Source organism: Castanea sativa, chromosome 7, assembly GCF_040712315.1.
Source record: "Castanea sativa cultivar Marrone di Chiusa Pesio chromosome 7, ASM4071231v1".
In the NCBI taxonomy this organism is placed as follows: domain Eukaryota; kingdom Viridiplantae; phylum Streptophyta; class Magnoliopsida; order Fagales; family Fagaceae; genus Castanea; species Castanea sativa.
In genome coordinates this window covers 40,705,739-40,849,917 of record NC_134019.1, presented here as the reverse complement: position 1 = coordinate 40,849,917, position 144,179 = coordinate 40,705,739, and the positions used below count along the sequence as shown (strand labels likewise).

Genomic DNA, 144,179 nt, shown 5'->3' with positions numbered 1-144,179 from the left:
CTTTCTAGGGTAAGGGTCTCATAACAAATTATCAATTAAATCTAAAGAAAGTTTCAAGCTATTAAATGAGATGTTCCATGAAGGCATTTTGGGATTTTTTTTTTTTTTTTTTGGGAGTTAGCATTTTGGGACTTTTTAGTTTCTTGATTAAGATCCTCTAGTTCAGTTCTTAAGGCAATTCCACACCAAAAATTTTCAAATTCTAGCATTTCATTGATAAATGAATATTCTTTAAATTACAACACATCATCAACCTTAAAAGATGTTGTGATTTTGTCCCCTTTTCAAGAAAGAAAAAGTTGGTCCCAAATCTCACAAACAACCCCTCATTCAAAAACCCATTTAACCAACAAAAAAAAGAAGACGACACCTAACTGATGAATTATTTTAAGGGTTATATTTATTAAACACAAACATTTTATACAACCCAAAAAATAACCGAAAAATCACAAATTCCAACTTGAAAATTGTGACTTTAATTCATAGTTTCAATTGTTTTATTAGGCTATATTAAAAGAGTTTGTGTACAACTAATATTTTCTCCTATTTTGAATACAGCTGAAAACTGAAAACACTGTAGCAAAATAATTTTTAAATATGTTAATAGTATCGCAGGTTCCATTTTTAATTTACAAAAAAAAAAAACTGAAAAGTGCGTGTACTGTTCATGAACAATGTATGAACAGTAACCGCACAATAATAAACAGTGCCTTTTGTCCCTGGTTGAAATTTGTGCGCAGAACAAAAAAAAAAACAAAAAAAAAAAGCTGGAAACGCTGAACGCTAGATGCGTTCAGCTATCCAAACCACACCTAAATTACCTAATATTTGTCACACAAAATATTACCTTTATGCCTGGCCCAAAACGTTTTAGGCTAAATCGTGCCTGGGCTGGACTACCAAAGCTATAGATAGGTTGGGCCAAGCTGAATTTAGCCACCAGACCACTCTTGTCTCCAATGCCTGGCAGGGCTACTAAACCAGGTAATTCAACTAACTCTACCTCGGCCTGTACTTGGTAGCTGTTTTGATTTACAAGCCTGAATATTTCTAGGCTCAAAATGATTCTAGACAAGCTCAATCTACCATGGAGTCACGAGCAAAAAAGATAAGGTATAAAAAACCACAACCACTTATGTTTTTTCTTGAAAAAAAAAAAAAGAATCCTGGGTGCTGACTGTAATACTTAACAAATTTCAAACCATTCCCCTTGCATGTATAATTATTCCAGTTTATTACAAAACAACTCAACTTTATTGAGAGTTGAACCACCACAGATTGTGGGTTATCAAATATTACAAAATCCAAAGTTTGAGAACTTCCCAACTTTGTTAGCCTATCAGCATATTAGTTTGCTTCGCGGTAAACATTATTCACAGAAGGGCTAGAAAACGTCTTCAAAAAGGTTACTTTTAGATGTCAAACCTTTTCTAGGGTAATTATTGAATATTCCCGGAATACTATAAATACGTGCTCCCTCCTCTCACATAATTATGGGTTTCACTAATTAAATTTATAGTAAGACCCACAATTCATGTGAGAGAGGGAAATACACATTTAGGTTCCACTAATTATAGGTTCTACTAATTAAATTTATGGTAAAACCCACAATTCATGTGAGAGAGGAGAGTACACATTTATGGTACTCCGGGAGTATATAATAATTTTTCCCTTTTCTAGGATTTAAAGGAATAGTTCATAGATTTAGTGCTGTAACACTACATATTAAAAACAAGGTAAAAAAATCAATTTGACTTCAAAATTAGAGGATCGAATTATGCATTTCCTAAACAATCGTGACATTCATTTTTAAATACTAATTCAACTTTTTTTTTTTTTTTTGAGTAGGAATACTTATTCAAGTTGAGGGAATCAAATTGCAAGTTCAGCCCGATGGTTTCTTTGATACATACATACATACATACATATATATAGACACACAAAATTAAGAGAGCTCGTTAGTTTTTAAAGCTAAAGTCAATGCTTTCAAATAAATCTTAAGGTCAACACAATATATATATATATATATAATGGTTAATATATTTTTTCTCTCTCTCATTTTTTAGTGGTTTTAATTTGGTCTTTGTATGATTAAAATTTTCAATCAAATACTTCAATTTTTAAAAATGTTATAATCTAGTTCAGATTCTGACACTAGTCTAATTGAACTTACAAAACTTTCTGTTGCGTATACATTTCTTCTAAAGTGACATGTAGTCATTTACCACTCAATGTCACATTATCAAAAAGCTATGATAGCAAAGGGCTTATGAGCATGATGCACACGTAACTAAACCTTTCCAAGCATCACTTCTCTGGTTCTTCCTGCGCATTTCACCATATGGCCTGCACAATTTGTGGGTTGTGGCTGGATCATCTACCCCCAAATCATGGGTAAACTTTAAATCTATAATATGCGTTTTATGATGATTATACTTTATCGTCAAGCCAAGACATCAATTGATTTTTTTTTAATATAGATAGTATTTAAATATATGTCCATTATTTGACGATGATATTTTACTAATTAACCAAATTGGAATTGACATTTTTAATATAATTAAAACCTAAAATCTTGTTGATTGTTGATAATTTCTTTTTTTATCCAAAATCTAAGAACAACCCTACTAATAAATTATAATGGTTTACAAAAAAAAAATTATATTTAAAACCATGTAATTTTGGGAGAATTTCCAATTGAATCCTAGAATTTCATAAGTTACAAACTAGATCTTGAACTTATTGTAAAGACCGGACTTAGCGCTTGAGCCCAAACGATTGAAGGACCCAGACCCAAATAGCCTAACAAAATGAATTTGTTAGAGAGTAGGCTCCTAAACTAGGCTTTCATGGATAAGATAGCATTTATCATGGGCCAAGGATAACAATGAGACCAAGAAAAATAGAAGGCAGTTTCCGAATTAAGAAGGATAATTCTCCTTGGATAGGTCCGAGGAGGTTTTGTTCTTGAATATATCACTATCAGTCTTGTTTACAATTTCCTTTCTTTTGTGTTACAGTGTTTTTCTCTGCCATTTTTCTCCAGTCCATTTCTTAGGGGGACCTTCTACCTTATATAGGCCCTTTCGGATGATCCTGTCCTTCCTTTTGTTGATCACGCAGGCCACCACTCAAGTGCAAGTCTCATCAACCACTTTCCCTGTAACCCTGTGAGATGCGGCAACCAAGGCAGCACTATTCAAGGGTTTTCTCCACATAAATGCAGTTAAGAGGTTTAGTAAAATGCATTGAATGTGGTGGCAATCCCAAGCTCTTCAGTCACATCAATGCTAGATCATTTCCCAAAACTCTTTCCATACAGTAAAACATCCTTTGATGACAAGTTGATGACGCGACCATAGAATTTTAGTACCCCACACTTATAAATCCAGGATTTAAATTGAAATAGACTTAAATTGAATGGTCATGATCCATATTAAGTGGGGTAGATCAGCTCTATTGTTTAACTCAAATTCAAGCAGATTGCTTTCATACATAAATTTATAATTAGAATCCTATGCTTTTTTGGGTAAGCATCACATATGAGTTATGACTCAGTACATGTTTTGAAAAGTTCCTGATTAGTTGCAAATTAAATCAAAACTTAAGTAACCCGTCAAAGTTAAAAGCCATATAACTCAACTAGTTGATATTTCTTAATTTTTTCAAGACATTCAAAGTTCAAATCTTTCACCCTATGTTGTAACTATTAACTGTCAAAAAGAAAAGAAAGAAGAAACAACCAGTCAATAAGTGAAATGGCCGTTATGAGTCAGTGACACCTCACCCAGTATGTATGTGTACCCATTGAATTCTTTGTGATGGTATTGCGACATGTAATTGAATATGGACAAGAGATGGTCATCTTCGTCACATCTCACATCATAGGAAGCCAACACGGAACTCTATTTTTATCATGTTGAGTCCACAAGTGGCTACCTTCCAATTCATTATCTGACACTACTAGGCAAATGGATGGGCATGACAAGAAAGTTTGTGTTAATTTAATCAACAAGGGCTAGAAAATAAGCAACTTTAATTTTAGCATACTTTCTTTGTAGCTAAATGGATAGACATCATTGAATTTACATAAAGGTTGTGCAAATTTAAGAAGCTTCATAGTATAAATGCGTGGACATATTTGAATTTGCATAAAGGTTGTGACAATTTGACAAAGAGTCTATTCCTTTCATTATATGAACTTCAATAGGATATGAATAGACGTCATTGAATTTACATAAAGGTGATTGACAAAGAGCCTATGCAAAGTTTTTCCAAGGAGCTAGAGGTGATTTGAAGTAAAGTATAGTCCGTGTTTCTTTTTTTTTTCTTTTTTCTTTTTTGAATTCTTCTTTCAGTTATATTTTCTCACACACTTCCACACATCCATAATTATAGGCGTGAGAATACACTTTTTAAAAGGTAAAAGATGATATACACATTGAAAATGTGAAAGGTAGATGTAAAATAAGTTGTGTGAAAGAATCATGCCCCTTCTTCTTTAAGGAAAATAATACACTCAATTTTTCAATGAAAAATATTTGACTTTTAAAATTTTAGACATGAATCTGTTAGGTTCTAAGACCTTTAGGTTTAAATGTATTAGAACTCTTATTTGTAATGTTGGCAAACCATGATCAAAACGTTTTTAGTCTTGTTTAGACTACTCAAAGTATGTGCCTTATATGTAAAGTTGGAATCGGGTTGCTACAAAATTTACTATGCAATTCTGCCTAACTCGATTGATCGAGAATTAGACTCGACCGATCGAAAGTTATGCAGATTCTTTTTCTGCAGATTTTTTTAACTCAGCCCAAGCCCATTAAGGATTAGCGTTTCAGATCTATTGCTCCCACTATATAAAGGAAAGCCTAAACACTTTTTTAAAGGCTTCTAAAAAGAGAGAAGAGTGTGCCTCTTTTTGGATCTAGGGTTTGTACCCAAAAGCTCTCTAGAGTCTTTTTTGTTGTTGATATTGTGTGTGTGAATCTTCTGTGAGATCTAGAGGTGTTTGCCTTCACACATACTTAGGGTTATCAAGGATCAAGACTATGTAAAGAACTTGATGATCATTCAGTTGTTGCATTAAGAACTTAAAGATATACAAGCGGGAGTGCTTGTGCTTGCTAGGAATCCAAGAAGGAAGTAGTCTGTGGACTCGGAGCTGTCACGTGGTCGTGGTAGTAAGTTTCCTACTCGAGGTAGCAATAGGATGTTAGTGGTCTAAGTCGCTATTGTGTAAACTTCAATTCTTTCATAATGGATTCAGTTTTACCTTGAGGATAGCTAGGTTAAATCCTCCTCAGGTTTTTTACCGTTTTAGTTTTCCTAGGTCATCATATTATTGTGTTCTTTATATTTCCGCTGCTTTGCTTGATATGATTGTTTTGTGTTAACCTAGATCTGCATAGTTTACCTAAGTTAATAACTTGGCTAAATAACTAGGTTAAACTGGTTGTTTTAAGGGGTCTAAAAACTTAACAGAATCTACTAAAAAAAGGTTGATTTTGGAGAATTTAACTATAAAAAAAAAGGTTACTTTCAGAGAACAAAATAGTTTAAAAATAATAATTTCATGTCCTCTTTTATGGCCAGTAAGAAATTCAAAATGGTATATTTGTAGTTTAGTGAATTTTTTAACATAAGAAAATTAGGAGAAAGTCTTTATAGTGTATTTCAATGAATTTATTATTATTGGTTTATTTTATTTTAAATAAAAATTATGGGGGGAGAAAATTGGATCACAAGACCAAAGGCCTAGGCCAGTTAGGCAGAAGGAAGCAGCATTAAGGGATTGGCCCAATACTAGACTACTAGTTCCACACTACGAGGGGCCATATTCCAAGCTCATATATGACAAAGGTCCCAAGGCTATGTCCGACGAGACAAGAGTTAGCTGAGGTATCATACCGCCTCAAAAATTGGCCAAGGACCCAACTACCATAGTAAAAAGGTAGGGATAATAAAAAGACCGAGGAAGAAGAGCAGGAAGCACCTAAAGTCAGCAATAATTATCTCTACATTAAATAGTTACATCTCCTAAGCAGAACCAACATTAAGGGTCCGTTTGGATAGAACTTATTGCTGAAAACTGAAAACTGAAAACTGAAAACACTGTAGCAAAATAATTTTTAAATGTGTAAATAGTGTTGCGGGACCCACTTTTAATAAAAAATTGCTAAAAAAGTACATGCACAGTACGCACACTGCGCGCTTGTCCCTCACAGCAGTGAGTAAAAAAAAAAAAAAAAGGGGCAAAACGTGGACGCAGCAATAAGCTGCATCCAAACACCCTCTAAATGCTAAATGACCTGCCTAAACAGCAAACTTCACCTATTTGCCCACTCATCTCCTAAAAATTGAAAGAAAAGATCATTGATGGGACAAGTATCACATTCCCTTGTACCACTATCTTTGAATGGTGAAGGGAAGCTAATATAAATACACTCCCTCCGCCCTCTTCTCTTAAAGGGGGATATGTAAGACTAAGAGGTTGAACTTGTAAAGTAAATGCTCGGTCAAGTAGATTTATGAGAAATAAGTCATTGTCAATTTCTCCATTCGTTGTTGCTATTTTTTGTTTTATTTCTCCCATTGTGAACATCCCATCATTCGTTGTTGCTGTAAGTGCACAAATTGCACCTGGACTTAAAAACAAGTGATGGACTCAAGCCCAATGAACCTTATACAATGAAATTTATAGAGTATGGGTTTGAAACCTAGGTCTAGGATGTTGAAAGTTGATTAACAGGCTCTATTGCCACAATTTATGCAAGTGATAAATATATATGACAAAGTAATCTCCTTGGACGTGAGCCGAGAACACTTTATATAATATCTCTCTTTTTGTGCCAAAGATTACAAGGTTTAGCTTTTTTAACCAAAAAAAAAAACCAGTCCCCCCCCCTCTTTCCTCTATCGTCTTCTTATATACATCGTCTTCTTATATACTTCTTCTTCCTTGTTTCATCCACATGTCACATAAATCTTCCTCTCAGATACTTATCTCATCCACCACCTTCTTGAAGTCTTAAAATAATAGCAGGAAGGCTAAATTCTACTGTTCAGAGATCATTTCTCCATTAATGCGGTTAGAGAGGTAGATGCAGGACCTTTAATGTGGTGGTAGCAGCTTATTCCTCAGATATTTCTCACACGTTCCTGCTTCTAAAGGATGCTTGGATCACACTTTTACCCACCAGTTCTTCCGAAATTCTGCCTCCAACCCGTTTAGCAAGTCTCAGGGCCATTGCTGAGCCTGTTCGAGGACATACTCCTCTTCGGACAACTCTTCGGACCACTATAGTGCGGACTAACTTGTGGGCCTATAGACTCTGACCAAACAGACTTGTATTAACCAATTAGGCCCAAAGCCTAAACATTTGTTCGAACATTCTTATCCCTCACAGTTGCTATTTTTAGTTTTATTTTTCCCATTGTGAACATCCCATCATTCAATAAATAAATTATGAAGTTTTATTATTTGTTTCTCATCCACCCAAAAACATACAAACTATAGATGAGATATTTATCCTTTCGACATTTCTTTATGAAGAATTGCATGCTAGGCAGTGAAAACTTGTTCCAAAACAATGAAATAGATTAGGAATTGCAACAAATCAGTAACAAAAGTTTAGAAGAAAGGTGTTAAGACCGCCATGAAGATTATTGCTGTGGCCAGTGGGAGACTGGTAGTTGGTAGTTAGTCTAGCAGCGACAAGGTAGTTGCCTAGTTGGTTGAACTTAATACAAGATTTTCATTTAATCTTTTTTTTAGCCATAATATAATACTTTGTGTCTTCTGCAGCATGTGAGCCTATCCTAAATTTGAGATAGATTCTTTTGAACAACGTAAAGTATTATTACATGGATCGTGGGCGCATGTTTTGAGATTAATCCAATAAAACTTCAGCTCCAAAAGCACAGACTACAGCCCATCAAAAAAAGAAAAGAAAAGCACAGACTACAGAACACAAACCCACCAATGCCTGGTGATTGTTGTTGCCTCGTGTTCAGTGTTCTTCGTGTTGCTGACAAAACTCACCGACCAACGACAGAGACGAGAAAAAAGAATTGAAATATTAAAATAAATTACAGAAAGCTAGACATCCTTAAGATCTGCGACTGCATCTACATTCAATGTGTTCGTGCATTTGAAATCAAATGCATTTTTTTAGAGAGTAAGAAATGAAATACTAGGTCAATGAGATGTTTAAAAAGTTAAAAGTGAGAGAGGAAATCTTTGGAGATTGTGGGTCGTTTGATAATGTTAATCTAGTTAATCTAATAACGATCTTTAAGTTATTGTATTAATAGGTAGAGATGAAAAAATATTGTAAAAATATATATAAATGAAAAAATGTTGTGAAAATATATTCCGAATTTTCTATTTTTTTCATTGTATTTCTTTGTCTTTATATTAAATTTTCAATTCTAAAACACAACGTAAGTAACAAAAATTTAAGGCAATTCTTTATACTTTTGAGGTGTTTGTTAACAGAGTCCTTAAAGACACTTTGGGAACAAGTTCTAGTTGTTAAATTTGTTCATTTATTTTTTTTATTAGGAGGATGTGACCTCTTGAAAACATCATTTCATTTCATAATGAACTGATCTAAATGTTTGTAGGTCACCACCTCAGTAAGTTATAAAATATAATAATCACAATCATTTCAAATTGTCTAACTTCAAATTTAAATTTTGATTGCACCTTTTGTCCTTTCGTTTATTTAAAAGTGTCAGTACCTTTTTGTTTGTTTGTCTGAATAAGAAAGTCACTGCCACGATTGAAAGTATTGTCTGATTACATAGTAAATTAGTACCAGACCCAAATATTAATTATTTCTCAAAACAACGGCTTGTCGCCTCACCTCCTCCGTTGGCAAACCAGCCACTCCCACTGATTATAACAATTTTTGGATGGATCTTGAAATCATAATATTCATCCATTCTGACCTCAAGTTGCTGTAAAAAATTATCCTTAATGTATTTTAATAATAAATATTAAGAATGAAAATTTGAGTATTAGTGCCAATATCATCACTTGTTTAAACGAATCATCACACTACGAACAATTATTTTCATACAGATTCATCGTTTTTTATCAATTACTTATAATTGATCATGTCAAAGTTACAGTATAAATAGCGACACAAAAGTTGTCGCTAAACTTTCTCTTTCTATAGCCTAAATTAGCCTTCACGTAAACCAAATATTCAAGCTCATTGCATGACGCACAACGGAAAAAGAAAACTACTTTTCAGCAATGTTGCACTTTACTAGAGAGATGCAAACTTAATCCGTAGCTTTGTTATGGTTGTCGATCCTAGGGTGGCTATAAATTGCCACATCCAATGACTTCAACGACCAACAATATTAAAATAACATATCGGGTGTCACACCTATAAAACAGTAACTAATCAATTCTAGGTTAAGCTGGTCATGTAAGAGATGGAAGGGTGCTTTTTGAGCACTATTTCTATCTTGTTATTACTTTTATGAGTAACATGCCTCATCTTTTAGTATCCATTATTGCATAGAACATTACTTTCATTCAGTTATTTAAATATTTAAGTTATCATTCAAAAAGTTATTCTTATTTTATTTCCTACTACAAATGGAGTGTGGATTTTATTCTTTCCTTTAAGAAAATCAACAATGTCATTGAACTATTGTTATTCATTATTGGATTGAATCATAATCTTATTAACCCTTACATATATTAGTGGTTTTTGGATTCCCTCAACCGTCTTATTCAAATAGCCTTCAAAGTTGGATCATCTTAGCACATGGAGAGAGAGAGAGAGAGAGAGAGAGAGAGAGAGAGACTATGCCAAAAAGGGAATCAATAGAAATACAAGCTTATATTACATGACACAACATTTCCCAAGGCCCTTATCTCTAAAAAAACCACGTATGCCTATAATAAAAACGGCATCGTTTTACCCTGTTCTCACTTCTCCCTACTCTGTCTTCAACCAATTTTGAGAAAAATTGATCACAAAAAAAGTGAAGAACAAGATGACATATACATACAACATTCTACTAATTAGCTACCAACACTGATCAGTCTCCCAAGTCCTCCTAGAATATCCAGAAAAACCCGACATCGCCGCCGCCGCCGCCGCCGCAGCTCCGGCCGATGATGTCATAGTGGAAGCAGAGCCATAATAAGACCCTCTTCGATGGCCATAGATTTCTCTATCATAATTGGCACGCTTATCAGGGTCAGACAGAGTTGAATACGCTGCATGGATTTTCATGAACTCATTGGCCGATGTTTCTTTCTGATTGATTGACACCACATCAGGGTGACACATTCTTGCTAGCTTTCTATAAGCAGATTTGATCTCGTGGCCACTAGCGCTCATGGGGATCCCAAGTACTTCGTACAGAGATGATGTTGAAGCCATTTGATGTTCAGTTTGAAAGTTAAGGTTGTGTGGTCTCTTGGTCCCTGTTGTGCTGTAAGCAGAAATGGTTTTGTGTGGACGAAATTTAAGAGTGGTAGATGGTGGTGGTGCTGTGTGAAGTTGTTTGGTTTTGGTGTTTAGAATGGCTTTTGAGGAGGAGAGTTGAAATGGGTATTGGATGAAAGAGCTTGGAGATGAGGCAAACATTGAAGAGGCTGGCTGGGTTGTGAGTTTGAAGTGTGCCTATAGGGGGGGTTTATATAGAAATGAAAATAAGGAAAGGCTAAGGCCAGGAGATAATACTTTTTTCATTTTGTTTTTTCCTTAACAGTTGACGTGATCTATTATAATAAGAGACCAATATAGAAAATATATCCCTATACACACACACACACACACACACACACACACACACACACACACACACACACACACACATATATATATATATTCAAAAAAAATAAATCACACTTATGCTTCCCTAAGCATCTCAGTGCTAGAGAATATTGTTCAACCTCAAATAATTTTTGGTTTTTTTTTTTAAGTGAGCACTGTTGTCTTGAGAAGTGGTGGAAAAATGGCTATTCTAAAAAAGTGGAGAAAATAGTATTAAAAAACATGAATGTGAAAAGAATATTTAAATAAAATTGAATTTTAAATAGAGAATTGATTTTTTTTTTATAATCAAATATTGATGTTTTGAAAGTGATAATGTAAAATAAAAAAGATAGGTTATTATTCTAATGTAGAAAAAAAAGTTTTACATAAGCCAATGTAAATGCTCTTAATAGTAATAATATTATTTTTTTTAATTGAGTCTTATTTTTATAATGTACTAATTATAAGAATATAAGTCTCTATCCCAATCTAAGATTCCGTATTATGCTTTACTAGCCGTAATCCGTCACACTTTTTTTCTTCTTTTCTTATATAAAATAACTAATTTTTAAAATAAAAAAGGACACAAGACAGTTGAATATGATTTTGTGAAAAATATTATCCACTTTTTGAAAAGGAAATATAAGGAAATGGATTACATTGATTTGTAGGGTAAGGTCCATGGATGATTTTTTTTTTTTTGAGAATGGTTGATTGTTATTGTGGACATTGATTGTCAAAAGCTTATCCATTGCTTGAACTGGGAAAAAAAAAGTCTTATCCATTGGATGCTGTACTATGCTGATTCAGCAAACCGCTAATATGGATAGGCATATACCCCCTCATTGTGTCATAGGTCCCACTTTTTCATTTTTCCATTCCATAAACACAGGGAGTACTTTCTATAAATATGTTTTTTTTTTCAATATATTACTTTTTAATGTTTAAGATTAAGAATACGGTCGGTCCATAAATATTTTCCGAAGTTGTGTATCAAAAATTCAACTCGAAAATTGATTGGTCGAGTTGTCTAGAACATGGATTCTTCTAGTTACTTCTACGGCCATCGGATGAGCCAGGTGAGAATTTTTACTCAGAAAGAAAAGGATAAAGCCAATACAGTTCTTTCAATTTGGTTCTTCTTGTGACTTTTATTGGTTGAAATTTTGTTTTTGTCTATCTACTTGGTGGGACTAGATAAGAAGAAAATGAATATTTATTGTTTAGGCAAATAATTTGAATTCAATAGACAAAGTTATCTGTTATAGGACAATAATAACAACACTTTTAATAACCATAGTCTCCACTAAAAGATAATTAAAATATGTTATTAATTTTTGTAACTCAAACTATTTTACCTTTATATTTTAAGTATTTTGTATATGAAAAGATGTCAATTCAATTACAGCTTACAGACTTCTCAAAAAAAAAAAAAAAAAATCTACAACCTACAGGACCTTTGGCAAGTGTTGCTTAACTTGAATTTTCTTCTTCGAAACAATATAATTGTTTTTTTTTTAATCATTAGCCAGACATTGAGGAGGAAACAAGTTATGAAATCACTTTTATTTCTCTCATGTTTTGCAATTTCTTCCAAGAGATGAGTATGATAATCGAATTATGGAATCATTTATCTTGGTGTAGTTGTTTGACTCCACATTAGAACTACTTGGCTTGGATGCCATGGATTTTTTTTTTTTTTGGGCAAGAATGGGCCACATATGAAATTTGTATGCTCCACAAAATACTGTTTGGTTTTATAATATATGATCTTCTATGACATGTCACTAAGTTGGATAAGTCTCATAAATAGAATCATTGGTAGTTTCTTCTCAAAAAAAAAAGAATCATTGGTAGTTAGTGTTGGCTCCCTTTTTCTAATTCAATTCTTTTTTACGTAAGTTTTGTAATTCATTTTATTAGTTTACAATAATCAAAGAATATGATGCTTCGTTGTCATTGTGTCTCCATGAAATAATTATTTATATATATATATATGTATATGTATATATCTTTCTTTTTTTTTTTTTTAGAATTCTATCAACTCTTATTATTCTCAATCCGCGGTGAAGTGATCAACTTTGAGATATAAATTGTCTTCTAGTGTTTGTTATATCTAATCTATATTATTCATTAAAAAAAAATCAGCAATTTCATAATTTGGAGTTCTTTTTACACCAGTGAAGTGAAAGAACTAATCATTAAGATTAGTTTATAAACTTCACTCGAAATTTTCTTATGGGCCATACAAATATTGTCCATCAACAGCCCAGCATACTTATATTAAATCAATAATGGTAATTAACACTTATCATTGTGTCTCAAAGAAAGATTAAAAAAAAACAAAAACAAAAACAAAAACAAAAAAAGAAAAAGAAAAAAGATCAGCATAATTGTTTCCTCTGTTGTTTTCTAACCATCCTTTTCTTCTAATTTAAGGTTTCAGTTTTTTTTTTTTCAAAACCAAAAGAAACATATTATTGCTTTTAGTCTCGAAACTTGGTATGCAGTTCTTGTCTAATTATTCCTTCTTCTTTTTTGTGAAAAAAAAAAAGAATAATTAGACAAGAACTGTATACCAAACCAAAAGAGGAATAATTAATCCTTTGGAATCTAAATGAAGGCATTTTCAAACTAAAATGATTTTGTTTGATTCTAAAGCAGAAAAAAAAAGGGCAAAGCAAAAATATACGTGTTGTTCTTAAATTTTGGGTCCAGCTCTATTTCAGTGTCTAAAATTTGAAAAGTTCTTTCTTAGTCTTATAAAAATTGTAAACGTATCAAATTTGTCTTTTTGTAATGTTGTTATTATTATTTTTTCGCTTATGTGATAGATTTTAACAAAGTTAGGTAATGCTTCGTCATAAATCATAATGACAATGTTATGGAAGGATTAACTTGGTATGTTTACAATTTTTGAAGGGTTGAAAAAGAATTTTTCAAAAATTTTAGATACTAAAATGAAAACTTGACCCTGCCATTCGAGATCAATCATATATTTTCATCCGAAAATATAAAAAGGAAAAGGAAAAATGTTTGTCATGTTACTGGAATCCATTAATCCAATATCTTTCCAAGTAAATTTGAACCATGTTAATGTTTCAAATAGTTATATATGAGTTTCATTAATCACTAATTTCTTTTAGCTTGACCAAAAATAAAAGGAAAAGGCTATCAGTATGAGTTTTGTTTTGTTTTTTTTTTTCAACTTCATTAAAGTTGTGCAGAACAAATGGATATTTGGCAAGTGGCAATGGATATTTGGTAAGAGGACAACGTATTGTCATGGTTTTCAAAACAGGTGGACTCCTGCCAAGCTTGGCTGGAGCCTGGACCCTGGAGGAGACACCACAAGTGATTGCAAACGTGGTCCACAGGGCCAATTTGAAAAGCAAAAACACTACTTTTACTTGAAAAGATATGAAAAATATTTGTGCTTGGATATAAAAAATGTTCCAGATTTCCATTTATAATGAACTTTATTTGGTGAGGGTAATAATGTTTCCCTCAATGTCTTGTCAGTAGCGTTAGGTCCGTTTGAGATTAGTTTATTTTGTTAAAATTAAAATTTTTTTATTAAAAGTACTGTAGATAAAGATAAAAATTAACATTGAAACTCATAAATAGTACCAAAAAGTGCATTGTAACTCATTAATAGTAGCAAAAATAAGGGCTATAAAAAAAAGTAGCAAAAATAAACTGAATAGTAAAATAAGTTGGTAAAAATAATTTTTGCCAAATGGACACTTAGGGTCTGTTTGGAGTCCGCTTATTTAGCTGAAACTGAAATTTTTTTGCTAAAAGTACTGTAGATAAGGGTAAAAGTTAGCTGGAATAGTACAGTGGAACCCATGAATAGTACCAAAAAGTGCAGTGGTACCTATAAATAGTAGTAAAAATAAGTTAAATAGTAAAATAAGTTGGCAAAAATAATTCATGCCAAACAAACACTTAGGTTGAAGTCTGTTACTGTTGTCAAACTTTGTGCCAACTCTGTGGGCTGAGGCTCATTCCTTGGCTAGATGCATATTACTCATGATATCATTTGGATTGAAAACTCGCCTCTGTCCTCCACCAGCTATGAAGACATTGTACTTGGATTCTATTCTAATTCAGCAAAGAATGAAAGTTATTTTCCCTTCAAAAACAAATTTGGTGAACTTTACTTTATTAATTTTTTGGATAAACCCCTTCTCAAGAATAAAAAAACAAAAGAGATAGAACCATGTCATCCGAGCCACTTGTGAGTTGGGACAAAGCCAATGATTTACATCTACCCGAGCTCAACAACGGCTCTAATCTATGTATTAAGCTAACTAGAAAGTTTGACTTCAAACGTGTTTAGAGTTTTAGCTTCAATCATTAAATAAAAATATAACATTAATTTTTTTTTTGTTGAGATAATTACAATATACTACTAAACTCGTAATTTGATTATTTTACTTCCTAAACTCCCAAGCATTTTATGCATTAGAAGTTGCGAATTAAGCACCCTTTCCTTAAGCTAAATACTGCAATGTTGGAACCAGAGATGGAGCAATGCATTAAAATTTTGGTAAAGCATTGATGAATTGGGCTTGGGCTCAATGAATATTATTAAATGATGTCATTCATTATTGATGAATAATTGGGTTTGGGTCTATCAAAAAAAAATGAATTGGGTTTGGGCCCAACATTTTAGTGTCGATTAATGTAAGTCAAAATCCTGACACAAACGTTAGAGCTGTTGTTTATGAGAAAGTATACTATGTTTCAATAATTCCAACTCAGCATCTCCTTTGGTGTTTCCTAACCAATAAATTACCAACACCTGTCCCAAAAAACCCACATCAGCCTGTTGCAGTGAACCAAATCAAAAAGACCATTTTATCCCTAAAAAAATGTTGAACCGCGCCACTTTCTCCCTCGCTTACTAAACCTGAAATTCCAAAACCCATTTGTCTTTCACAGTCTCTCAGGTGCTGCCTCTCCCTCTCCCTCTCCCTTTTCTCTCTCTCAAGTGCTCCTTCTCCTTTCTTTCTTTCAACTCCGAATTTTGCTGCCAAACATAGCCACTGCCGAGCATCCAACGAGATTGGAGTTCTTTCTCTCAACCAAGATTTTGCTGCCAAACACAGCCACTGCCGAGCATCGCAGGTCCTACGAGATTGGAAGTTGAATCCTCTGAAAACCCCAAATTGAGCATCGCAAGTCCATCGCCGATTTTGAGAATCCGCCGCAAAGGGGTAATATTTCTTTTCATCTGCTTCCTTTCATACCTATTCACATCTTCTTTTTCATTTTAGTTTTATTTGTTTGCAACTACAGAATGGTTTTTTTTCACTTATCAATTATCACCCAAAAAAGAAAGGCAGAGACACCTAAAAAAGAAAGGTAGAGGCACATTTGAGTTTGGAAAGGAGATAGTTTTTTTTAGTTTCTTTTTATTAATTTATTTGCAAATACAGATGGTTTTTTTTTTTTTTTACTTATCACCGAAATAAAATTTTTTAAAAAAAAAAAGAAAAGAAAAGCAAAGACACATTTGAGTGTGAAAAGGAGATAAATGGAAATAAGAACCTGAAACATGCTGTATATGTGATAGCCTAAATAGGAAGTTTATTTTTTTTTTATATATCCCAGCTTTTGTGAAACAAAGAGTTGAAGAAACAGGGTATTGAAACTGATCCGTATCTCTTTCAATTTGGCACTGGTGCAGGGATGTGATGCTTTTGTTCTATTGGGTTTACTGAAGGAATTGATTCCAATAATAGTCTCTTTCTAAGAGTCTCCATTGAGGTATTTAATCTATCTTTTCCCTTTTCTTTTCTTAGTTTTAGTTTATAGTTGTGTTATTATGGAAATTTATGAGTTCTGCCTATTCAATTTGTTCATTCAACATTCTTTTTCATGATTAGGCTAGACTAGTAATGGATTTTTCAGAAAATGCTCTTGATACAGCTGGTGACAATGATAAAAGTGAAAACCATGAGAATGTAAATTTGGGTGAACACTATGAAATTAAACTTGGAATGCAGGTGAGTTTTGAAGAAGAAGCATATAATCTCTATAATGAGTATGCTTTAAACAAGGGGTTTAGCATTCGAAAAGGGGTTAACCGAAAGACTGATGGTGTACTTAGGCAACGAGAATTTTTGTGTTCAAAACAGGGTCATAAAGAGTTTGAAGACCCTTGTGATTATAAGAAGTATAATAAATTAGATACAAGAACAGGTTGTCAAGCTAGGATTCGTTTTAATGTTAAAAATGGTATTTGGAGTGTTTCACACTTCAATGATGAACACAATCATGAATTTGCAAGTCCAGAAGAGAGGTGTAATTTGAGATCGGGAAGGAAGGTGCTAAGTACTCATGGGACTATAATTGAGACAATGGTTAGCTCAGGCATAAAAGCAACAAAGTCTTACTCATTTTTATCAAAGGAGCTTGGTGGTGCAAATAACGTTGGGTTCCTTAGGAGAGATTGTCATAACTTCTTGCACACTAAAAGAAAACAATTGATTGAAGCTGGGGATGGGCAAAGTGTTATTAATCATTTTAAAAATAGACAAAGTGAAGATTCAATGTTTTTTTATTCAGTGCAAGTAGACCAAGAAAATAGAAAGGCAAATTTCTTTTGGAGAGATGGTAGATCAAAATTAGATTATGACTGTTTTGAGGATGTTGTTGTTTTTGACACCACTTATCGAACCAATAAATATAACTTAATATGTGCACCATTTGTGGGAATTAACCATCATTGGAACAATGTTTTATTTGGTTGTGCCTTTCTAACCGATGAAACAACTGATTCATTTATTTGGTTGTTTGAGACTTTTTTGACAGCAATGGGAGGTCGACAACCAAAATGTTTGTTTTTACGTATCAAGACCAAGCAATGGCAAATGCTATTAAGGTGGTTTTCTCTAAGTCTCGTCATAGACTTTGTACATGGCATATTAGTAAAAATGCCCAACAAAACCTCCTGTGACTTTATGGTAATCCAGATTTCCATCAAAGATTTAATAAGTGCTTAAATGGATGTTTAACTGAAATGGAGTTTGAGTCAACTTGGAATGGTATGATTGAGAAGCATAATTTAAAGGATCATGCATGGCTTAAAAGGTTATACCAAATACGAGAAAAGTGGTGTCCAGCCTTAAATGTAGATTTCTTTTCTGCAAAGATGAAATCTACCCAACGGAGTGAGAGTACAAATAGTGTATTTCATCAAATCATGAAAACATCCATGACACTTATCCAAGTTGTTGAATTTTATGAGGAAAAAGTAATAGAGATGCGCCAAAATGAAATAAATGAAGATTTTCGTTGTAAAAATGGTGTACCTTCAAAAGTAATGAGGTATGGAGGTATCTTAAGTCATGCTGCTAAAGTTTATACTATTACTTTGTTTAAAATGTTTGAAGAAGAGTTCAATTCAGGTGGGGGATTGAGTTGTGTTGAAACTAACCATCATGAGAATAACTTCACATATTCACTGCATAATGAGATGAGTAGTAGGGTATATACTGTGCATTTTAACCGATCTGAATTAACCATTTGTTGTGATTGCAAGTTATTTGAGACATTGGGCTTGTTATGTTGCCATGCTTTAAGGGTTTTTCTTGTTAACAATGTGAACAAGATACCCGATACATATATATCAAGTAGATGGACAAAAGATGCAAAAAAGAGATTGCGTTGTTATGATGATCTTTCTCAACCAAAAGAGAAATCAAGTCGTACTTTGCGTATGAGCATGTTGACTCATTTGGGATATAATATGTTTGATAAGGCTTCATTGACCGATAGTGGGACAAAATTTATGATGGATAATCTAAGAGAGCTATCACGTGAGTTTGAAAAGTATATGATGGCTACAAATGGGGTGGAAGATGTTGGTAAAGAATGTCCTCAAGATCTTGCACATGATGAGTTGCAACCAAACTTAGATGGGGAGAAACCAATCCTTGATCCACCACATGTGAGAAAGAAAGGGATAACCAATGCTAGAATAAAAAGTCAATTGGAGAAAAAGAAAAGAAAAAAGGTGAAAGATGCATCAACTTCACAAGCTCCACAATCTACTTCTATGCTTCAAGAAATTCAAGTGAAAAAGATGAGAAGAAGCGTAAAAGATGCAACTAGTTCCCAAGCTCCACAAGCTAGTTCTATGACACACGGTATGTTCAAAACTACTATTTTAGTCATTTTTTCTCTTTGCTTTGCTTGTCAAGTTTAACCATTTGCTATTTTTTTCTTTTTCTTAGGAGATGTTCAAGCATCATTCATTCCCCCGGAGATGTCTATTGCTTATCCCATGTTTAGCTCTACAAAAATGCATCAACAAATTCAAGAGGAAAAGATGAGAAGTGGAAAATATGCAACTAGTTCACAAGCTCCACAAGCTAGTTCTATGTAGTATGTTCAAAACTACTATTTTAACCATTTTGTTCTTAGCTTTGCTTGTTAAGTTTAACCATTTGTTACTATATCTTATTTTCTTAGAAGATGTTCAATCATCATTCATTCCCCCGGAGATGCCTATTGCTTATCCCATGTTTAGCTCTTCAAGAATGAATCAAGAAATTCAAGTGGAAAAGATGAGAAGTGAAAAAAATGCAACTAGTTCACAAGCTCCACAAGTTAGTTCTATGATACATGGTATATCCAAAACTACCATTTTAATCATTTTTTTTTTATTAGCTTAGCTTTGCTTGTGTTTTATTTTTTATTTTTTTTATTTTATACCATTCTAGAAAAAAGGAGACATTACAAGAGGTTAGTATTTACATAGCAGCTATGGATTGGCATTTTCGTTGCCAACTTAGCTAAAGCAAAAACACAGCTTGTAACCACCTTTGGCACAAACACAGAGTGATACACAAAATCATTAGCTAAGAGATAAGACCAATCAGACATGAGGCTCTTCTCTTGCCAACTAGCAAGGTTCTCGTTGTTGTTGACCACCTCCTACGATCACTGAGAGACAATGTGTTTGAACCAATTTCCTACCTTTGAGTGCTGCCTCTAGCATTGCTCCCTGGATGATGACTGGAATAGGTTGCAGAATGGAATTTCCATGAGTAGTCTTGTCCTCAAACGCATACCCAGCTCTATTCATTCTTTTTAATCTAGCACCAGCCACTTTGACTATGAAAGGCCAAGAGCCACATGGAATTTAAACCCTCTTGGACTAAACACCACTACTATGAACTCGGTGTAGAGCAGCAGCCAAAAGCTTCGCATACACGCAAACAAGAGATTGGACTATTAGAATGACTTCTAAAGGGTTAGGTTGTTTCCGTTCATGAACCACCAAGTTCCTATGTGTCCAAATAGACCACAAGGTAGTAAAAATCCCTTGCAGGTACTTCATATTATCTTGATCCAAATTCTTATGTCTTAAGAGAATTTGCCCAAGCCATTGCCTGCACCGAAACATTCCTAAGATCAGTTGAGTGGATAGCCAGGGGTGTGCCATGCCAAACTGCCCTGGCAAAGGTGCAGAAAAGCATCAAATGAGAGGAAGATTCCTCATCCTCAGCACATAGGGGGCAAGAGCTATCTACATGAATTCCCCTAGTTTTTAGAGTAAGGAAAGTAGGCAAACTATCATGGCAAAGTCTCCACACAAAAGATGAGGCAGATTCCCCTAGCTTTGCTTGTTAAGTTTAACCATTTGTTAATATTTCCTCTTTTTAATCTTTTTTTTTTCTTAGCTTTGCTTGTTAAGTTTAACCATTTGTTACTATTTCCTCTTTTTCTTAGGAGGTGTTCAATCATCATCCTTTTCCCCAGAGTTGTTCAATCCCATGTTTAGTTATACAAGAATGCTTCAAGAAAATACATTAATATCACCCTTCAGCCAGGTACATTATGTTACTTTAAACTTTTTACATTAGGGAGAAAAAAAATGTCTTTTAACATGTATTGTTTTTTAAACTTTTTACAGTAGTAGGGAAAAAGTGGCTTTTAACATGTACTTTTTTTTTCCCAGGACTCAACCACAAGATTCTGAATATAACAGAAAGCTTTTTTGGACAGTTTTTTGAATAGCAAAGCCGCATATTTCATATGCACAATATTCGAATATAATGGAGAACTTTTGGACAGCTTTTTGAGTAGCAACACTGCCATGTTTATGCACAAGATTCTGAATATAAAGGAGAACTTTTTTGAATAGCAAACTGCACAGCACAACTAGTGGACAGTATTTTTGGGCAACATACAGCTACTTTTTAGATGGGATATCTAACAATTTGGATAGTTGATGCCTTTTGTAACAACTCTTTTGAACACACATGTTAGATTCTATATTTGCATTTTGAGTAGCTTCTAGTTTAACACAAATTATATATGAAAATGATGAATATTTTTAAATGTGATGGAAAAGTTCATTTCTATGAGTTCATCTTTAAATAAGACAGTTGTGGATGAATATTTTTACATGTCCTATTTGGACAATTTGCAAATAGTTGTGGAGATGGATTTGGAGTTTTCATTTTCTTTTGTTTAAATTAACCTTACAAAGGGCGTTTGCAAATAGCTGGTGGCTTTTGCAACTAAAGAGCATTATTGTTGAATACTGCTAGTTTCCAATACCTGACTTGGTCAATTGTCCATTGTCTTTTGTGACTTTGTGAAGAAGTGAATACTTATATATTGTTGAAGAATTGAACATTTTTAGAAAGTGGAAGTGAATTACAATTATTGTGAAATACATCTAAATAGGTAGTCATGCTATAAGCTCGAACCGTCAAGTTCAAACTCTCATTTTTATGTATAATATTCTTAGATGGATAATAACCATTGAAGTTTACAATGATCTCAAATGTATGTAAATTTCTCTTTACTTATTGATATGAGCCCACCCTTTTAACATTGGTATAATGGAATGAAAGTTGCTGAACAAGTCCAACTTATTTAACTAGAAGCTACTAATACAAAGAATCCATCATGTTAACTTCAGTAGTTACAACAATTTTCCAAAACAATTGCTACAAGTTGAGTAACCAATTGTCTAAATTTTCAGCTATGCTATCTAAAAAGTTGTCCAAGTCAAATATGTTATCCAAAAATATTGGTCCAAAATGTTGTCCCCCAGCTGTGCCTTGCAGTAAAAAATTTTGTCCAAAAATGCTATCCATCATACTTCAAAATCTTGTAGTAGGGTCCTAAAACAAAAGAAACACAATATTAGCAAATAAATAAATAACCAAAAGCACATGTAACATGTTAAAGTTTTTGTTTTTTCCTCTAAAATAAAAAGTTTACAGTTATAGTTGACTCAAGTGAGACATTGAGGTACTTTCAAGAAGCATTCTTGTAGAGTCAACATGGAAACTCTAAAAATTCTGGCAGAGCAACAAAGCCTTATGCAATGAAGTTTAAGATGACATATTTGACATAGCAGTACAAATAATTTTTACTATTAATAATGTCACTAGAGCATTATTCAATAGAGGGAGACCGTTTGGAAAATACGTTACCATAATCAAGTCTATAAAAGTTTAGGTACAAGATATGTGTTGTCACAAATGCAATCAGTAGAGCAGCAACCATTAAAAGCTTGGAATATTGCTAGAATGAGGCTGAACAAAAGTAAGGCCACAACAGATGAATAATCTAGCTTCTCTGTCAACTCCACATATCTATCAATAACTAAATCAACAAACATTTAACAACCTAATGTAATAAAAAGAAATTAATTATGATCATAAATAACTCTGCAAGTTTAAAATGAAAGCAGCTACAAAGTAAGGGACCATTTTTTCCCTCTAACATGAAAGGTGCCTGGCTTTTTATGTAAAAACAAATTGTAAGGATGGCCATAGCAATTCCTGAATGGATCCAATCACAAACTGATATCATCAATTCATCATGAAAATCTAGCAGTGATGCTAAGAAAACCACTAGAGCCCACTTCAAGAGCTTTTCTCCAAATATTAATGAATTCGTACACTTCGAATGAACTTGTTCAAGACCAAAATTTCAACCATTAGGTATCAGCAAATTTATATCATCATGTAAATCTAACCATTTTAGAAGGCAGAACCTTCACAAGGTAGAATTCAAGCATCATCCCCTAGACTAAAAGTAGCCATTGCACCTTTGCATAACCAACATAGCAATTGATCATGTAAAACTATCATATTTCATTACCATAAAAAACAATTGAATACACCACAACTTCAAAGTACCTTCAAAACTCAACGAAGGCAAAACGAAGTATGAGATTAGGGAAACCACATATACTGCATTCAACAACCTTCACAGCAAGACCAAGATTTTAATCAACATATCTGCAAAGCAATTATCTGCAAAATGAAGGCAGCAAACTATTTATCACACAAAGAGAGGAGCTTCGTGTTTCTACATATGAAACTATAACAAAAAACCCAACTTTAATCTGGGATCCAAAAGAACATTTAAAAAAAAAAAAAAAAAAGGTACAGGTACGGGTTAAGAACAAAGGAGTGCATCCATGTTCATTGAGACATTTTATCAAACAGGTACAGGTTTCCTTTCTACACTCAAACGTTCATCTGGATTTTCTTTTGTTTGTCTAAACGTGTAATTTTGAGAAGAAAAAAGCATACAAAAAAGATGTGAAAAATACAAAAAAGAAACAGAACAAGAGGAAAAATAAAAACCTTATTGTGACATCGGGTTTTGAAAGCAGCAAGAAAGCTTCCGGTGTTGGGTGGTGATGCTAGAAAAAGAAGAGTTTGGGGGTTTTTGACGATAAAAAGGCCGAACTTGTCGGAACCGACGATGTTCAGCAATGTTGTGCCGGCGGAGACACTGGGCAGTGGCTGTCAGGGTTTGTGGTGGTCGGAACTGGAGGTTAGGGAGAGTGGTGCGGTGAGGAAATGGAAGCTTGCAGTTGCAGGTGGAATGGAGTGTGGGTGTGAGAGAGAGAGCTGAGAGAGGGAGAGGAGAACTAGAGAAAGAGTAAGTGGATTTGAAAATTAGATTTCAAAAATCAAGAAGCTGAAGAAGGAGAGAGAGGAATCGGTGGGCGGGCTTTTGAAAAAATTTCAGGGTCAAGATGGTAATTTTGTTTGGATTAATGGGTAATCTGACGTGGTTTTTAGGAACAGGTGTCAGTCACTTATTGGATTGGAAACACCAAAATGGATGCTGACCTGGTAATACTGAAACATAGTATACTTTCTCGTTGTTTATGTTCAGAGTTCAAAACCCGGAAGAAAAGGTTCGAAACTCCGAATCCAATACAGCACCTAAAAGCTAGCAAAAATGCCGAGCAAGAAGAAGAGGAGAAGGCCTGAGTCGGAGCGACCCACGATCCATCCAAGAAACAAGTACTCCGAAACCCGACCCGACTTCGCTCTCTTGGCTTCTCTGTACCCTTCCTTCGAGCCCTTCGTCTTCTACTCCCATGACGGTGGTCGACCCAGAATCGACTGGACGGACTTCAACGCTACACGTGAGCTCACGCGCGTCCTCCTCCTCCATGACCATGCACTCAATTGGTACTATTTCACTTGCTCTTTTCTACTTTATATGCATTTGGGTGCTCATATTTCGTTGAAAGTTTGTGTTTTTCTTTGAGAGAATTGGGTTTGTGTTTCTGGGTGTTTTTGCTTTGGTCGTGTTTTTATGTTAGAATTGGAAATTTTTTTTACTTTATGTGCTTTTGGGTGCTCAAATTTCATTGAAAGTTTGTGTTTTTGTTTGAGAGAATTGAGGTTGTGTTTCTGGGTGTTTTTGCTTTGGTTGTTTTTTTATGTAAGAATTGGAAAAAAAACAAAATTTGTTGATAACTCAAGAAAAGAACCTTAGGCATTGCATGAGACGCCATTTACATCTCTATTAACCCAATTGAAGGAGCAACTAACATAAAACTTCCTAAACTCAAGAACATTAGACAGAATAGTTGTAATGTTCCAGCAGCTGCTCTCAGACCCTGCATTCAGTGCATCATGCACAGTTTTGCATCACTTTCCACAATGATGATCTATTATGCTGCACTTGATTTCTTAGGTTCCATACAGATTCCAATGTGAGGGCCATTTTGTGTGTACGTAGAATGCAAAGGGTTGGCTGCATCATAGTGGCTTGCTCCAGTAGACTGCCTAGGAGGATCTAGGATTACCTTTACAATATCAGCACAAGTGTTCAAGTTTAGCATATCAGATTTTAGACCTCAGTTGCAGCCAAACCAAATGTCTTTGGCCACAGTGCAGTGGAAGAATAAATGAACAGGGGTTTCCTTGGCTTCATTGCATAGCACACATGTAGAGTTAGTGATCCCCAATCGTTGTTCCAGGTTATCTTTAGTTTATAGCAGCTCAAAACCAATTCTCCATAACAGCATCTTCACCCTTTCTTGGATTATGAGCTTCCAGAGGGGTTGCCAATTCACAGGATTAGCTGCATTAGTAGCCTGATCTTTTTTTGTGATAAGTAAAAAGACATGTCATAAGCCTGATCTTGATTCCCTCTGTATGCAGACTTTATAGAGAAGCAGCCTCTAGGATCTTTTATTCACATCAACTTGTCCTGAGTAGGACTAATAGGAGTTGAGATTCTCTTGATGGCTTCAATGGACTCTATCCAGTAACTTACTGTCAATCCAGTTTTGATTAATGGGGCTAACTAGGCTTGACACCATCAATGGAACTTGGGCAATGGAATCATCGGTTACTTTTTAATTATAAATTTCCATTTGTGAGTAAAAATCTTTGTTAAAGACAAACCCAGAAACACATGCTTTTAGAGTGCTCAAATTTATTGGAAAGTTTGTCTTTTTCTTTGAGAGAACTGTGTTTGTGTTTCTCTGTATTTTTTCTTTGGTTGTGCTTTTATAAGGCAAAGAATTTTTTTTTTTCTTTTTTTAAGAGGTTACCCTGTTTCTGCATTTCACTTATTCTCTTTGAAACAAAGGTAATTCAATAGGCCTTAAAGTGATTTTTTTAATTTTAAATGAGAAAACTTATCACTGCACAAACTATTTGCAACATTTTTTCCATATCAAGCTGCCTATCAGTCACGACAAAGGAACGCAGCAACTATACTACTAACAAGAATCAAACACAGAGCTTGGAAACCTCCATAAGCAACAAAGAGCCTCTATTCAAAATAGTTTGCTTTTAGTTATGTTTTTGTTACTTCATATGCTACGTGTGAAACTCTGGAGCTTATTAATTTGAGTGGGATTATCAAATGCACCCTGAATCTATCTACCTGTGTGTTTGCTGAGGATGTTAAGTGTTGGCAAATTCCAAGCAACAAGTCATGTGTCAAAAGGGTTATATTTAATATTATAAAGTTAGGCAAGAGTCTATGTAAGGAATTGCTTGAAGACATTGGAGAATGGAAGGTTTGGTTGAGTGGAATCAAGACCCCCTCGAGCGATCTTTAATGTCGGTCACAATCCTCAGGAAAGACAAATAAAAGAGAAGGATGGTTTGTAGATGAGTATGAACTTCAGTGTGAAGTGGTTGGGTTCACTCCTTCTAATGGAAGGGATTCATGTATTGATTGCTTGACTTAGCTTCCTGAGACTCTTCCTTGACCCTTGCATTTTAGAGATAGTGGGTCATATTCTGAATGAAGAAGTAACATTGGTTTTTTGTTTAGAGGTGGTAAGGGTAATATTAGAGAATTCATGTACTATGTTATGGTTTCTTGGGGCCAGCATATTCATTGTTAACCTCAATTTTTCATAAAGTGAAAGTCTAAGCCACTTGCTTCCATCGATTAAGAACACTGCTGAACCACTTTAACCTCTATTTTGATTTTTCTCTAAGTTCTCCCTGTTTTCACTACCATTGCTCAAATATGGAATTCTCAACAATTGAGTGAGACTCTGGTATAAGGAATCCTAACTCTACAAAAAGTCTGATTGAAGCCAAAACTTTAATCTACCCATATATATATTTCTTGATTCATGACTTTCAAGACAGAAGAATGGCTGCTATACCTATAGAATCAAAGAATTTCAAGAGAGCCTTCTTTCATTGAGCCAAAACAGATAATCCCTTCCCATGATTTTACCACCTTGAGCCAAAATTAATTTTCCTTGAAATCATGGAGTTTGCTCCTTGACAATGAGTTCACTGTTGTTGCCTTCCGAAGAGACTTCGGATGTGTTTGTTTGAGGAGGAAGTTCTATAGAAGGATTCCAGAGCTCTAGAGCCACTATGGTAGAAGGCAAATAGGTTGTTAGCTGAGGTTGCATAGAAAGTCTAGTTACAAAGGTCTTGTAAGTCTTTACATTTTGCACTTCATCACCAAATCTGCCTGTGCTTATTATTGCTTTTAGATTTTAGTGATATTTACTGTGGTTGTGCTATCTAACAAGTTGTTAACTTTGAACCTAATCAGAAATTTAGTCATAGTTAATCTATTAATCTCCTACTTAAGTCATTGGGGTCTAAATCAGAATTTCTCATTAAGGACCATGTTTGGTAAGTAACCAAAATGTAAAGTCTTTGTCTTTATGATAACATGTTACGTAGGTGACCGTAAAAATAAAGTTCAACTCATTTTGCCCAATTAGTAAAACTTCTAAACTTAGTTTTGAAGTACCTGTAGGCTGCTAAGTGCTAACTAATATTGAAAGGAAATTGTTATGTGCTACGCAATTGCATTAAGTGGTGAAATTTTCTTGGAAATATCAAATGCGGAATTCATTGTTTTCAGGAAATTCCATGATGCCTCTTTTTTTGGATAAATTTCATAGTCTCCTTGTTTTTTGATATCACAGTGAGTGAGCCCTTCATTAATGAAATTTTTATTTGTGAAGTCTATTCAATGTTGGGTAGAAATTTTCATGTGATTAATTTATGTGAATTCAATTTGCTAGGTGGATTCCTGATGGGCAGCTTTGCCCTACGGTGCCCAACAGATCCAATTATATCCATTGGATTGAAGATCTTCTTGCATCAGACATCATTCCAAAAACTAACGCCAGTGGAGGTAATGTGAGGGGCTTTGATATAGGAACTGGAGCCAACTGCATTTACCCACTTCTTGGTGCATCTCTTCTCGGGTGGAGTTTTGTTGGATCAGGTAGCTCTTCAGTTTTGTAGTTATTGTTAATCAATTTTGGTATTGACAATTTGTTTTATTTCCCATATGGAATCTAGTAGTAGTTTGATTTTGCTGTATCTTGGTTGCAGATGTCACTGAAGTAGCACTAGAGTGGGCTGAGAAAAATGTTAAAAATAATCCACATATTTCACAACTTATTGAAATAAGAAAGGTTGAAAGCTGTGAAGATGGCCCTTCAATGGAAAAGTCACATGATGGTGAGTCAGTCTCTTGTGAGAGCAAAATAGAGTTGAGTGCGTGTGCAGTTAGGGAAGAGGTGGATCCTCTGCCCTCAGCTTCATTTGATCTGCATTCTGATGCAAACAAGAGGTATAATGGGCCACTTATTCTTCTTGATGTGGTCAGGGATGGTGAGAGGTTTGACTTTTGCATGTGTAATCCTCCATTTTTTGAAACCATGGAGGAAGCGGGACTTAATCCAAAAACTTCCTGTGGTGGGACTCCAGAGGAGATGATTTGTTCAGGTGGAGAAAAAGCTTTTATTACTCGTATTATTGAAGATAGTGCTGTTTTGAAACAGTCTTTTCGGTATTATCTTTGTCTGATTAAACTGTTTATATTAATCAGCCCCGTGTCAATGTAGAATCTCTTTTGAAAATTCATTTTTCTCTTGTAGGTGGTACACTTCAATGGTTGGGAGAAAATCGAACCTGAAATCCCTAACTGCAAAGCTTTGGGAGGTTGGAGTCACCATAGTAAAGACTACAGAATTTGTCCAAGGCCAAACATGTAGATGGGGGCTCGCTTGGTCTTTTGTCCCCCCTGTGAGGAAGATAGTATCACTTCACGTGGCTGAGAAGAATGTCATGTCTTTCATGCTTGAGGTCTGGATATCTATATCTCATTTTGCCTTAATAGTGTCCTGATTTTCCCAGTGTCAAAAAATTTATCTAGCTGGATTTAGTAAAATTTCTGCAGGGGTGAATTCCAGATCACATGGCCAATATACTTAGAAGGCATTCCTTGGTTTTGCTGCTTTTGGTGATCTGGTCCCTTCAAAATCAGATCCCCCCTCCCCTTTTTCTCTATTTGGTACATAGAATTTTCTAAGAACTGAATGCACCTGCGAGAGAAGCTCCTGTTGCATCATTGAATAAAATTTGAGGAAGACCCTTAGCCCTAGGAGTTCCATTGAGCACCATATAAGTTTGCTATTAATGTTTATGCCTAAGAATGTTGTCCCAAAATCCAAACATTTTCTGTATCATTAATTGGCCCCTCAGACATGTAGAACAGCTTATCTTCTTTCTCAATTAGTATAAAGATAGGGATCATCTAGTCACTTCGTGGGTAAGTGGAAAAGAAAGATGCCTGTACCAATTCTACATTTATGGCCATCAAAGCAATAGGGTCAAAAAAGTAACAAGGCTTTAAGCCAAGTTATGCATTAGCAGACTTGTATTATATGTACTATATATTTGTACATTATTATCTTGGCATATGAGGTTTTATAATTGCATTAGTTTATATCTAGATGCTCCATTCATGTATTACCCATTTCTCCCTGATGTTACATCTTGTACTGTGTTGTTTTCAACTTCGTAGGGCCTTCAACGCCAATTCAGTGCCATTCATATATTGCAATCAGTTGAATCCTTGTTCCGTAGTAGTGGGGCAGCCTGTAAATTGAACACCTCCTCATTTACAGTTGACGTAAGTTTTATCACCGTTGGTCTGTTTTTGCATCTGATATAATTTGCATGTGATATCACTGTGTGCTTACATTCTGCATAATTTCATTTTAATAGATCACTGCATCAAATGATTATTGTGATGCAATCCTGAAGAATGAGTTACAACCTCTTGATGAAGTTAGCAGTTGTCAACATGTGCAAGAGACATTGAATAATTCAAGTTGTTCGCTTCATCCTTCAAAAAATTTATGTATTCGCATTTCGGTATGCTTACCTCCTTTCTTGGCTTGGTTATTGAATTTGGTAGTTGGAACTTGCAACTTATATTGTAATTGTACTACTCATCATAACAGGTTTTTCAGCAAATCCCAGGGACACTTCTGGTGAAAGGATCATTACAGCAAAGAGATAACCCAATCCCAGGTTCTTTTCCTTCCATCTTTAATATGTAATAAATTTAACATTTTAATTTGGGTAAAATGCAAAAAGCTTAATACAACCCCTGAACTTTGGTTCAAAATCAATCTGACTCCACTTATCTTCTAATTAGACTTTAGAAGCCCCTGAACTCTGAGAAATACACAAATTGTTTTTGTTTTTGATTTTGTGTCGTTGTTGTTGTTGTTGTTGTTGCATGTGTGTGTGTGTGTGTTTTTAATGAGGAAAAAAATGAAGTAGAAATCTTTAATTAAATATAAATTTAAACAGATTTTGTATTAAAATATATTCTAAAATGAAACTTTTAATAAAAAAGAGGCATAGGGAGATGAAAATTTAAACACCTGAATGATCAATCTGAGTATTTTTCAAAAGTTCTAGGGCTTCTAATTTCAAATTTGAAGATCAGGCCTGGGTTAGTTTGAGTTTGACCTGAAGTTCTAAGGGTGTTCTTGCATTTTACCCTTTTTATTTTTATCTCAAAGAAGCTCTTATTGTGGCATTCTAATCCTTTTTTACAGTAAATAAAATTTAAAATTAAAATCTGGAATATAGTTTCAACCTAGCTATACACAAAATATTCTTGTTTTACCAATGTGTCTTTGTGTATATAAATCTTTTCTGTTGATCATGCTCTATTTGGACTGTTTCTTCTGTTCAATACTGTAATCATCTTCTCTCGCTTCCTTCTCACATTGACAGCCTTCACTCTTTTTCGTCTTGCCCTCACCTTTTGATGCCCTAATCTTGTGCTCTTAGCACCATCTGATAGGTAATTATCAGTCTTTTGCCAAAGGTCTTTGAAACAATTAGCATCTCCTTCTCCCATAAACAAGGGTAAGAAAGAGAGGTAATTGGTTCAATCCCATATGGGTTGTGAGTTTTATATGTCTATCAAAAGAAAAGGCAGTTATTGCCTATTGGTCTTTCTTGGACACCAGCAACTTCAAAACCTTTTTTCCTTAGGATATGCTAACACATCTCCTTAAAGACCAACAGCTGTGTCTTATTTATACTTTTTTCTTTTTTATTTGTTAATGTCTCCTGGCCATGGGTCTTTTTTCTTTTTTCTTTTTTTTAAAAATAAAATAACTTTATTCAGCAAGATGGAATGAGACTTCTCCACCATTGCTCCATTCTACTTCACTCTGTATTTTGTGACTTGTCTTGTACTAATATTAAATAGTTCTTCCAAGAATCTTTTAACTCAACTGGCACCTTTCGGTGTTTCCATCAGAGACATTCAGTGTTCAAATCCCCCACCTCCAACCATCAATGTATCAGAAATAGTAATTAGTTCTAGATCATCCCTTGAATATTTATGACCCATCAATTATCCTTTATTTTCATCATCCTAAATATGTTTACTTTTAATCTTGCTGATTATTACATCTTTCAAGTAAAAGGGAGATTGTATAATTGATGACTGAGGTGACTCAAAGAGTAGCTTAGCGGGCTCTCTAAAATTATTGACAACATGATGTGCTACCTGTTGTAATCTAATCTTGAGCGTTGATCTGCATAGCTTACATCGCTAATCTGATTTGCTTTCCAAGCTATTTTGTGGAATAATTTTAGTAAGTTGTGGTTTATGTTCTTTGCAGGAGCATTCTCATCAATATTTCAAAAATTAGAGGAAGTTTTGAGATATAAATTTTGTAGATAAAAGGCCACCATAGAGTTCTGCCAGTCTGAAGAGGTTACTGAAAAAACTGAATAGATCTCAAGCTGAAGGCTGTTGAACAGCAATTATTCTTTGTTGTACATTCTTTCAGTTTCCCTTTACTTGTTTGTCTTCTTTTCCATTGCCATGTTTGGACTTTAGAGCTATAACTTTAATTGATAAATTATCCATTTTCATGCTCCTTTCCTTTCCCCTTGTCCAATGGTACTGCATCTAAACAAAATGGTTAGTGTACCTACTTGTTTTTTTATGCACATATTAAGCTATCATTGCCAACACTATTCTACGCTTTGAGATATAATTGGTTTATCACTATCCAGAACAAGACCTTTGTCATGCTGAACTTGCTTGTATTAATCCAAGGTCTTAGATAACTGACAAAAATATCTGTGTCAATAAAAGTTTTATGCACAATCGCATTCATCAAGGGATATTCTTTTTGATGGATCAAGCCAACAGGTTCTAGTGCAATGAACCTTCAAGGTGAGGAAGGAAAATATGATTATTGGTTATAATAAGTTTTAAGTTCCCTCCGGAAGAGATTATTCTATAACCTCAGTGTATTAGACCGTCGCATAAGGTAAATTTTATGTGTGAATCCAATGAACAAAATAATTTTATGGAAGGATTAAGGAGTTGGATGGTAATTATCATTGCTAGTAACATGTAACAAACTTATCGTACTTTGGGGCAAAATACGTTACATAATTTGATCTAAAATCAGCAAAATGCAGCCTACATATTGCCAATATTGGGGTGGCTTTCTACTTTTTTAGATATGGCAAATGAAAGTGAACCCTTGTTGTGTATACAAACATGGACATTGTCAATCCTTTTCCTTTCAAAACCCTCAAATTTACAACTTGCTTACTGATCCGGTTATAGAAACAGTCTATAGCATACTATATAACTGACAGATAATATTCATTATGCATGCACATATGCTCAGATAATTGAGAAGTTAAAAAATATGTACTTTTCATGCAGCTTAAGGGGAAGAAGGACTTAGTTGAAGCAAGAACACACACAACATTGTAGTGAACAGTGAAAACCAAAACTAGAAAGGAGAACTTCTTGCTTATCCAGAAGATTATGTAAACCAAAAGCAACTCGCCCCCAATATACAACTAATACACCAAGCCGATTATACATCATATATTACATAACAAACAAACAAACACAGTATTAAATGTACAAACAAACAAATTAACTTAGCAAATACCATTGATAATAAACCAGCAAATTTCATGGATGCAGAAAATTATAGTATGCAAGGAGATTATGAAACATGTATCAAATTTGTGCTTTCCCTTCAATCCTCGCATGAGTAACCCCAACACAAGCATCAACAAAATCCTCATCAATGAAATCAGTGGAGTAGATCTGCAACCTATCACCAAAACCCCTAGAGAAACACTGAGTGATGAACAACCTTGAATACTTGTGAATCCTTCTAGTCACAGGCTTAACACAAAGAATTGGGTTATCAGCCTGTGGTGTGGTAGTGTTCTCCACCCTGTAAAAGAATTTCCTTGATGAAACTGGTGGCTGCTCACTCAAATGCTTCAAATTACTCTCAAACTTTGTTGATGGCAAATCTGTGTCAATCCAATTATCCTTCAAATACCCACCACTCCATAAGGGACTCCCAGGCTTAGGGTGAGCTGATTTCCTTGGCTTCCATACACAAATAACTCTCTTTGGCAATAACTCTGCCACTGTTTTTCCAAATGCATGATCATCCTGATGAATCAGGAACTCTCCAAGCTGATCCACTAAGTACTTATCAAAGTCAACAGGGTCTTCATGACCAAACTCAGTCCTAATCTCCAAGATTATAATCTCTGACTGTGTCTCAGACAAAAACCTCTTGATATCACTGATGACAACATCAATACTATAGGTTTTAAGGATTCCATGACACACACGACGATCCTCTTGAACCCTGATATCAAGAACCCTTGTACCCTTCACAAGTTGACGATAGATAGACAAGTTTTGACATTGAGCAAAAGGTCGAGATATGCATGGAATGCCAATCTTGTTTGTAGCTGAATCATGAGTTCCAGGCCATACTATCTGATTCACCCGAAGCTTTTCTGGGTTGAGCTGAGACATCCAGTTCTTTCTATCTGTTGGCCTGTATTCACACCCTGGAAACTCAGGGCCACAGCTTCCTTGGAGATCACACAGGCATTTCTTCTCAGTTTTGATTGCCTTTCTTTTCTCCACTTGCTTAGAGATCTGAGAACCCATTAAGAAGAAGAATAAAACCTGTAAGTTTTTCTTCTTCTAGTTTTTGTTTGTGGGGTTTGTTTCTTTTTCTTATTAATATAGGTTAGCTGTAGCTGTACATAGAAAAAGAATAGGTTTTTGGGTTTTAATAAGAGACATTGAAACGTCAAAGAGTGATGATTATTATGGTATTTGAGTTGTTGGATTATTAAAAAAAGACAGTGAGAGAGATAGAAAGCCTACTTTTCTACTCCACCACCTTGCACCTTCCTAATATTACCTACAAGATTTTTGGTTTTGTGAATTGTGATGATGGGACAATCGTATTTTCTTTGGTTAGGTGGGCCGGCTTTGATTGCATTATTGGTGGAGAGTTATAATCGATGTTTCTCCTTTGTTTGGTCCACTTGTATGGCTATCCAAATTTATCTGAGTTTTTGTTTTGTTTTTTTGTATTTGTGGGAGAGCTTAATTATTTTTTGTTGGTTTATTAGATATCTAGATTTTAAAAATAAATTGTGTAAAAGTTGTATATAAGTTAAATAGATTGAATAAACAAATTAATTTTAGCATATTTTTAAGCGTTTTGTAGTTCAGCTGGTAGAAAATTTTTAGTATTTTTTTATGAAAATATTTAGAATTTAAATCCCCCTATTGTATTATTAAAAAAAATTAATTAATTTTAGCATAATGCGTCAGGGAATAAAGTTTTTATAGAGGGACTGTATTTTCAGTTTAAAAAATAAAAGGGACCATATTTAATTTAATTTATTTGCATGTGTCTCATTAGTCATTAATCTTTGCTCATTAAAGGCACTAAAAGGTCAAATAATGGCTTCCTTTTTTCCATAAAAATATCAAAACATGGTTGTCTTACAGGTTAGTTCTATTGTCAATGGCTCAATAATTAGATTTTAGACTCATCTATGACCTACCATTGCTATTTTAATAGCTCCAATTCTATCGTTTTAGCTCCACACACACACACACACACACAAAAAACAAAAACAAAAAAGCTCCAATGTGAATACTCTTAGTCATTTTATTTACTGATTTCAGGTTAGGTCTTTTTCTATCTCTCAAAAAAAAGGGGTTAGGTCTATTTCTCACTAAATTTTAGCAGTCTTAACAAATATTAATACGCTTGTTTTTTTTCATTTAAGTTTTAAATATAACTTTGATTCTCAAAAAAAAAAAAATGTAACTTTCTTCTTTGGCTAGGCAAATCATAGAAAGACAAGAAAAGACTTGGAAAAAAAATAATCATAATAATAGAAGAGGCAAAAAAAAAAAAAAAAAAACTATTATCGACCAAGAGAATTTTATCTACTAGAAAGCAGTAATTCTTGTAATTAGATTGTTCACATCTTTAAGGTTGCTACTTTTTTATTCAACGAAAAAAACTTGGATTGTTCCATTTTTTTTTAACAACAATTAGGAGGAAGCAAATTTAAACTTAAGTTACCTTATAAGAAAAACTAGACAATACCATCAAGTCATAAGATTCTTTAACTTATTTCTATGTAGGAGTACTATTCCTATCTTACACTTTTTATGCGTTTGACATCACTTACTTTCTTTCAAGTTTGGGCTAGAGTGTAATTACCTTTTTTTTTTATTCCTAAAAGAATGCTAAAATATACTTATACTTTAAAATTAGAGAAAATTTGAGATTTTAAAAAGTTGTACATAAAAATTAAATGTAAAAGCCGATGACAAACAGACATTGTAATCTCACATAAAGGTGGACTTTAGGTGGATTTATATATTGGTGAAAACTTTTCATGTAAAACAAATAAAAATAAAATGATAATTTTTATTTTTAGGAAGAATTTCATTTAAATTTTCTAAAATGTATAAGGCTTTCTTTTTAAATTTGGATAAAAAAAGGTTATTACCAGCTATAGCTATAGCTCCCTTCTAAGTGTGTAGAGTTTTCTTATTAATTTGGAAACAAAGGTTGTAAATTTATGTTACCAACTATAGTTCCCATATATTTTAGTGAATTAAATAGGAAAGTTTTATTTATATTTTGATTTGCTTCCCCAGCTAGATAGATGGGCAAAATACGAATAATGTTAGGGACACACCCATTTTTATATCTAAATCTACACCTTATTTGTGTTTCAACTCATGATTGATGCATAAGTTGACACAACATGCTTAAATTCAAGTGGTAAATCACGTGAAAGTACTGAAATTTAATCGCAAGTTGACACATAAACATGGTATGAATTTAGGTGTGAGAATTGTAAAAAGCGTCCGTAGATGGACTAGCAAAATACTCATTATTTTGGTTTTTAGTTTTTTTTTCTTTTTTTGGGCAGAATATGCCATTGTCAGTATTTGGTTGAAACAGGCATAATATAAAATTATACCGTGAATGCAGCACTGCTTGGTTAAAAATGAAAATCCATTTAGGATTGAAAAAAAAAAATGTAAATAATATTTTATAGGTTTTTATATATTTTACATAAGATAAAAAGGTAAAACTTTATTAGGTCTAGGAAAAAATTTAGAGATAATTAATTCTACACCAAATTTCACAACATATTTAAGTATCAACTTATGATCAGTGAATAATAATTTTACCTTTCGCCAAATGCGTGATCCCTTATGTACATTATCTATTCTCTGCAGTTGATATATTCTAGTGATGAAATTGCAATCATGTTGTAAAATTGAGGAGTGTGGATATGGGTATGTATCGGTGGGGTTTTGGACCATCTCTGGCCTACATGATGCAGGTGGCATAGTAGGTGCTCAACCACATCGTTAAAGCATGCCCAATTGAAGGAAATTTTCTCTATCATTGTCTTAAACACTAATAAAGTTGAAAGAGACAAGTAAATCAAATGAAGCAATAGACAAAAGGATAACAAAAGATGATGAAGATGGTCCCTCCTGCGGAAATAAAATCAAGGGTCAAGGTCTACCAATTAATTTAATTGATCAACAGATAAGTTTAGGCGTCAATTTTCACAACCACTTGCATAATTTATTGTGATTAATGCATATAATAAAAGTGGTGTCAATGATAAACACATAGGAAAGTGATATTAAGTTGAAGTGATAGTCCAATGCTAATGTCATTTTTTGTAGCGTTTCATGTCTTTGCTCACTATCTACCCCATAAAAGCACTTACCACTTTAACAAGTTATGAAAAAAGATTGTAAATTTTTTTTTAAAAAAATTTTAAAAAAGGTCATCCCGTACATTGTTCATTCATCAATCAGATCCATTTGATCAAGGGACCAATTCTGACATCTACAGGTAATTTTCACCAAACTCTCAAAAACAAAAACAACAACAACAACAACAACAACAAAAAAAAAAAAATCCTCTGATGTTAACATTGCCAGTTATGCAAAATTCAAGATTTTTCCACACTGATACGTGCTACCAATTAGTGAACACATATACAATCACCAGTACAGTTCCCTTCCTGCCAAAAACATCAAGCAAAGCTTCAAGTTATTAATTCCAAAATATGGTTTCGAAGCTATTAATTTTATTAAACATCAGCCTACCTTATGGATGAACAGAGTAACAAACCAGAGAAGCCAAAACCATTCACATAATTCGAATGAGCTGGAAGGATATGATGGTCCAGAAGGATGATCACGCACAAGTGATCATGAAAAGAAAGCCCTTCAACCATTAAGCTTCATTGGTCCACCATGTGCATGTATATATAGTTCCAAGGCTCAAGAATTTAGGTAATGACAAGTTGTAGTTGCTTTCTAATTACTGATAGTGTACAACAAACAAACAGGAGGTAAAAGAGCTGATGTGACTTTCATGATCAGAGCTTGAGCCCCAAATTCCCTTACATGATTTCCATAGCAGCTCCCACTGTTTTTCCCCTTTGTTGGTCTTTTCTTATTGCTTTGGGTTCACTTAAACAATAGATAAGAGACGTACCATCCACTGAATTATATCTCACTTCAATACTGTGAATAAAATGTCATTTCAAACAGTTCATCAAAAAAAAAAAAAAATGTCATTTCAAACATACCAACTGCTGTATTATATATACTTATAAGAGACACACACACATAAAAACAAATTAAAAAATAAGATTAGGACAGCACTTCATTGAGCTTCTTCTTCTTCTTCTTTTTTTTCTTCTCTTTTTTTTTTTTTTTTTTGTGGGTATGGGGAGTAGGGGCTATGAACAAGTCCTATTACTGATTAGCACTGAGCAACTGGCAGGATATCTAATAAATTAATGGTACAGATAAACAAAATATCATACAAGTACAGACTATAGAGCACTGCAAGAACATGGGATTCTCTCAAGGAGTCAAAACAGGTTATTGATTGATTTTAATGTATAAAGATACAAAATAATTCTGGTTCAATCTATGGAACATAATCTGTGATACACGCAGAACTCCTCTAGATTTGGTTTTAGATCACTTCATTTAACAGGTTTGCTGAAGAGATCTCACCATCACGTATTGCTTTGAAATTCATTAAATGAAATCAGAAACCTCTTTAAAATAATAACAGAAAAATAAGTCTGACTAAAATGATGCGTGAGAAGAGTATTGTATAAAAGTTGATAAAAGAAGTTTGATAACATAAACAATTCACAGCAATAAAATGCATCAATAGTGATTTACAAGTATCATTAATTTAGAAAGTCATAAAACACACACACAAAAATTGCTTCTTTAAGATCTCCAGACTTGAAAAAGTGGATAGCAGTAGAATAACAGCCACTAAATATAGTGTCGATTATCAAGTCCATAGCTGCTGTATCAATGACTGAATATGTTGAATTTATCCAACCAAAGCCAAGTGCAACCGTTAAACAGGCTGCACAAAAGCCAACCCCACCCCATCGCAGGCTGGTGTTGCAAAATATAAGTGCAGGCATGTTACATCAAGTGGGTCAGCTTGTTTGGGAAGTATGGGATGTCAATTAATCTGCAGTTTCCATTTATAAAATGAATTGCAGAGCCAGTTATACAAAGTATTGAGGGTAAATTATAGAAAAAGGCACAAAGTTTATACCATGTTTCAAATTAGGTCGTTATTCATTTTCATTATTCTAGGTAGTAACAGATAGGGAAGACAAAAGGGGAAAGCATTGATAAAACTGTGTTTCAGTGTTTCACACTTTCACCTAGGTAACTAGTTTCGATTTTCCAGCAATCATTATCTCACTCTAAGCAAACTTTCTCTCTCTGCCCTCTCTAGTCAATGTCTATCAAATTGATGTATGAACAAGCACTAATTGAAACACAGTTTAATCGATAGTTCCTTGCTTTGCTCTGTATTACTACCAGAATAACATAAATGAATAATAGAGATTGACAAAGGCTGTAAATTGAAACGATTTTTATAAATTTGAGACTTTAATTGAAAAAATTTAAAACCTAGGACCTAATATGAAAGATGGTATAAACTTTGGGCCTTTTTACATAATTTCCCCAAGTATCAAATTAACTGAGGGTACTTGAAGACTTCAATATAATTGCTTTTAAGAAAATTCAAAGGGAATTTTATAAAGACAATGTATACCTCTGACATTCAAATAAAAGCATCTAATATCAATTAATGCCAGGACTTTAATCCAGAAAGCAATTAGCCAATCGTTAAAGAATTGGTTATTTATAATATTGTGCTAAATAGAGTATACACATAGTTACTTTCACTATTAATAGTTATACACAAGTCCAGATGGAATGGGATTGGGTTGACTGTGGGCTCAAACTGAGGTCCAACTTGATTGGATTTAAAGCCCAACCCAATGTCCAACATCTTCAGCCCCAACCTGCCAATTCAAAGGATAAGGTTGAGGTTGGGCCATATACAGCCCACCCCAATTGCAAACCTAATATGTTGCCTTGCAGAGAATACTTGCAATTTACATGTCTATACCCAGTAAGAACAACCAGGAAACTCTCCCCCTCTCCCCCTTTTTTCTTTCTTTCTTTCCAACTGGACAAAGCATACCCTCCATATGTACAAAAAACTGAATCACACCAAACCCAAACCGGTAAAGTCTCATAGTCTACATGGGGTTTCAAAGCTACATTATGCCCATTAACATGAAACTATTACCAAAATAGATAATACACACTGCATTTCACACCATAATCAAATGTCAAAAATATGGATTCATTGAATTCACAAAGCTCCTTATCAGTTTTATTCAAGAACCACTGAGACAAAATAATGATACAAAAGGAAGCAAAATATCTTCCCAGGAGACAACTATTTGATTTTTGGAATAAAATCTCGCAAGTATTTCATTGTGGAGATTCAATTGTATAGAATCTAATCCAGATAGACGGTCAACTTGTGAAGGGTACAGAAAAATGTTACAAGTTATGAAGTTGACTACAAATATAATTTCTATTGGTCCTCCTAGAAACCACTCAACAGAGGACAAAATAGATGAAATTTACCTTTCAGCGTCAAGTAACAAAGGATCTTCTTCGATCTGTCCAGTTAAATGTTCCAAAACTGAGTATATTACTTCTTTCAGAGGGTGAAATCTATCTGCAACAGTGAAAGCATTCACTTTATTTTCAATTTCTATCCAACTGACGGCACGCTCTTTCCTTACTTGTCTCTCATCCATAAGCGTTCTCACCTTCTCTACCAACTCCCATCTTCCAAGCACAGCATATATACTTGAAAGTAAAACATAGGGAGCAGAGGATTGAGGTTCCAATTCGATGAGGCGTTCAGCCGCTTTTCGACCCAACTCTATATTTCCATGAATTCGACAAACACCAATTAAGGCATTCAAAACTTGATCACCAGGCTTACAAGACATCTTCTCGAGCTGTTTCATCAACTCGTCAAAACATCCAGCTCGGCCCAAGATGTCAACTAAGCATGCATAATGTTCTTGATCAGGAACAATGCCATGATCACACATCATGGAATTGAAAACCTTAAGCCCTTCCGACACAAGACCTGAATGACTACAGGCATTGAGAATTACAACAAAGGTAATCCTATCTGGTTTCAAGCCTGATCTTACCATGTCATTGATCATCTTCATTGCCTCCTCACCATGACCATGCTGCGCGAAGGCAGACATCATTGTATTCCACAACACAACATCTCGCTTATCACCCATAAGATCAAAAACCAATTTGCCAATTTCCAAACATCCGCATTTTGAATACATGTCAATGAGAGAGCTCACAACTATAGTATTAGGCCTAAAATTAGTTCGTAGCAAATATGCATGTAACTGTTTACCATGCTTGAGTGAAGCTACACTGGCACAAGCACAAAGGCAACTACTAAATGTGAATTGATCAGGTCTAACTCGAAGCATCATCATTTTCGTAAACAATTCAAGCGCTTCGTGCCCCAGAGCATTTCTTGCATAGCCAGCAATCAATGCTGTCCATGATACAGGGTTTTTCTCGGGCATTCGATCAAACAATTCACTAGCTGATTCCATATCCCCCCATTTAGCATATCCTGAAACTAGAGTTGTCCAAGCAAGGACATCCCTTACACTCATGTCATCAAAAATTCTCCTTGCATCTCCCATCTCCCCACACTTTGCATAAGCATCAACAACAGAACTAGAAATCACCACATTCGACAAAAACCCAGCAACCAAAACCTGCCCATGAACCTGCCTAGCAAGCTCCAATTCCTTTAACTTCACACAAACAGTCAAAACACCAGCAAAACTAAACTCATTATACCCAATAGACAGTCTCCTCAGCTCCCTATAAAACCTCAAAGCCTCATCACAATGCCCACTCTTTGCATAAGCAATCACCATAGTGTTCCACGACACAACATCCTTCTCGGGCATTTTATCAAACAACTTCTTAGCCGGCTTAATCATCCCCATTTTAGCATACCCAGAAAGCATATTGTTCCAGCTGTACAAATTCCTCACAGACATTTTATCAAACACCTTGCGTGCTTCAACTTCGTCGCCACATTTGAAGTAAGTACCTATCAATTGGTTCGACAAAAACGTAGTGGGGTGCTTTAGACCCGTGAGCTTCAAATGGAGGTGAACCCATTTGGCTTCTCTAAGAGACCTGGCGTTTGCGCACTGTTGCAAGAGATAGGAGAGAGAATTCGACGGCAAGCGGAGGCCTTTGCGAGCTAAGAGCTCGAGCGAAGAAATGGCTTGGGAGAGGTGACCTTGGGAAGCGAGATTGAAGATTGATTGGACAATGCAAGGTTGGGTTGAGAATGAGCGCTTCTTGCTGGGTCTGGTGCGAAACGTTTCGTGAGTGAGTCTGAGAGTTGGGGAAGAGAGAGAGGGCATTGCATAAACGACTTCATCTATGTTGGGGGTTTAGAGGTCAGCTCCGCCGAGCAGCATAGCCGCCTGTGATCAATGACACCACTTTGTGGGCCTTTTTTGATGGGCCAATCAATCCCTATTAAAACTTGAATCTTAACAAAAATTTGCAAGTTCAAGAATAAAAAATTATATAAAAACAATTTTGGCCAGAGGACTTAAAAAGCTCAATTTACATTTTATGATGTTTATAACCTAAACCCATCGTACCTCAACTATTGAATTATTAAAATCCAGAATATATATCTAAATTCCCTCCTATATCATAAAAAGGATGAAAAAATAAAGTTGAAAAAGAAAGTTCAAATTCTATGATTTAAGGTCCATTTCATGGGTTTGAGTTGACCCTTCTTGTTTGGGTTTTAGTTAGCTCACCAGCTTAGGGATTTAGGATTTTTTTTTTATTTTTTTATTTTATCAAATAAGAGGTTTGGGTACAAATCCCACTTACATTAAAAAAATAATTGATAGGTTGACTTGATAATAAAGACTAATCATTATGAATCGAATATCATGGATTCATTATTAAAAAACATACATGCACACACATTAATGTCATGACTCGATAATAAAGAGGTGAAAAAATTTTGATCCTTCTTTTTATGTCTTTTTCTCTCACATTCTTTAATCTTACCTTCTTTCTCAAATCTTATATAATATACATATTGAATAATCCAAATTCTAGCCATTGATATCTCATTGAAATTAGACCTTGTTATCACTTTTTTAAAAACCGGACCAGACCCTATACAGGCCTAGTAAAAACAAGGAAAGCCGAGGAAAAATCTATTAAAAAATCGGCAATTGAATCAATTCTAATTCTTTGACTATTTCAATTTTTAAAACCATGCCTTTTACATATAATTAAATAAAATTTTCTAAATTTGAATATTCATAATTATGGGTTCATATTTTGTCTAGATTTTAATAAATAAATAAAAAACACACACACGCATTAATATCTTGACCTAATGATAGGTAGAAATAAAAAAAATTGTTTAAATTGCAATTTTTTGTAGTTTAAAATTATGTATAAATATAAGATTATAGATTATATAGTAAATAATATTTTATTGATACAAAATTTAACATGTGTATTAAGAATATGCAATTCAACGGCTAGATTTTCAAAATACGTTGTAATATTTATTTTATTGAGTAAGGTTGTAACCTTTTGTAGCTAAACTTTGTCCTTATTTATATCAATTATTATTTGTTACATAATCGATTTAATTTGATTATTTGCTTTACAATTTGGAAAGTATTGTTACTCTCTCATGAAATTTGTTTATAATTTTCTACGCATTTAAGTGTAATTTGAAGAGTGTCTTCTAGTTAGCTCAACTGGTAAAGTCTCTGATGGTTGTATAAGAGATCTAAAGTTCAATCCTCGCCTATACCAAAAATTGATTGGTGTCTTGGTCTGATGATAAACAGATATCATTAGGAGCGGACGTCATAGATTAAAACTTTCTATAAAAAAAAGTGTAGTTTGAAGTTTTATTTTTATTTTTATTTTTTTGAGAATTAGGTTTTGATTAAATTATTTGTTAAGTTATAGAGTAGGTAGACTAACAATTTGTTAAAGGGTAGCTTTTTCCCTTAATAATTCCAAAGTTGTAATGAGGGAGGAGCGATTTTAACAGTGTAAGAAATCGTTACTAAATAATCTAATAGAAGTGCCAAAATTTTGAAGACAAAATACAATATTGTTGAGAATCAAATACATTGAAATCAAATTGTGTAATTAAGGGGAACAAGTACCTAAATTTAGGAAAATTAGGAGGGGGAGAGAAAGAATAGGAAAAATAAAAGCTAGGTGTGGAGAAATCATTACCTATAAAATTAAATAATCTATAATTACTTGTAGGCGGAATTAAGATAGTTATAATCTTATAATAATTAAGTAGACAAAATATATACATATACACTTTTTAGTACCGAATGGTATCAAATATGAAGAGATAATTTATTATTTTGTGGAATCAGTTGCATGTAATATCCATCTTGCACAAGAATGGCCCCATAACCCAAAAGGGTTATACATATACTAGCTCATGAAGATGTTAACACACATTTTATTATTAAGACAATATAAATATGCGGCCTCAATTTTTGATTTGTCAAAAAAAAAAAGATTTATCATTTAGTTAAAATAAAATAATTCCAATGAGTTGATTTAGTGGTTCTTAAGGCTGCATGCTTCTATAAATAATTTGTGTTTAAACCTCTAGCTAGCATATTGGGGCCACTCCTAATGGATTTCTTTCTATAATTACTTACTTACGTATTTGAAGAGCCTCATATATCATTTAGCAAATGTATATAGAGTTAAAATAAAATTATGAAATTTAAAATACAAGTTATGGTTTTTAGACTAAAATGATAAAAATTCTCTTCAAAATCAAGAGAGTGGAAAAAAAAATAGGGATAATGGGAAAAGAGGTTCTCTTGATTTCGAAATTAAACTATCTATAACTATTGAATTATAATAAAAAAAAATTAAAAATAATATCTACCTATAACTAAATTGCTACAAGGAGGTTAGATTTTATTTTTAATGTTTTAGCTTACGATGGATCAAATAATTAAAACTCGTCATAGCATGTAGGTGTGACTTGCGATTATATGTAAACAATAGACATCACCACAAGTAGTGTTTAATGACGCTTATAATTCAATAGTTAAGGTTAGTGAATACTGAATTGTGCTGCTATCACTCTCAATTTGTTTTTTTTTTTTTTAATAAGTAAAATAAAATAAAATTAAGAGTACTTGGAATATGCTAGTGATAAAATGTCATGTTCAATCTTTATGGGAAAAAAATGAAAAATACAATAAAATACATTGTGATTGGAAGGACAATGAAGGGTAAATAAAAATAAATATATAAAAGGAGAATATGTGGAGAAAAGGGAATGCATTGCAAGTTAGTTAATTAAATTAATTATTTTTTGTTGATATCAACGATATATACGTAAAACCATGTATTTAATATTTTTTTGATATATAATTGTGTGGTTTAAAATTTCACAATTTTTTTTTTACTAATTGTTTACATTGAAAGACAATGACATTCTCTTAAAAAAGAAGTCTAGTTAAAAGTAAAAACAAACTTGATCTAATCAGATGTAACTGAAAATGATTTATTACCAGATAGATTATATGTTGCGATTTTTGTAATATAATATAACATAACATTTTATGTTTGTTTAAATTTTTAGATAATTGTGATCAATGACTGGTCATGTTTTTAACTTCTTCTAAAAAACCAAAAAAAGTCTAGTCATGTTAAGAAGAATAAAGGAATTGGCATTTCATGCATAAAAACTTGTAAATAGGATATGAGTAAAAAATACACTGATATTTTTAACTCCTCACAAGAAGTCACATTTGCGAGGGGAGTTAAAATTAAAATATATTTATTAAATATATGTGAGATATATAAGGAAGCAAGAGCTTAATAAAAAAAATCATAATATTAGTAAAATAGTAAGAGTAGTACTACCCGTCGGGTGGGGGGGTCAGCTGACTCCTCGCCGGCTCAAAAAATTCCCCTAGTTATTATAGCTAATACTTATTAAATACCCATGGCTTCTTTTTATTTTTGTGTTTATTAAATGTCATTTTGTTTCTTTGGTCTTGAAAGATGGCACTTAGTGAACCATTGAGGAACCTTAAATCCTCCACTAGTATGTCTTGCATTGAATTTTTTAGTTCGTCCTTATCATATTATAATTTAAACCTTTTTATGGGTCCACATTAACCAAAATAATGGAAATTCACATATATTACACTTAGTATTTATCTAACTACTAATAGTTTTATTCATAACTTGAGTTTTGGCTCAAAAAAATTAAAAATAGATCATTCATGTGAGAAATATCTCAATAGATAAATACAATATTATGAATAAGTTTTTTTTTTTTGTAGAGTTTTTTTTTTTTGGTATAATTACATTAAATATCACTTAATATCTAAATGAATAGCTTTTTATTTTTTAAATTGATCTCAAATATTATATATTCACAGAATGTGTGTAATACGTGTATCATATATAAAATTTGCCCTCCCTCAACTCAAATCCTAGCTCCGCCACTAACTATAGAGACTATAAGTTTTAAGCTTTCAAACTAAAGGGTCGTCAATCACAAAGAAACAATTTAAATAGCTCACCAATAACTCACCAATTTTCAAAGTAGCAGTGTGAGGGAGGGCAATATAGTAAGTTAACACACAGTTGAAACGTATTAACAAAATAGCATCTCGAGTTTTAGAAACTCGAGTTCAATTTTAAACTTGAGTCTCGGAAACTCGCTTTGTGCTGATGACGTGGCCAGCAAATTCCAGAAAATGCCACATAGATCTCAAGTCTGTAAGACTCAAGTTCTAGTAAATCAAAGTCAAGTCTTATAGACTCAATTTTCTTGGTGGAAAACGTGGAAATCGAGTCTGTAAGACTCGAGTTCCACAAACAGAAGCCCAGCAAAGACCCAGTAGAACGACGTTGAAGAGTTGAAGAAAAACAAAAACCCAGTAGAAGAATAACAGAGAAACCCAGTAGAAGAAGATTCCGAACTAATCGAAAATAAAAAACAAGAATAGAACGAAGATCTTCAGTAGAAGAAGAACAGAACGAAGATGATGAAGAAGAAGAAGAAACCCATAACGACCTGATGACGGAGGCTAGAGGAGATGGGACTGATTTTGGTAATAATTCTGGGTCACTGCTATGTTCTTGGAGAAATGGGTTGCCTCCGTTTAAGGGTTTGAGATCCACTGAAAATACAGGGAAAGAAAGAAGAAGACGACAAAGCCTGAGCTGAAAGGGAAAAATGGTGGAACTCGAGTTTTAGAAACTCGAGTTCTACATGAAATTTTTTCCACATCATCTTACTCCGCTTGGGCCTTGAGTTTTAAAAACTTGAGTTTTACCATTAATCTCGAGTTTTTAAAACTCGAAATGCCAGTTTCTCACTTTGTTTTGCAACAGGACAACTAACAATATTCTTAGAAAATTAATGGTAAATGGAAAAAAAATTCGTAAAACTTATAATATTTTTAATATTTTTCAAACATCAATAATGATAAGAGCAAGACTTAGGTACTATTCCTTAGGTTCCCATTTTAAGATTTTGCTATGTGGATTTTTTCTCATAGGATGGAAGTGTATTTCTTAGTTAAGTAGCCATATGACTGAATCTTAAGAGGGAAACCTAAGGAACAATACCTAATGTATTGTACCTAAATTTTGTCATAATGATAATAATTAAATCATCATCTTGAATTTAGTAGGAGTAATTTAAAATTGGACCGATGTAATGTAGGGGTTTGATTCCAACTTTTAAGCAAGAGATTGCTGATACATAATTAGTGGAAGACCTTGGAGATCCAATTTTCTTGAAAAGATGAATTACATGTGGCAATGTTGCACCTTGGGGCACACTTGAACCCCAAAATGATTAAGAAGAACACCGAACACCAATGCAAAGTCAAGTAGGCGTGGAAAGCTTCAAATGACAAAGTTGCTACATCTTGTTTGTGAAAAATGTAAAGGTTATATATATAGCAGCTTTTAGTTGTTTTGTTTTAATAATTTGAGTCATGTTAATGAGTACCCTTAGTAGGGCAGCTCCATAAACATGATTAGGGTGTTCAAATGAATACTTGATCTTGAAAAAAAATTATATATAATTTTTTTAAATATTTTTTTTTGGTCTACCATAAATAAAAAATAAACACCCTAAAATATAATTACAAAGACCAATAAGTGTTAACAAAGTTACAAAAATCAATAATTTGAGTAATAACAAAAATAATGTTGTGGACACAACAAAAATGCAAAAAAAAAAAAAAAATTTAAGTTGAATTAAATTGTTAATAGAGTAAAACTGTGGCCACAATATATAAAAATTAAAGTATTAAGAAAATTTTTTTTTAATAGAGTAATGCACACCACAACAAATGTTAGAATTGAGTTAACTATTCATTGAAAAACTCCATGTAATTATGTGTGTGTGGTTTTTTTTTTTTTTTAATATTTTGGGTGTGATGACAATATATTTAAGTTCTCTTTTTATTAGATTTTGTATGATTTAAGTCTTTTAGAGCATTCACAGTAGCTAGTGCAAAAATTCTCATCTATGTTAGCATAAAAAACTTGCTTTTTTTAAATTATCGATTTTACACTACATTTCATTAAAGTATTATTCATTATCAACTTTTTGCTACTCTCCCAAATCATCTCTATGTGTGTGTGTGTGTGAATGAGTAAAGAAAGTATTAAAAAACAAATTTGCATATGAATAGTAACCATGTATATTTGCACAATTACTGTAACTACAAATGCATTTTGCACAATAAATTCACAAGTTGATGTGGGTGATTTTTTGTGATTGGCTGTGCAAAATTGGGCCCTTATACAATTTTATATGAACTAATATGAACACTTTGAATGACCACTCTAGAAAAAATTCCGGGAGCTATCGAGTTGCCACTACTTAGGATATTTGGTAATAGACCATTTTAGATAACTTTTAATACTATTTTCATGAGAAATATAAAAACTGTCAAAAAAGTCCTTTTTTTTTTTTTTTTTTCTATAAAAAGTTCTTAAAAATATCTCATAAACTAATGTCCTTAGAACATCCATAAACTTTTATTTATAATTCATTAGAATTTGCAATTGCTGTTAATGCAATCTCGTGACTCAATCCCAAATCATAAATAAAAATAAAAACTATATATTGTTGTAAATTGTTTGAGATGATTATGTAAATGCAATTGTCATGATTATAAGAAGCGTGATAGGATGGCTCTTGGTGGAATTGGATGGCAAGAACGTATAAATTAATAATTTAGCAGTTTCCTAGAGATATAGCTGCCATCAGAGAGTTGAATATAGGTTTTGTGGAATTTATCCATCTCAAAGATGATCAAATGCACTAAAAAAAATTATATAAAATCAAAAGTCACAAATCTATATCATAGAAGACGAAATGCGTCAGTGTATATATTTTATTTATTGTCAAAATCAAATTCAACATATACTATGTCAATTTGGACAAATAGAAATATGAACTGACCTAGATGTACAATAAAACTCTTTCAACTTCGTCGGTATATTCAATGGTTTGACAATACTTTTTTATTTCTTGCATAATAAAGATGTTTTGATGATAATTTAAGTTTGTGGTTAACTATTTTTAACATCTTTTGTTTATTATATCAAAGATGAAACAATCCTATTTGAAATTACTGTGTTTTATAAGTTAGGTGCATGTATCATACCAAATCGAATCACAACCAATCATTTTTGTTTGATAAACCTTGATTGATTTATTTACTTTTTGTACATTTCCAATCAATGATTTGCAAATTACACAGTAAAAAAAAATTATGTGTTCATGTAAATTATTATTATTTTGATATGATCATAACAAGTTTTAGTTCCATAATTACAATTTCTCTTTTACTTTTCCCTTGTAAAGAATTTTTAAATTTTTTTTTTTTATAAGAGAGTTTTAATTTATGATGTCTACTTCTAATGATTTTTTTTTTATTATCAGACCCAGACAACAATTGATTTTTGGTGTAGGCGAAGATTGAATTCCAAATCTCTTATTTGACGACAAGAGATTTTACTAATTAAGTTAACTAGAATCTACCCCAATAAAAGAAGTTAGGGGATGATTCATCCACCAAAAAAATTTCATACTTAAACGTGACCTTAATAATATCCTATTTTTGATGTAGTTGATCATCCAGCTGAATCTGTATCAATGGACACCTACAAGAAATAAGAAAGAGGATAGCATCATAGCGTCATAGGTTTGGTTTGGTGTGGAATTCTTAGATATGTAAGTTTATAAAGATCGGGGCTTAAAATGTAATTTGCAAGGTAATGACTAAGGTTTTGTGTAAACCTCATATTGAAGCAAATTTAGTCCTTACAAGGTTTTTGTGTAAACCTTATATAAGACTTTTGGTGGTTGGCTCCAAAAGTAAACCAAAGTCCTTGGCATTTGAATGCAATTAAGATTCAAATTGGGGAGTGACATTCGCTTACAAGACTTGATTGACTTTATTTTCAAATATGGAATTGAACAAAAGGTAAAAAAGGAAACCACTTGATCAAAAAGAGAAAGGAGGGATAGATGGAAGTTCTTATCTTTTTGATTCTCAAGGATGGGACTCTAAAAGCCAATTCCATGATTCTCGAGATTCTCTTTTCAGATAGTTGATTAGGTTGATAGTAAGGTTAGCTAGCTTGATCTCATTCATCCTTCTTACTTGACCTTAATTACCCATTAAGACCAAATCAAAGAGTTTGGTCGAGCTTGTTCATGTCATCTAATCACGCTGCCTATTAAACCTCTTTCACTTGATTTTATGTTTACAGCTTAATCTAACGAAATAAATTTAGGATCACAAAATTTTATGCCACAACTTTGCCACACTTATGATATGGCAGGCGGTAAGTAATAAAAAAAGGTAATAAATTCACATAAAAATAATAAATAATAAATAACCAATAACAATATCATATAGGATAGTTGTGAAAAATGAAAATGACTGCATTGAATACAAAACTTTTCCTTGACTTTAGGGCCTTGTTTGGTGGGTAAGTTTTAACACACATTTTCACATCTTAAACAAACTTAAATACATTTTAACATACTTTTTCACTTATATATATCAAAAACATCCAAACAACATTATTCAAATTTTTCTAACAAATGCGCCTAGGTTTCATCTACCTAGGCAACGTTCTAGATTTGCCCACGTGATATCACAAAAAAAACATAAGTACTATTATGTGGGCCACACACACTTACCCATCAAGCCATCAGTCTCACTCACACACACACGAACGGTCCAGATTCGTCTCCTACAGTACATTGTCAAACCAGGCAACCTTTTTATTTATTTTTTTTAATTTTTTAATTTTTTTGCAATTCGCGTCCACGTCAGCATGATTTGGCGTCTTTCACGATAATTCCAATGAGTCAATATCCACCGTCAGATCACAACCCCACATGAAAACTTATTCTCAACCGTCTATCAAACTCTTATCCGTAATTCATAAAAAAAAAAGTTAAGTAGAAAGATTACATATGAATTGGAAAAAAAAACTAACCATCGTATATGAAACAACACATTTTCTTCTCTCACTCTCTCTACACACACACACATTTCCTCCCTCTCTCTCTCTCTCTCTAAAATTTGCACACTTTCTCTCTCTAAAAGCCTGTATCTGTATCATCCAGAATAGCAGGTAAGCTTTCTTTGTACTTTATTACTATTTATTTGTTTTGTTTAATATACTTTAGTGTTTTTTGTTTTTTTGTAAAACCCTAATAAAGACCATGCAGAACTCTTTGAGGATCTGAGTTTGTTAAGCTAATAATGGATTAATTATGTGAAAGGAGAAAGATCTATAATTATTTTGGATTAAAAATGTGATTTTTAATTTATTGGGTGATTGATTTTGGCTAATTATTTGGTGGGTATGTTGGGTTTTTATTGATTATTAACTTGTTTGGTGAAATGGGTGTTTCTGGATTTTGGTGAATCTAGGTTTTTTTTTTGAAGCAACATTTTGAGGATTTTTCCTGGGATGGAAAATGGTGTTGGGGTTGTTGATGGGTATGAAAAGGGAGAGAAGAGTGTGGAAGTTGGGGTGATTGAGGGGAGAGTAGAGGAGGAAGAGAAGGTTGTGGTGGGGTCTGATGAAGTTAAGGATTTGGATGGTGAGGAGGTTTTTGAGGAGGCAATGAGTGCCACAAAGGATTTGGAGGAGCACGGTTCATTGGATGGTGGGGTTGGTGGGGGAGATAGGAATGTTGAGGTGGTTGGTGAATCAGGTTTGCACGGGGTAGATGAGAGTTTGAATGGTGGATATGAGGTTGAGAAGTTTGAGGAGGCGAGTGAGTTTGCATCTTTGGAGGTGGTTGGGAGTATTGAAGACAAGGTGGAATCTTTGGTGGATGGGAAGAGTGTTGATGGGGTGGTGGTGGAGGATGGGGTTGATGAGGGAGGGACTGAAAAGGAGGTAGAGACTGATGAATTGAATGGGTCGAGGGAAGACGTGGTTGTTGATAGTGGAGAAAATGGTGGAAAGGAGGTATCTGAGATTGGTGCTGGTGGAGAAAAGGAAGTCTTCAAGGGTGAGGATGAAGTGGATGTGAAGTCTGGTCTAGTGATTGAAAAGTCTGAAGATAAGGATTCTGATGATGTGAATTTGGAGCAAATGACTGTAGATGAAAAAGCAGAAAGTGGAGGTTGCGATAAGTTGGAAGGAAGTGCTATTGAGTCTCCTGTAGAATCTGAATTGAATAGGGAGATTCTGAATGAAGGTGGTAATGTTGAGGAACTGAAGGAGAATAACTTGGGTACTGATTGCCAAGACAACAGCAGCAGGGAACTGAAAGATGCTACAGCTGGCCTTGTTCCAACCTGCGAAGATGATAGCAGTGATGCACCAAGGGACACTTCATCTTATAAGGACACAGAACATCAGGATTACAGGAATGGGAAAGTGGAAGATACTCAAGTTGGAGTGGATTCCGAGCTTCGTGTGGAAACTTCTGAACTGAAAGACATTCCAGTTGATCTGCATACATCTGTGAAAGAAATTTCAGTAATTGGAAGCTCACCTTCTGCTGAATTGTCTAAAACTGAGAATTCTGAAAAGTTTCAGGGTGCTGCAACTGCCTTGAGAGCAGAGGATAATAAAGTTTCTCAACTCCAGCATACTAATGAAGAAGTTCATGAAGCTTCCAACAACCATGTTGTGGCTGAGGAGATTAAAACAAAGGTAGAAAATACTCAGCAAGAGAAGAAAAGACCTGGAGGTAATGGAGAAGAGGAGATACAGCCAGCACTTGGAAAATCCACAAATCCTGCTCCCCCTGCTCGTCCTGCTGGCCTTGGGCGTGCTGCCCCACTATTGGAACCTGCACCTCGGGTTGTTCAGCAGCCTCGTGTGAATGGTAGTGCCTCTCATATGCAAAACCAGCAAATCGATGATGCTGTTAATGGGGATGCTGAGGAGTATGATGAGACTCGGGAAAAACTCCAAATGATAAGAGTGAAATTTTTACGGCTTGCACATAGGCTTGGACAGACTCCCCATAATGTTGTTGTGGCACAGGTTTTGTACAGACTGGGATTAGCTGAGCAGTTGCGAGGGAGAAATGGGGGTCGTGTTGGTGCGTTTAGCTTTGACCGTGCGAGTGCAATGGCAGAGCAGCTTGAGGCAGCAGGGCAGGAACCCCTTGATTTCTCTTGTACAATTATGGTCCTTGGGAAGACAGGAGTTGGTAAAAGTGCAACCATCAATTCGATATTTGATGAAGTTAAGTTCAGCACTGATGCTTTTCAAATGGGTACAAAGAAGGTGCAGGATGTTGTGGGAACAGTGCAGGGGATTAAGGTACGTGTCATTGACACTCCAGGCCTTCTCCCTTCTTTGTCAGACCAGCGGCAGAATGAGAAGATCCTCCACTCTGTTAAGCGCTTTATCAAGAAAACTCCTCCAGATATTGTATTGTATCTTGATAGATTGGACATGCAGAGCAGGGATTTTAGTGATATGCCACTCTTGCGCACCATCACTGAGATATTTGGTCCATCTATATGGTTCAATGCAATTGTGGTCTTAACTCATGCAGCCTCTGCTCCACCTGATGGTCCAAATGGTACTGCTTCTAGTTATGACATGTTTGTGACCCAGCGTTCTCATGTTGTCCAGCAAGCCATTCGTCAAGCAGCTGGAGATATGCGGCTTATGAATCCAGTTTCATTAGTAGAGAACCATTCGGCATGCAGAACAAATAGGGCTGGGCAGAGAGTGCTGCCAAATGGTCAGGTTTGGAAGCCTCATTTGTTACTGCTCTCTTTTGCATCAAAGATTTTGGCTGAAGCAAATGCACTTTTAAAATTGCAAGATAGTCCCCCTGGCAAGCCTTTCCCAAATCGAACAAGAGCACCTCCTTTACCTTTCCTTCTCTCTTCCCTTCTCCAATCAAGACAACAGGTGAAGCTACCTGAGGAGCAGTTTGGTGATGATGATGATATAGATGATGATCTTGATGAGTCGTCAGATTCTGATGAGGATACAGAATTTGATGAATTGCCACCATTTAAACGTTTGACGAAGGCCCAGGAGGCAAGGCTCTCTAAAGCTCAGAAGAAGGCATATTTTGATGAGTTGGAATATAGGGAAAAGCTTTTTATGAAGAAGCAGTTGAAGGAGGAGAAAAAGAGACGGAAGATGATGAAGAAGATGGCATCTTCGGCAAAGGATATGCCTAGTGACTTCAGTGAGAATGTAGAAGAAGAAAGTGGTGGGGGAGCATCTTTGCCAATTCCCTCAGCTGATTATAACTTACCTGCTTCTTTCGATTCTGATAATCCTACTTACCGGTATCGCCATCTTGATTCAACCAATCAGTGGTTTGTAAGGCCTGTTCTAGACAGCCATGGTTGGGACCATGATGTTGGTTATGAAGGAATAAATGTAGAAAGATTGTTTGTGGTTAGAGACAAAATACCCTTATCTTTTTCAAGCCAGGTTACAAAGGATAAAAAGGATGCCAATGTCCAACTGGAAGTAGCCAGTTCAATAAAACATGGTGAAGGGAAAGCAACTTCAGTAGGTTTTGATATGCAGTCTGTTGGAAAGGATTTAGCTTACACTCTACGGAGTGAGACAAGGTTTAGTAATTCTAGGAAGAACAGGGCAACTGCTGGTGTCTCAGTTACTCTCTTGGGTGATGCCTTATCAGCTGGATTGAAAGTTGAAGACAAATTGATTGCTAATAAACGGTTCAGGTTGGTTATGACTGGTGGTGCAATGACGGCTCGTGGTGATGTTGCTTATGGTGGTAGCTTGGAGGCGCAGTTGAGAGATAAGGATTATCCTCTTGGTCGTTCTCTTTCAACTCTAGGTCTTTCTGTCATGGATTGGCATGGTGATCTTGCCATTGGTTTAAATATACAGTCCCAGATCCCTGTGGGACGGTCTTCAAACTTGATTGCTCGTGCCAATCTGAATAATAGGGGGGCAGGACAGGTCAGCATTCGCTTAAATAGCTCGGAACAGATTCAAATAGCTTTGGTCGGCCTCATTCCTCTTCTCAGAAAGCTACTTGGTCATCTTCAACAATTTCAGGACAAGTCAGCATTCGCTTAAATAGCTTGGAACAGATTCAAATAGCTTTGGCCAGCCTCATTCCTCTCTCAGAAAGCTACTTGGTCATTTTCAACAATTGCAGTGCAGTCAATGATGAACTTAGGTTATACTGCAGCAGCTTCGCGGTTATAGGAAATAACTTTTAAATGACCATATCTTAATGATCATCATCAAAAGTGAGTGATACTAAGCTGCTTATTTCATCTTCTCTCAACCCAAAAAGTACCTTTCCTTGATTATAGTAATTTAGCTTCTTTGCTAGATATCAGCATTTGATGAATTTTGTTCCCTTTTAATCTACTGGACCCAGTGTTGCAGCTTGTTCAAATATGCTTATGTCTAATATCTCTCTATTGGTGTGAAAATTCGTTTTTTATTTTTATTTTTTTATTTTTAATATCCACAGTGTTTAGTTACTTGGCCTTACTCACACCCTTTATGTATTCAAGGTGATTGTTATCACCTTCTCTTGAAGTCTAGGATATGATTTCTTTTATTTTTGTTAACACATTGAGGATATTAGAACAAGGGGTTTTGTTAATCTGTTGTTACTAGTGGTATGTTAGTGAGATGATTGTGAAAATCAATATTATTGATACTATTAACTTTTATTCTTTGAATTTACAGAATTTTTGTTACACACAGTTGAGGGCATATGCCTTTATGATGCAAATCTTAATATACTCCAAGTCAAACTTTCTGTGAGGTTTATAGCTGTTATGTCTTCAACTTATTATTTGTATTCATGTGTCCTAGAGAGTATGATTTCCTTATTTATTTAGGCCCTTGGGCCTTTGTTACTTTCCCCCCTTAACCCAATGATTTTGGTGGCATGAACAACCCTGTCAACAGAAAGTAGGATATATTTGGGAAATGATACACCTGTTGCATCCTCACACTAAACCCATACCACGTGAGTAATGGCTCGACTTATCATTGTTCATGGAGTTATTGTTTGCATTGTGACAGTTTGAATGACAACTGTTGAAGTTGTTCCACTGGGATCTGCTTATTAGTTTGTTTATTTCCACTAATTAGCTGATTATGGTGGCTGTCACTGCCAAAAGCCTCCTTTGATAGGCCCTAATTATATTCTTATGGTGGCCAATTAGCCAGTCACATAGCAGCTTAATGGCTGTAAATATTTGTGTGAATGGTCAGTAAGCTCACCTAAAGCAATGTTTTGTTAGTGGCCTTTGATAGTGAAGCTGCTGGACTATAGGGTTTCACTTATAGGGCTGTTAACTACATTATGAATTTGTAGTTTTGCCATATATATATGCTAGGGGACAATTTTTTTACAACATTTTTCACTTGTTTAGGTAACAAGTTGAGTGGAGCAACATCACCTTCGCATGGTTCCATCATTAACACTATTTTTATTATGCACAAATCACAAGAAGTTACATCAGGGGTTATGAAGAAAGTTACGAAAAATGGTCTTCCTTATCTTGTTGTAATTATATATCAAGCAGGCAATTGCTTAATGCTGTCAGGATAATAACAAGTCTAGGGACACAAATTGTTCCACAACTTGTTGAGGTGGCAGGATGTTGGTGGTGAAAAGTAATTGTCCACTACTCATAACTTGCCATCTTGCCATCTGAACTATGTTGCGGAACAAAGTTGTGTAGGATAAGTGTGAATTGATAATCGGTCCACTCAAGGTAGCCCCATATGATGAGATAGATGTCTACTGCGCCCCTAGTACTCTAAAATGAGGCTGTCAATCCTTTTCTTTGGTAGGCAGTAGGCTGATCTAATGCTGTTCCGTTTGTTCTATGGTCTCACCCTATCTCTTGTTGATGGGCCTAGGAATTTTCAGCCTTAGCATTCCAAATGAATACATGTGATACCTTGGACCCGTACTTGTTACCCCTTTGCTCGGGAAATCCTGTGTCCTTCTCATAAAACCGCAACTGCCCTTGCTACTTTTTAATAATTAGAATAAGCCATTAGTTAGGTTCTAGTTACTAGGTGCCAAAGGTTTACTGTTATGAATATCACATCCTTCCCGTGTTGGTCTTGCATTCATTATTGATGTTTACTCGGAGCTTTGAAGCTACAATAAGAGATGAAGTAGCAAACAAGAAGTTAAAAGACAAGGTCTTTGAAATGAATTGAGTTGACATACTGTGTTGTCATAGGGGACCCTATTAGCTGTCTGGTAATGGGAACATTAGACAAACAAATAAGATTTTTCTTCTAGCTTTGTGATGGAAACTTATTTGTGAGCCAGCCCAATCAAGATGATCAAATGGCATGTTTATGAGGCATGGGTGGTGCTTGAACTGGGGTATCTTCTGCAATGATATCCAGGCAATCAAGCAATTTTTAGTTTTATTAGCCATGTTCATGAATCTGAGGAAAGCTCAGAAATCCATCAAAGACTTAACAATCTGTTTGTGTTATTTTGTTATGATTCAATGATTTCTGAACTTTGGTTTCTAAGTTATAGGAATATGTTTAGGTATGAGCTCTAGTATAGCAGATCATTGGAGGACAGAGACAAGGCAACACGTCAAATGGTAGCTAGTTTTGTTGAAGTGGTCAATCACTGCTTTTACAACAAAATGATAAAAAATATCAATTCTACTTTTACATTTAGAAAGATTGGTGTGCAAGAGCATCTTACTTTTATAGCAAAATGGTGCAAGTATCAGTCATGTAATGGCTTGTCCTAAAAACTGGCCACAAAAACCATTCTTTTGAGGATTAGGATTGATTGATTTACCATAAATTTAAAGTCTTAAAGGCCTAAGCTCCTTTAGTTTTAAACCTATTCTTTTCAAAATCTCTATCAATTTTAAATGTATCTCACTAACAGTTTTCAAAAACACAAAATATCCAAATAATGCTTTATTCACGACAAGTACAACACATTCAACAATGCAAAACATAAAAAGATTCCAACAAAATTACAGATTCCCAATAAAGAAAACGAATTTGGTAGAGATGAACAAGCACCATGTGACCCTTTGAAAGAGAATATAGACTCCATTATTATAGCTCAATAATGCATAGCCACAACATGGTACTCGACAATAGCATCCCCAGAGGTAAGATTGAGAAAATGTGTCTTTGCTTGCGCAAATCCACGTGCCAATCGGAAAGCGCCAGTCCCACCTATAATTGGCATCTCACGGATTGAATGAAACACTGCATTCCTGCCCAAAATAGTGAGACTGCTACCATTGAATTTTCCAGTAGTGAAAAAAACGTTCATGGCCAAAAGTAGGCCCAATTCTTGTTGACCAGCTGACCCATATAGACCTTGAGCTCGACCCACAAGCTTGGAGGTGGATTTAGGTCCTTCTGTTAATGGGTCATCAAAAATGTTGAGTAGTCCAAACGAGGTGGGTGATTTCTTACTTATTGATGCTTCAGCTACTTCCACTGCACTTGGGTTTTTGCCTGAAAGCGTGTCATGAAAGTAAAAATGGAGCCTAGAGACTTTCTCTTCGCCATGATGAAGCTTTTGGATCCATTTGTCAACTCCTTTGGGCTCATTATTGGTGCTTTGCACCAATTGCATGGCCATGCCTAGAGAGAAAAGCAATAAGACTAGAGCTAGCTTTGTCATTTTCTCTTCTACTCACACAATAAAAGGTTAGAGGATAGGTAGGCTTTTTATAGTGGAAAGAATCAGAATCATTTTCACCCTTTTAACTTTGGTTTTGTCAAAGATATAATGTGGCTGTGACTTGTGCATTCATGTGAACGATGCCTCATTATGGAGATGTGCTTGCATTAATATCAGCCGAAAAGAATACTGATTGAGACGTGCAAGATTGTGGAAGCAAAATATTTGGTATCAGAAAAATAATGCTAAAAGCACAATATTTTTTATATGATATGTTGTGATTTTTTTTTGGATGTGACTATAATTAATGGTGTCACATTTCATTCTTAATCTTGAAATCAAATCAAATTACAACATTTCTTTTTTGTTTTCCCAAATATTAAATACTATTTTTTAATATTTTCATCACAGGGTTTGACCAAAAGGTCACTATTTTTATTTTCCACCGACCTTAGCCGGACAAACTTTTGGCTAATGGGTTTAATTCTTAGCTTTTTAAAATATGCAAAAGGGTTAAGATTTAAGCCAATGTCAAGAGCAATTAGGCATCTTAATGCAATAATGCTTTGATCTACCTGTCTACCATCAATAATTTTTTTGAGGAAAATGTGTGTGGCTAGGCTAATTGTACTATCATCAAGAAACAACTCAAACAGAAAACAATAAGTTTACCAAGTTACCAACTTTCGAGAACAAAAAGTCACAAGCACAACAGCTTAATAATTTTAACAGTCATCTATATTGATTGTATTTTATGCATGAGAACGTACATTACTTAGTGACCAAGAACATTTGGTCCACTATTGAAAGATGAATCTATATGAAAGTAATAAGTTATTTCAATAACTGTTTATCATGTTATAATGAAAAAAATTATGTAACAAACATGACTGTTAAGAGATAGAACTCTCTGTATTAGTCAAGTTTCTCTTTAATGAAATTTCTTTCTTCAAGTAAAAAAAAAAAAAAAAAACCATGACTATTTTTAAAAAGTTTCACAATTGCAATTTTTTTTTTTAAAGAGTTAAAACGGCAATTTTATTGATATAAGAAATTAAGAATATCTGATTGTACCGGAGGCATTGTGAATGTGAGGCCTTCTTCAATACACTGAAATGATCCAATGACTCCTGGGTAGACACAAATTATGGGTCCGAGCTTGGAGCTCTAACGACATTTTGGAAAATATTCCTTGTTCCTTCGATATATAATTCTTTTTGGGTTAAAACTAGATAAAAATGTACTATTTTAAGCTAGATAAAATGTTATTAATTTTAATGGAAACATCTATTATTCAATTTCCGGTTGTAACTATCAAATTATTCAAAAACCCACACCCAAAAAAAAAAAAAAAAATGCTTAACATTAACGCACCTCTAAATCTAATTGCTGTATTGATGCTAACGTTTTTGAAAGTTAGCAACAAAATATATTGAAAGAAAGTAGTGGCGAATTTAATAATTTTTTTTAGGGTGGTTACTAAGAAATTTAATTATACAAAATTTAATAAAGAGACAACTTGAATATATCAATGTCACAAAAAAATCACACAAATACATGAAATATTACATTTTTTTTTTGTACTGACAAAGTGAAAGAAAAAAAAAAAGGCTAACAAGAAATAAAGTGGAAATTGAAAATTGAAAATGCTAAAATGAGAGTAATAAAGTGACCACAATATTTTCATAACAAATCTTATGTAATAAGCTATTATTGGTAGATAAAACATGTCAATGTTGAGCCCAAATTAGAATTAGTAATAGTTTGCTACGTAATATTTATTGTGAAAATATTATGGATGTAGCATTACTCTTATTTTTGTTGAACTCAAATTCTTATGATTCTCAATTCAGGGTATTTGACATTTTTATTAGGGTAGTCAATATAGGTTAATCTAATGTATAATATTTTTTTTTGTAAGTATATATATACATTTTTTTTAAAGTCAGGACGGTCACAGAATAGATTAGTTTAAACTAATTATTTATATAATTTTTTTTTTTGCTAAGTATAAAAAAAAAAAATTTGGCAAGTGAGGGTGGTCCTGGGACCACCCTCACATACAAGTGGAGCCGCCATGAAAGAAAGAAAGAAAAAAAATGGGTAAAAAATACTTAACAACAGAAAATTCTCAACGCTCAATCTCATACATTGTGCATGAGTGAACACCAAAATCAAAATAGGAAAAAGGAAGAAGAAGACAAAACTGTGTGATCTTCAGAGACCATTAACTTGTCTACTCAAATAGTGTTAAAACAATATGATGTGGGACGAAAACGCTGACCATCCCTGGACGGTCATCACCTCGGCAGCCGTCCAGGAGTTATCCTCAGAACAAGGGTAACGGGCAAGGCTGTCCTGAGGATGATGACGAAGCTCCATCCCTCGTCCATGGGATGCGCACAGCTTCCCGAGAGGACTCGTCCACATAAAGATTTGTGGATGAGGATGCTATCGGAATTATCAGGCACACTCGATGAAGGAATTCCAGGACGAGGATATCATACTTAGGAAAATCTCCGAATATAATATGATAATCCCTTATCCTACGCATAACTGTCATATATCCGTTGTGAAATAGAAATGTAACTCCTAAACGGTTATGGCGGTTACATTTAATCCTTTTGCCTCCTCGAATCTAGGAAAGGTTCCAGTATTCAATAACCGTCTATGGGAACGCTATATAAACACTGATTCTGACAAAGCAAAGGTATGTGAATTTTACTCCAAAAAAGTTGGAACTCCAAACATATAGAGAGAAAAACTAACTTTACCATCGGAGGGTTTTTGGCCGGCAGCCCCGGTCGCCTTTGATTGGCTTCTCTTTTTTCTTCAGGCCGTAGAGAGAGCAAGTGGTCCTATCAAGTCCGAAGCATCCAGCCTACTGATTTTCTTAGCATCATCAATTGGCGCCGTCTGTGGGAAGAGATTACAGTGTTCTTTTCGTTCGGTTATTTGTTCTGTTTTCAACGATTAGCCCTTCCCAGACAAAAGGCTGAATGGTTCGAACAAGATCAAGGGCTACAAGCCCAGGCCACCAGGAGAGTAGGGATGCTTCTAGCAACCCCCTTCGCGATCGTAGGTCAGCGCTTGTCGTGCAACCACCCTCCATTCAACATATACAATCCATGGCCGCCGCTATGGCGGAACTGACACGTCAAAACCAGGAGTTGAATAGGGAGATCAACCTCAGGAGGCAATGCCAAGATGGGCATGCTGATAGACGGGCACCGAGTCAGAAAGGTGGAGGAGAAAATGCCGAGTCCGAAGATCAAACAAGGGGTACCGCTTCAAGAAGGATGCCACACTTGGAAAAAGAGATGGACCAGATGAGAAAAGCCATGGATGAAATGAGGGAAAACATGAGGCGAGCGAACCTAGTGGATGATATGGTTCACCGAATCCGGACTCCCTTCACGGCTTCCATCGCGGTCACCCCCGCCTCTAAAGTTCAAAATGCCTTCTCTCGGACTCGTATGATGGAAATCGCGACCCTTGCGATCATATTGCAACTTTCAAGACGACCATGCACCTACAAGGAGTCCTGCAGATTATGTGCAGAGCTTTTCCCACCACACTTAAAGGACCAGCGCGAGTGTGGTTCGGTAAGATACCCCCAAACTCGGTAGGATCCTTTGAAGAGTTGAGTAAGTTGTTTGTCAACAATTTCATTGGAGGACAGCATCACAAGCGTTCCTCCTCCAGCCTACTGACCATAGAGCAAGGGGAAAATGAGAGTTTGCGATCCTTCATCACCCGTTTTAATAGGGAGGCCCTGACGGTGGACGAGATGGATGACAAGCTATTACTGGCCGCTTTCCACAATGGGGTCAATTCTGACTTGTTCATTCATAAGCTCTACGAGCAGGAGCCGCAGACCATGGCCGATCTCGTCCATTCGGCCCAGAATTTTATGAACGCTGAGGACGCTATCATAGCCAAGAAAGAAAAAGGGCAGAATGTTCGGAAGCGGGTCACCATCGTTATTCGGATCAAGGACCTCGTCCAAAGAAAGCTCGGGTAGATGAGAGGAAAGATAAGGATGGTAAGAAGGCCAGTTCCTCCGCGAGGAATCAGTAATACACGCCCTTGACTATGCCACTAGAGCAGGTTCTTATGCAGATCAAAGATGATCCGTCCTTGAAGTGGCTGGACAAAATGAAGGGAGACCCCAACAAGCGTAATAGGAGCAAGTACTGTCGTTTTCACAGGGACCATTGGCATGATACGGACGAGTGCTTCGACTTGAAGCAGCAGATAGAAAATCTCATTAGACAGGGAAAATTGAGGAACTTCCTTGGACGAGACCAGAGAGATGAGAAAATGAAGGCCAAGGTGGAAGAATTATCACGCCCCCCACTAGGAGAAATAAGGGTAATTGTAGGAGGAAACTCGACGGCGCAGTCGTCCAAGTCAAAGAAGACATACCTGAAGGTGGTGCAGAACATCCAACTGTCTGGACGACCTCCTAGGACGAGGGAGGTAGACCAACAGGCTGTTACGTTCACGGGCGAGGAGGCAGGATGAATTCACCACCCACACGATGACGCGATAGTCATCACCCTACTCATCTCTGACTACACGACCAAGAGGGTATTGATAGACAATGGCAGCTCTGCAGACATTCTCTACTACCCCGCATTCCAACAAATGAGGCTAGGACGAGATCAGCTTCGACCAGTGAACTCGCTGTTGGTAGGATTCGGAGGAATGAAGGTGCAACCTGTGGGCACCATCACGTTGCCAGTGGTCGTCGGAACGTATCCGCAGCAGATAACCAAGGAGGTAAATTTCCTTGTTGTTGATTGTGCATCGTCATATAATGCAATTATTGGAAGGCCAACTTTGAACAGCTGGAAAGCGGTAACCTCTACCTACCACCTGTCCATCAAATTCCCAACCGAGCACGGAGTAGGCCGGGCATAAGGAGACCACTGGCCGCCGCAGAATGCTACTTAGCTATGCCGGCCATGGACGAGCACATGCGGGCGATAAGTATAGACGGAAGAAGTGGTCGTGGCCGAGCCCACCGAAGCATTGGGAGGACGTCCCTTTGGACGATAACCAGCCCGAGAAGTCTACTAGAGTGGGGGCGAGCATGGAAGAGGGGGCAAAGCACGCTTTGATTCGGTTTCTGAAGAAAAACCTCGATGTCTTTGCATGGAGTCATGAGGACATGCCTGGCATTGATCCGAGCGTCATTACCCACAGCCTGAACGTGTGTCCCTATTCGAAACCAGTGCGTCAGAAGAAAAGAGTTTTTGCTCCCGAGAGGGACAATGCCATTAAGGAAGAGGTGCAGAAGTTGGTCGTCGCGAAGTTCATCCGAGAAGTTCATTACCCAGACTGGTTGGCGAACGTAGTCATGGTCAAGAAAGCCAATGGCAAGTGGCGGATGTGCGTGGACTTCACCGATCTAAACAAAGCTTGCCCCAAGGATAGCTACCCATTGCCGCGCATTGACCAGTTAGTGGACTCGACGGCAGGTCACAGGATACTTAGCTTCATGGACGCTTTCTCAAGGTATAACCAGATTCAGATGAATGAAGCGGATCAGGAGAAGACCTCATTTGTCACGAGCCAAGGGTTGTATTGCTACAAGGTAATGCCCTTCGGTTTGAAGAACGCGGGGGCGACCTGCCAAAGGCTGGTTAACCATATGTTCCGTCCTCAAATCGGGCGAAATGTGGAGGTTTATGTGGACGACATGCTAGTGAAGAGCCAGGACGAGGATAAACATCTGGACGACCTTCAAGAGACTTTTGATACGTTGCGACGGTACCACATGAAATTAAATCCGAGCAAGTGTGCTTTCGGGGTTTCATCGGGTAAATTCTTGGGGTTTATGGTGTCGCACAGGGGAATTGAGGCGAATCTGGATAAAATCCAGGCGATACTGAACATGGAGCCACCGAAAAATATCAAGGATGTCCAGTCTCTTACTGGACGAGTCGCCGCCCTCAACATGTTTGTATCGAAAGCTACTGACAAATGTTTACCATTCTTTAAAGTCCCTAGAAAGGCTTTTGAATGGACGGACGAGTGTCAAAAGGCCTTCCAAGACTTGAAGACGTATCTAATGACGGCACCGCTGTTGAGTCCGTCTGTACTTGGGGAAGAGTTGTACTTGTACTTGGCAGTGTCTCCACACACAGTAAGCTCAGCGTTAGTCAGAGAAGAGGGGAGAGTCCAGAAGCCGGTCTATTACACAAGTCACGCGATGAGAGGGGCAGAAGGACGATACCCGAGGATGGAGAAACTAGCCTTCGCATTAATCACGGCTTCCAGGAAGCTGAGACATTATTTTCAGGCACACGTCATCAATGTCCTAACAGACAATCCCATAAAAAAGGCGATGAGCAAGTTGGAAGCTGCTGGACGGCTAGTACAGTGGGCCGTTGAGCTTAGCGAGTTTGATGTCAGGTACCTCCCAAGGAGCACGATAAAAGCGCAAGCGTTGGTAGATTTCATTGCAGAATTCACCCCCAGTCAGGACGACCTGAACAAGGACGAAGGAAATGAAATGTGGGTGGTTAATGTAGACGGATCGTCCACACTGTATGCAGGAGGGATTGGAATTGTACTGAAGTCCCCTGAGGGTGACAAGCTGGAGTATGCGGCCCGTCTGCAGTATCCAACTACCAACAACGAGGCTGAGTACGAGGCTCTACTCAAGGGGTTGGAATTGGCCAAGTCCTTAGGGGCGGAGTCGTTAACAATCAGAGGAGACTCTCAACTGGTCATTAACCAAGTAAATGGGATGTGTGATGTCAAGGAAGATCGAATGAAGAAGTACCTCAACAAAGTGAAACGCCTTGCCCGAAAATTTTCAGCCATAAGTTTTATTCAACTTCCCAGGGAGGAGAATGCGGAAGCAGACGCCTTGGCGAAAGCCGCCTCGGCAGGGGTCATAGACGAGTTCGGCGACATCCAGTAGATGCCGAGCATAGACATCCCTGACATACAGCAGGAGGAGGAGAGAATTGGATGAGTCCGATAATAATTTACCTCAAAGATGGGAGGCTTCCAGAAGACAAGGATGAAGCGAGAAAGTTAAGGGTCAGGTCGGCCAAGTATGTCCTCATAAATGAGGTGTCGTACAAGCGAGGCTTTTCCCAACCCTACTTAAGATGCTTGGCTCCTGACGAGTCAAACTATGTTCTAAGGGAAGTTCATGAAGGATCGTGTGGAAATCATTCAGGGGCAAGGTCCCTTGTCCATAAGATCGTCCGTGTCGGCTACTATTGGCCAACAATGCAGGCAGACGCTAAAGCCTATGTCAAGGTATGTGACCAATGTCAGCGTTATAGCAATGTGCCTAGACAGCCGTCAGAATACCAGACCCCAATGACGGCCCCATAACCCTTCGCATAGTGGGGACTGGATATCCTGGGTCCTTTCCCCGTAGGAATCCGGCATATGAAGTTTTTGGTGGTAGGAATAGATTACTTTACCAAGTGGGTAGAAGCCGAGCCTCTTGCAGCAATCACTCAGCAGAATGTGAAAAATTTTGTATGGAAGAATATCCTATGCAGGTTCGGAGTACCCAGGGTATTAGTATCTGACAACGGACGTCAATTTGACAACGCACCCTTCAGGGACTTTTGCAATCATTTTGGGATCGAGAATCACTATTCTTCACCCTCCCATCCACAGGCAAATGGGCAAGCAGAAGTAGCAAACCGATCCCTGCTGAATCAAGACTCGGCTTGAAGGGGCAAAAGGGATATGGCCAGACGAGCTACCAAGTGTTCTTTGGGCCTATAGGACGACTGCACAGACTCCAACAGGAGAGACCCCTTTTAAACTAGCCTATGGGAGTGAAGCTGTCATACCAGCGGAGGTCCATATGGCAAGTCACCGAGTGATGGAGTACTAGGAAAAAGACAACGGGGAACAACTTCGCCTTGACCTTGATCTTATTGATGAGGTAAGAATGGATGCGGAGCAAAGGACGGCAAGGTACAAAAATCTCATGGCCAGACAGCATGATGCTATGGTAAAACCCAGACGGTTCGGTGTGGGGGACCTTGTCCTCAAAAGGGTCTCCTTGGCGACCAGGAACCCAACTCATGGAAAACTGGGACCCAATTGGGAAGGACCCTACAGGGTCATCAACTGCAAAAGGCAGGGGTCCTACTACCTAGAAGCCCTGGACGGGCGGAAGTTAAAGCATCCTTGGAACGTGGAACATCTACAAAGGTACTGTCAGTGATGAGCAGGGACGAGGGAAGTCAGTGGCAAAATTACAGTCGTGATTTGCGTGTTTGCTTATATTTACTGTTGCTTTTACTACTATTATGGTGTGTTATGAATAAAAGTGCACTAGTTCTTAAACTTTTGCACTACTTACAGACTAGCTTATGAAAGACGATGCTATGTACTTATGTATTTGAATAAGGCACTAGCTTATAAGCCTATGTTCTTAATAAGGCACTAGCTTATAAACATGTGCCAAGTTTGTGAACAATGTTCATGTAGTAATATGGTTTGGATTTCTTATGTATTTGAATTCCAGTTTCCTTGATAATACCTACGGACGAGGCAAAAGCCTTAGACAAGTAAAATCTCGGGACGAAGGCAAACTCGTCTAAGATTTCCTTCAAATGAGGATAAAGCAAAGAAAAAATGCTAAGGCATGCTCGTCCAAGCTTTCCTTAAAAAAAAAAAAATGAGGACAAGGCAAAGGGAAAAATGCTAAGGCATTCTCGTCCAAAGCTTTCCTTTAAAAAGGATAAAGCAAGAGAAAGAAGCCAAGGACTACTCGTCCAAAGCTTTCCTTTAAAAAAGGATAAAGCAAAAGGAAAAAGGCCAAGGCCCACTCGTCTAAGAAAGAAAAGTAAGCCTTAAGGTATAGCATTCCAGAGACGAGCACTCGTCAAGACGAGAAAACATAAACATTATAAACTGCTTTCGAGAAGGTGAGTAATAATTGCCTAAAGGACAGACAAAAGTAATGCAGTCATCATCAGTCTTAAATGGGTCGTCCATAAAAAGATTGTAGACGGTCATTCAACACTTAGAGCATTGTTTAAAAGACAATGGCATAAATGATAACAAATAAAGAAGATATTCTTTAACCTGAAAAGGGTAGACGGCCACCGTCCAAAAACCCTTATAAAATAAGCAGTAAAATGCATTGTTCATAAACTCGTCTAAGACACTCTAGACGAGGAAATTGTACTTGAATACATTTCAAATTCTTAAATACATTTTAAATAAAATAAGAAAGAAAGAAAAGAAAGCTAAGTGACAATGACAATTGGTTAAAAACAGAAACATCTTCTTCAAGAGGAAGGGGCATCAGCGTTGGGGTCGTCCTGGGCTGGTTTGGTGGAAGCGTCGTCCTCGATGTTGACATCGTCTGAACCTGTGTGGACGAGAGAACTTGTAGCAGCAGCAAGGTTGAGTTTGATGATGCTAAAGTCAACTTCAGGAAAGCTGTCCATAGCGTCCATCCTAAAGTCCTCAAACCCTGCTGTGTAGTTTGTGTCCATCAGGTCAGTAAACTCTTTGGACGCCTTGAATTCCTCCACCGCCTCGTCTTTAGCTTTCTTAAGAAGAAGACTCAGCTCGTCATTCTTCCTTTGAAGAAGCTCCAGACGGTCATCCTTCTTGGCAGCGTCGGACTTCAGCTCCCCCACCAAAGCCTTCAACTCCTCAGCCTCATCCTTGGCCTTGTTCGCCACCTCCGCCCACGTCCTACAGTCATTCTTGATCTCTTCTATTCTTTTCTCTAGAAGGATCCTCGTCCTGTCCATCTCTGTGGCCTGCCTGGACGCAGCAATGAACTTTGACATTGCCTACATGGAAGAATAGAAAGTTCAGAAGATAGAATGGGCAAACATGGATGAACCAAGACGAGGAAAAATGCTCACCTTGAAGAGATCGTGGACGCCAGAATGCTCGAACTGTTTCAAGGACATGTCGTAGCACGCAGCTACGTCCTTGCCTTTCACAGCCTCTTGGAATCGTTCCCAAGTCAGATCCTCATTCTCCAATAAATTGGTAGAAATCCTTCGAGGCTGGGACGAGTCAAGAGCAGGAGACTTGGACGGAGTGACGCTAAGGGGCGTGGATGAGTCTACGTCAACGACTAGGACGGGCGGCTGGGAAGGAGGATCAGGCCTAGCAGTTTCAGGCCTGGACGACCCCGAATTAGCCTTCTTCCCTCGACGACTTGGCAAGCTAGCCAAGTCCACATGCTTAGACAAGCTCTTCCTTTTTTCTCCAGAAACAAGACGAGGTTAGGGTTGAGGTTCAGATCTAGCTGCCTCGTCGACCACTTCCTTCCCCTTGTTTCCCTTCATGGTTGCCATTCCTAAAAAAAAAAAATAAAAAAATAAAAAAAGTAATAATAATAATAATAATAAAACAAAAATGAAAAACGCATATCTTAAAAGGAGCACTCACGTCTACGGGTAGTTAGCTCGTGTGCTAAAGCTTCGAAGGGACGGTTCAGGGCCAAGTCCCCACTTGTGTAGATGCTTAAGGGTCACTAACGAGTGAAAGTCTCGTTCAGAATGTAAACGGGCCCTGTGGACGCGATCTCGGTGGAACTTGCTCAGAGAAGGTCGTCCAACGGCTGGAAAGGGAAGAAAGAAGTTATGGTTAGACCATTGTCCAAAGAGAGTATAACAAAAAGAAAACAAAAATGAAGAGCATAACATACCTTCTGGACGAAGGTTTCCTATGTCTCCAGTATAAGGAGCAAAAGAGTCTCTACCAACCTCAACGGGATGCCCCGCCCAGAAACCAGAAACGAAGAAAAATTCCGTCTTCCAGTTTCTGTCGGATGAGGGCAAAGACTTAATCAGTCTACAGTCATTGCCCCTGGCTGTGAACTGATGGAAGCCTCGAGATTGATTTATCTCGGAGGGTTTATAGCAGTACAAGAACTCGTCCATGGTGATAGAATGGTCCCCGTCAAACACCTCCATCCATAAGACTTGCATGGAGACAATTAGTCTCCATGCGTTGGGGTTAAGCTGACACACTCCCAAGCCCAGCCTAGTGAGTAATTCCCTGGCAAAGGCATTCAAAGGAAGTCTAAGCCCTCCTAACAAATAAGCCTCATAGACACCTATCCCAAAACGAGGCTGGCAACACCATTCACCTCGGACAGCTAACCTAGGGTTTAGATCATCAGGAATCTGAAACCAAGTCCTAAGGGCATCTAACCTTCACTCGTCCGTCCTAGAAGGAACCTCTAGAGCACAACTATACACGGTTTCCCGTTCGTCCAAAGGGGAGGACGGCGGGGAGCTCGTCGAGGTGTCAGCCCCAGAGGTTGTCCTCGTCCTAACACTCTCTTGAAAGATTTCTACGGGGATTCCAGGAACACCAGATGTGTATTCCTCAGTTGTATGACCACTACTACTATTGACATTACTAGAAGTGTCATAGCTAGAGTCGTCGTGATACTTGTCTATGACCTTAACCACACTGTCACTAGACGAGCAGGAGGCCATTGAAAACGCCCTAACACTTAAAAAGGAAAGCTAAATTAAGTGTAGAAAGATTACCTGGCTTTAGACGAAGGACACTAAGGACGCTGAGGATATTCTTAGACGAAGCGACGGACGAGAGTGTCAAAGCAGAAAATTTGAAAAAGTGAAAGGGGCATGAGAGGGAAACCACTATTTATAGGCAGAAAAGTCTCGGTAACCGCAACGATGGAACCAACTAAAAGGCGACACGTGGCGCATGCCTCGAAGGAATAAAAACAGATGACTGGCCCCTATGGATGTGCGACACGCAGTGTAAAAAAAAAATATATATATATATATATATAAAGGGGGATGAACTCGTCCTAAAATCTGTCGATACGTTGCATATCTCCTGGACGAGGGGGCAACTGATGTGGGACGAAAACGCTGACCATCCCTGGACGGTCATCACCTCGGCAGCCGTCCAGGAGTTATCCTTAGAACGAGTGTGACGGGCAAGGCCGTCCTGAGGATGATGGCGAAGCTCCATCCCTCGTCTATGGGATGCGCATAGCTTCCCGAGAGGACTCGTCCACATAAAGATTTGTGGACGAGGATGCTATTGGAATTATCAGGCACACTCGACGAAGGAATTCCAGGACGAGGATATCATACTTAGGAAAATCTCCGAATATAATATGATAATCCCTTATCCTACGCATAACTGTCATATATCCGTTGTAAAATAGAAATGTAACTCCTAAACGGTTATGGCGGTTACATTTAATCCTTTTGCCTCCTCAAATCTAGGAGAGGTTCCAGTATTCAATAACCGTCTATGGGAACGCTATATAAACACTGATTCTGACAAAGCAAATGTATGTGAATTTTACTCCAAAAAAGTTGAAACTCCAAAAATATAGGGAGAAAAACTAACTTTACCATCGGAGGGTTTTTGGCCGGCAGCCCCGGTCGCCTTTGATTGGCTTCTCTTTTTTCTTCAGGCCGCAGAGAGAGCAAGTGGTCCTATCAAGTCCGAAGCATCCAGCCTACTGATCTTCTTAGCATCATCACAATATATAGTAAAATGATTAAATTAATCATTTTTTTAACAATTTTAAACTTATAGAACATTTGATAATTTATTATATGGTACCTTTGATTTCGGTTTACTAATGCATATAATGACACAACTCAAGAAGTGCAAATCTCTTGCTTCAACATCATCATGTCATAAGAAAAAAAAACATGTGCCTATAAAGTTGGGGAAATGAGTTGAAACATTTCAACTACTCTATATGAGAAAAAATATATATTTTGTTTCCAATATACATTACTTCTCACTCATAATATGTGGGTCCCATTGATACACGATTCCACTAATATGCGGAATCCACATATTGTGATTTGTGAATAATACTACTACCTCCAATGTGAGATATTCTTAGCTACAAAGTTCAAAGCTATGCATCGGATGAGAAAACATTGTATCAAAAGTGCCTGAAGGGCTTGCAGTAATTGGAAGAGTTGGATGACATTTGAGTTTACAAAGTCTGTTAATGTTTTTAGGGATAATAGAAACGCAAATTATGCAATCTGGTTGAGGTCTCTTTGGCTAGCAAAGTTATCTTATATAGATGCAACTGCATTTTTATTTTTTGGAGGCCATAACTGCAGATTCTTTAATGCCTCCAACAAATTAACCAAGTCCAACAAAGTAGACGAATTTGTCATTGAAATGAACAAGCGCTACGTGACCCTTTGAAAGAGAATATGGACTCCATTATTATAGCTCAATAATGTATAGCCACAACATGGTACTGGATAATAGCATCCCCAGAGGTAAAATTGAGAACATGTGTCTCTGCTGTCACAAATCCACGTGCCAATCGGAAAGCACCGGTCCGACCTACAATTGGCATCTCACGGATTGGATGAAACACTGCGTTCCTGCCCAAAATAGTGAGGCTGCTACCATTGAATTTCCCAGTTGTGAAAACAAAGTTCATGGCCATAAGTAGGTCTAGTTCTTGTTGGCCAGCTGACCCGTATAGACCTCGAGCTCGACCCACAAGCTTGGAGGTGGGTTCAGGTCCTTCTGTTAATGGGTTATCAAAAATGTTGACTAGTCCAAACGAGGTGGGTGATTTATTAGTCGTTGAGGCTTCAGCTACTGCCACTGCACTTTAGGTTTTTGCCTGAGTGTGTCTTGATAGTAAAAATTGAGCCTAAAGACTTTCAACTTGGCATGATTGAGCTTTTGGATCCATTCATCAAGTTCTTTGGGCTCTCCATTGGTGCAAAGCACCAATTGCATGGCCATGCCTAGAGAGAAAAAGCAATAGGACGAGCTATCTTTGCCATTCTCTCTTTCCCTCTCATAACAAAAGGTTAGAGGATAGGTAGGCTTTTTATAGTGAAAGAATCAGATTTATTTTTTTCCATGGGCATATCAGTCCGTGTATAATAGAAAAAATATGTAGAATTTACGTAATTTTGCCTAAAAATGATTCACATCAGTCCGTGTATAATTGTGTAAATTTATATTGACATTATTTATTTTATATTTAGTTGTTTATTCTTTCTTTTATATTTATTTATTTATGTATCTCGATGATGAAGGAAGATATAATAGTAAATGAGTAATTCTTAGGTACTCCCGGAGCACGGAGAATGGTGCTCCCTCCTCTCACATTCATGGTGGGGTCCGTTCATTAAATTTATGGTGGGGTCTACCATGAATGTGAGAGGAGGGAGTACCATTTCACTATACTCCGGGACTACCTAAGAATTTTTCATAGTAAATAGTGGTTGTTGTGTGTGAAGAAAAAAAAACAATTTCAAAAATTAAAAAAAATTAATATTTTAATGAAATAAAGTATAAAATAAATAATTTGATATGAGATGTTTTAAAAAGAAAGTATGTAAAATAGAAAAAATAAGCCTTTATACTAAAATAAGTAATTTTTTTTGCACGAGCTGATGTGAATGCTACCTTTTATTTTGTCCACCCTATCGCACGTGTTGTGACTTGTAAAGTGTGAACCATGCCTCATTAGGGAGATGTGCTTGCCTTAATATCTGCCAAAAAGAATACGGATTGAGAGACGTTCAAGATTAAGGAAGCAAAATAATTGGTATCAGAAAAATAATGTTAAGCACAAAATAATTTTTATATAACATTGTGATTTTTTCTTTTCCGAATGTAACTGATTGTGGCTGGAATGATATAATTTTTGAAGTTGTGATCTATAATTAATGGTTTTAAAAATCAAATCCTACTTGCTGATTATTTCATTCCTAGATCTTGGAATAAAAAAAAGAAAAAAAAAATGTGGGGAGCAAGAAGGATTCTATGGAAAGACCTTTAGTGAATACTAGCCTCATCACACGTGCTTCGCGCGTGTGATGAAGCTTTTTTTTTTTAGTGGTCGTAGCAAAAAAACAAAAAAAAACTATGTTTTTCATTTTATTTTATGTATATAATTTTTATTTTGAGAATATAATTTATAAGTGTATAAATAAATTTGAAAATCAATAGGAGAGTGACCTTATTTTTTAGGCAATCTTTAAGTAGAAGTTAGGGTTGTATTTTTACTGGATTGTCCTTTAGTTTTGTCTCTACTTAAATATAGGGATGTAGGGTTATTTTAGAACAAAAAAAAATCCGGTCCAAATATGAGAAGCCCTTAAATAGTAGTATAGATATATAAGTTTTGAAATTTTGATAATAGATTTTTAGTTGAAGTAGAATTTAAATTTCTGAAACTTAGATGATAAAGTTTTAGTTAAATTAAATTATAACTAAATCTTTTCCCTTGATTCGAGATTTTATCCCTTAATCTAAGGAAATATATCCTAACAATTAATAAAAAAATTAATTTTATAATTAATGAGACTAGTTGTTTATTAGGAAAAAAAATGAGAGAGAGAGAGAGAGAGAGAGAGTAACATGTAAATTTATCAACTCCTATGAATCTATACAATATATACATCTTTCCAATACAAATACATATGCGTAAGTTGTAGCTCGAAAAAAAAAAATGAAAACAAAATAAAAAACAAAAAAATGTGGGTTGTAATAGAGATTCTATGGAAAGACCATTGGTGAATATATAAAATTTTGAAATTTTGATAATAGGTTTTTAGTTGGAGTAGAATTTAAATTTCTAAATCTTAGATGTATGTTGCATGTTTTATTAAAACACTTATTCTTACTTTATTTAAAGAAATTGATAAAAATAAATAAGTTGTTGTCTCTATTAACTGAAAGTTATACGTATGTTGCATGTTTTGTTAAAACACTTAATGTTACTTTATTTAAAGAAATTGATAAAAATAAATAAGTTGTTGTCTCTATCAATTGAAACTTAGATGCATGTTACATGTTTTACTAAAACACTTATTGTTATTTTTATCTAAAATGCATGTTGCAGGTTTTGTTAAAATACTTATTATTAATTTATCTAAAGAAATTAATAAGAACAAATAAGTTGTAATCTTTATCAATTGAAACTTAGATGTATGTTGCATGTTGTTGAGGATGTTTTGTGACAAGGGCCAAAAATGCAAGAACGACCTAAATCTCCCTTTTAGGTTTGTTAGATTTTTTTGGTTAGTGGAGAGTCAAGCCAAAAAATCACAATGTATAGCAAACAAAGGCTACTGGTATTTTGTGTAAAGAGAAATCAAAATAATTTGAAATACATGAAAATGTAGAAAAAATACATAGGTCCGAAACTTCAACTCTTAGTTAGCCAGAAGAGGAAGTTGAGAGAGTTCGTAAGGAAGAGAGAGAAAGTTCCCCTATACCCATATTCCCCCCCTAAGCTTGTGAGAATGTATCCTAATTGAATGAGCTTTCGCTCTAAAGTATAATAACAAAAATATAGAAAAATGCATAAAAAAACAAGTTCAAAACTTCGTCTCACTGTTAGCGAGAAGAGCAAATTGAGAGAGGTCACGAGGAAGAGAGGGAATGTTCCCTTGTACCCATATTTCCACTCCTAAGCTTCAGAATTGTGAGAATCATTGTTGGCTGAATGAGCTTTTGCTATAAAGTTTCAATTATATGGGGAAAATGTGGTTGGGTTCTTTTGAATTTGATTAGGGGCATTTATATTCATTTTTGGGTGCTCTTACTGATTGGTTTTTAGACTAAAAGATTAGCTCTGGACCTCCATGTCGCTGAACTGATGTTTAGTTTAGTTTGCCTTTTGTTTGGTTAAAAAGGGTTGGCTTTCTTTCTACATAGTTTTGGAAATAAAGTGGCTGCCTCTATTAGTTATTGTTTCCTTGTCATTCTAGGCTTTAGGCAACTACATTTGGTGGATAAAATAGGCTAGCAAATTAGTATAGGGTTAGCTATGTTTTTTGGGTAGAAAAGAGAGTATGACAGTAAACTTGGGCCACAGATAACAAGGGCATAAGACCTCATTTGGGGTGAAAATTTTAGGTACAAGATCTCCTTCATAAGTGTAAGATGTTACCCATGTCCCTTGCCCACTTGGTAGCACGTACAAATTGGGATCATGCAAAAGGTCCAAGAGAAACCGACCCATACCCTTAAAACCATACTCCCTTAGTTTCCCTAATATGTAACACAAGCTTGGGCCATGTTTAAAAGAATAAAATAAAATATATTACATGAATTAGGCCCACAATGAGGTCAACCTCTGTTGAATTAGGCTTATAGAAAATGTGTTGCGAAAATGGGTATCAACACATGTTTTGTTAAAACATTTACTGTTATTTTATCTAAAGAAATTGATAAGAACAAATAAGTTGTTGTCTCTATCTAAAAAATTGTTTTTATCCAAAATATTGTTGTAATTTGGTGAAACCGATTGGCATAATCACGACTTTTAAACCCAGCTTTTATTATATAGTATATGATTTCATAAAATAAAATCTTATTTTCAATTTTTTATAGCTATCAAAATTGCTTTTTTTTTTTTGGTCAAGGACTCATTAATTAAGTTCATAGATTACAAAATAAGAGTTAGTACTTTCTTATGACAACAACATGCATTGAGAGACAAAATATATTCTTGATGCATCATAAATTATATAAAAAATAATGGAGTTGCTTAATTATAGGGAAATTAATATAAGGCGTAAATGCATTTTTAGTCTCTACATTTTGGCTATTTTGCCATTTTGGTCCCTACATTTTCATTTGACCACTTTTAGTTCCTAAACCAATTAACACGTGATATTTAAGTCCTTACTGTCACCTAATTAATAGAAAATGCTGACGTGGCTAACGTTACAGTAAAATAATAATTAAAAAATCTATTTTGGCATTAAAAAATTGCCACTTCAGCATTTAAATTTAAAAAAAATTAATTTATTAATTTTAACTAAATGAAAAAAATTAAAAAAAAAAAATACATTAATGGAGATCTAAGAGTGCCTTGAACAAGAATAACAAGAATACAAACCCAGAAATTAAAAAAAAAAACAACAACAACAAACAACCATTCAAGACCGAATTTGCCAGCTTCGTTTGCAATTTGCATTACAACAATGCAAACAAACCAAACCCATCTTCGAATTCAAACATACCGGCTAAAGAATCCCCACACCCATAAGAACACCCGGTCGAAGTAATCACTCGGATCCGAGACTACCTAGATTGGAAAGAAAAACCCACTTTGGTTTTGAATGTTAATTCAAACAACCATTCCATTCGAGTGTTGTAGGCGAAGGATGTTGTTGAGAATCGAGAGTTTTTGAGCGATCTGGAAGAGGTGGTGGGGAATCTTTGATTAGGCTTAGAGTAGGGAGAGGAGTACAGAGAAGGGGAGCCATTGTTGAAGGAGGAGGAGAAAGAAGGAGTGCTAATGGAGGAAGAGATGTAAGGGCGGAAGGAGCGGGGTTGGAGCTCCTACGACATCATTTTGGCTCATCGGAATTAGAGCTAGACTCTATTTTTTCTTGTGTATGAGATTGAAGAAAAGGATCTGAGATGAGTCACGGCTGGCTGCTTAGTTACGCTTTAGCTCCGGAGTATAGAGCATTTTGGAGTTGGAGGTTTGGGAGTAGGGTTTTGGAAATGGGTGGCGTGTTTAAGTGATTTGGAGCCGTTAGATTGTTGATCTAGCGAATGGTATTGCTACAACATATTGCGAAGAGAAGTAGCACTAGGAGGCCACTGCTACAATAGTAGTAGGTGGAACTCGATTGTAGAGCCCTAACACAATTCAAACAACAAACCCAGATCCAAGACTAAATTTTTTGGGCTTATTTTGTGTTTGTTTTCTAAGAAAATATAGGTTTATGGGTTTGTTGGAGATTGGTTTGTTTACTGGGGTTATGAGTTTGATTTGTGAAATCATGTGGATTAGTGATTTGCTGGAGAATTCGGTCTTGAATGGTTGTTTGTTGTTGTTGTGTTTATTTTTTATTTTTTTTAATTTTTTTAATTTCTGGGTTTGTGTTCTTAGTCTGGGTTGTGTTTTTGTTGTTCTTGTTCAAGGCACTCTTAGATCTTCATTCATGTGATTTTTTGTTTTTAATTTTTTTCATTTAGTTAAAATTAATAATTTTTTTTTAAAATTTAAATGTTGACATGACAATTTTTAATGCCAAAATAGAATTTTTAATTATTATTTTACTGTACCGTCAGTCACGTCAGCATTTTCTGTTAGTTGGGTGACGGTAAGGACTTAAATGTCACGCGTTAATTGGTTTAGGGACTAAAAGTGGTAAAATGAAAATGTAGGGACCAAAATGGTAAAAAAACCAAAATATAGGGACTAAAAGTGCATTTGCACCTTAATATAATTCAACTCATATAAAAACACATAAATTAAACCAATTGATATCAATATTTTTTGATGAATCCGATTCATATCAATATAGTTTTAGGGAGATGCTTAAATAACATTGTGACCTAAAATTAGTTTACAAACCCACAACAAACGAAAAAGTATTTTGTATCAAATGATATTACGTTATTTGTATCAAAACCTAATAAATGAGAGACATATGTGTAAAAATAACTACCCACTAACACGTATTTCATTTGTTAGTGAGATAGTTGTTTTTTGCTGATCTGTCTTATACTTATTGGATTTTGATATCCCTGTCATGGTATCATTTGATACCAAATACCTTCTCCACAACAAACACATAAAACATAGCACATATAATTCAAAGATTATTGACTTAAATGATGTGAATTAGTGACACAAAATTGTCATTCACACATTACATAAGAATTTTTCTCATCATGTATAATATATTTTTTAACATTAGGTGAGTATGAACTTTATTCTCTTCCCTTTTTAATTATTCTTAGTGTCTGTTTAGGATAACTTGTTTTGAGCACTTTTAGTAAGGTTTTATTTAGATTAAATTCTGTAAAGATGTGGTGTAAAATTCATGTTTTACTCTTCCAATCCCAACATACCACATCATCTTATCACATATTTAAGAATAACCATAACCACATCTAATCAATTATAATACCCATATATAAATCTAACTAAATTGAGAGTTTATTGAGATGTTATTTAGTGTGGTAGGATGTATTGAATTTTAAGTAAAATGCTGATGTGACAATTTTTTATTGGATGGTTTAATAAATAAGTTTTACACTCCATCCTTACCAAATTCGAACTCAATTTTAATAAACTTTAATTAGTTAAAAAAAATTTGTTGAACTGAAATAAATTAAGGAAAATAAGCTGGCTAATAATTCACGATAAACATAAAATTGGAGAAAAAGAAAATTATGCATAAGCAAGGCCTAATAAAAAATCTATTAATTCAAAACATAGGAATGGATAGGAAAGATATATTTTACTTTTTTAAGGGACTATAATTGAAGATATCATTTTTTTCGTACATAAATTCATATAAAAATGGGAAATGCGTTACCTTGAGCTTGAGTGTAATATATTAAATCATTTGTTTATGAAATTGGAAATAACAAATTAGGTTTACAACAAAATCTAGAAATTGATCACTAATCCACCTTCAATATCTTCTATATGCTAGTTCTCAATAAATAATTAAAAAAAAAAAACTAAAGAGTAATGACAAAAATTAATTGAGTTCAGTAATCTTTCCTATAAAATTATTAACTTTAAAGATATATTAATATGAAAGTGTTGTGAAAATGTTGTGGACATACACTTCTCATCTCTCTCTCTTTATATATATATATATATATATATATATATATATATATATATATATAAATATATATATATATATATATATATATATTTATATATATATATATATATAGTAAAAGGACCCAAATGGGCATATGGGCCTTTGGACTGTAGCATGGAGGGCCGACCTGCTCGCAATTAAACTCTACGTATCGCTCATACGCCGAGGATCCGAGGGTACGGCCGAGGCGAGCCTTCTCTCGGACGGATCCAAGAGAACTCAAAACTTCATTATGAAGGTCAAGGCACAACTCTGGAAAGACTAATGGTTAAAGGGGGAAACCCTGAACCTTCTAGATGCACCAGTATTAAAGAAAATATCAAGAGCAAAGGCTGCCACCTCCGCATTAAAGGCTCTGCACCTACCTCCCTGGCCGTATTGATGGGAAGTGACCCCTGAACAGTAGGGCTAAAACTTCTAGTCACTGTCCAAAAAGTATCAGGGAAGGAAGTATTTAAGGGGGGTGAAGGCCAGAGAGAAGGGGGATCGGCAATAAAGAAAGAAACTAAGAATTGTAACTTTTAAGTAAGAAATAGAAATAATACAGAAGTAGTCCTCGGCTTACGTCCGAGGAGGCCTATTTACGATTATCTTTTGTTATTTACATGTGTTTGTAACTCTTAGCCCGTTATCAAGTTCTCAGCACTTCTAACCTAGGTTTCAAGCCCACGCTCTACAAATTTTATTGTCTAAGGTTCATTGGGCCTGAGCCCGTAGTTGTCTTTGGGTCCAGGTGCAATTGTGCACTTACAATTGGTGCCGTCTGTGGGAAATCTAGTCTAGAAAGAGTTGGGATACTATGGCAGGCCTGGGTTCTCACCATGCAGAGTCACAGGTATCACAACCGGAGGATCTTTTCGAGCGTCTTGAGCGTCGAAGGGATCGTGAGGGAAGTGTCCGTACAGAATACCCCGGGGCTAGCCATACCCATGGTGAGGGTAGCACCACCCATGAGGATGGTGCTAAAGCCATGCAGAAGGAGATTAATCGTTTGAAGAGAAAGTTACGCCGCGCTAGACACAGGTCTTCACCGTCCTCATCTAATCCTTCCTCAGAGGAGGTACGGGAGGTAGCTACGCTCAAGGTCATGCTCACCCCGGTGCAATGTCCGCCGTGAGTGAGGACGACCACCGGCCCTCGCGGTACGTAAGAAGCTTCCTTCTAGGGGCTTAGGGAACGATGCTATGAGTCGGGCGTTGCACCAACTCTCCAAATCTCCGTTTTCACGGAGGATTGAGAAGGGGAGGCTTCCCAGGAGGTTTACTCAACCCACCTTTACCATCTACAATGGCCAGAATGATCCAGTAGAGCACGTGAGTCACTTTAACCAGAGGATGGCGGTGCACTCTCACAACGAGACCCTGATGTGTAAAGTTTTCCCCTCTAGCTTGGGACTTGTTGCTATGAGGTGGTTCAACGGCCTTAAATCAGGGTTTATAGGTTCGTTTGGGGAGCTTACTAGAGCATTCGCTTCGCGGTTCATTACGTGTAGCAGAGTACCTCGGCCATTGGACTCGCTGTTATCCATGACCATGAGGGAAGGGGAGACGTTGAAAGTATACTCCGACCGTTACTGGGAGATGTTTAATGAAATAGATGGCGACTTTGATGAGGTGGCGCTCAATACCTTTAAGGTCGGTCTTCCAACTGATCACGACCTGAGAAAGTCTTTGACTAAAAAGCCCGTCCGCAGCGTACGTCGCCTCATGGACCGTATTGACGAGTACAAGAGAGTGGAGGAAGACCAGCAGCAAGGAAAGGGTAAGGAGAATGTTATCCTGCAGGAGAGAAGGGATTTCAGGTCGGACAGGTACCACAATAACAAGCCGAGAAGAGATTACGTTGGGCAGTCCGGCTCGGCAGCACCTCAGGCCGTGAACACTGTGTTCCGAGAACTAGTACATCAGTTGCTGGAGAAAGTTCGTAAGGAGCCCTTCTTCAGGTGGCATAGCAAGATGGTAGGAGATCCCACAAAGAGGAATCAGAACCTCTTCTGCCAATACCATCAGGATGTGGGCCACACTACCGAGAATTGTCGGACCCTTTGGAACCACTTGGAGCAGCTTGTCAGTGAAGGAAAATCGAAGCAGACTCGTGCCAACCTAGCGGGCGGGGCAATCCGGCTCAAACAATCGAGAGGAATAATTCATCTCGGTCGGCGTTAGGAACAATTAATGTTATTTTTGCTGCACACTGCGGGGACCGGCTCGGGTCCCACCCGGGGTGATGGCAGCTTCACATCCTCGGGCCGAGGAGAGCCTGGGCAGCCGAGGTTAAAGCTAAATTTGCCTGTCTTGGGATTTTTCGAGGAGGATAAGGTAGGGACTATCCAACCCCATGACGATGCTCTTGTAGTTACGCTTAGGATAGGGAACTATGATGTGAGGAGGGTGATGATAGATCAGGGCAGCGGTGCAGATATCATGTACCCTGATCTATTTAAGGGGTTAAGATTGAAGCTGCAAGATCTTACGCCTTATGACTCGCCCCTTATAAGCTTCGAAGGGAGAGCCGTTGTGCCGAAGGGACAGATCCGTTTGCCCGTTCAATCTGGCTAAAAAATGGTTGAGGTGGATTTCATTGTGGTTGACGCGTACTCTCCATATACAGCCATCCTCGCCAGGCCATGGCTGCACGCTCTTGGAGCTGTCTCTTCTACCTTGCATGTTAAGGTTAAGTTGGGGGAATGTGTTGAAGAGGTCCTCGGTAGCCAATCGGTGGCCAGGCAATGCATATCGGCTGCAGTGCTGCACCAGACGGAAGCCGAGTCTTCGGCTCTGATCACCAAAGACTTATAGCAGTTAACAGCTCCTGATGCACCTGGAATGGTGACAGGAGAGGAGGCTCATTGTGAGGAGTTAGAGAAGTTTCTGATAGCCGATGATCCAAAGAGGTTCTTCCAAGTCGGCATACGTTTGCCACACCAGGAGAAGATGGAGTTGTTGGAATTTCTGAAGGACAATATTGATGTTTTTGCGTGGGACCCTTATGAGGCTCCAGGCGTAGACCTGAGCTTCATTTGTCATCGTTTGAATGTCAACCCTGCCATTGTGCCGAGAAGGCAGCCACCTCGGCGTTCTTCCAAAGAGCATGCCGAGGCTGTAAAGGAAGAGGTGCTCAAACTCAAGAGGGCTGGGGCTATTAAAGAAGTTTTCTACCCCGAATGGTTGGCGCATACGGTTGTGGTTAAAAAGAAGAATGGAACGTGGCGAGTATATGTGGACTTCACAGATTTGAACAAGGCTTGCCCCAAGGATTCGTTCCCAATGCCGCGTATTGATCAACTGGTGGATGCCACTGTCGAACATCCTCGAATGAGTTTTTTGGACGCCTTCCAGGGTTACCATCAGATTCCGCTAGCATTGGAGGATCAGGAAAAAACTGCTTTCATTACTCCAACAGGGAACTACCACTATAAGGTCATGCCATTCGGGTTGAAGAATGCTGGGGCTACTTACCAAAGAATGATGACTAGAATGTTTGAACAGCAACTAGGGAAGACCATTGAGGTGTATGTAGATGATATGGTGGTGAAGAGCAAAACAATACCTTCACACGTCAAAGATCTAGCCGACACCTTCCAGGTGCTAAGAAAGTACAAGCTGCGCCTTAACGCCTCAAAGTGCTCTTTTGGCGTGGGGTCCGAAAAGTTTTTAGGATACATGATTACTCACAGAGGCATAGAGGTGAACCCAGCGCAGGTCAAGGTTATTCAGGATTTGCAGCCGCCTCGGAACCCAAAAGAGATCCAGAAATTGACCGGAATGATTGCTGTATTGAATAGGTTTATCTCTCGGTTAGCTGACCGATGTCGTCCTTTCTTCCAATTGTTGAATAAATGGAAAGGGTTTCAATGGACCGAGGATTGCGTGTTAGCTTTCCAGCAGCTTAAGCAATATCTTTCTCGGCCACCCATCTTGTCTCGCCCCGAGGCGGACGAGGTCTTGTTTGCTTATCTGGCAGTGGCCGTCCACGCGGTCAGCCTGGTCCTTATAAGGAATGAAAGCGGGGTGCAAAGATCGGTCTACTACGTTAGTAAGTCTTTGAATGAGGCCGAGGTGCGCTATCTGCTCTTGGAGAAAGCACTTCTGGCCATAGTTCACGCCACGCGCAAGCTTCCTCATTATTTCCAGTCTCACACTGTAGTGGTTCTGACCCAATTGCCTCTCGCGCGGTGTTACGCAGCGCCGATTACTTCCGGTAGGGTGGCAAAGTGGGGAACCATTTTAGGAGCTTTTGACGTTAAATACAAGCCTCGCATCTCGGTGAAGGGCCAGTCCTCGCCGACTTGGTATGGCGCATCGAACCATTGCTAGAAGAAACTCTAAAAGTTAAGCACACATGGATGGAAAATCGCTGAGTGTGATCACAGCCGCAAGGCCTTCGACTTGGAAAATGTATGCGGATGGGGCGACTAATCAAAGAGGGTCCGTGCCTCGGACTTGTTCCCGATATCCCCCGAGGGAATTATCTTCGAAAAATCTCTAAGTGTCGTCATTCTCGGCTACTAATAATGAAGCCGAGTATGAAGCAGTCTTGGTGGGCATGAACATGTTACATAAGATGGGTGGAAAGGAAGTCCATGCGTTCTCGGACTCTCAGTTAGTGGTCGGCTAGGTCACGGGGACCATGGAGGCTAGGGACCCAAGAATGCAGGAATACTTGGCCCAGGTCAAGCGTCGCCAGTTGCACTTGACTCCTTCGTCTTAGCTCACATCTCTAGAAGTGGAAACACCCATGCCGATTCTTTGGCTACGTTAGCAACGTCCTCGGCTCAGGGTTTGCCCAGGATTATCCTTGTGGAGGATTTGCTAGAGCCAACTCTTACCCCCGCCAAGGTGGCCCGAATCCATCTAATAAGGCTTGGACCTAGTTGGATTGACCCGGTCATATCTTTTCTTAGGAATGATATCCTTCCCGAAAACAAGTCTGAAGCAGATAAGATATGTCGAAAGGCGCCACGTTTTTGGTTGTTCGAGGACCAGAAACTGTACAAACGATCATTTTCAGGACCGTACTTATTGTGTGTGCACCCTGAATCAACGGAAGCACTTCTGGAGGAACTGCATGAAGGGATTTGTGGAAGCCACACTGGGGGAAGGTCCTTAGCCCATAGGGCCCTGACTCAGGGTTATTGGTGGCCCAATATGCAGAGAGAGGCTCAGGACTATGCCAGAAAATGTGATCAATGCCAGAGGTTCGCCCCTAATATTCATCAACCTGGAGGGCTTCTTAACCCTCTCTCCAGTCCTTGGCCTTTTGCGCAGTGGGGATTGGACATAGTGGGGCCATTTTCGAGAGCTGCAGGAAACAAAAGATGGCTTCTCGTGGGGATAGACTATTTCACTAAATGGGTTGAGGCCTAACCCTTAGCAAATATCAGAGACGTTGACTCCAAGAAGTTTGTCTGGAAAAACATTGTTACTAGATTCGGTATACCACACACACTCGTCTCAGACAATGGCGTTCAGTTCGACAGTAAGGCTTTTAGGAAGTATTGTGGTGATATGGGCATCATAAATAGATACTCCACCCCAGCTTATCCTCAGGAAAATGGGCAAGCCGAGGCCGTTAACAAGGTCATAGTCAGTGGGCTCAAGAAAAGGTTGGACGATGCGAAAGACAGATAGGTAGAAGAGCTCCCACATGTTCTGTGGACGTATCGGACCACACCGCGCAGGTCTACGGGAGAAACGCCATTCTCTATGACTTATGGAGCCGAGGCAGTGATACCTCTAGAATCTAGTTTTCCCACTCTCAAGACGAGTTCTTTTAGCCCGGAGAATAACGATGGACTCCTGGAGAAAGATCTTGATTTAATTGAGGAACGACGCGAGGCAGCTATGGTCCAAATGGCTTATTACCAACAGAAGCTAAAATGGGGATATGATGCTCACGTGAAGCTAAGGCCGCTCGCGCCTGGTGATCTTGTACTAAGAAAAGTTGTGGGCACTTCTAAGAACCCAGCTTGGGGTAAGCTAGGACCAAACTAGGAAGGCCCCTATCGCATTGTTTTAGTAGCAGGCATAGGGTCGTATCGACTAGCAGATCTAGATGAAAGAATTGTACCACGCCCATGGATTGTAAATAACCTTAGAAGGTATTATTATTGATAAAACGTGCTTTTGTTGGTTAACATTTCAAAGTTATAAGTACCTCTGACGTTTGCAGTTACTATTCTTAAGAATCAAACAAAAACTTGGTTAAGTGTAGTCCTCGGACCACAAACCTTGTGGAAATTGATATCTTATCATTTGTTAAACAGAACCTTAGTTATGCCGGGTCCTCGGACCTCCTACTTTGGGAAAATTAACATTTGAAGTTACTATTCTTAAGAATTAAACAGAAACTTGGTTAAGTGTAGTCCTCGGACCACAAACCTTGTGGAAATTGATATTTTATCATTTGTTAAACAGAACCTTAGTTATGCCGGGTCCTCGGACCTCCTACTTTGGGGAAATTAACATGTGGAGTTACTATTCTTAAGAATCAAACAGAAACTTGGTTAAGTGTAGTCCTCGGACCACAAACCTTGTGGAAATTGATATCTTATCATTTGTTAAACAGAACCTTAGTTATGCCGGGTCCTCGGACCTCCTACTTTGGGAAAATTAACATTTGAAGTTACTATTCTTAAGAATCAAACAGAAACTTGGTTAAGTGTAGTCCTTGGACCACAAACCTTGTGGAAATTGATATCTTATCATTTGTTAAATAGAACTTTAGTTATGCCGGGTCCTCGGACCTCCTACTTTGGGGAAATTAACATGTGGAGTTACTATTCTTAAAAATCAAACAGAAACTTGGTTAAGTGTGGTCCTCGGACCACAAACCTTATGAAAATTGATATCTTATCATTTGTTAAACAGAACCTTAGTTATGCCGGGTCCTCAGACCTCCTACTTTAGGGAAATTAACATTTGGAGTTACTATTCTTAAAAATCAAACAGAAACTTGGTTAAGTGTAGTCCTCGGACCACAAACCTTGTGGAAATTGATATCGTATCATTTGTTAAACAGAACCTTAGTTATGCCGGGTCCTCGGACCTCCTACTTTGGGGAAATTAACATTTGGAGTTACTATTCTTAAAAATCAAACAGAAACTTGGTTAAGTGTAGTCCTCGGACCACAAACCTTGTCACTGTTCTTAATATCTTGTCACTGTTCTTATTCTTACCACACGTTTTATGGAAATTAGTATCTCACCATTCATTAATTTGGATCTCAAGTTCCACATTTTTAAGTGTTAAACAAATTTTTGTAAGGAATGGCCTTCGGACCTTACATCTTACTGAAAGCAATACGTCAGATTACAAAGGTTTAACCATCATGTGAGTTGTCTAACTGTGACATTATTTAATATCTAAATTAAGTTATGTGGCTGTTTTGAAGTCATAGTTGTTTGCATGGTGGAGTTAGATTTATTTATTATGTTTTCCCTTTAACTATTTGTTATTGAAAACTTTCATGGCAAGCACAAAAAGAATAAGGTAAAACAAAGACAACATGAACAAAAGTTGAATAAAAATTTTCTTCATTAATTATATACAAAAAAGGGGGAGGAGTACAAAAGGTTCTATCCTAGGCCTTAAGCTTGTGCAGGGGGGTCTTGGAGGGAGCAACTGCTAGCCTCAGTACTCTTCAACTCCAGTTCAAAGGTGGACAAAACTTGCTTCCCTTTGTCTGTTGAAGGAACGAGGGGCTCCATGTCTTGAACTTGCTCCTTCTCGGCGCCATCACACTTGTCCTTCTCTTTATAGGAACCTTCAGGTTCTGTAGGATCAGGAACAAGTTCTTGCACCACAGGAGGAAGGGCAGGAGAGGCAGCAACAGGGTCTTCAATTTCCTGTATGTCTAGGGGAAGCCAAATGTTCTCGGGCTTCCTCAGCTCGGAAGCTTGAGGAACCCCTGTTGCATTCATGGCCTCTCCCTAGACCTGCTGACAGTACTCTCGGCACAAGGCTGCAAAAGCCTCTGTCAGCTGTTCTTGCGTTCTGATCACCCCCTCCTGATAGCTGGCCTTCTTCGCGGCCTCCAGTGCGTGCTTATGGGCGCAAGACTCCTCCTTCGCCCACGTAAGCTCCCTTTCCAAGTCAGAGCGTGCCCGTTGGACTTGGGCAAGCTCGTCATCCTTTTGGCGGAGAAGCTTACGCTGCCCCTCCACTTGGCCCTCCATCGTCTTCAAGCTGGCCTTGTCACCATCTCTCTCTCTCTTTTCAAGTCGGCCAGCTGTGATGTGATCTTCCCATTCTCTACTAGGGCCTGGCCTAGGGACCTTTCTGCCTCTTGCCTCAGCTCTTGCTCCATCCCAGCGCGCTTCCGAGAATCCTCCACGAACTTCTCGGCCGCGAAAACTTCTTGGATGGACTGCAAAAATACCAGGAGGTTAAATACGGTAAAATATTTACAAATAAATATAAAGTACGAGTGTGAGGTGGAACTTACCAGAGCTAAACCCCTTTTTAAGGAGAGGAACAACTGTGGCTGGCCCATCTTCCCCAAGGTTTCCATGTCCTTGGGCAGCAGAAGAGGACGCTCCAACACCTCGGCCAAATGATGGGCGTGGCCTTGTTGGACCGCCCTAATGCTGGAGTGACAGGGAATGGGTGCACCGTCCAATCTCAAGTTAGGAGACCAGGTAGCTGGTGCTCGGCGCACCTCGGCCACATCTCTGATCTCCCCGCTTTCAACTGAGCGGGCGCGCCCTTTGCCCTTGTCCAATTTCTGTTGCTGGGCCGGCGCGGGCTGTTTCATCTTCTTTTGTTTTTCACCTCCAGCCCCCTCGGCCTCCGCTTTCCTTTTCTTCTTGGGATCTTCTACGGGAGGCTTAGGGTCGGCCGGGAGGAGGATGAGGTAGGTAAAGCCGGGGAACTCCGGGACCCCCTTGTCCCCTTCTTCGCCACTTGTGCGCCTCTTGCGGTCATAAGGCCCTTCAGCTCGTCCATCTCTTCTTCAATGGAGCTGTCGTCTGGACGCGCTATCACTAGACCTTCTATCCCAGAGGCTTCGACTGCTTCTTCCTCGTCGGAAAGAATGACGAACGGGTTTCCGCGAGGTCGTGGGGAGTCCTCGAACTGAAATTGTTCTATCTCCTCGTCCAACGTGTTCGAAGAAGACACTCGCTCCTCTGGGACATCAATTGCCTGAGGGTGCACAGCGAGGGGAACTGCCGCTATGGGCTGTGTGTACAACACTGTGTGTGGGGCGTCAGGGATGTCGTGGTCAGCCAAGAAGTGGGGTCTGGCTACGTTAATTCTCCTACGCCTTCGGTCACCCGCGATTATTGCGTTCTCGATCTCCTGGAAGTCCGAGGAGACAGGATCGTACCCCAAAATCAAGTGGGCCACCCTAAGTTGTAAGTCTCCGCTGACGAACACCTCGGAGTGTAGCACTCTATTCAAATCTGCAACGTTGCAGTGGCTTAAGCGGGGGCGCACGTTTTGCTTATCTGCAAAGAAAAACATCCAAATAAATAAACATGGTCAGAGGCGCAGAACATATAATAAATTAAAGGTAAACGCTCAAGTAAATGCGAATGCACATTCCTAGATGATTTAGGGAGTTATGGGATGGGAAGTTAAATCCTAAGGTGTCGCACCTGGATCTCCCCACTCAACTGGGCAAAGGGGGCCGTCGTGCCAGTTGCCAGAGACGATGAGGTAGTCATCCTTCATGCCTTTATTGGATTTGGGCAAACAGGAGATCAACCTAACTACGCTGGAGCGGGATTTGATGTAGTAACCTACTCCAGTGAGTTTGTGGCATTCGTACATAAAGACAACATCATGCCAGGTGAGGTTCAGACCCATTTGCTCGTTTAGAGCGTCGACGCTACCCAAAACTCTAAAAACATTTGGGGCGCACTGATCGGGACACAACCGGTGGTTGCGGAGGTACTCCCTGGTTATAGGCTTCAAGAGGGTCATCCCACCTTCTACAAAGGCTACCATTGGGATGATAACCTCTCTAGCCTTCCTAGAACCGGCCACGGCTTCCGCCGGGCAGTATTCTAAACCTACGTCGCTGGGAATACGATACTTGGCTCTAAAGCCTTCCATCCCAGCGGCGGTATCAACTAGACATTTAAACTTTCCCATCAGAAAGGAATGAAAAACTAAGTTCTAAGAGGGAAGACTGTTATAAGGGGAGCCGAGGACAGGGCCCGAGGAGAAAGGGTTAAGAGAAAAGGAATAAGAACTTACAAATTTCAAGTTGTTCAAATTTCCACGGATTTCTGCAGACAAAGGGTGATTGCTGATGTTTTGATGGGATTAGCCTCTGGGGAAATAAATGAAGGCGCAGGTTCCCGAAGCGTCACGACGTGCGGGAAGCGGCCTCGAAATTGTATTTGTCCTGCCCAAATTTTCATGGAGTAACAAGGACCGTTGGATGCTCATCTCACCGTTTAACGTGGGGGACAAGGTATAACTTACGGTAATAAATGCGTGCGTTTTTGAAAATAAAACCGCCAAGTGGCATCCTCTGGAATGCAAAACGGTCTTCACACGTGTAATTATTTACAGAACGTGTGGGGAAAGTTTTCATTTGATCAAAACCCTATTTTTCTCCTCGGATGATGAAAAATAGAGTTTTGAGGGGCTATTGTGGGGAGTAAAAGGACCCAAATGGGCATATGGGCCTTTGGACTGTAGCATGGAGGGCCGACCTGCTCCAGAATTAAACTCTACGTATTGGCCTATACGCCGAGGATCCGAGGGTACAGCCGAGGGCAAGCTTCTCTTCGGACAGATCCAAGAGAACTCAAAACTTCATTATGAAGGTCAAGGCACAACTCTGGAAAGACTAATGGTTAAAGGGGGACACCCTGAACCTTCTAGATGCACCAGTGTTAAAGAAAATATCAAGAGCAAAGGTTTCCACCTCCGCATTAAAGGCTCTGCACCTACCTCCCTGGCCGCATTGATGGGGAAGTGACCCCTGAACAGTAGGGCTGAAACTTCTAGTCACTGTCCAAAAAGTATCAGGGAAGGAAGTATTTAAGGGGGGTGAAGGCCAGAGAGAAGGGGGATCGGCAATAAAGAAAGAAACTAAGAATTGTAACTTTTAAGTAAGAAATAGAAATAATACAGAAGTAGTTCTCGGCTTACGTCCGATGAGGCCTATTTACGATTATCTTTTGTTATTTACATGTGTTTGTAACTCTTAGCCCGTTATCAAGTTCTCAGCACTTCTAACCTAGGTTTCAAGCCCACGCTTTACAAATTTTATTGTCTAAGGTTCATTGGGCTTGAGCCCGTAGTTGTCTTTGGGTCCAGGTACAATTGTGCACTTACAATATATATATATATATATATATATATATATATATATATATATATATATATATATATATATATATATATATATATATATTAATAGGCAAAACTGAGAGAAAATCCAATTAAATTTCAAATTAGAATTCAATTAGAATATAATTTTGCATCACGTGTCCTATCTAATCTAAGTTTTTAAATTTTTTGTGCTTAGTGAGTTAATTTAATGTAAAAATTGAATTTCAATTAGAAGTTAATTTTGCGCTATGTGTCCCATCTAATCTAATTTTTTTTTTAAATTTTTGTGTCAAATGAGTTACTTTAGTGTAGAAAACGAGGAGTCTAATATAAATAAACTTAAAAAGCATAATTTTTGAATGATTTAATATTTATGAGCCTTTTTTTTTGTATATATAACTAAAAACAATTCAAGTTTATAAGTTATTTATGTAATATACCATGACTATCTATGGTATATTACTAACTAGGTAATACACACACACACACACACACACACACACACACACACATTTTTAAACCAAAATTTAGAGAAAATTCAATTAGAATTAAAATTGGATTTTGCTTTTGTTAGCTTTCCAATACAAATTAAATTGTTTAAATTTTTGTTATTATTTTTCTTTGAACTAATGAGCATATTTTTTATACTATTTTTATTCAGATATTTTGTATGTGAAGATATTGAACATAACAAATTGTAATTGAGCTGAACAATATTCCCATGCACCTATTTCCATTCAATTTAGGAGATATTATTTGACCAATTTATTTTTTTATTTTGTGTTATATTTAGCAGAATTTCACAAACAATAATTGTGAATTGATATTGTATATATAATATCCAATAGTAATTTTTGAAATTATATATTACATATATAATAGTGATTTTCAAAATTATATACGTAATTGCAATGTAATGATAAACTTGCCGTAACCAATATTGTATATATAATATCCAATAGTAATTTTCGAAATTATATATTACATATGTAATGGTGATTTTCAAAATTATATACGTAATTGCAATGTAATGATAAACTTGGCATAACCAATATCATGAAAATTGTAAGGAAAAACTACTTTAGTACTCGAAATGTCATGGTCGAACTATGTCTTATATGTTTAATAACCTGAACAAACATCAATATCACCATTATAATTCATCATTCCTATGTTTAAACACAGGTTATATACTAGTTAATACAAAAAGATAAAAGATAAGAGGGATCTAAATTTCCTAACAGAAAAACATTAATTTGAAACTTTCAAGTATTTGATTAAGGCATTGAAAATATTACCATATCATATCATATGTACTAGGTAATAAAAGTTGGGATTAAAATTCGTAGTTGCGCCAAGTGGCTAATCTTACTAATTAATAAATTAATTTTATATTATTTGTTAAGATATATTTCCTTAAATTTAGGGATAATATTTAACAACTAAAAAAAACCCACATGTTGACTCCAACTAAAAGTCTATTATCAATATTTTAAGAACAACTAATTAGTAAATTAACTTTATACATTTAAACTTTAACAAATTTGAATTCGATCTATTCAAACTATGACTCTATATAAAAATTTCTAAATTTAAATCCTAGACAACAACCTATGTTTTCTTCCTCAAAAAAAAAAAAAAAAAAAACTTTTTGACTTCTACTCCAACTAAAAGTCTATTATCAACATTTTAAGAACAACTAATTAGTAAATTAATATTATATAATTTGTTATAATATATTTCCTCAAATTAAGGATAGTACTTAACAACTATTTAATTTAAATAAAACTAAAAGTCTATTATCAAAATTTTCTAAACTTAAATCCCACACAACTTATGTTTTTGTTTTTGTTTTTTTCCTCAAGTTCCATCTTATTAAATTAATATTTTATTACAATATTAAACACAAGACTAGGGATAAGATTTAACAATTATTTTAATTTAGATAAAACTTTATTGTCTAAGTTTTATAAATTTAAATTCTATCCCAACTAATAGTCTTTTATCAAAATTTTCATAAAATAATAACATTTTATCTAGCTTTTAAGTTTTGACCCAAAAAAAATTATATATCAAAGGAAAAAGGAATTGATGATGTGCTGAAATCGTCAGTGAGTTGTGGGCTCCAAAGCACTTCGATGGTTACCTATGGAATAAGAACAAATGGACCAAACCGAAGGTATCGGTGTGGTACCAGCCAAGAATCCTCCGGAAGTCAAATTAGTGAATGAGAAATCTCCAAGAACTCTATAGTAAGAAAGCAAGAGTTTTTTTGCGTACCTAAGGAAAGAGAAGGTCCGTTGCTTGTATAATGGTGAGTAGTGAACTGGGATTCCTCAGAAGTAGGGATCTTTCCTTGTGGAGGGTATTTGTTATTAGAGTTTCCGTGATCCTAGGGTGTCTTTCCATATAGGAAAGATATGTGAGCGTGATAAGGTCTTTGTATGTGATGTGCAAGATATTTCCATACATGAGTATTCGTGGGGACCAAGCACGGCCACGTGGGACCCGTCAACTTCTCCATCCTGTTGGTCTTATGGTCATCTGTTGCTTCAAGTTTTCCCGTCAGTATATGGGAGAGATGTACCTGTCGGCTTTGGTGGCATCATCCATTGAAAGTGTCGTCGGTTTATCAAAGGTACGTTACCTCTGTCATAGCCGTTTTGAAGCCTCTGTCGCCTTCTTGGATGCCGACGGTCTCGTAGAGATCGTTCACTCTCCCTACCTTCTGCTTGCAAGTCAATTTACTTTTGTCGAAAATACCCCTATCAGGAATATTGTCCAAAATGTCTTTAGTCTCTTTAGTGCTCCATGCTCAGACCCTTAATTTATGTGTCTACCAGACTCTACCCAAAAGCCATTGGACTTTTTCAGTGAAAACGTTGCAGAGCACATTACGCCTCTGCTCAGGAAAGTGTCCAAGTGTGTATTGAAGAAGACCTCGCGTTCTTAATGCCTCTGGTGCAATCAGATATTCATACCTATAAAATTGCGTGTTAACTCTTTAAAATTTACAATAAATAAATTTTGCAATTTTGAAACTTTCTAAAACAGTCATGCTTTTTTTTTTTTTTTTTATAAACCGGAAGAAAGAAATTTCATTAGAGACAAACTTAACTAATACACAGAGTTCTATATCTTAACAGTCACGCTAGATACATAATGTTTTTCATTATAGCATGATAAATTGTGATTGAAATAACATATTACTTTTATATAGACTCATCTCTCAGCGTTGGACCAAATGTTCTTGGCCACTAAATAATGTACATTCTCAGGCATAAAATAGAATCAATAGATGACGGTTAAAATAATTAAGCTGTTGTGCCTCGTGACTTTTTGTTCTCGCGGTTGGTAACTTGGTAAACTTATATATTGTTTTCTGTTTGAGCTGTTTCTTGAACATATTACAATTAGCCTAGCCAGTAGCCTCACGCATCTTCCACTATAGAAAGCCAACCTATCCTCTAACATGTTGTTGCGTGAGTGAGAGAGAATGGCAAAGCTAGTTCTAGTCCTATTGCTTTTCTCTCTAGGCATGGCCATGCAATTGGTGCAAAGCATCAAAGAAGATCCCGAAGAAGTTGATGAATGGATCCAAAAGTTCCATCATGCCAAAGAGAAAGTCTAGTCGTAGTCTAGGCTCAATTTTTACTTTCATGACACACTATCAGGCAAAAACCCAAGTGCAGTGGAAGTAGCTGAAGCATCAATAACTAAGAAATCACCCACCTTGTTTGGACTACTCAACATCTTTGATGACCCATTAACAGAAGGACCTGAACCCACCTCCAAACTTGTGGGTCGAGCTCAAGGTCTATATGGGTCAGCTGGCCAACATGAAGTAGACCTACTTATGGCCATGAACTTAGTTTTCACCACTGGGAAATTCAATGGTAGCAGTATCACTATTTTGGGTAGGAACGCAGTGCTTCATCCAATCCGTGAGATGCCAATTATAGGTGGAACTGGTGCTTTTCGAATGGCAGGGGATTTGTGCAAGCAAAGGCACATTATCTCAATCTTACGTCAGGGGATGCTATTTTGGAGTATCATGTTGTGGCTATACATTGTTGAGCTATAATAATGGAGTCTATATTCTCTTTCAAAGGGTCACATAGTGCTTGTTAATTTGGGTTCATAGATGGCATCTACAATGGTAGCTCTATTAGCCTTCTTGGCAAGAACTCGGCTATGCATCTCGTTCGAGAGATGCCAATCGTCGGTGGAATTGGGCTTTTCCGGCTAGCGCGTGGCTATGCCATTGCTCAGATGCATTGGTTTGATCTCACCACCGGTGATGCTATAGTTGGCTACAATGTTACAGTGGTTCACCAGGGCTAGATTTTTTTTTTTTTTTCAGAGTCTTGTTAATAGCCCCCTTTCTTATTTATTGTCTTCCTGTCATGATCCCTTGAATTATTGTGGTTAACTTTGGTTGGTTGGATCAATAATCTTTGAATGTGTCACTAATTCACATCATTTAAACAATTAGATGAGGAGTATATATAATACAAACAAGTAATTGATATTGTTACGAGATTTATTCATAAAGTATTTCTTGGTTAACAATTAATGGAAGATATACCATATATTTGTTTTTACCCCTTATTATTATTTTAGCACTTGAAATTGCGGAGGAAACTAAAGTTTAATAGTAAAAAAATCATAATAAACTTTATTGTGAACTTGGGAGAATATGAAGTGTTGTTCATATGCCTACTAGAAAGAAGTACGAAAAATGGGAGTAATTTCACATTCTTCACTTAGGGGAAGAAACATTTTAGTTTTGTTAATTGGAGATCAGAATCACACACTGTATATGTTTAAGACTTGAATTACGTGACCGATAATTCCACATTAGGAACTTGAATGCGATTTTGTAGCATTCGAAATTGTGCTATACGATTATCACTGCTGTGGTAAATCAATTTCAAAGCATCTAATTTCAAAGCAATTTCAAAGCATCTATGCTTAAATTAGTGTTTACAATTAAACTCATAAATCAAAAAATGACAAAACCTTTTTCATGAAGAAGTACGGAAGACAAAGTTCTCTTTAATAGTGATTGTCTCTCACGTTTCTCTCAAATTACATATTTTTATTTATTTATTTTTAAGTGTAAAATATTTTACTATGAAGAGTTTGAAACATGCTTAGACAACTTCGTTCTAAGTTGGAATAGTTGTTCATTTTATACTATTTGAAAGCGTATGTGTATATATATATATATGTGTGTATATATTATATATATATATATATATATGTATATTTCATAAAATTAAATCTCATTTTCAATTTTCTACAGCTATAAAAATTGCATTTTTTTTTTGTCAAGGACTCATTAATTAAGCTCATATATTACAAAATAAGAGTTAGTACATTCCTATGATAATAGCATGCATTGAGAGACAATATATATACTTGATGCATCGTAAGTTATATAAAAAAAAAATGGAGTTACTTAATTATAGGGAAATTAAAGCGAAATCAATATAATTCAACTCATATAAAAAAACATAAAATTAAACCAGTTCATATCAATATAGTTCTTGGGAGTTGCTTAAATAATATTGTGACCTAGAATTAGTTTACCAACTCACATCAAACACATAAAATTAAACCATAAAACATAGCACATATAAGGGGTCATGACAGGAAGACAAAATAAGAAAGGGGGCTGTTAACAAGACTGAACAAAATCTAGTCTTAGTGAACCACTGTAACATTGTAGCCAACTATAGCATCGCCGGTGGTGAAATCAATCCAATGTGTCTGAGCAATGGCATAGCCACGCGCTAGCCGGAAAAGCCCGGTTCCACCGACGATTGGCATCTCTCGAACCAGATGCATAGCCGAGTTCTTGCCAAGAAGGCTAATAGAGCTACTATTGTAGATGCCATCTATGAACCCAAAGTTCATGGCCATGATCAGTCCCATCTCTTGCTGTCCTGCAGACCCATATAGTCCTTGAGCCCGGCCCAAGAGCTTTGAATTTGGATCAGGTGTCTCAGTCAATGGATCATCTGCCATCATGATAACACCAAATAGTGTTGGAGATTTCTCAGTTTCAGTAGCTTCAGCCACCCTAACTGCACTTGGGTTCTTCCCACTGAGTGTGTCATGGAAGTAGAATTGGAGGTTGGTCACTGTCTCCTTTTTCCTCTGGAACTTAAGCCTTGTTGCCCATTTCTCTTCCTTGAAGCTTTGAGCCAATGTGATGTTTGCTACTAGGGAGAATAGCAATACTATTAGTACAACACTAAGTTTTGCCATTTCTCTCTTCCTCAATTTGACTAGCAAAGTTTTGTGAAATAGATTAAAGGTTAGGGGAACCTTTATAGGGGGACATGTGGGATTTGGCTCTGCGAAGTCTTATATAGAGCATGTGAAACTGAAAGCATCAGAGGTCGTTTAACTACAATAGGAAGAAATAAATTTTTGCCACCCCTTTTAAGGGGTCCACTTTGTTTTTTGGGAGGAGCAACTTCCTTTTTTAATTTACAAAATAGACTTTCTCTAGATCTGTCTTTCCTTACTTTTGGAGGGAAGAAATTGAAAAATATGACCCAAATCTATGAATCACTACCTATGTTTGAGTTTGACTAAAGCTCAATGATTTTTTTTTCTTTTTTTTTTGTTAAATTATTTTAAAAAAATCTTACTATTAATTTTATTGTAAAATGTTTATATATTTACATGGTAATGAATGTGATTAGTGTCATTTTAAGTTTAAATTGTTTCTATTTTTTGGTGATTTAAAAAAAAAAATCAATTATAATTCTTGTGATTAGTAACACGTAAGTTTGTATGATTTATATAATAAAATTTTGTAATATGCTTACTATAGAAGGGTGAAAGCAAAGTATGACACATTATATTAAATACACAAAGTGATTGTAGCCTAAGAAATTCTTGCACAAGAAAACAAGAATTTCAATTTGTTTGGTTGCCCGACTCTAATGCACATTCGCTCACCTAACCAAAGAGCATGTTATGTTTCAAAAAAGGTAGGCGCTTCTTGTTCACGTAATTATGAACTCTTTCCCTATTTATCTGCTAACAGTGACATGACTAAGATGATCATCTTAGGGTCCCATTATTTGAAGCCATGATGCATTTGATCTAATTGTGAATGGTATCCAAGGTGAAAAGGTTATGTCTGACACTGTACATTCTTGGCACGATAGTTGCTCTACAATTATAAGTGTTTGTAGAGTATAGAGAACAAAAATTAGGATTCAAGTCTCCAAAAAAAAGCTTTACACATATATACATTAAAATTAGGATATAGTAGAATTCTATCTCATATTAAAAATAAAAAAAGTTAACGTAAACAAAGTAAAATTTGCGATAAACATAAAGATTGATCATAACTTAGGACAATATCATTTTAATAATGAGTTGATCCCAAAACTTAATACACAGTATTTGCCATTTGTCCATATATGCCAGCAAGATTATTAGCCCAACTTGATTACATTGTCGCCATAGTTGAACTGTAGTTGATATATATATCACCACAAACTAGCGTAATCAAACCTAATGATTCATAAGTATTAATGCAAGTTCTAAAATTTTGAATGGAGGCTAGGTGTTTAGGCTTCAAGGTTTAAATGAAGGAGGCTTCCTAGCTAATCTTAGTAGCTTGCTCGAAGCCATATGAAATTTCAATCAACTTCGGCTTTGAACCTTTCAGTCCCCCAAAGCAAACACCAAATGGCACACCTTTACTATCATATCCTGCAGGGACACTAATTCCAGGGAAGCCCCCAATTGCAAGGACAGAATTAACACCAACACCATAAGGTCCTAAAAATGGAGTCACCAATGCATCAAGGTTATACTCTATCATCAACTTCACAAAACCATCTCTTGTCAGCCTTGCCATATCTTGTAATGCTGCCTTCTCTTTGTTACTAGACCCATTTGTGGCTTGAGCTTCTAGAAAGAGGTTCTGTCCATATTCCTTGATCTTTTCCTGCATGGCCATGCTAGTAAATCTTCATTATTTGTGGATGTGCCTTACCTTTGTTGGCAATAATGAAAAACATGAAGGGAGCAGAATATATTGTATAGGATGAAACTTACAGACAGTTCTTTAATTAGTTGCTGTAACTTGGGTTTTCATTGAATTATATAGTTAAATTTAATTGTTTTATAAAAGATAACACCTTCTTTATTCAAATAGACAACCAAATCTATAACACATAAGAATTGAATTTAAGTTTGGCCTTATTAGAGTTGCATTGGTCAATAAAGTACATAGTTAAACTTGATTGTCTTTGAAAATGATAGCACTATATATCTTTACACTATTTGTTCAATTCAACTGTAGGGTTAAGTTCAATTAAGGAACCTAAGACACAACTCCTAAAGATTTGTATCTAAGTTCTGCTTTATTGAATAATGCTTCAATTTCACAACTGTTAAGTTGGAAAATTATTATTAATTCTCATATTTTAGCTTTTACCACTGATGCATTAACAACTTCTTGTTAGTTGTGACTCTAAACATATTAAAAATAAAGTATTTATGTAAACATACTAACCAAATCTGAGAACTTCCTGTTGAAGGCTATAGCATCAGCCAAGGTACGCACTGGGGAAGCCACCAGTTCTTTTAAATATTTTTTCCAGGCCTGTTTGAACTCTATCATCAATGCTGTCCGTTCTGAGGTGCCAACATTCAAGATAGCATCAATGTTAGCTATTTCAAGATTGTTCACCAAAATTGCACATTCTTTCCTGAAATTTTGTGGAAAATTATGTACCAAGTTAGGATAGTACATCAGATAGGGCGAATTTCTAGCTAGCTTGTATGTTATGTTACGTACCTTAGTGTATCAAGATGCTGTGCAAACATTTTTTTTAAGAAGGTGTCATTGCCGAAATTGTAATAAGGTTTTCTCACTATTCCCAATCGCTTCCCCTTAAGACCATCAACCTTCAGAAATTGTTTATATCCACCATGAGGAATATGTACTTTGATGCTTCAATGGTTGCTTTATCATTGTAGTCTAGACCAACAATCTCATTAAGAATGTAAACAGCATCTGATATAGTCCTGCAAATGGGCCTGTTCTATCCAACATGAAATGGGATATATATATATTTTGGTTAAGGTAACCATCATATCTCGAGGGGAATTAATGATGAAAGTTAACACAATAATAACATTATTATACAAGAGAATCAAGTTAAAAAAAAAAAATTCAAGATAGAGTATATATATTTTCTTTCAAAATTACACATAATATTACTCGTTAGGTTTTAGATGTTACATGTGTTAAACATAATGTAATTATGAGATTAAAGTTTGGCCAAAAGCATGTCAAGAGCTGCAAGTGAACTCAAACACACTTGAGCAAAAGCAAGACTTACTGGAGTGGAACATTAAAAGCAGGGAGAAAATGGGCATTTGCCCATTTCACCAAAACATTTTAGCAAAATATCCCATATTTGAAACTATTTAGGAAAATACTCTTGTTTTGAAATTCGATTTTTGGACAATTGAGTTATAGCGAACTGAAAATTAAAAAAAAAAAAAAATTCTGAAGAACTCGAGTTCCATGAACTCGAGTTCACCCTTGAAAAAATTTAAGTGGAACTTGAGTTCCATGAGCTTGAGTACTTCACATGGAACTCGAGTTCTAGATTTTTTTTTTAAATCCACGTTTGCTATAACTCGATGTTCCAAAAATTGAGTTATACATTTGAAACTTGATTTTTAGAAAATCGAGTTTCAAAACATGGGCACTTCCCTAGTTAGTTTCAAATATGGAGTATTTTGATGAAAAGTTTATAAGAAAGGGGTAAAAGCCCATTTTGGCCTTAAAAGCAAACAAAAAGTTTGTTGAGTCTTTCACTCAAAACTCACTCAAGCGAAATTGTTAAGTTTGCATTAGCTATTAACCTAGATTTGTTAGGATAATTAATCATTATAGTTGTAGCTCATCATATGTATTGAATGCCCCCTTATCAATATCTAGCAACTGACTATGGTATCCAACTTTTATTGTTCACACATGACTTATGAGCATGTGGATTTCTCATATAGTTGGTGCTGCTGACTATTTGATATGACATATTTGATTATGCACTATTTGATATTTCTTATACAACTAACAGATACCTAGTATTCTTCTTTACTAGCAGGGTAAAGGATTCTGTTTGTTGGATGGTTAGGGATTCATTTCCTACTCTCCAACAACATCTAGATTTCAGAATGGGTAATGCTGCCATGATGCTTCTCCAACCATAGGAACAATTTGGTGACTCAATAGCATCAAGAAAGTGGGACCATGGGAAATATCTAGCTTTAAAACACTGGTAGAGAAATGAGTCTTTTCCTTGTAACATTCTCCACCCTTGCTTGGCTAGCATAGCTAGATTGAAGGATCTCAGGTCTCAAAATCTCATTCCATTATTATATAAGACGAGATATTTTGTATATCATGTAATGTGTGGTTGTAATTTTTTTTTAGCACTGCTTACAAACAGTTCATTATCTAAACATTTTGAATGGCGTTAAGAGTAGATATAAGTAAATTTATCATTTATATTAGAAAAAAAGACTTTAATAACATAAGATAATGTAATTTTATCAAGAATCTACCAACATTATATTGAGAATGTGGCATAATTTTCAATAAAGCAGCTCATCTTTCTACACAAACCTCTCCTCCAATGCATTGTCGAAGTGGACTGAATGGACCAAAGTAGATAAAATGAACCTAAGTGGACCGACTGGACTGAAGTGGATTGAATTGGACTAAATTAGATTGAGTGGCCCGAAATTGACTGAAGTGGACTGAATTGAACCAAATGGACTGAAATGGACCAAAGTGGATCAAATTGAACTGAAGTGATTTGAAGTGAACTGAATGGACTGAAGTTGACTGAATAGACTGAAATGGACCGAACTAGATCAAAATGGACTGAATGGATCAAAATGCTATGATGATGTGACTTAACATGAGCATAGCAACAATAAATATTACATTTTAGCTTTCACCTTTAAATATTATGTAGATTGGAATTATACAACCAATTGGAATTGAGCTTGTGGGTGAAATTTTTAAATTTTAGTTTCTCTTTTACTAATAGACTTATTTTTACAGCAACCACAAATTCCTTATTTATTTGACTATTAGTGAAATGACCCCAATAAGCAAAGAAAAAATCTATTTTGATATAGAAGATTGTAAGTTTACCCAATAGTGTCCTGCCTAGGAGAGATTGGGACGACCCCAGCGCGGCTTGTGAGACCAATTGTTGGTTTAATGCCCACAACTGAGTTAGAACTGGATGGGCAAACAATAGAGTCATCTGTCACAGATCCCAATGACACTGCCACCAAATTTGCAGCCACTGATATAGCTGATCCACTACTTGACCCACATGGATCTGCCGATAGAACATAGGGATTCTGCACATCATCACAAAACATTGATGTTGACACCTTGTTCATGTCTTTCTTTTCTGAACATACTATCATGCACATCTAATGGTTAATTATTTCATCCAATTCTGATTACATACCAAGAAAAATTGGCCAGATCCAGATTATATGATATATGTGGATGAATATAAGTGCTAAATGTGTTTCAACATTCCTATTCATACATTCTTCTCCTATAACAATTGCAAACGTTTTTAACTCTCTCAGCATACATTTATATATATAACCTAAAACTATAACAAACAAGAGGGAAATAAAAACCTGCAATTGAAACTCTACATGCTACTGTCTACATGTATTGACTTAGACAAGAATTTTATCAGTTATTTCAATTAAAAAAACAACGTTAAAACAGCACCATTTGCTAATATTGGACTAAATTGACGAAAAATAAACCTTAGAAAATAATTTATTAATTGAAGTAATAGTCGATAGACTGAATGAACAAGGAGAACTCTATGGAGACACCTTAATTGATGCCTAATTTCACGACATTTTTTAGTGTCAATTGTAGATTGGAACACAATAATTTTACTTTTCTTCGAGTATCAGTAGTGATTTCATATGTAATTGATGTAATCCATCACAAGTTGACACACTATTATGGTGTGAAATTAGGCGTGGACACAGGGACGACTGAACAATCCATACAATCTGACTATTAATTATACATTGAATCAATGCGAGTCACGTACCTTTCCTTGGCCACCTCTGCCGCTCCAACCATTGGTTACAGATTCCGACCTGAATTGAGACCACTCGCTTAAGCTAGCCTTTCCTATGATGAGCCCCAGCTTTCCTCAGCTTGGTCACCACTCCAGCATCCTTAGGCACCACTGAGCCTAGCAGTGCATAAGAGCCAGCCGTAGTGTTCAACTTGTCCTTGGTTGCAATATTATCCTTGAGCAGAATGGGAATACCATTTAAGCCAGAGAGTGACCCAGGTGCTTTTGAATTGCGCTCGGAGTCAGCCTTAATAATCAGCTAGGTGTAGTGCTTCTGGGTTCACCTCTATGACCCCCTTAAGGATTGGGTTGAGTCTGTGTATTTGTTTTAGGTAGAACTCGACGAGTTGCCTTGAGGTGAGTTGGTTTTGCTTGAAAGCGAGTTGGATGTCATGTACACTTGCTTCTTCGATTGAGAACCCATGGCCTGTGACAGTACAGTGCGACCCAGATGATAATATAGATAGAAGAATAAGAAGCAGTGATGAGAAAAGACAAAATTGTGGCTTTGAATTGGTAGCCATTGAAATAGTTAACTGATCAGTAGGTGAATGCTTTGGAGCTTAAAATGACTTGTTATGATTGAAGTAACATTATATTCATCTTATTTCACCCTAACGTTTATGAGATTGTCACATGATACATTTCTTTCACAATATGCAAGACGCACACATGTTAAAGAGATGTCTCATAAAATTGACTAATAAGATAATTTTTGTACTAATACTACCTTTATCATACACTAATTACAACATATTATGTTAGTAATTGTAAAAAAAAGTTGCAAAAAGTGTTTTTTCCCTAGACTTATTGTTATAATATACCATGTTTTCTCACTCGAAACATCTCACTTTCAGTTTAATTAATTAATTTAGTATATGTACAACTTTTTGAACTCTAATTACTATTTTAGGGAGTAATTGTACTTTTGCATAAGTTATTTTTTAATCCTAATAATAAACTGATAAAAATAAACTTTTTAAATGAGCATGCGTATGGTATGTGATTAAGGGTCCGTTTGGATAGAACTTATTGCTGAAAACTGAAAACTGAAAACACTGTAGCAAAATAATTTTTAAATGTGTAAATAGTACTGCGGGACCCATTTTTAATAAAAAATTGCTAAAAACGTACATGAACAGTGCGCGCATAGTGCGCGTTGTCCCCCCGCAGCAGAAAAAAAAAAAAAAAAAAAAAAAAAAAAAAAATCAAAACGCAAAACGCAAAACGTGAAAACGTGTATCCAAACTCCACCTAAATGGGTGCCATAGTAAGCAAGTTTTAGGGGCGAGCAAAAGCTGATGGAAACAACGAAGGCCTTGCTCTAAAATATTGTGAAGAACTTTGTCAGCTTTGTAGATCAAATTTGGCCGGCTGTTGGTATCAAGGCCACATAATTATAAGCTTTTTGCTCAAATTCTTAAAGCAAAATATTGGATGATTGCGAATTGGCTAAAAGAAGAATTAGCATCTTGGATATAGAAGGGGTGTGACGCAGGACAACCATACTAGGCTCCATCCATAAGGCCATAGGTTGGGCCGTCTTCTTTTTGTTCTTCCTCCCATACATGTGTATAATTGGAGGCTTGTACCTCGTATCCGCACGAGGCTGAAGAAGAGTAAAGATGCTAAGGATTATGCTATTTGGTGGGGCATGCGACTATAATATATGTGTGGAATGACCCTTGGATTACTTTGATTTGGGTTTTAAACCAAGGCCTGATAAGGTAGCTTGGCAACTAGTGATGGTAGCAATTTTAATTGATCTAGCTATAGGGTCATGGGATGTGTCCAAATTAGATGGTTTGATAATGACTATTGATCTTGTATTGCAGTGGCTGCAGAAGAATTGTCATTGCTAGATGAAAAGACAATATTTGACGCGGTTGAAACTCAGGGCATGCAAGTAAATTGGGAAATTATGCAACTTAGCGAAGAGATCGATTCTTTAATTCAAGTACAGTATTTATGAGAATTATTGATCAATAAGTTTAGGATCATAATTTTTTCACAATAGTTGGCATGATTTGTTGTAATATTTGTATTACAAAGGTAGTGTCAAAGGTGGACTAGTTCAAGATGAAAGTAATGTTTCTCCAAGCATAAAAACAACATCAACAGTTTTTAAAACTAAAAATGAAAACGTTAAAAAAATTGTGCCCCTAATACTACTCTTACGAATATGTTGGATATTGACAACCGAGGCATCTGACTTGTGGGACTCGAGAAGTTATATAATTAGACAAAAAAAATGCTTCATAGATAAAACTTTCCAACTTTTTACAACATAATTTTCATAAGAATGGTTTTAGTATATTACATTGCATGGATCCCCACTCTTGGGATTATCTGTTTGGTAGGAGATGGTATCTCAAGCTTCATAAACTAGGAGTCATAGGTAAGTGTATCCTATAGCTAGGTTAGCTCCATCGAGTCGGTGTGTCTTCAAGATGTGCAAACTGCAATAAAATCAGGAGGAACCTTAGTGAGCATATAATATGCCACCTAGAACACCAGTAGAGCCAAGAACACCATGTTCAGATATTATACCAAGTGATTTAGATACAAGTTGTATGTGATTTTGAAGCCGATAATTAATCTATCAGTGTAAAGGACTCAATTTGGTACCAGAGCTAGGTTGTTCTCTGTCACTCTGACAAGGCATGATAGCATAAGTAAGAAAAAAATCAAGAAAACCAATGAGAAGACTAAAGGGAATCTTTATAGATAAAAAATCCTCTCAAACCTAACTATAAATTACGAAATTATTAAGAAAATGTAAAAACAACAACAAAAGATATAGTTGTAACATGTTGAAATATCTCACCCAGGTTTACCACATTGCAACCTGCCTCAACGCTAGTCCAATCAATTAACTCTGATAACTTTAGCAATATAAAAACCTATGGAATGACTCCAAACAAAAGATGCTTATAACCTAATGAAAATCAGCTTCAGTTATGTTGTAATGCAGATTCTCAATATACAGCCTTCTGGCCCCTCCTGAATAGGTGCCTATAAGCCCACCTGATGCACTAGCGACTGCTAGTAGTAGACTGGAATAGGATATTTTATTTTATTTTATTTTATTTTTTATTTTCTGCTTCTGATGGCTTTACCATAACTGGTTGACCAAGAAGGGGAAAGACCAGTTAGTGATATTGCCAAAGGACTGACATTGCATCGTAGAATTCAATATAACTGCCAACAGAAACTAGTTTAGACTCAAAAGGAATCAATAGTATAATCATAAGAAAAATACATATAAATTACATCATAAATTGACCTTGATTTTCATTAGAGCTATTCTACACTCCGTATACAATTACCACAAGAAACCATGAAGCTCATGCAGATGATGGGGGCCAAAAAAAAAAAAACATCAATTGCAAATTACACAGGGAAACTATCTTTGGAAAATTCAACTTTGTGGATTGCTTTGGGTGAGCCGTGAGGAGATTGAGTCTCTTAATAAAAACATGTTGAAGAATCAACTTAGTGGTGAATTTGAGATGAAAGATTTTAGTGTAGCTCAGAAGATTTTGGGAATGGAGATTCACAAGATCTGGCAAGTTATTTTTTTATCATAAATGAATTATGTTGAGAAGGTACTTGAGGACTTCAGAATGCAGCGGTCTAAACTAGTGAGTACTCCATTAGTGACACATTTTAATAACTTCCAAAAACTTTGTCAGCATAGTTTGAGGAAGAAAAGGAGCACGTCTCATGTTCCTTATTCTAGTGTAGTTGGTAGCATGATGTATGCTATGGTTTGCACTCATTCAAATATTTCACTTGCGGTTAGTGTGGTTAATGAATACATGATTAATCTTGGTAAAGAACATTGGCAAGCTGTGAAATGGATTCTTCAATATTTGAGAGGTACTACAGACGTTGGCTTGGTATATGGGAAGGTTTCTACAAATAGTAGTATTGTTAGATTTGTGGATGATCAACCCTGCGGATATGTTGACCAAGTCGATTCCTTTGCATAAGTTCAAGCACTCCTTAGACTTTATTGGTGTTTGTAGTTTATGGTAGCCTTTAGGGGCTCAAGTAGAGGCACTGGAGGAGTTTCATTTGCGGGGTTTGACCAAATTCAAGCCAAATGGAGATTTGTTGAGCTGGTGGCTTTTAATTTGGTCACTTTAGTAGTCAGTGTCTTATCAATACGAGTCGTAGACATACACAATGCACGGGAATAAATAATTATTTTATATTATAATATATTATATAATTTTTTCTCTAAATTTTTTTGTAAATAATTTGTTTTTCCTAAAAATTAAACAGTTTCTATTGGTCTAATTAGGTCTACTTTGGTGCAATTTAGTCCACTCTTTCAATTTCAATTTCCTTCAGTCCATTTTAAACTAATTGCGCCTCAAGTTGTTTCTTTTTGTAGATTTCCTTTCTAAGTTTAGCTCAAAAATTCATTTTTTTTCTTCTTAATTTTTGGGTTGAAAAGTATGAAATTTTATTATATTTGGGATAACCTCTTTAGTTTTGACTTAAAAAACATAAAGAAAATAGACATTAGAAATTAGAAATATGAGCCCTAAAAATGTAATAAAAATGATAAATATTCAAAGGTCTTATTCGGTCCACATTGGTTCTATTCGGTCTATTCGGTCCTATTTAGTCCATTCTATCCACTATAGTTTTATTTGGTCCACGTTGGTTCATTCGGTCTTATTCATTCCACTTCAGTCCTATTTAGTTTATTTGGTCCACATTGGTTCTATTCTGTCCACTTCGATTCTATTCGGCGAACATCGGTCCTATTCTGTCCGTTCTGTCCACTTTGGTTCTAATTTGGTTCTATTCGGTCCACTTTGGTCCTAAATTGGTCTTATTCGGTCCATATTGGTCCTATTCGGACAATTCTTTCTACTCTGGTCTTATTTAGTCCATTTTGTCCACTTTGGTTCTATTCTATCAATTCAGTTCACTTTGGTCCTATTCAGGTCATTCAGTCCATTTCCGTTCTATTCAGTCGACTTTGGTCATATTCAGTCCATTTTGTCCATTTCGGTTCTATTAAGTCCATTCTGTCCACTTCGGTTTTATTGGGTCCATTTTATCCATCTCGGTCCTATTTAGTCGATATTAGTCCTATTCGATCCACTATTTCTGCTTATATCCTATTTAGTCCAATTTGGTCTGTTTGATCTATTCTATCCACTTTAGTCCTAAGTTGTCCATTCATTCTTATTCGGTCCGCTTTGCTCCTATTTGTTTCCATTCGGTCCACTTCAACCATATTCGGTCCATTCGATCCTCTTGTATCCATTCGGTCCACTTTGTTCCATTTGCTATATATGTAAATTATTACTCATTAACAATTAATTTTGCTACCATTTATTACCAATGGGACTCCTGTAAATTGAATTGTAACGAGTGTTCTAAATCCATGACCTTTATATGTAAAACTAATTACTCAAACTTTAGGACCCCTTGCTAAATGTAAATATTCTTATGAATATTACATATTTAAAAAATTCCAACTGTATTAATCACAACCAAACGCGTATTTCATATCCAAAATTATTTTCAAATCTCACTAAAGCCATCAAATACAAGAATAATGAGATTCACAACAACTGAAAATTAATCTTCCTTTTTTAGTTGTTATTTAATTTGGTTCAAATGTTAGAAATTCTATTTAGTAATAGAATTCAACCATTTGATAATATCTATTATACATTTTAGGATGAGTCTAAATTTGGTAAGGATGGGGTGTAAAACCCATGTTTTACATCATCCAATAAGAGATTGTCATATTAATATTTTATTTAAAATTCAATACATCCTACCACACCTGATAACATCTCAATAAATTCCAAATTTGGTTGGATTTATATATGGGTATTAGAATTGATTAGGTTTGGTTGTGCTTATTGTGAGAGATCGCAAAAGTGCCTCTAAAAAAAAAAAAGAGATTTTTGTAGTGCTTTTTAGCGCACCTCTCTTTTTTGGTAAGTGTTGTGGAGTCACCACTTTTTTTTTTTTTTTAATACAAAAAATAAGAAAAACTAAATATAAAGAGAATACATGACTGAATTGTTTCCTTTTATTGATTGAATAAAAAAAATATATACATATTTGAAAAATTGAAAATTACATGGCTTTGGGTCCTAGTTACAAACTACCAAATAATTACATGGCATTTTGTTCTAGTTACAATCTATCCAAAATAAAACAAAGATAAGACTAGGTCTACTTATCCAAAAGAACTAAATTTGGAGGCTAGATTACAGAATGAGAAGGTATTAAACACCCATTTCACTCAAACAGAGTTTGGTCTCCTAGACTCTTGTGACCAATGTACCCCTTTTATGTATGCTATGAATGATATATTGTACATGTGAAATAAACTAAATCATACAAATTTATTTATGGATGCATCCTCTTCTTTGTTAAAAAAATTCAGATTTGTTGCTGTGAGTAAAAAAAAATTCATTTGGGTTTATAAAAAAGATTAGATCTGTTTTTGTTGTGTAAAAAAAGTTGGTTTTTGGAGAGAAAATTCAGATCTGGGTTTATTAAATAAAGCAAAGTCTTTTGGTTTTAAATAATATCAGATCTGTTTTTGTCAACTTAAAAAATGGTTTTGGTATATAAAAGATCAAATCTATTTTTTTAAGAACTAAAAAAATGATATTTTTTTTATGACAAAAAAAATCTGATTTGTTTTTATATGTAAAAAAATATGATAAAGATTGCTTGAGAAGAGGATTCTATTCATGAAATAAATTTATGCTACATAAATTAAATAAAACAAACACAACCATTCATGATCTTTTCTTTATTTCAAAATCTGCTATGTTGAAAAAAATCCAATTGGTTCATTGGTAGCTGGTTTTGTTGAAGTGGTCAATCACTGCTTTTACAACAAAATGATAAAAAATATCAATTCTACTTTTGCATTTAGAAAGAGTGGTGTGCAAGAGCATCTTACTTTTATAGCAAAATGGTGCAAGTATCAGTCATGTAATGGTTTGTCCTCAAAAACTGGCCACAAAAACCATTCTTTTGAGGATTAGGATTGATTGATTTACCATAAATTTAAAGTCTTAAAGGCCTAAGCTCCTTTAGTTTTAAACCTATTCTTTTCAAAATCTCTATCAATAAATGTATCTCACTAACAGTTTTCAAAAACACAAAATATCCAAATAATGCTATATTCACGACAAGTACAACACATTCAACAATGCAAAACATAAAAAGATTCCAACAAAATAACAGATTCCCAATAAAGAAAACGAATTTGGTAGAGATGAACAAGCACCATGTGACCCTTTGACAGAGAACATAGACTCTATTATTATAGCTCAATAATGCATAGCCACAACATGGTACTCGACAATAGCATCCCCAGAGGTAAGATTGAAAAAATGTGTCTTTGCTTGCACAAATCCACGTGCCAATCGGAAAGCGCCAGTCCCACCTATAATTGGCATCTCACGGATTGAATGAAACACTGCATTCCTGCCCAAAATAGTGAGACTGCTACCATTGAATTTCCCAGTTGTGAAAAAAACGTTCATGGCCAAAAGTAGGCCCAATTGTTGTTGGTCAGCTAACCCATATAGTCCTTGAGCTCGACCCACAAGCTTGGAGGTGGATTTAGGTCCTTCTGTTAATGGGTCATCAAAAATGTTGAGTCGTCCAAACGAGGTGGGTGATTTCTTAGTCATTGATGCTTCAGCTACTTCCACTCAGTGGCGGAGCCACACACAAGGGTGGGGGGGCCAAGGCCCCCCCCCCCCAATTTAAAAAAATTAATTTATAGTATGTATATTATTTACATTTTAAAAAATATAGCATGTAAAAATTGAAGTTGACCCTCCCAAATTTTGAGTGATTTCAATGATACTCTTAAAAGAAAGATAAATTATATTAAAATCATATAATTTAATAGGTTTAATAAATTAAACTATGGAGAAAATGATAAATTTTTTTACATGTCTAATAGAAGAAATATATGACTTTTATATACTCATTAAAATTTAGAAGAAAATAAAGTCTCTTAGTAAATTAATTTATATATATGTGTGTGTGTGTTTATAGAGGTTTGTCTTAACTAATATATTAACATCACAACTTGGCCCCCCCAAACCAAAATTTCTGGCTCCGCCCCTGCTTCCACTGCACTTGGGTTTTTGCCTGATAGTGTGTCATGAAAGTAAAAATGGAGCCTAGAGACTTTCTCTTCGCCATGATGAAGCTTTTGGATCCATCTATCAACTTCTTTGGGCTCATCATTGGTGCTTTGCACCAATTGCATGGCCATGCCTAGAGAGAAAAGCAATAGGACTAGAGCTAGCTTTGTCATTTTCTCTTTCACTCACACAGCAAAAGGGTAGAGGATAGGTAGGCTTTTTATAGTGGAAAGAATCAGAATCATTTTCACCCTTTTAACTTTGGTTTTGTCAAAGATATAAAGTGGCTGTGACTTGTGCAATCATGTGGACCATGCCTCATTATGGAGATGTGCTTGCATTAGTATCAGCCGAAAAGAATACTGATTGAGACGTGCAAGACTGTGGAAGCAAAATATTTGGTATCAGAAAAATAATGCTAAAAGCACAATATTTTTTTATATGATGTGTTGTGATTTTTTTTGGATGTGACTAATTGTGGCTGGAATGATTTAGGGCTCGTTTGTTTTTTCATCTTAAACTCATATTTTTATATTTTAAATAATATTATACACATTTTTATATATCTTTTCACTTACACGTATTTCAAAAAATTACAAAAAACTACAAAAATTTCATTTCAAACTACTCTACCAAACACTTCCTTAATTTTTGAAGTTGTGATCTATAATTAATGGTGTCACGTTTCATTCTTAATCTTGGAATCAATTCAAATTACAACATTTCTTTTTTGTGTTCCCAAACATTAAATACTATTTTTTAATATTTTCATCACAGGGTTTGACCAAAAGGTCACTATTTTTATTTTCCACCTACCTTAGCCGGACAAACTTTTGGCTAATGGGTTTAATTCTTAGCTTTTTAAAATATGCAAAAGGGGTAAGATTTAAGCCAATGTCAAGAGCAATTAGGCATCTTAATGCAATAATGCTTTGATCTACCTGTCTACCATCAATAATTTTTTTGAGGAAAATGTGTGTGGCTAGGCTAATTGTTCTATCATCAAGAAACAACTCAAACAGAAAACAATAAGTTTACCAAGTTACCAACTTGCGAGAACAAAGTCACAAGCACAACAGCTTAATAATTTTAACAGTCATCTATATTGATTGTATTTTATGCATGAGAACGTACATTACTTAGTGACCAAGAACATTTGGTCCATTGTTGAAAGATGAGTCTCTATAAAAGGAATAAGTTATTTCAATAACAGTTTATCATGTTATAATGAAAAAAATTATGTATCAAACATGACTGTTAAGAGATAGAACTCTCTGTATTAGTCAAGTTTCTCTTTAATGGAATTTCTTTCTTCAATTTAAAAAAAAAAAAAAAAAACCATGACTATTTTTAAAAAGTTTCACAATCGCAATTTTTTTTTTTTAAAGAGTTAAAACGGCAATTTTATTGATATAAGAATATCTGATAGCACCGGAGGCATTGTGAATGTGAGGCCTTCTTCAATACACTGAAATGATCCAATGACTCCTGGGTAGACACATATATATTATGGGTCCGAGCTTGGAGCTCTAACGACATTTTGGAAAATATTCCTTGTTCCTTCGATATATAATTCTTTTTGGGTTAAAACTAGATAAAAATGTTACTATTTTAAGCTAGATAAAATGTTATTAATTTTAATGGAAACATCTATTATTCAATTTCCGGTTGTAACTATCAAATTATTCAAAAACCCACACCCAAAAAAAAAAAAAATGCTCAACATTGACGCACCTCTAACTCTAATTGCTGTATTGATGCTAACGTTTTTGAAAGTTAGCAACAAAATGTATTGAAAGAAAGTAGTGGTGACTTTAATAATTTTTTGGCGTAAATGCACTTTTAGTTCTTATATTTTGGCCCGATTTTTATTTTGGTCTCTACATTTTAATTTTACAATTTTTAGTCTCTAAACCAATTAACGCGTTCCATTTTGATCCTTTCCGTCAGATAACCGATGGAAATTGTTGAGCTGGCTGCCCGAAGAATTAAAAAATTATAAAAAATGCCACGTCACCATGACACATTAGCATCTATTTTTTTCTTAAAAAATTGTCAATTTTAATTAAATAATAAAAATAAAAATAGAATTAAAAACTAAAATTCACATTAATTAAGATTGTTCTTCAAATTATTCTTCATTTTACAACTTGTTCTTCATATTCTTCCCAAATCAAACCCAGCAACCAAGAACTCAAACCCAGCTCAAGAACACAAACACAGCAACCCAAGAACTCAAACCCAGCTCAAGAACACAAACCCAGCAACCCAAGAACTCAAACCCAGATCACTAGGACATAAATGAAAACAAGAAGAAAAAACCCAACCCACCATTGCAACCCAACCACCACCACCACCTCTGAAATTCCATTTAAACATCAAATCAAACCCCAAAACCCAAACTGAAATTCAAAAACCAAACCCAACCAAATCCGAACCCATAGAACAATCACAGCCAAATACCCATCACCTGCAACCAACAATAGCAACGGAAATGGAAACCCACAATAGAAACCCCACATCCACCAACACCAACAACAACCCACCAATACCAACACCAACACCAACCCACAACACACACCACAACCCCATGACTACCCACGCCCATGGTGAGCAAAACCACCCACCCATGGCTACCCACGACCCCACAGTGTGCAAAACCACCCACCTATGGCTACCCCCGCCCCCACGAACCCACGCCTACCCACAACCCCAACGACCCCACACCGATCTGAAGCCCACCCACCCAAAGCCGATCTTGAGAAGAGAGAAGCTTCACCGAGGAAGAGAGAAGCTTCACCGAGAAGCTTCACGAACCCACGCCTACCCACAGCCACCCATAACCCCAACGACCCCAGTCGGCTCACAACCCACCCACCTCAACCTAACCTCAAACCCAGCCACCCCGAACTCAACCCCAGCCACCTCGATCTCAACCCACCCACCCCAGACCCGATCTTAACCCACCCCACCCCGATCTCAACCCATCCACCCCAAACCCGATCTTAACCCCCCAAACAGCTCAAGGATCACAAATCCCACCCCGGAAAACATCAGAAAATTCAACAAAACCCATCTCTTCTCAAATCCAAACCCATCATTAGAGAGATCCACAAACAGAAAACCACCACCACTAATTCCAAAGAAAGAAAACCCACACAGAAAATACCAAATTTAAACCTTGCAACCATACCTACCCCAAGCCAAACCTCAAATACAGTAGCGGGAAACTCAGATTAACCGTTGATTGGTGGGTGTAGGTCTCGATGGTGATGTTTCGGTGGTTATAGTGGTGATTTGAGAGAGAAGAGAGGTTTGAGATATGAGTGAGAAGAGAGAAGAGAGGTTTAAGTCCGAAAGGAGATAAGAGAAGGGAGAGTTAAAAATTAAGTAACGTCTAGAGAGAGTAAAGATACTTTTTAATCTTAATTTTAGTTATTTTTTTGTTTTATTTTTTATTTAATTAAAATTGACATTTTAAAAAAAAAAATAGATGCTGATGTGTCATGGTGACGTGGCATTTTTTAATTTCTCCGACAGCCAGCTCAGCAATTTCCGTTGGTTGACTAACGGAAAGGACCAAAATAGAACGTGTTAATTGGTTTAGGGACTAAAAGTGGTAAAATTAAAATGTATGTACCAAAATAGAAATTGGGCCAAAATGTAGGGACTAAATGTCCATTTACGCCTAATTTTTTTTAGGGCGGATACCAAGAAATTTAATTATACAAAATTTAATAAAGAGACAACTTGAATATATCAATATCACAAAAAAATCACACAAATACATGAAATATTACAATTTTTTTTTCTGTACTAACAAAGTGAAAGAAAAAAAAATAGACTAATAAGAAATAAAGTGGAAATTGAAAATTGAAATTGCTAAAATGAGAACAATAAAGTGACCACAATATTTTCATAACAAATCTTATGTAATAAGCTATTATTGGTAGGTAAAACATGTCAATGTTGAGCCCAAATTAGAATTAGTAATAGCTTACTACGTAATATTAGTTATTGTGAAAATATTATGGATGCAGCATTACTCTTATTTTTGTTGAACTCAAATTCTTATGATTCTCAATTTAGGGTATTTAACATTTTTATTAGGGTAGTCAAAATAGGTTAATTTAATGTATATTTTTTTGTAAGTATATATATACATTTTTTTAAAGTCAGGATGGTCACAGAATAGATTAGTTTAAACTAATTATTTACATAATCTTTTTTTGCTAAGTATAAAAAAAAATTTGGCAAGTGAGGGTGGTCCCAGGACCACCCTCACATACAAGTGGAGCCGCCATGAAAGAAAGAAAGAAAAAAATGGGTAAAAAATAATTATCAACAGAAAATTCTCAACGCTCAATCTTATACATTAAGTGCATGAGTGAACACCAAAATCAAAATAGGAAAAAGGAAGAAGGATAAAACTGTGTGATCTTCAGAGACCATTAACTTGTCTACTGAAATAGTGTTAAAATAATATATAATAAAATGATTAAATTAATCATTTTTTAACAATTTTAAATTTATAGAACATTTGATAATTTATTATATGGTACCTTTGATTTCGGTTTACTAATGCATATAAATGACAAAACTCAAGAAGTGCAAATCTCTTGATTTGCACTTCTTGAGAAAAAATATATATTTTGTTTCCAATATTCATTACTTCTCACTCATAATATGTTCAAAGCTATGCATCGGATGAGAAAACATTGTATCAAAAGTGCCTGAAGGGCTTGCAGTAATTGGAAGAGTTGGATGACATTGAGTTTACAAAGTCCGTTAATGTTTTTAGGGATGATAGAAATGCAAATTATGCAATCTGGTTGAGGTCTCTTTGGCTAGCAAAGTTATCTTATATAGATGCAACTGCATTTTTATTTTTTGGGGGCCATAACTGCAGATTCTTTAATGCCTCCAACAAATTAACAAAGTCCAACAAAGTAGACGAATTTGTTATTGAAATGAACAAGCGCTATGTGACCCTTTGAAAGAGAGTATGGACTCCATTATTATAGCTCAATAATGAATAGCCACAACATGGTACTAGATCATAGCATCCCCAGAGGTAAAATTGAGAACAGGTGTCTTTGCTGTCACAAATCCACGTGCCAATCGGAAAGCACCGGTCCCACCTACAATTGGCATCTCACGGATTGGGTGAAACACTGCATTCCTGCCCAAAATAGTGAGGCTGCTACCATTAAATTTCCCAGTTGTGAAAACAAAGTTCATGGCCATAAGTAGGTCTAGTTGACTAGTTCTTGTTGGCCAGCTGACCCATATAGACCTTAAGCTCGACCCTCAAGCTCGGAGGTGGGTTCAGGTCCTTCTGTTAATGGGTTATCAAAAATGTTGACTAGTCCAAACGAGGTGGGTGATTTATTAGTCGTTGATGCTTCAGCTACTGCCACTGCACTTGGGTTTTTGCCTGAGTGTGTGTCTTGATAGTAAAAATTGAGCCTAGAGACTTTCAACTTGGCCTGATTGAGCTTTTGGATCCATTCATCAAGTTCTTTGGTCTCTCCATTGGTGCAAAGCACCAATTGCATGGCCATGCCTAGAGAGAAAAGCAATAGGACTAGAGCTATCTTTGCCATTCTCTCTTTCACTCTCATAACAAAAGGCTAGAGGATAGGTAGGCTTTTTATAGTGAAAGAATCAGATTTATTTTTTCCATGGGTATATCAGTCCGTGTATAATAGAAAAAATATGTAGAATTTGCGTAGTTTTGCCTAAAAATGATCCATATTAATTCTTGTATAATTGTGTAAATTTATACTGACACTATTTATTTTATATTTAGTTGTTTATTCTTTTTTTTAAATTTATTTTAATGTATCTCGATGATGAAGGAAGATATAACAGTAAATAGTGGTTGTTGTGTGTGAAGAAAGAGAAACAATTTCAAAAATTAAAAAAAAATTGATATTTTAATGAAATATAGTATAAAATAGATAATCCGAAATATGAGGAGTTTTGAAAAGAGAGTATATAAAATAGAAAAAATAGGCCTTTATACTAAAATAAACAAGTTTTTTTTGTATGAGTTGATGTGAATGCTACCTTTTGTTTTGTCCACGCTATAGCATGTGTTGTGACTTGTGAAGTGTGAACCATGCCTCATTATGAAGATGTGCTTGCGTTAATATCTGCCAAAAAGAATATGGATTGAGAGACGTTCAAGATTAAGGAAGCAAAATAATTGGTATCAGAAAAATAATGTTAAGCACAAAATAATTTTTATATAACATTGTGATTTTTTCTTTTCCGAATGTAACTGATTGTGGCTGGAATGATATAATTTTTGAAGTTGTGATCTATAATTAATGGTTTTAAAAATAAAATCCTACTTGCTGATTATTTCATTCTTAGATCTTGGAATAAAAAATTAAAAAAAAAATGTGGGGAGCAAGAAGGATTCTATGGAAAAACCTTTAGTGAATACTAGCTTCATCACACGTGCTTCGCGCTTGCGATGAAACTTTTTTTTTAGTGGTCGTAGCAAAAAAAAAAAAAAATCTATGTTTTTTTAATTTTATATATATAATTTTTATTTTGAAAATCTAATTTATAAGTGTATATATAAATTTGAAAATCAACTAGAGAGTGGTCCTATTTTTTAAGCAATGTTTTAGTGGAAGTTAGGGTTGTATTTTTACTGAATTGTCCTTTAGTTTTGTCTCTACTTAATAATAGGGATGTATGGTTATTTTAGAACAAAAATCCGGTCCAAATATGGGAAGCCCTTAAATAGTAGCATATATATATAAGTTTTGAAATTTTGATAATTGATTTTTAGTTGAAGTAGAATTTAACTTTTTGAAACTTAGATGATAAAGTTTTAGTTAAATTAAATTAAAATTAAATCTTTTCCCTTTATTCGAGATTTTATCCCTTAATCTAAGGAAATATATCCTAACAATTAATAAAAATTAATTTAATAATTAATGAAAGTAGTTGTTTATTAGGAAAAAAATGTGAGAGAGAGAGAGAGAGAGAGAGAGAGAGAGAGAGTATCATGTAAATTTATCAACTCCTATGAATCTATACAATATATAAATCCTTCCAATACAAATACATATGCATAAGTTGTAGCTCGAAAAAAAAAAAAAAATGAAAACAAAACAAAAAACAAAAAAATGTGGGCTGCAATAGAGATTCTATGGAAAGACTATTGGTAAATATATTAAATTTTGAGATTTTGAAAATAGATTTTTAGTTGGAGTAGAATTTAAATTTCTGAATCTTAGATACATGTTGCATGTTTTGTTAAAACATTTATTCTTACTTTGGAGTATCATGTTTTGTGCAAGCAAAGGCACATTATCTCAATCTTGCGTCAGGGGATGCTATTTTGGAGTATCATGTTGTGGCTATACATTGTTGAGCTATAATAATGGAGTCTATATTCTCTTTCAAAGGGTCACATAGTGCTTGTTAATCTGGGTTCATAGATGGCATCTACAATGGTAGCTCTATTAGCCTTCTTGGCAAGAACTCGGCAACGCATCTAGTTTGAGAGATGCCAATCGTCGGTGGAATTGGGTTTTTCCGGCTAGCGCGTGGCTATGCCATTGCTCAGATGCTTCGTTTGATCTCACCAGTACCGGTGATGATATAGTTGGCTACAATGTTACAGTGGTTCACTAGGGCTAGATTTTTTTTTTCAGAGTCTTGTTAATAGCCCCCTTTCTTATTTATTGTCTTCCTGTCATGATCCCTTGAATTATTGTGGTTAACTTTGGTTGGTTGGGTCAATAATCTTTGAATGTGTCACTAATTCACATCATTTAAACAATTAGATGAGGAGTATTATACAAACAAGTAATTGATATTGTTACAAGATTTATTTGGTTAACAATTAATGGGAGATATACGATATATTTGATTTTATCCCTTATTGTTATTTTAGCACTTGAAATTGCGGAGGAAACTAAAGTTTAAAAAATCATGATAAACTTTATCGTGAACTTGGGTGAGAAAATGAAGTGTTGTTCATATGCCTACTAGAAAGAAGTACGAAAAATGGTAGTAATTTCACATTGTTTAGAAACATTTTAGTTTTGTTAATTGGAGTTCAGAATCACACACTATATGTGCTTAAGACTTGAATTACATGACTGATAATTCCACATTAGGTACTTGAATGTGATTTTGTAACATTTGAAATTGTGCTATATGATTTTCACTGTGGTTATAAATCAATTTCAAAGCATCTACGCTTAAATTAGTTTTTGCTATTAAACTCATAAATCAAAAAATGACAAAACCTTTTTCATGGAGTACAGAAGACAAAGTTCTCTTTAATATTCATTGTCTTTCACGTTTCTCTCAAATTACATTTTTAAAATTTTTTTTTTTAATTAAGTGTAAAATGATTTTTTATTACGAAGAGTTTGAAACATGCTTAGACAACTTCGTTTTAAGTTGGAATACTTGTTCATTTTATACTATTTGAAAGTGTGTGTGTGTTATATATATATATATATATATATATATATATATATATATATATATATATATATAAAATTAAATCTCATTTTCAATTTTCTATAGCTATAAAAATTGCATTTTTTTTTTGGGTCAAGGACTCATTAATTAAGCTCATAGATTACAAAATAAGAGTTAGTACATTCCTATGATAATAGCATGCATTGAGGGACAATATATATACTTGATGCATCATAAGTTATATAAAAAATAATGGAGTTACTTAATTATAGGGAAATTAAAGGGAAATCAATATCATTCAACTCATATAAAAAAACATAAAATTAAACCAATTCATATCAATATAGATCTAGGGAGTTGCTTAAATAATATTGTGACCTAGAATTAGTTTACCAACTAGAATCAAACACATAAAATTAAACCATAAAACACAGCACATATAAGGGATCATTAGAGGAAGACAAAATAAGAAAGGGGGCTATTAACAAGACTGAACAAAATCTAGCCTTAGTGAACCACTGTAACATTGTAGCCAACTATAGCATCGCCGGTGGTGAAATCAATCCAATGTGTCTGAGCAATGGCATAGCCACGCGCTAGCCGGAAAAGCCCGGTTCCACCGACGATTGGCATCTCTCGAACCAGATGCATAGCCGAGTTCTTGCCAAGAAGGCTAATAGAGCTACCATTGTAGATGCCATCTATGAACCCAAAGTTCATGGCCATTATCAGTCCCATCTCTTGCTGTCCTGCAGACCCATATAGTCCTTGAGCCCGGCCCAGGAGCTTTGAATTTGGATCAGGTGTCTCAGTCAATGGATCATCTGCCATCATGATAACACCAAATAGTGTTGGAGATTTCTCAGTTTCAGTAGCTTCAGCCACCCTAACTGCACTTGGGTTCTTCCCACTGAGTGTGTCATGGAAGTAGAATTGGAGGTTGGTCACTGTCTCCTTTTTCCTTTGGAACTTAAGCCTTGTTGCCCATTTCTCTTCCTTGAAGCTTTGAGCCAATGTGATGCTTGCCACTAGGGAGAATAGCAATACTATTAGTACAAAACTAAGTTTTGCCATTTCTCTCTTCCTCAATTTGACTAGCAAAGTTTTGTGAAATAGATTAAAGGTTAGGGGAACCTTTATAGGGGGACATGTGGGATTTGGCTCTGCGAAGTCTTATATAGAGCATGTGAAAGCATCAGAGGTCGTTTAACTACAATAGGAAGAAATAAATTTTTGCCACCCCTTTTAAGGGGTCCACTTTGTTTTTGAGTGGGGCAACTTCCTTTTTTAATTTACAAAATAGACTTCCTCTAGATCTGTCTTTCCTTTCTTATGGAGGAAAGAAATTGAAAATTCTGACCCAAATCTATGAATCAGTACCTATGTTTGAGTTTGACTAAAGCTCAATATATTTTTTTTCTTTTTTTGTTAAATTATTTTAAAAAAAACTTACTTTTTTATAAATAAAAATGTTAGAGTTACTAATAATTTTATTGTAAAAGGTTTATATATATATAAAAAAATCAATTGCATTTCTTATAATTGGTAGCACGTAAGTTTGTATGATTTATATAATAAAATTTTGTAATATCCTTACTATAGAAGAACTTAGACAGGGAAAAAATGAAAGACAAAAAAGACATTAATTTTCCACTAATTACACCTGGAAAGAATAATTATGATACATTATATTTAATACACAAAGTGATTGTAGCCTCAAAAATGCTTGCACAAGAAAACAAGAATTTCAATTTGTTTGGTTGCCCGACTCTAATGCACATTCGCTCACCTAACCAAAGAGTATGTTATGTTTCAAAAAAGGTTGGCGCTTCTTGTTCACGTAATTATGAAATCTTTCCCTATTTGTCTGCTAACGATGACATGACTAAGATGATCATCTTAGGGTCCCATTATTTGAAGCCATGATGCATTTGATCTAATTGTGAATGGTATCCAAGGTTAAAAGGTTATGTCTGACACTATGCACTCTTGGCACAATTAACACTCTGTAATTATAAGTGTTTGTAGGGTGTAAAGATCAAAAGTTAGGATCAAGTTTCTAGAAAAGAGCTTTACACATCTATACATTAAAATTAGGATAGAGTAAAATTTTATTTCATATTAAAAAAAAAAAAAAAAAGTTAACGTAAACTAAGTAAAATTTGAGATAAACATAAAGATTGATCATAACTTAGGACAATGTCATTTTAATAATTACTTGATCCCAAAACTTAATACACAGTATTTGCCATTTGTCCATATATGCCAGCAAGATTATTAGCCCAACTTAATTACATTGTCGCCATAGTTGAACTGTAGTTGATATATATATCACCACAAACTAGCGTAATCAAACCTAATGATTCATAAGTATCAATGCAAGTTCTAAAATTTTGAATGGAGGCTAGGTGTTTAGGCTTCAAGGTTTAAATGAAGGAGGCCTCCTAATCTTAGTAGCTTGCTCGAAGCCATATGAAATTTCAATCAACTTTGGCTCTGAACCTTTTAGTCCCCCAAAGCAAATACCAAATGGCACACCTTTATTATCATATCCTGCAGGGACACTAATTCCAGGGAACCCCCCAATTGCAAGGACAGAATTAACACCAACACCATAAGGTCATAAAAATGCAGTCACCAATGCATCAAGGTTATACTCTATCATCAACTTCACAAAACCATTTCTCGTCAGCCTTGCCATATCTTGCAATGCTGCCTTCTCTTTGTTACTAGACCCATCTGTGGCTTGAGCTTCTAGAAAGAGGTTCTACCCATAGTCCTTGATCTTTTCCTGCATGGCCATGCTAGTAAATCTTCATTATTTGTGGATGTGCCTTACCTTTGTTGGCAATAATGAAAAACATGAAGGGAACAGAATATATTGTGTAGGATGAAACTTATAGACAGTTCTTTAATTAGGTGCTGTAACTTGGGTTTTCTTTGAATTATATAGTTAAATTTAATTGTTTAAAAAAAGATAACACCACCTTTATTCAAATAGTCAACCAAATATATAACACATAATAACTGTATTTAAGTTTTATCCTATTAGAGTTACATTGCACTATATATTTTACACTATTTGGTCAATTCAACCGTAGGGTGTTCAATTAAGGAACCTAAGATTCAACTCCTAAAGATTTGTATCTATGTTTTGCCCTATTGAATATACCACAATATTTTTCACAACTGTTAAGTTGGCAAATTATTATTAATTCTTGTATAGGCTTTTACCATCGACGCATTAACAACTTGTTATCTTGTTAGTTGTGACTCTAAACATATTGAAAATAAAGTATTTATGTAAACATACTATAGAGAGGGAAAATTCTCTACCTATCACAAGCTGACACATCATACTATCAAGTCCACAAAATACGACCAATTACAAAACATCATGTACTACTGCTAGGTTTTGCTATCACTATTCAAAAACTAATGAAAACTTGCCAAGTGTTATTGAAATAGGGGCATAAAACGCATCAGCATGTGTAAGCGATGACATAAGCAGCTTTGCACGTGTAAGCGATGACACAAGCAATCCAGCACGTGTAAGCGATGACATAAGCGAACCAATCAGGCTATGACATGTGTCACTAATCAGACTCCGCCACGTGTCGCTCACTCACCCCCAAACTCCTATAAATAGAAGCCTTCCTAAAACATTTAAGGAGGAGATCAAGCCATCTAGAGCATAAGCAGCATCAGAGAAGATTCAGAAGCACTCAGAAGTACAGAAACTCTGCTAGAATCAAGCCCTGAAGCCTCTAGGAACTTCAAGAACTTCAACCTCGAATACAAAGAACATTCGAAGCAGAATCATCCAAACTACTTGCCCAGATCTTAAAGTTTATTGGAATCAAGCTCAAAAGCCTCTAGGAACCTCAACAAACCATAAATCAACAAAGCTCTATGGATTTAAGCCTCCAAAGGCCTGAAGAACTTCCACCACAAACCTTCAAATACAAAGAAAAATCGAAGAGAAATTATCCAAATCATATTTCTACATCTCAAAGTTCATTGGAATCAAGCTCAAAAGCCTCCAGAAACCTCACAAACCACAAATTAGCGAAGCTCTACGGATTCAAGCCTTCAAAGCCTCGAAGAACTTCCACCACAAACCTTCAAATACGAAGACCAATCGAAGAGGAATCATCCAAATCATATTCCTACATCTCAAAGTTCATTGGAACAAGCTCAAAAGCCTCCAGAAACCTCACAAACCACAAATTAGCGAAGCTCTACGGATTCAAGCCTCTAAAACACCCAAGAACTTCCACCACAAATCTTCGAAGACGAAGAATGCCAAGAACACGAAGAGCGTATCAAGAACGCGAAGAACACAAAGAACAAAGAATTTCTAACAAGCTTGTAGCCAGAGATTTATTGTAATTCCGTTTCAAATATCTTCAATCCATTCCTCAGCCAAATTGAAGGATATTTTGTGTTCAAATCAAAATCACATTACCACAATTCCAATCAACAAATCTTTCAAGGTGATCGAATTAGAGGGTTACTCTTTTGTAATCTTGGAGAATTGTACCACATATTCATCAATACAAATTCGCATTTGTGAAACTATTTTACTTGTTTGATTTATTTCGAACTAAAGAAATTTAGCCGTTTACAAATTCTGGCACGCCCAGTGGGACCTCTTTGCCTCTCATCTCCTTCTCCTACAAAGAAAGAAATCTTTGTCATCTTGCTACCAACTTCAATGGCCTCTAGCAAGAACATCCAAGCTTCAACAATAGTTACTTCAATTAAACTTGGTACGGCTACCACCAACAATTGCATTGGTGCAATCAATCGTAGCCAGCCTAAAGCTCACAATCAACTTCGAGCTCAATCAATCAAGGAAGATAAGGTCCAGGCAATCATCTCCTTAGACCCTTTTACAAGAAAAAAGGTCATCAACAAGGACATCTCCACCTTGGAACACCTCAGGTATGGGGGCAAATCCCCTTCTTCCTTCACAAGAAGTTGGTTGCACGATTTCTCTCCCATCAAAGGGAACCCAAAAGATAATATTTCACATGCTCACTTCAATTCACTTCCTTCTCCATCATCTGTGGAAGTTGTGTCAGTCATGATGACTAACACCTCTAACATGGAAGAAAAGATGACTGAAATGGAACAAAAGGTCGTCCTTCTCAGAAAAGCACTTGAAGATAAGGACCTCTAAATTGCAACTTTAATGAACAAATTCGAAGTACAAGATCTTGGTGAATCAAGCCATGGTCATAAAATCACATCGGCGAAGGATGACGAAGGGAGAGAAATTGAAAACACTCCCTGACAAGAACATTCCACCTCAATGGCCTCGATATCTGTCCAACAATTGCAAGACATGATAACGAATACCATACGAGCACAATATGGAGGTTCTTCTACAAATTCTCTCATATATTCAAAACTCTATACGAAGCGCATTGACAATATGAGAATGCCAAATGGGTATCAACCCCCCAAGTTCTTGCAATTTGATGGCAAGGAAAACCCTAAGCAACACGTTGCTCACTTTGTAGAAACTTGCGAGAACGCAGGGACTCAAGGAGGCCTCTTTGTAAAGCAGTTTGTTCGTTCACTAAAAGGGAATGCCTTTGATTGGCATACAAACTTGGAACCTGAGTCAATCAATAGTTAGGAACAACTTGAGAGGGAGTTCCTCAACAGGTTCTATAGCACATGCCGCACAGTAAGTATGATGGAGCTTACCAATACTAAGCAGTGGAAAGACGAGCCTGTTGTTGACTATATCAATCGGTGGCATTCTTTGAGTTTAGACTGTAAGGATAGACTTTCTGAAATATCTGCTATAGAAATGTGCATCCAAGGCATGCATTGTGGACTTCTGTACATCCTGTAAGGGATAAAGCCTCAAACATTCGAAAAATTGGCAACTCGTGCGCACGACATGGAATTGAGTATCTCTAGCCACGGAAATACAAAACCTCCCATACTTGAGGAAAGCAGAAAAGAGGTAAGGAGGAATGACAGGAATGCAGAAAGCAATCTCAAAGACCCAAAAATTGTTAACACTGCGTAAGGTTCCAAGGAGAGAAGCAAAGGCAAATGAAAAACAACTAGAAGGATGGAAAAAGAACGAAGTGTGTTGTTTGACCTTTAAGGAACGAGCAAAAAGCATATCCGTTCCTTGATGAATGACAGGAATGCAAAAAGCAATCTCAAAGACCCAAAAATTGATAACACTACCATAGTTAAGGTTCCAAGGAGAGAAGTAAAGGCAAATGAAAAACAATTTGAAGGATGGCAAAAGAACGAAGTGCGTTGTCTGACCTTTAAGGAACTTGAGCAAAAAGCATATCCGTTCCTCGATGAAGATGTGCCAAACATCTTAGAACAACTATTGCAATTGAAGCTGATTGAATTGCTAGAATGTAAGCGACCAGAAGACATAGGGAAAGTTGATGACCCTAACTAGTGCAAATATCATCGCATCATTGGCCACCCAATTCAAAAATGCTTCGTCTTCAAAGAACAAATCATGAAGCTTGTTAAAGAAAACAAGATTGATCTAGACATTGATGAAGTTGTCGGGTCGAACCATGTGACCGTTGCTTGTCATGTACTTCCAACTCTCAGGCAGGGGCAAACATCAATAAGGCTTACGAATTGATTGACAATGATGGTGTAAGAATCGACCCTATCAATGGGAAGTTCTTCAAACGCTTCTATGCTTGAAAACTGAGGACTGCTCCTCGGTAAGAGCTTAAACTACCCACTGCAACGCTGAGAGGGTATATGATGTATTTGATGTCTTCCCATTGCCTTTGAAAGCGTACAAATAAAGAAAAATAAATCCCACTCTATGTCACCATTTGCGAGTGTGGCATAGTGGTTGGATGCCTTTGTCGCCCTTGAGGCCAAGGTCTCGGGTTCGATTAGTAGTGATACCCATTATGCACAATTGGTACCCACGAAATATTGTGGAGCGTAGGGCGAGGATTAACACGTGAGCCCTCATTTTTCTTATTTAACAAAAGAAAAAAAACAAACAAACAAATTTTTTTTGTTGAACTACGTAATGACTTGATCCCTCTTCAGGGTACGTAGGCAGCTTAGTACTTTTCACTAGGTTCAGTCACATAAAAAGAAGAAGAATTGCCAGTTTAGCTTGAGGAGTTTTTTAAAGATCGTTATAGTAGAAAATGAAGACTGTAAGGAGTTGATGTTGCTTAGCTTTCCTTGAAATGATGATAAATATAAGTTGTTTCTTGGTTGTGGAGTAAAATAAAATCTTCAACTGCTTTTGCAAGAAATGAAGTCTGCATGGCATTTCCCATCTTCTATGGACATTCTCCCACATTTATGAAGCATGCTTTGCATCACTTATCTCCTGGGGTCATTTTCTTGTACCTTGCAAGTCTAAGCTACATCATCTCTCTTCTAGGTTGTGCCACTTCATAGCTCTGAAATTTGAACCACATCATTTCCCTTCTGATTGGTGCTGTTTCACATCATGTATCTGAAATCTAGACAACGTTACCTTCCTCCAACATCTGAAGTTGGTGTTGCATCATCTTTACTCTAAGGGCATGTTCGTGCAATGTCAAAATCATGGTGGCATTCTTCTCACATCTTCAAGGTTTTGTTGGCATCTCTTTTCATCCTTAAAGTCTTGATGGGAGCTTCTTGAAACTTCAAGCTTTATTATAAAGGCTAATATTAGTGCAACTTCAATGCGAATGCAAGTGCCAATGTGGAATGTTGATGTGGCTTCATGACAAAGATGAGTATTGGCATGGCTTCAATGCAAATGAAGTTTTGACATAGCTTCATGGCAAAAATGAATGTTGGCATGGCTTCAAAGCAAATGAAGTGTTGACGTAGCTTTATGGCAAAGATGAATGTCGGCACGACTTCAGAGAAAATGAAATGTTGACGTGGCTTCATGGCAAAAATGAATTTCGGCACGGCTTCAGAGCAAATGAAGTGTTGACATAGCTTCATGGCAAAGATGAATGTCGGCATGACTTCAGAGCAAATGAAATGTTGATGTGGCTTCATGGCAACGGTAAATATCGCCATGGCTTCAATGCAAATAAAGTGTCGAGACAGCATTATGGCAAAAGAAGAGTGCTAGTGCAGCTTCAGTACAAGGACAAATGCTGGTGCAGCTTCAATGGCAAAGACTCTTGATGTAGCTACTTTGCATAGATTCTTGATATGACTATGTTGCAAAGACAAGTGTTGGTGCGGCTTAATTGCCAATACTAGAGCCAGTATGACTTCAAAGACGAGTACTGGTGATAGCATTGTTGCCTAGCTGGATATCCATATAGAAACATCGTTACAAAGATGAATATCACTAAAAGATTGTTGGTGCAAGAAAAGAATGTAACAACATGAAGGCATACGTCAGTGCAAGAACTATGCTATCAATGAAATATAAAGCCCCCAAATGAAGGCAAACACTTCTATGAAAATGTCAATGTAAAGTTTGATGTCAAAACCCAAAGATTAAGGAAACTGTGCTGCAAAACAAAAACAAGCAACAAAAAAATTTGTCAGGGAAAAAGATCTCATAGCATGTAAAAAAAAAAAAAATCATTTACAAGAAAAGAAGCAGACAAGTACAAAAAAAAAACTTGAAAGCAGGAGAAGAAAGCTGAAGGTTGAGCATGTGCCTCAATGATGAAGGCAATAGCATGTCTTTATATAGAAAACTTCGGAGATAACAGACAAGAAAAATGAAGAAAGTTGGCAAGCCATTAAATGCTGCCAGCAAACGGATATTGTTTGAAGTCAGATTTTGCAACTCAAATGCATTCAAAGTCAAAAAAATACTGCACTAAGTACCTATAAATGGATCATACTAGCCAAAAAAAAATTGCGTTAGACCTTAGAAAATGCTTATGGTCTAGAAAGAGTACACATATCATCTAAGCCGATATTATTCAAAGCGACAATGCTACCGACCTTGAGAACAATAAGAGATGATTAACCAATCTACCCGAGTTGTCAACACTGTCAGAGCCACCGAAGCCCATAAATCCAAAAAAAAAAAAAAATTGTCACCACAGGAGTCTTCTACGGCCTTCGATCCACCAAACCTGAACATTCCAGGCCCTGATGCCCAACCACGCGCTTCCACGCGCCGCCAAAAGCATCAAAGATCACGACCTACTCTTTCCCATCTGTGCAAATCGGATCACCAATTGAGAAAACTAATCTCACCACTAGATTCATCGACCCTCGATTCACAAAAACCAAAAAGATCATCAACAACAGAGCTACCATGCATCTCCATGCGCCACCACAGACTCGCGATGACCAACTGCTTAGCCCCTCAAAACTGACCCTACAGGGGTCTTCTATGGCTTTAGATCTACAAAACCTAAAAAATTCAGGCCCAAAAACCGATGCATGCGCCGGCACCTCTCTCACGCGCGTACAAGCGCCATATGTCGACATGCCCTCCAACATCTTCACGTGCTTACACGTGCCCCTATGACGTCATTGATGACGTCATCCTCCACTAACCAGTTTGACCCCGACCGACTTGGAAATTTGACCCGGATCCGGACCGCTTGAAAAAAAAAAAGAAAGAAAATGTTTTGACCAGTTGGACCTCTGACTTTGACAAAAAGTCAAAATTTTCAAAAACGGCCTGTCCCACTCAGTTTTTTGTGTACTTTCCAATTTTGGGATCTATTTCTTCAATTAAGACTTGAAAATTGCACAACGGTCCAATTTCTAGAAAGTTGACTTTTGCACAAATCTTGACCAAAAGTCAAAATTTTCAAGAAGGACCTGTCTTGCCTAATTTTTTTTGCATACATTCCAGTTTTGGGATCTATTTATTCATTTGAGAATCTAAAATTTCTCAAATAGTGCGATTCTACAACTGCTGGCTTTGATGTGAACTTTGACCAAGAATCAAGATGTCTGAGCAAAGCTTGTCCTATTCAGATTTTCACAAAGATTCTGATTTTGAAATTTGCGTATTTGTTTTGGACTTGGAAACCCCCAATTTGACCCATTTCTCTGAATACTAGCGGTGTCCAAAATTTAAGCTTTCAAGATCAAAATTTGAGATCCATCCATTTGGTATGGATTCCCTCAAGATTATCCTCTAGACTTCATCAAGGCTTCCCTTTCAATGAACAGATGAACTCTCACAAGTGTGTCTCAAACTTGAAATTGCATTTGGTCACTACTCCAGCCTACCATTCCCATTTGGTGCCTACCAGTCTCCGACTTACCATTCCCATTCGGTGCCTACCATTCTCATCCACTTTTCTCACCAAAAATTCTTATCTGCCATTCGCAACTACCCAACTACCATTCTTCATCTCTCCGCTATAAATAGAAGGGTCGGATTCATCGAAAACTCACCAAGAAAAACACACTGAATAATGAAATGAAGATTTGCTTCTTTCAAATTTTCAAATCCTCCATCTCACAGCCATTTCTCACTATGACCTCATCATTCTCAACACCTAGCAACCAAAATTGCTTCATAATCAGTTTGAAATCAACCCTCTCATGGTTTAGTAGAAACCTTTCTCACAACATCATCGTTGTTTTAGGATCCAAACAAATTTTGTTTCCCCACTTAACGACCTCATTTGTCCATAAAGTTATTCATAACAAGGCTGGTATTGTCGTTTCATGCTTCCTTGGACTTGGTTGGCTAGGAAATCTAAGTCCTGTAGAGACACCTGTTCCTAAGATCAGGGCTCTCGTAGTCTCTCTCCAACTGCTTGGTCTTGCATCAGAAGCAATAGTTCGGAACAAACAGCAACTTGGCTGGTTTCTGAAACCAGGATTGCAAGTTAGCTCTACCTTTCATTTTGTTGTGCTTTCCTAACAAGTTGCATTAGGTGAAGGTGGTGAAAGGTGTTGGGGTATCCTACAAATTGTCTCCCATCCAACACTTACAATGACTTTCAAGGTACCATCTCATCAGAAATTAGCCTTTGGTGTCGGTAAATGGTCGCCAAAGCCTCATTCCATGTTCCTACTAGCGTGGGGCCCAAAGGTCATCGTTGCTGGTACCTCAAAACACACTTTCTGGAATTACTCCAACTTAAGATCAGCTTTAAGAATTTCAAAAAATATACTTCTGAAATTACTTCAACTTAATGTCCGTCAGCATGGTCCAGTTACACAGGCATATTCAATGACTTGTTGTCAGATTTCATTCAGCATGCAGTCAATCCTGAATCCCAAGGTGTACTTCCCAAAAACATCTACACCAGAGAGTCCCCAACGTACAGGGCCAGCGCCATGGTGTCCTATGTTTCACTCATTCACTTCATCTTCATTTCTATCTTCTTCACCACCAACATTAGCATACCCAGAATCCATAAGCTTCTGAAATTACCTCAACTTAACCTGAGTGAAACAATGACACATGTGCATTCAACCACTCTCCTACATGTCCTCACTGTAATCCAAAGTATATTCTTCGAAAATAACTTCGCCTGAACTTCTTAAAAACGCGAGGCTAGCCCCATAGCTCTGCATGTTGTACCCAGCCAACATTCTCACTTCTTCTTCATCTTCTACACCCTGTGATCGCCGCCAACGATCCAAAATACTCCTCTGAAATTACTTCAGCTTAACCTCTGCTGAAATGATTCAATCTTGCAAGTACATCCAACTTCTTGCAAATGACTTTCAGCCTCACCAACCCACTCCAAGTACCATGGAACACTCTTTTGAAATTACTTCGACTTAACCTCTGCTGAGAAAACTCGGTCACGCGAGTACATTCAAATACTCGCAGACCTGTTTTCAGTCTCATTAAAGCCTTTCATATGGGTAGGTCTACTCTTCTGAAATTACTTCATCTTGCTAAAAGCTCCTCCACCTTCAACTACTTCACTTGAAGAGTCAAGTATAAAAATCCATTTTCAAGACTCATTCACTCACCACACTTCAAAAACTGTGTGCATGAACGAGTCTCGAGGGGGCATTTATAGAGAGAGAAAATTCCCAACCTATCACAAGCTGACACATCATACTATCAAGTCCACAAAACACGACCAATTACAAAACACCACGTACTACTGCTAGGTTTTGCTATCACTATTCAAAAACTAATGGAAACTTGCCAAGTGTCATTGAAATAGGGGCATAAAACGCATCAGCATGTGTAAGCGATGACATAAGCAGCCTTGCACGTGTAAGCAATGATACAAGCAATCCAGCACGTGTAAGCGATGACATAAGCGAACCAATCAGGCTGTGACACATGTCACCAATCAGACTCTGCCAAGTGTCGCTCACTCACCCCAAACTCCTATAAATAGAAGCCTTCCTAAAACATTTAAGGAGGAGATCAAGCCATCTAGAGCATAAGCAACATCAGAGAAGATTCAGAAGCACTCAGAAGTACAGAAACTCTACTGGAATCAAGTCTTGAAGCCTCTAGGAACTTCAAGATCTTCAACCTTGAATACAAAGAACATTCGAAATAGAATCATCCGAACTACTTGTCCAGATCTTAAAATTCACTGGAATCAAGCTCAAAAGCTTCTAGGAACCTCAACAAACCATAAATCAACGAAGCTCTACAGATTCAAGCCTCCAAAGCCTCCAAAGGCTCGAAGAACTTCCACCACAAACCTTCAAATACGAAGAACAATCGAAGAGGAATCATCCAAATCATATTCCTACATCTCAAAGTTCATTAGAATCAAGCTCAAAAGCCTCCAAAAACCTCACAAATCAGCGAAGCTCTACGGATTCAAGCCTCCAAAGCCTCGAAGAACATCCACCACAAACCTTCAAATACGAAGAACAATCGAAGGGGAATCATCCAAATCATATTCCTACATCTCAAAGTTCATTGGAATCAAGCTCAAAAGCCTCCAAAAATCTCACAAACCACAAATTCTACGGATTCAAGCCTCTAAAGCATCGAAGAACTTCCACCACAAACCTTCAAAGACGAAGAACGCCAAGAAAACGAAGAACGTCTCAAGAACGCGAAGAACACAAAGAACAAAGAATTTCTAACAAGCTTGTAGCCAGAGATTTATTATAATTCTGTTTCAAATATCTTCGATCCATTCCTTAGCCAAATTGAAGGATATTTTGTGTTCGAATCAAAATCACATTACCACAATTCCAATCAACAAATCTTTCAAAGAAATCGAATCAGAGGGTCACTCTTTTGTAATCATAGAAAATTGTACCACACATTTATCAATACAAATTCGCATTTGTAAAACTATTTTACTTGTTTGATTTATTTCGAACTATAGAAATTTAGTTGTCTACACATACTAACCAAATCTGAGAACTTCTTGTTGAAGGCTATAGCATCAGCCAAGGTACGCACTGGGGAAGCCATCAGTTCTTTTAAATATTTGTTCAAGGCCTGTTTGAACTCTATCATCAATGCTGTCCGTTCCGAGGTGCCAACATTCAAGATAGCATGAATGTTAGCTATTTCAAGATTGTCCACCAAAATTGCACCTTCTTGCCTGATATATTGTGGAAAATTATGTACCAAGTTAGGATAGTACATCAGATAGGGCAAATTTCTAGCTTGTGTGTTATGTTACGTACCTTAGTGTATCAAGATGCTGTGCAAATATTTTTTTTAAGAAGGTGTGATTGCCGAAATTGTAAAATGGTTTTCTCGCCATTCCCAATCGCTTCCCCTTAAGACCATTAACCTTCAGAAATTGTTTATAGCCACAATGTGGAATGTACTTTGATGCTTCGATGGTTGCTTTATCATTGTAGTCTTGACCAACAATCTCATCAAGAACGTAAACAACATCTGATACAGTCCTGCAAATGGGCCTGTAATATCCAACATGAAATGAGAGATATTTTTTTTTTTGGTTAAGGTAACCTTCATATATCGAGGGGAATTATTGATGAAAGTTAACAAAATAATTATAACATTATTATACAAGAAAATAATTCAAGATAGAGTATATTTTCTTTCAGAATTACACATAATATTACATGTGACAAACATAGTGTAATTATGAGATTAAAGTTTGGCCAAAACCTTATCAAGAGCTGCAAGTGAACTCAAACACACTTGAGCGAAACCAGGACTTACTGGAGTGGAACATTAAAAGTAGACAAAAAGTTTGCTGAGTCTTTCACTCAAAACTCACTCAAGCGAAATTGTTAAGTTTGCATTAGCTATTAACCTAGCTTTGTTAGGATAATTAACCATTGTTGTAGTTGTAGCTCATTATATGTATTCAATGCCCCCTTATCAATATCTAGCAACTGACTATGGTACCCAACTTTTATTGTTCACACATGACATGTGAACATGTGGATTTCTCATATAGTTGGTGCTGCTGACTATTTGATACGACCTATTAGATTATACACTTAAGCAAATTGTGTGTTCTTTAAATCGAAGTAGCCAATACGGATATATTGTATTAAAGATATATTGTATTAATATAAAGACTATCGGTTTGATAAGGAGAATAAAATATATTGGTAAAAGTCATGCCAATGTACCATTTCGAAATTAGTATGATACACACACACACACATACATATATATATATATATATATATTTGTATATTTATGAACTAAAATATTTTGTTAAGGCCCAAGAATAATTGCTTAGATAAATAGAAGTTTAACTTTTAATCTTACTAGTTGTAGACCCTTGTGATACATGAAAAAAATTGACGATTTATATTTTTGTTAAGTGAAAAATGAAAATAGTAGATGAGATTTATAAGCATTAGTCCTAAACAATTTTTAAAATAATGTGATTATTTTCTAACAAAGTATAATTGATTAAATATATTATATTTACTAAATTAATGTACTTATATTTGTTATTTGAAAGTGTTTTAAATTATTAAGTTTTTTTCCTTCAAGAAAACATAATGCATTTTACATTTTTTTTTTTTTTTTTGAAAATGAAACCTTCATTATCTATACATTTTGAATGGAGTAAAAAGCAAATATAAGTAAATTTATCATTTATATTAGAAAAAAAAAAGACTTTAATACCATAAGAAAAGTAATTTTATCAAGAATTTACTAACATTATGCTGAGAATGTAACATAATTTTCAATAAAGTAGCTCGTCTTTCTACACAAACCTCTCCTTCAATGCATTGTCGAAGTGGACCGAATGGACCAGTGGATAAAATGGACCTAAGTGGACCGACTGGACCGAAGTAGATTGAATTGGACTAAATTAGACCGAGTGGACTGAGATAGACTGAAGTGGACCGAACTAGACCAAATGAAACGAAATTGACCAAAGTGGATCTAATTGGACAGAAGTGATTTGAAAAGAACTGAATGGATTGAAATGGTCTGAATAGACTGAAATGGACTGAACTGGACCAAAATGGACCGAATAGATCGAAATGCTATGATAATGTGGCTTAACATGAGCATAGCAATAATAAATACTATGTTTTAGCTTTCACCTTTTAAATATTATATAGATTGGAATTATACAACCAATTGGAATTGAGCTTGTGGGTGAAAATTTTTAAAATTTTAGTTTCCTCTTTTACTAACAGACTTATGTTTACAGCAACCACAGATTCCTTATTTATTTAAGTGACTATTTGTGCAATGACCCCAACAGGCAAAGAAAAAATCTATTTTGATATGGAAGATTGTAAACAAGTTACCCAATAGTATCCTACCTAGGAGAGATTGGGACGACCCCAGCGCGGCTTGTGAGACCAATTGTTGGTTTAATGCCCACAACTGAGTTAGAAATGCCACCAAATTTGCAGCCACTGATATAGCTGATCCACTACTTGACCCACATGGATATGCCGATAGAACATAGGGATTCTGCACATCATCACAAAACATTGATATTGACACTTTGTTCCTGTCTTTCTTAGCAGAGACGAAACCAAAACTCCAAGTTGAGGGGGCCAAAGTATAAACCCAAAATTTTTTATAAAAATCAAAACTAACATCTACTCAAACTTTGTTGAATTTAATCACGTTTATTAACATTATAATCTCATATTTTCACAATTTGGATTGAATACTAATTTAATCGGTGGTAATTTTTTGGAATTTTGTTTGAAAATTTTCATGAATTGGGACATCAACATTAGAGGTAATGCTGCATTATTAGCTTCAAATTATTTGCAGTTTTTTCTCTTAAAAAAATCAAATACTATAGATAATTTTCCCATCATCAACAATTCAAGTAAAAGTTTCGTTATTTCCATGTTATATAGCTCTATCGTTTCAAAATTTAGTCCAAAAAATAAACCAAACAAACATACCCCACAAGCTACAACAACATTAATGTTAATAAAATATTTTCTAAAAATAGTTAATAATTCATAAAAATAAACCTACAAACAAGCATTACTATCCACTGCACACATTTGATCATAGTTCCCACGGGCTTCATATTTTTGGATCAATATGCAATGCGCAAAAGGATGTTGCATTTTTATTTTTTATTTTTTTTATAGTTTTCATGGGTTAAAATGTAAAGATTTTGAAGGAAGGGGGCCAAAAATATATTTTTTAGGGGAAATTTTTGTATATAGTGCTATATTTTTTTTTTCAACTTTTGGGTTTTGGGGGGGGGGGGGGGGAGGGGCATGGCCCCTTTGCCCTAACGTGGGTCCGTCATTGTTACTTAGAACATACTATCATGCACATCCAATGGTTAATTATTTCATCCAATTCTGATTACATACCAAAAAATTGGCCAGATCCAGATTATATGATATATGTGGATGAATATTTTAAGTGCTAAATGTGTTTCAACATTCTTATTCATACATTCTTCTCCTATAACAATTGCAAAGGTTTTTATCTTTCTCTCAGCATACATTTATATATATATATATATATATCACTACAACAAACTTTAGTTATTTCGACCCTCTTTTATGGAGGGTTTACTAAAACCTGTCGTTACAATCTATACATACAAGTGTGCTTGTAAATATTACTAAACTTTATCTCAGAGGTTATTAAGTCCCTCACAATAAGTTAAAACACCATTGAAATAAATGTGAAAAAAAAGAGCACATACAAAACTTTACATTTTGCAACCCACAACCCTTGATAAAATATGACAAAATTTTCAGCCCTTGAAAAAAGCCCACGAAAAAATTTAAAAAGAAGCCACAGCCCTTGTTAAAATATTTGTTCACTCTCTCACAGAAAATGAGAAAGCATTGAGCCCAAAGAGCTTGATGGAAATCTCAGAGCTCGACGATCATGGAAATCGCGCAGCTCCGATTAGGTACGAATTGGTCTCGGCAATTTGTGACTCTTCGTCTCTCTCGGCTTTGTGTTCTCAGCTCCGATTGGGTACAAATTGACCATGGAAGTAACAAACCCTAATTTTGTCTTTGATTTTTTGGTTTACCCACACTTTTTCATCGATTTCCCCATGATTTTCGTTTCACATTTTTCAGAAAATTGAGAAATGGAAGTCACTCATTCTCTCAGCAATGGTGTTCAAGGTTTCTCGCGTCGAGACCTAGCCAATCGATGGCCAAAAGCCTAGTACCTCTGGTCTCCGCAAGAAGGTTCAATTTCCCTTTCTTTCTATTCAATTCGATTCGATTCGATTCTTTCACTGTTGCGCTTTAATGTTCGTTGCTTTTTTTTCTTTTGATCTATTGCGTTTCACCGAATCAATCACTTTATCGAAATTAATCCATGCAAATTCGATCTCTATTTGATCGAATTGATCAATTTTGATGTAGAATCAGATTATTCGAAAACTTGTTTTTTTCATTCAGATTCTCATCGAATCAGATTTTAGTATAACTGCACGACTTGCTTGGATCAGTGAGGCTTGTGAAAATCAATTTGAATTCGCTGCATTTTCGTATTCTGACTGTGTTGATGAATGAATATGAATTTTCTCTTTGGATTCAAGAACTATTACTTTATCAATTGCTAAGTTACTATGCGATTGTTGATATATGTGTTAATTTATATTGTTTGTTGTTTTATTGTGTGGAAAATGCTTGGGCACTCTCTTTGTCTTTGTTTGTAGTATTTGGATCTAATGCGTGTTAGTTTAATAATTAATTTGCTTCAGATCTAGCTTTTTAATTTTCAATTATCAGAGGTTTGGCTTCAAGGCTCTTGGCATTGTTTTGGAGTATCATGTTCTGTGCAAGGCTTAGTTAAGCTGAAAATGTGTGTGAATTTTATGAATTATGAAGGTTCAAATTAGTGAAATGATATTTGTTATGGAATATCATGATCCTTGCATTGTCATATGTCCATTTGGGCAATTTGCTTTTGGGTGTCATGGGGTGATGTTGAGCCTTCTTTGATTGATTTTCAGAGATTAGTATAGCAACAGCTGACACAATAGCCTACATCTGAGGAGTTGAGTATTGGGAAAATTAAGTTCAAAGCATTTGATTTGGGAGGTCATCGGATTGCTCACAAAGTTTGGAAGGACTACTATGCCAAGGTAAGCCATTTGCAAAAAGCAAAGCTAAGCTAGTTTTGTAGCTATGTATTGTGTTATCTATGCAAAGTTTTCTTGCAGCAGTCTCTTTCATCCAGATCCACATTTTGTCTCCAGGTGTTATTGTAAAGCTGATCGATATTTGTATGTTTGTGGAGCTATCTATGCTTACACATTATTGCTGTTTCTCATTGTTTTTTAAATTTGAGATAAGGAGGGGAAAAACCTGCATTTTATAGTTATGTATTGCCTTTTGTACCATATGATTTTTATATTTTATAAATTACTTGACTTCCTACTCTTCATTGGCATTAACTCTTTATGCTTGCTTTCTCAGTACTTGCAAGTACCTTTACATTCTCTACTTTAGTCTTGTCACATTCTAATCCCCCTAGATTCATTCTAGGCTAATGTAAAAAAGTATCAACTCTGTTATGCTTTGTCTTTTATTTCTTTCAACAGATTTGTTTTCTGTTCTGACTTGTAGTCTCCCCTTTTTTTATTTACTAAAAGGCTTTTTCTATTCTACCCTTCTCCCTAAGTTCTAGTTATGTCAACGAGAAAAAATCATATGATAGAAAGGACTTTATGGGGTTGATTTGATAGATGGTGTTTCATCTTCATGAATTGGCTAAAGAAGGCACAAAGCTGGCATACTTCATGAGAAACCAACCCAACTATCCAAAACATAGACTAATATTCAAATTTTAATCAAAGAAGCAGTTTTCCTTCAGTTATGAGTTGGAATGCTAATAGAATTTATTATCAACCATTATCTCTGATGAAAACATGCCAAAAATGTGGTAGCACTAGTATTTGGATTTGGACAGAGTTGAAAGTCCAACTAGCTTGTGCACGCACACTATAATATGAACAGAACACAACACAACAGCCAGCCCAAAACCACTCAACAATAAAATAATCCTAAGCCAAATCCACTATGATTGGCTTGACTGTTAATGTTCTTTTGACACTGGCTATTAATGTTGGGTTTTGAAAGCCTACGGAAAGGATAATATGTTGAGGAGATGATTGAAATAAATAGGGAAATGAATAGTTCACTTCCTGGGTATACTCTTACAATGGTTAATATTTCCTTCACAATTATGATGCAGGTCATCTCAATTTAAGATCTGCTTTCTTAACTGCAAGACTTACTGTATTCTCTCATGTATATATCTACTGTGCCATATGTTAGGATAGTTTACAAATATTTGTATTTATTCAAAAGATTGAAATTTGTGGAACTAAGAATGTTTAACTGATGATGCAGATAATTTTTGGGACTAGATGGAGACATCTTTAAGGAGAGAGACTTTTGGGAACATGTTGGAGGAATTGATATTGCCTTGGCTCCATCTAGTTTTGGCCAAGCAAACACACGGGTAGATGGACTTTCTAATCAAGCAAACCCCTCTTCTTATTTAATTGTGCATGTATATTCTTTCTTTTAGATCAAATATTGGACAGCAATGGACGTGGATCATCAATTCCTTGAAAAGATAGGATTTATGGGCTGAAGGCATAAATAACATGAGTATTGGGATTTAGATCCTGCCTTTTTGTTTGGGATGCCCAAGTTTTTGTCCTTTTATGTTTTGTTGTATCATTTAGGTTTATTTTCAGTTTTTTCTTTTAGATAACTAGAACTTGATAGCAAGACATGCATAATTTTATCTTATGTTGACACAAGTAATAATAATATTCAGTCCAATGCTAATTATTTTCAGGCTTTTGATATCTTGCTCCGGAAGTTAAAGAAGTATGTTCCTTTTGGTGCATCTGTTGCTGATTTGTATGCAGGAGCTGGTGTAATTGGATTATCATTAACAGCTACTAGAAAATGCAGGCAAGAACCGAGATAATTATAAATGTGCTGGGGCCTAGAGTCTTCCTATTTATTTTCAAATTTTCTATCTCTTTGTTATTATTGTTTTTCAGTCTGTCAAATGCATTGAGATTAATAAGAAATCAAAGTTATCTTTTGAGAAGACAGTGACCGCCTACCAAAAATTGTAGATAGCAGCATCAGTTGGCATCATGCAGATGCTTCAAAGGTTGGCATTTAACCCATAATTTAAGGAATTTATGATAATTCCACATGTGATTAATACTTATTGCAATAATTTTTCTTCCAACATGAAATTCTTTTATTTTACAGCATAAAGCTAAATCATCATCTGAAAGGTTGGAACACTTTGTAGTTGCCTAGATAAATTTAAGACCACATGTCATTAATGGTCCCTATAAAGACTGTTAAAATCATAGAACTTGGCAATTTATTAAATATATTGAAATTTGGTCAATTTTACACAAGTACTATTGTTGCATGATTTATCTCAATAGTATTTTTTTCTGCAAACCGAAATTACCGAATACCTTTCAAAACTGTAATGTTACTACAACTGTGGTTTGGAGTAGGAAAGGGTGTCTCTAGTATAGGATGCCATGATTACTATGCTTGTTTTAAGATCTATGTTGTGGCCCTTTATTAGTTTATATAGGTGTAAGCTTATTTATTGGATGATTTGGTATCTCACTAGTTTTGGTTCCACTGAAGTCTGTTCTTGCTTTTAGGTTATTCTTCATGTGTTTCTTCTGGTGTTCCTTACATGTTTCAATTTCATAATATGTATCATTCTCTCTTTTTCAGAAACTTGAGGGCACCCATAATGGTTGAAATGTTCAATTGCACTAGCTAATAACTTCTTGCTTTGGAGATGATGATGAAGAATAAAATGTATCAAAACTTTTAACTCTTGGACATATTTGGTCTTTGTACAGTGTGGTTATTGATATCTTTTCTCTTAAACAATAATAGACTTATCATTTTTGAGACCATTAATATCACTTTTGCTATACATCAATATCATAGCATATCATTCCAACAATTGTAAATTTTTGTGTGTGTGTGTATATATATTTTATGCATGATTGTGGTTTTTTTTTTAAATAAAATAAAATCTTATTTTGAGGGTCAAGAGACCCTTTTAAATAACCTTATTTATCAAGGGTTGTAATGTAAATTTTTTAAACCTTGGTAAAAGGTTATTTAAGGGTCTCTTGACCCTCAAAAAAGATTAGAGCACATATTTTGAGGGTCATGAAGGCCTTCAAAATTTCTTTTTCGACGGTATAAGTTTCAAAGGTTATCAAGGGTCAATAGAACTCTTAAAATAATATTTCTCAAGGTTTTTAAATATTTTTTTCAAGAGTTTTGACCCTTGGAAAAAGTCAAATTTGTTGTAGTGTATATATATATATATATATATATATATATATATATATATATATATATATATATATATATAACCCCTAAAACTATAACAAACAAGGGGGAAAAAAAGCTGCAATTGAAACTCTACATGCTGCTGTTTACATGTATTGACTTAGACAAGAATTTTATCAGTTATTTCAATTAAAAAAAGAACGTCAAAACAGCACCATTTCCTAATATTGTACTAAATTGACGAAAAATAAACCATAGAAAATAATTGATTAATTGAAGTAATAGTTATTAGACTGAATGAACAAGGAGAACTATATATGGAGACACCTAAATTGATGCCTAAACGCCTAATTTCACGGCAAAAATGGGCAAATGCCCATTTTGCACAAAAAAAAAAGAGCAAATGCCCAATTTCTCAAATTAATTAGGAAAATAACCTTATTTTGAAATTCAATTTTCTCAAAATCAAGTTTTAAAAAAAAAATTCTGGAGTCCTATAGCGATGTTTTAAGAAGTCTATAGCGACGTTTTAAGGAAATATAGCGGCATTTTGTAACCCGAGCTCCATGAACTCGAGTTCCATGCAAGTTTTTTATTTTTTTTAACCTATAACTAGATTTCATGAACTTGAGTTCTAAAACGCCGCTATAGGCTCTTTAAAACGTTGCTATAGGTTCCTTAAAACGTCGCTATAGGGTTTAACTCGATTTTGAGAAAATCAAGTTTTAAAAGAGAGACATTTCTCTAATTAGTTTAGAAAATGGGGCATAATGCTTTTTTTTTGCACTGAAAGGGCATTTGCCCATTTTGGCCCAAATTTCACAACATTTTTAAGTGTTAATTGTAGATTGGAACACAATAATTTTACTTTTCTTCAAGTACCAGTAGTGATTCCATATGTAATTGATATAATCCATCACAAGTTGACACACTATTACGGTGTGAAATTAGGTGTGGACACAGGGACTAGACAATATATACAATCTGACTATTACACATTGAATCAATGCAAGTCACGTACCTTTCCTTGGCCACCTCTGCCGCTGCAACCATTGGTTACAGATTCCGACCTAAATTGAGACCACTCGCTTAAGCTAGCCTTTCCTATGATGATAGCCCCAGCTTTCCTCAGCTTGGTCACCACTCCAGCATCCTTAGGCACCACTGAGCCTAGCAGTGTATAAGAGCCAGCCGTAGTGTTCAACTTATCCTTGGTTGCAATATTATCCTTGAGCAGAATGGGAATACCACGTAACCCAGAGAGTGACCCAGGTGCTTTTGATTTGCGCTCGGAGTCAGCCTTATCAGCTAGGTGTAGTGCTTCTGGGTTCACCTCTATGACCCCTTTAATGATTGGGTCGAGTCTGTGTATTTGTTTTAGGTAGAACTCAACGAGTTGCCTTGAGGTGAGTTGGTTTTGCTTGAAAGCGAGTTGGATGTCATGTACACTTGCTTCTTCGATTGAGAACCCATGGCCTGTGACAGTACAGTGCGACCCAGATGATAATATAGGTAGAAGAATAAGAAGCAGTGATGAGAAGCGACAAAATTGTGGCTTTGAATTGGTAGCCATTGAAATAGTTAACTGATCTGTAGGTAAATGCTTTGGAGCTCAAAATTCTTATGTAGCTTTTTTCATAATGACTGAAATAACTTGTTACGATTGAAGTAACAACATATTCATCTTATTTTACCCTAACGTGAGAAGATGTTTTATGAGATTATCTCATGAAACATTTCTTTCACAACAGTAAGACCCACACATGTTAGAGAAATATCTCATAAGATTGACTTATAAGATAATTTTTTCACTAATACTACCTTTATCATAGAGTAATTACAACATATTGTGTTAGAAATTGTAAACAAAGTTGCAAAAAGTGTTTTTTCCCTAAACTTATTTCTATAATATACCATTTTTTCTCGCTTGAAACATCTTATTTTCAGTTTAATTAATTAATTTAGTATAGGTACAGCTTTTTAAAATTTAATTACTATTTTACGGTATAATTGTACATTTGCATAAGTTATTTTTAAACCTAATAACAAACTGATAAAAATAAACTTTTCAAATGAGCATGCGTATGGTATGTGATTAAATGGGTGACATAGTAAGCAAGTTTTGGGGGCGAGCAAAAGCTAATGGAAACAACGAAGGCCTTGCTCTAAAATATTGTGAAGAACTTTGTCAGCTTTGTTGGTCAAATTTGGCTGGCTGTTGGTATCAAGGCACATAATTAAAAGGAGAATCAGCATCTTGGATATAGAAGGGGTGTGACGCAGGACAACCACACTAGGCTCCATCCATAAGGCCATAGGATGGGCCGTTTTCTTTTTGTTCTTCCTCCTATACATGCGTATAATTGGAGGCTTGTACCTCATGTCCACACCCGGGTGAAGAAGAGTAAAGATGCTAAGGATTATGCTATTTGGTGGGGCATGTGACAAATATATATGTGTGGAATGACCCTTGGATAACTTTGATTTGGGTTTTAAACCAAGGCCTAATAAGGTAGCTTAGCAACCAGTGATGGTAGCAAATTTAATTGATCTAGCTAGAGGGTTCTGGGATGTGTCCAAATTATATGGTTTGATAATGACTATTGATCTTGTATTGCAGTGGCTGCAGAAGAATTGTCATTGCTAGATGAAAAGACAATCTTTGACGCGGTTGAAATTCAGGGCATGCAAGTAAATTGGGGAATTATGCAACTTAGCGAAGAGATCCATTCTTTAATTCAAGTACAGTATTTATGAGAATTATTGATCAATAAGTTTAGGATCATAACTTCTTTCACAATATAGTTGACATGATTTGTTGTAATTTTTGTATTACAAAGGTAGTGTCAAAGGTGGATTAGTACAAGATGAAAGTAATGTTTCTCTGA

General features: G+C 36.0%; 10 protein-coding genes, 2 long non-coding RNA genes and 5 pseudogenes across 12 annotated transcripts; 5 read left to right on the top strand and 12 right to left on the bottom strand.

Moving 5' to 3' along the window:
- Nucleotides 1–9,828: 9,828 nt before the first annotated feature.
- On the bottom strand, nucleotides 9,829–10,651 carry LOC142644718 (chaperone protein dnaJ 11, chloroplastic-like). The gene has a single exon (XM_075819298.1). It carries the CDS (start codon nucleotides 10,617–10,619, stop codon nucleotides 10,053–10,055), a length of 567 nt encoding a protein of 188 aa, XP_075675413.1. The 5' UTR covers nucleotides 10,620–10,651; the 3' UTR covers nucleotides 9,829–10,052.
- A 5,135-nt stretch (nucleotides 10,652–15,786) lies between these two features.
- Nucleotides 15,787–20,827, top strand: LOC142605381 (protein FAR1-RELATED SEQUENCE 5-like; annotated as a pseudogene).
- An 846-nt stretch (nucleotides 20,828–21,673) lies between these two features.
- LOC142641993 (uncharacterized) lies at nucleotides 21,674–23,736 on the bottom strand. Its single transcript, XR_012845567.1, has 3 exons — nucleotides 23,426–23,736; nucleotides 22,973–23,089; nucleotides 21,674–21,946 (listed from the first exon to the last, which is right to left on the bottom strand). It is a non-coding gene; the product is annotated as an uncharacterized LOC142641993 (long non-coding RNA).
- Nucleotides 23,737–23,965: 229 nt separating this feature from the next.
- On the top strand, nucleotides 23,966–31,799 carry LOC142642228 (uncharacterized). Its single transcript, XM_075816565.1, has 8 exons — nucleotides 23,966–24,268; nucleotides 27,607–27,812; nucleotides 27,923–28,382; nucleotides 28,471–28,678; nucleotides 29,400–29,507; nucleotides 29,603–29,752; nucleotides 29,842–29,911; nucleotides 31,531–31,799. Exons 1-8 carry the CDS (start codon nucleotides 24,033–24,035, stop codon nucleotides 31,590–31,592), a joined length of 1,500 nt encoding a protein of 499 aa, XP_075672680.1. The 5' UTR covers nucleotides 23,966–24,032; the 3' UTR covers nucleotides 31,593–31,799.
- Nucleotides 31,800–32,664: 865 nt separating this feature from the next.
- Nucleotides 32,665–34,111, bottom strand: LOC142644704 (uncharacterized). The gene has a single exon (XM_075819279.1). The coding sequence runs from the start codon at nucleotides 33,864–33,866 to the stop codon at nucleotides 32,904–32,906; it is 963 nt and encodes a 320-aa protein (XP_075675394.1). The 5' UTR covers nucleotides 33,867–34,111; the 3' UTR covers nucleotides 32,665–32,903.
- A 3,061-nt stretch (nucleotides 34,112–37,172) lies between these two features.
- On the bottom strand, nucleotides 37,173–42,253 carry LOC142642409 (pentatricopeptide repeat-containing protein At2g21090). Its single transcript, XM_075816756.1, has 3 exons — nucleotides 40,269–42,253; nucleotides 37,377–37,799; nucleotides 37,173–37,291 (listed from the first exon to the last, which is right to left on the bottom strand). Exons 1-2 carry the CDS (start codon nucleotides 42,116–42,118, stop codon nucleotides 37,676–37,678), a joined length of 1,974 nt encoding a protein of 657 aa, XP_075672871.1. The 5' UTR covers nucleotides 42,119–42,253; the 3' UTR covers nucleotides 37,173–37,291; nucleotides 37,377–37,675.
- A 9,015-nt stretch (nucleotides 42,254–51,268) lies between these two features.
- LOC142644774 (translocase of chloroplast 120, chloroplastic) lies at nucleotides 51,269–55,893 on the top strand. Its single transcript, XM_075819348.1, has 2 exons — nucleotides 51,269–51,431; nucleotides 51,734–55,893. Exon 2 carries the CDS (start codon nucleotides 51,774–51,776, stop codon nucleotides 55,350–55,352), a length of 3,579 nt encoding a protein of 1,192 aa, XP_075675463.1. The 5' UTR covers nucleotides 51,269–51,431; nucleotides 51,734–51,773; the 3' UTR covers nucleotides 55,353–55,893.
- A 2,286-nt stretch (nucleotides 55,894–58,179) lies between these two features.
- Nucleotides 58,180–58,959, bottom strand: LOC142644775 (dirigent protein 22-like). Its single transcript, XM_075819349.1, has one exon. It carries the CDS (start codon nucleotides 58,933–58,935, stop codon nucleotides 58,363–58,365), a length of 573 nt encoding a protein of 190 aa, XP_075675464.1. The 5' UTR covers nucleotides 58,936–58,959; the 3' UTR covers nucleotides 58,180–58,362.
- A 13,198-nt stretch (nucleotides 58,960–72,157) lies between these two features.
- LOC142642330 (dirigent protein 22-like) lies at nucleotides 72,158–72,706 on the bottom strand (annotated as a pseudogene).
- Nucleotides 72,707–94,380: 21,674 nt separating this feature from the next.
- On the top strand, nucleotides 94,381–95,186 carry LOC142644468 (dirigent protein 23-like). The gene is given in 2 exon segments (XM_075819074.1): nucleotides 94,381–94,738; nucleotides 94,987–95,186. Coding segments are annotated over 2 exon segments (558 nt in total).
- A 1,152-nt stretch (nucleotides 95,187–96,338) lies between these two features.
- LOC142643722 (dirigent protein 23-like) lies at nucleotides 96,339–97,201 on the bottom strand. Its single transcript, XM_075818433.1, has one exon. The coding sequence runs from the start codon at nucleotides 97,116–97,118 to the stop codon at nucleotides 96,552–96,554; it is 567 nt and encodes a 188-aa protein (XP_075674548.1). The 5' UTR covers nucleotides 97,119–97,201; the 3' UTR covers nucleotides 96,339–96,551.
- A 1,011-nt stretch (nucleotides 97,202–98,212) lies between these two features.
- On the bottom strand, nucleotides 98,213–103,554 carry LOC142643778 (putative amidase At4g34880; annotated as a pseudogene).
- A 6,644-nt stretch (nucleotides 103,555–110,198) lies between these two features.
- On the bottom strand, nucleotides 110,199–111,375 carry LOC142643816 (dirigent protein 22-like). The gene is made up of 2 exons (XM_075818529.1): nucleotides 111,181–111,375; nucleotides 110,199–110,749 (listed from the first exon to the last, which is right to left on the bottom strand). The coding sequence occupies exons 1-2, from the start codon at nucleotides 111,363–111,365 to the stop codon at nucleotides 110,362–110,364; spliced, it is 573 nt and encodes a 190-aa protein (XP_075674644.1). The 5' UTR covers nucleotides 111,366–111,375; the 3' UTR covers nucleotides 110,199–110,361.
- A 4,842-nt stretch (nucleotides 111,376–116,217) lies between these two features.
- LOC142642466 (dirigent protein 22-like) lies at nucleotides 116,218–116,798 on the bottom strand (annotated as a pseudogene).
- Nucleotides 116,799–119,963: 3,165 nt separating this feature from the next.
- On the bottom strand, nucleotides 119,964–120,796 carry LOC142643815 (dirigent protein 23-like). Its single transcript, XM_075818528.1, has one exon. The coding sequence runs from the start codon at nucleotides 120,724–120,726 to the stop codon at nucleotides 120,160–120,162; it is 567 nt and encodes a 188-aa protein (XP_075674643.1). The 5' UTR covers nucleotides 120,727–120,796; the 3' UTR covers nucleotides 119,964–120,159.
- Nucleotides 120,797–121,840: 1,044 nt separating this feature from the next.
- LOC142643826 (putative amidase At4g34880) lies at nucleotides 121,841–142,864 on the bottom strand (annotated as a pseudogene).
- Nucleotides 136,744–140,953, top strand: LOC142642329 (uncharacterized). Its single transcript, XR_012845641.1, has 7 exons — nucleotides 136,744–136,871; nucleotides 137,047–137,160; nucleotides 137,934–138,065; nucleotides 139,336–139,447; nucleotides 139,793–139,911; nucleotides 140,004–140,119; nucleotides 140,716–140,953. It is a non-coding gene; the product is annotated as an uncharacterized LOC142642329 (long non-coding RNA).
- Nucleotides 142,865–144,179: the final 1,315 nt, after the last annotated feature.

What these genes read in the sequence shown, in the direction of transcription:
- LOC142644718 (XM_075819298.1), bottom strand. Translation starts at nt 10,619, where the DNA reads ATGTTTGCCTCATCTCCAAGCTCTTTCATCCAATACCCATTTCAACTC.
- LOC142642228 (XM_075816565.1), top strand. Translation starts at nt 24,033, where the DNA reads ATGCCGAGCAAGAAGAAGAGGAGAAGGCCTGAGTCGGAGCGACCCACG. An exon ending in CATGACCATGCACTCAATTG is followed by an intron (nt 24,269 to 27,606) that starts GTACTATTTCAC and finishes TCAATTTGCTAG; the next exon opens with GTGGATTCCTGATGGGCAGC. An exon ending in TCATGTCTTTCATGCTTGAG is followed by an intron (nt 28,679 to 29,399) that starts GTCTGGATATCT and finishes TCAACTTCGTAG; the next exon opens with GGCCTTCAACGCCAATTCAG.
- LOC142644704 (XM_075819279.1), bottom strand. Translation starts at nt 33,866, where the DNA reads ATGGGTTCTCAGATCTCTAAGCAAGTGGAGAAAAGAAAGGCAATCAAA.
- LOC142642409 (XM_075816756.1), bottom strand. Translation starts at nt 42,118, where the DNA reads ATGCCCTCTCTCTCTTCCCCAACTCTCAGACTCACTCACGAAACGTTT. An exon ending in TTGTTACTTGACGCTGAAAG is followed by an intron (nt 37,800 to 40,268) that starts GTAAATTTCATC and finishes TTTTATTCACAG; the next exon opens with TATTGAAGTGAGATATAATT.
- LOC142644774 (XM_075819348.1), top strand. Translation starts at nt 51,774, where the DNA reads ATGGAAAATGGTGTTGGGGTTGTTGATGGGTATGAAAAGGGAGAGAAG.
- LOC142644775 (XM_075819349.1), bottom strand. Translation starts at nt 58,935, where the DNA reads ATGACAAAGCTAGCTCTAGTCTTATTGCTTTTCTCTCTAGGCATGGCC.
- LOC142643722 (XM_075818433.1), bottom strand. Translation starts at nt 97,118, where the DNA reads ATGGCAAAACTTAGTGTTGTACTAATAGTATTGCTATTCTCCCTAGTA.
- LOC142643816 (XM_075818529.1), bottom strand. Translation starts at nt 111,365, where the DNA reads ATGACAAAGCTAGCTCTAGTCCTATTGCTTTTCTCTCTAGGCATGGCC. An exon ending in TCAGGCAAAAACCCAAGTGC is followed by an intron (nt 110,750 to 111,180) that starts AGTGGAAGCAGG and finishes GCTCCGCCACTG; the next exon opens with AGTGGAAGTAGCTGAAGCAT.
- LOC142643815 (XM_075818528.1), bottom strand. Translation starts at nt 120,726, where the DNA reads ATGGCAAAACTTAGTTTTGTACTAATAGTATTGCTATTCTCCCTAGTG.